At 50.1% G+C, this 144,179-nt stretch overlaps 1 protein-coding gene across 1 annotated transcript; it reads right to left on the reverse strand.

Annotated features, from left to right (window-relative positions):
* Positions 1–6,350: 6,350 nt before the first annotated feature.
* LOC146869702 (uncharacterized) lies at positions 6,351–107,746 on the reverse strand. The gene is made up of 4 exons (XM_085612656.1): positions 107,657–107,746; positions 56,177–66,136; positions 44,284–44,390; positions 6,351–10,033 (listed from the first exon to the last, which is right to left on the reverse strand). The coding sequence occupies exons 1-4, from the start codon at positions 107,742–107,744 to the stop codon at positions 9,950–9,952; spliced, it is 10,239 nt and encodes a 3,412-aa protein (XP_085468782.1). The 5' UTR covers positions 107,745–107,746; the 3' UTR covers positions 6,351–9,949.
* Between the last annotated feature and the right edge of the window lie 36,433 nt (positions 107,747–144,179).

The following is a 144,179-nucleotide window of genomic DNA, read 5'->3' on the forward strand; positions in this document are numbered from 1 at the left end:
AGTCTATGGTCCTCCCACATCTACACATTGGGGTCGAGCCCGTATGGAGGCGGCGGAGCGATACTATCCACACAGCTCATGAGGCGCGGTTCGCCTAAAACAGCCAGACGTTAGCTCACAGGTACAGAGGGGGGCCGACCCCCGTAGCGGTTAAGATGCGGCTTGCGGTGATAGGCGGCCCTCGACTTTCGCATCGCTATCCAGAGCTGGGACGGCGGTTAGGGATCGAATGCGCTTCATGTCAAAGCCATTAGCCCGGATCCTGGTATATATATTTTCTTTCCGATCTGGAATTTTGTTCTCCCAATGCGCTGCATGCCAAAGAACATTTTCAAGACACCATTAGATCTGCCAGTGCGCTTCATGCAAAGAACGTTTTCAAGGCATCATAGTCCAGTTATTTGTTCTTATTTCCCCTGCGATCTGTATTCTTGCTGTCAATGCGTGTGTATAACAACATATGTAGCGGATGTAGTGGTATCACATAGTATTAGAAGTCTTCGCGCATCATGCCATCGGCTTCCTGTATTTGCTGTATTTATATTCCTGGTGAACTGTAAGTTGTGTACCGGTGGTTGAATTTACAGTGACTTTCTTATATCATAATAATTAGCATAACATGTATAACAATATGTATAATGATTGTAGTTGTATCTCAGGGTATCAGAAGTCTTTGCTGGCCATCATGCCGTCGGCTCCCTGTACTTGCTGTACACCCATGCGTCATGAATCGTCCTGCCTGGGTGGAACGGGAGAGGTATTAAATATATGCATTCAGGTTATGGGGTCGAATTGGTAGAAGTGCCTAATGGACTATCATTTTGCGCAGTCCAAGTCCATGAATTAACTGTTTCGCCTGTAATTAGGAAAGCCCTACAGTTATTCTGAGCGGTTATTTGGCCCGCTAAACCCGTCTTAGATGATTGGGTATTCTAAAATGTGCCATTCGTAATAACACTGGTCATTCATGCGCACTCAGTTGGCATGCGCTGCACTTTGAAGTTCATCCCATTTCTGCAACGTGGGCTTCAGCACACTTATACAGCGTTGGGGAATTAACTCCTTCATCGATCATTAGGAAAGCCCTTTAATATTCTGTGCGGTTATTATTGGCCAGCAAAACCCGTCTGGGCTGACGGTGTAGTCCATATGTGTCACTCAGGCACACCCAGTTGACATGCACTGCATGTTGAAGTGCATCTCATTGCTGCAAAAGTGTGCTTAAACACACTTTGTCTGTGTCTGCAGTCAGTTCCCACGGTTAAGGAGTCATGCCGTTCTTATTTACATTTCAGATTGAGACGGGGAGTTACTTGTTCATTTTAGCTGCACCTGAATTCTTGGCCTGCCATGGATGCTGTAAACTTGCATTCTTTAAGGTCCCAGGTGCCATTCCCAGCGGGCACACTTAGCTTTGCATCTTGGGGGAGGTAGACAAATTAAACACCCTTCAATCTGGGATTCAACACCAAGATGCACCCCACTTTCTGGGGGTGGCAGTGCACAGTGCACATACGAGTCGTGCTATATGGCAAATTGGATAGGCTGCTGCAACCTGGTAGTACCCCTTCGCTATTTGGGATGGGGGGTTTTGAACGTGCTGGTAGGCAATGGGCAGGTTATACGGTGCAGAATTTTGTAGGCTACTATGGGGAAATAATGTGGTGATCTACACCCTTCGCGACTGCTTCCCATAGCGCTATTATATGTCATGGGCCTTCAGATTAGTGACAGTCCACACCCTTTTCTACTGCTTTCCAAAGCTCTGTTAAATGTCATTTGTCTTCAGATTGACCGTCTGAGGTTAGTAGGGCTAGCTATGTTAAGCAACTAAAATACTTAGCACTGTGTTGCACTTGCCATCTGTGGGCTTATTTATGTTAGGATTACAGCTACCTATGGTGCGGAGGTAGCCAACGGTTGGTGGCACAGGGGCCTCCCCGTTTTGGTGTGCGTCATTAAGGGAGCTGTTGTACTTGGTTCGCAATTGCACTTACCATCTACATGATTGGGAATTTTGGACGGAAAGCTTAGACAAGACAGTGGCTGTCGCCCTCTCTTGCGGTACATTATCAGTATATTGAGCACTATAGCCACAAGCAGATGGTCGGAACCCCTGCTTTAATACCCTATCACAGAACATCGCAAAACCACATCTATTGCTGCGGTGGCAAGGTTTGTGCTGGACGCTAGCAGCGTCACTTCGGTGGCAGGGGGACAAACCCCAACCCCCCCCCCCCTCCTTCCTAGGGAAAAGGGTAAGGGGTAGCCAAAGACCAGATCATCTCCCCAGGGTACACAGCCTAATACCTATGCATTTCATTATCTCGTGGAGGTAGTAAGGAGGACACAACTTATGTTAAAAGCTCATCCCAACAACGCGTAGAAAGGTATGGGTGACATAATCCCTAGGATTCATTTGTGACATAATCCGCAGGCAATGTGGGGAATTGTGCCAGTAGTACTTAGGAGGATTGAGGATGTGCAACACAATGTACAGGGAGTTAGCCGTGGGAAGGAACTCCAATTTTAAAAACTCATCCCAATATAATGTGGCGATTCATTGGGTCTTGCTTAATTGCCAGATATTTATGTGCAGAGCTTCTCTTTTCCTTTCAACTGCAGCAGTCTATCGTAAGGGACTCGGGGTGTACAGTTCAAGTTACAAAGAGGGGGCATTGGGACACAATACCAGGTGGCAATTGATTTGTGGTGTAATCAACAGGTAATGTGAGGAATTGTATCAGCAGTCCATAGTGAGGACTTATGGTGTACAACACAATTAACGGAGTGGACTTGGGGATGGAAATGCTGAGTGGCCAAATATTTTATGCAGAGCTTTTCATTTCTTTTTAAGCGTCAGCAATCCTGGGGGAGGACTGGTGGTGTGCAACACAATGATCTTGGAGTGGGCCTTGGGAAGGAAATGCAATTTAAAAGGGCATCCCAATATCGGGTGGCGATTTAATTGTGGCATAATCCCCGGGCAAAGGGATTTGCTACCAAAACAACCATCATTAGGGTTGCTTTAATAGATGGCCACAGTTTTCCTTTCCTTTTACGTTTCAACAGTTTTAGTGAGTACTAATGGTGTGTGACACAATTAACATACAGTGGGCTGATTACAGAGGGAGGGAGTGCAGAAGTACAGGTCAGTAAAAGTCCTGCACTGGGGTTGGAGTACAATTTACGAACTTCACCTCGGGTACAGGGTAATTAAGCGGCATGTGTTATATTATCATGGTAAGACCAGCCATTTATACACCTGTGGCGTCCTATAACCACAAGACCTAACCGTAGGGGGCAAAGCAGAACCAGTCTTTTATACCCCTGTGGCGGCGTTAACCACAGGTCTTAACAGTTAGGGGTTAAAACAACACCTCTCGCAGAGGGAGCAGCCTTCGTAAGTGGGCAGAGCAACAGCTCAAAGGGCGGTAGTGCCGGAGCCCAGGCCAGTAGAAGTCCTGCACAAGAGGGACTTTCGAAGGACACAATATATGTAGCATAGCTGAGGGGTTTTCTAAGCACAAGGAGATGCCTGGTTGGTAAGTGGACTATGGCTGATGTCAGCAGGTAAGGGTATTGGGCGGCAGTTCTTTGTGATTGGAGCTGCTGGGAGATAGGTCACAACACAGGCATCCAATCACGCGGTGTGTCATGGGGATTCCCAGAAGTACTGGTGAAGTTGCCTATGGCTGTCATCAGCCTGGACATGGCTTCTGGGGCATCGGGCCGGCGACAGAAGGGACCGACCTGCTGGTGGTTCCACACGTCACCTGGCTGGTGACAGAGAAGTCGGACCGGCTGGTGGTTCTGGACTTCCTGGACGTACCGAAGTGCTCGGGAGAGGATAATTAGTGTGGCGCTAAGGTTTCAGGCACCCTGGTGGGCAGAATTGCTATTGGAGGTCCTAAGGGACTAGTTTCCTTGAGGAGGGAGGTGGATGTTTTAAGTGAAAACGGGAGATAGTGTAATGGGGCCTTCCCAACTCGGTGGGCATTAAGAGAGGCTTCTGGACAAGGTGCCAGTTCCTGAAGGTAGTTGCCAAGACGTATTTACATAAAGCATTCTTGGGCCCGGTAAATTATCACAAGGCTGTAAGAGGGTGCGTTATTACGCCACCGCTCAATGACCAATGGTCTGAAGGGAACTTTCTATAGGTGGTCGGTGGCAATAACGCAGGCAGTGTAAGTCAAGGGGGGATCTGGTTAAGGCCGCGGACAAGTTGGTGAAGAAAGTGATACAGGCGATCAGTAAGGGAAGGGCAGCGGGTCCAACACTTCCTCCCTGCCCCAGTAGCCCAGGGGAGTCTAACCGGGTTGCGCTAGCATGCAGGCGCTCTTACGGGTGGAATTTTAATGGAGGTCCTGGGGGGTTGTTCCCCTTTTTGGGATACAGGTGGTGGGAATACAGCTGGTCACGGGTTCCTGGCAGGGGGACATGGATTAATTCAGGGAAAGCAGGGGGTAGTGTAAACTAGGGCCTTCACAACTCGATGGCCACTGAGAGGGAGCAGGTAAGTTATCACAGGACTGCCCAGATGATAAAATGGAGCAGTGGCATCAGGATAGAGGACATATTTTGGTTTATAGGGCAGTTTCTCATTATACAACAATACTAGGGGCCATTGGGGAGCACAGTTAGCGCCGGGGTGAGGGCGAGCACGCCAGGGAGCTTCTCGCCCGGTGGCGGTTCAGCAACTGGATGGCCCCCAGGAAGGGGTAGGAGCCACGTGTGCAGAGGGTAGGCGGAAGGGGGGACTGGCCTGTTGGTGGTCCTGGACTCTTCTGCCCTAACCCCACAATGTATGGACTGAGGTGAACCTTGGGGAGGCTACCTGAGTGCAGGTACCCCAGTGGGCATGCCAGCGTGCCATGCGGGCCCTGGTTTTCAAGTAGTGCAACTGTTCGCTGTAGCGCGTTGGGGCCTGCTGGCACAATGTGCACAGCAGAGGGGGGGGCTTGGTGGGCCGAATAGGCCAAGTTCAAGCGTATGGCCAAGTTCAAGAGTTCCAATGTAATGTGGTGCATATCTTCTTTACTGCCTTTGACAGGCCAAGGCCACTAAAGTGTACGGTCAAGCTCAAGTTCAAGTGTAATGTCGTGCCCAATTGCCTTGCAGCCTTCAACATGTTAATACCACTAAAGAATGATGCTTTGATAATTTTATATCCAAAGGGATACTGTTACTCTTGTGTTGGTCAATGGTGAATTACCTGTTTCGTGAATAAAGAGGCTACGCCATGACCAACACGCTCTGTTTCTGAGAGTTCTTGGGCAAATGGGAAGAGTGAATGTCACGTTGTGCGCCTACTATGCAAAATGGAAGTTTCGTACATATGGCCCTAAATGTTTTCAGTTGTGTCTCCTGATCCTTCTGAAGTTTATGGCCGATGTGCTAAAAATAAGCCATGGCCGCATGCGAACATGGCTGCCTGTGTGTGAAAATCCCAGCGGGCACCTGTCATCATTGCCCTCTGGCACTTCAGGACTAACATCAGATTGAAGCGTCTCTAAGGCCACCAGGTCTGGGTGTTAGAAAATGTGAGAGGATCTCAGACTTGCTCTGCCCCAGCCCTCCCTGCCCGTGCAGATATCTCCAGCTTCTCCTGTGGGTGGGTCTGCCCCCTCCCTCAGTGTGAAAATCCCAGAGTGCACCTGTCACCATTGCCCTCTGGCACTTCAGGACAAACATCAGTGTGAAACGTCTCTAACGCCATCAGGTCTGGGTGTTAGCCCCAAAGAAGCACAGGAATGTGACAGGATCTCGGACTGGCTCTGCCCCAGCCCTCCCTGCCCGTGCAGATATCTCCAGCTTCTCCTGTGAGTCGGTCTTCCTCCGCCCCTCCCTGGGTGTCCTGTGTATCTTATGCCCCCACACCTCCCTTTCCCACCCTCTGCAGCTGCTCCTCACCTGCCACGTGCACGCGCCCCAGGCAGACACTGATGGGAGATGGATGTGCGCGCGGAATACATTAACATTCCTCAAGAGTGCGTCACCCCATTCCCCCCCCCCACCCCTTCCCGGGGGCACGCGCCCGCAGAGGAGACATTGTAACTTCCAGATGGATTCCTGGGTCGATTTAGAATTTTTTTTGTTCTTGAGAAACAAGTCTTAGTTTGTGAACCGTGTTCCTGCAAAGTATCACTATATATGTATTTATTAGCTGTAAAACATCTGGATGACCCATCTGTCCATTCCTTCCGTCCTTCAAGCCTTCCCTTCCCCACTCCTCCACCCCCCCCCCCTTCCCCCCCACACTCTTGGTCCCCATTTGTAGTCTTCGATGACACGGAATAAAACACCGCACTTGACACAATCATAGAAAAATAGACTTTATTTCGCTGGCACGTGGCTCACTTTGTAGAAAAATATGGCTGTGATTCAGGAATAAATAACAGAGCAATAAATACACATGAAGACGAGAGGACAGGCCCTGAGCCCTGTGACCGACAGTGGAGAGGGATCTCCTCAGAGTAGAGCCCGGCAGGGGGCGCTGACAGGGTCAGACAGGGACCCGAGGGAGGGCAGAGACATGGTCTGACCAGTGCACCAGTGTGCACGTCCCAACAGAGGGCGCTGACAGGGTCTGACTGGGACAGGAGGGCAGGGACCCCAAAAGAGGGCGCTGACAGGGTCAGACTAGGACACCTTCAGGGTCAGACTAGGGTCTTACAGTGGCATGGGCACAGGCCCCAACAGGAAGCGCTTAATGGGTTGTACTGGGACACAAGGGCATAGGTCACAACAGAGGGTGCTGGCTGGGTCTGACTGGGGCACGAGGGCAGAGACCCCAACAGAGGGCACTGACAGTGTCTGACCAGTGCACCGGTGCGGACTTCCCTACAGAGGGGCAGGTCACAAGGGCACAGGTCCCAACAGAGGGTGTACACCCCGCTCGAGGGTGCTGATTGGGTCTGACCAGGACACGAGGGCAGAGACCCCAACAGAGGGCGCTGACATGGTCTGACCAGTGTACCAGTGTGCACGTCCCAACAGAGGGGCGGGACACAAGGGCACAGGTCCCAACAGAGGGTGTACACCCCGCACGAGGGTGCTGGCTGGGTCTGAAAAGGCACCACTAAGGAGGCCTGTAACACGGAGGTTGTAACCCATAGTGCGATGGGACCCTGGGACCCCCACAGTCCAGCTTCCAGTGTGAGCGTCTCTTCCTGGACACACTGGGCCCAAAACCCTCGATGGGGTCATGTGACATCAATGAGTGCAGAGCAGAGACCCCCGTCAGAGAGGACCCCACCAGGAGAAGCCCAGGGAAGCCATTAAGACATTTCTAATCTCAGATGAAAGTGGGCTGCTTTCACTGAGGCTGAGATGAGATGAACAGCTGGAGTGTGGTTTGTACTCAGATAAAGGGGTGGGGGCAGCTTTAGAGACAGGGGTAGGGTTACGACAAGTCGATGAATTATGTTAGGGTTAGACCTAGGGTTAGGGACCCGCTGAGGGGATGGCAGGGACTATTCTAAGACTTATAGAGTAGGAGGGGCAGAGGTAGGGTAAACATTTGAGTGAAGCCGAGGGTAAAACATTTTTGTTACAATGAATTTTTCTGTAGTAAGTTTGTTAGGGCAGCCAAAACAATCTTAATTAAATAATAATCATCGTAAGGATATTGTTCTGGGGTGTTCTCTGTAATGGTTTTCTACAATGTGCTCTTCTTTTTCTCTGGAATGGTTTATGTTTTTATCTTTTATGATTTTCTTTTCCCTATAATGGTGATCTCTGACATAATTTTCTCGTAAATGTTTTTCTCCATAAGTATCATCTCTGTAAAGGTTTTTTCTGCAATGTTGTTCTTCTTAATGACTTTTCCTGCTGTGGTTTTCTCTGGTTTTCTCTTTAATGTTTTTCTCTGTGATTTTTTTTCTCTGTAATGCTTTTTTCTCTGTATTGGTTTTCTCAGTAATGGTTTTCTCTGTAATGGTTTTCTCTGTAATGGTTTCTTAGTACTGGTTTTCTCTATATTGGTTTTCTCTGTAATGGTTTTCCCTGTAAAGGTTTTCTCTGTAATCAATTTCTCTGTAATGTTTTTCCCTGTAATGGTTTTCTCTGTAATGTTTTTCTCTGTAATGGTTTTCCCTGTAATGTTTTTCTCAATATTGGTTTTCTCACTAATGTTTTTCTATGCAATGTTTTTCTCTGTTGTGGTTTTCTCTGTACTGGTTTTCTCTGTTGTGGTTTTCTCTGCAATGGTTTTCTCTGTAATGTTTTTCCCTGTATTGATTTCCTCAGTAATGTTTTTCTATGCAATGTTTTTCTCTGTAATGGTTTTCTCTGTAATGTTTTCTCAGTATTGGTTTTCTCTGTAATGCTTTTCTTTGCAATGGTTTTCTCTGTAATATTTTTCTCTCTATTGATTTCCTCAGCAATGGTTTATTTTCTGTAATGTTTTTCTCTGTAATTTTTTCTCTGTAATGGTTTTCTCTGTAATGGTTTTCTCTGTAATGGTTTTCTCAGTAATGCTTTTCCCTGTAATGATTTTCACTCTATTGATTTCCTCAGCAATGTTTTTCTATGCAATGGTTTTCTCAGTAGAACTGGCCAAAGTGGTCCTTGTTTGGGATCACTAGTGAATGTCCTTTACTGCTCACAATGGTGGTGGTGAAAAGGGTCTTGTTCACTTGAGAAAGATGAGAGCTCCCCTGAGTTTTTGGTCACTGAACACAGACGGAATCTGTGGTCATTGGTCATCCGTGATCAGTGTTGCCTTCATGACTTTGTATTGCACACTCAAATAAAATACAAAAGAGCTGTATCCAAAATACAGGTGTCAGACAGGCCATAGGAGAGCGTGATGCTGATGAGCCCATGAGCTTGGAGCTAAACTCTACAGGCTGCCATCCTCAAGCAGGGACACAGGCCATCTCCAGTGCAGCTTTCCCTGAGCTGCAGGACATACACCTGGTTATATGGAGCCTACCCTAAGCTGTGGGGCACAAGCCTCCTTCTATGGAGTTTCCACTAAGCTGTGGGGCAGAAGCCTCATTCAGTGGAGCTTCCCCTAAGCTGTGGGGCACAAGCCTTGCCTTTCGGAGATGCCCTGAGCTGTGGGATGCAAGCCTGGTTGTAGGGTGCATCCTTAGAGCTGAAGCGAGGAAATCCTGGCTATGTGGAGCTTCCTTGAAGCTGTGGGGCACATGCCTCATTCTATGAAGCATCCCCAGAGCTACGTGGGCACAAGTCTCACTCTATGCAGCTTTTACAGAGCAGTGGGACACATGGCTGGTCCTAGGAGCTTCCTTAGAACTTTGTGCCCACAAGCCTTGTGCTATGGAAATTCCCCTGAGCTGTGGGACACACACCTCGCCTTAAGGAGTGTCCCCTGAGCTGTGGGACACACGCCCCACCTTATGGAGCGTCCCCTGAGCTGTGGGGCACACACCTCGCCTTAGGAGCGTCCCCTGAGCTGTGGGACATATGCCTCGCCTTATGAGGCGTCCCCTGAGCTGTGGGACACAAGCCTCATTCTGTAAAGCTTCCCCTGAGCTGTGGAGCACACGCCTCTTTCTATGAAGCTTCCCAGAGCTGTGGGCCACAGATCTGGCCCTATGGAGCTTCTCCCGAGCTGTGGGACACAAGCCTAATTTTATGGAGCTTCCCTGAGATGTGGGATGCAAGCCTTGGTCTATGGCTCTTTTCTAGAGCTGAGTGAATGAACGCCTGGCCATATGCAGCTGCCTTGAAGCTGGGTGAACACAAGCCTGGTCCACTGGAACTTTCCAGGAGCTGTGTGGGCAGAAGGATGATCCTATGGATGCTTTCCAATGCTATGCGGACACAGCCATGGTACTCTCATGATCTCACAAAAAGGATGAACCTGGCCACCGTGACATCTTGTTGAAGTTGTTTAGACACGTGCTGGATATTCTGAGATCACAATAGAGTTGTGTGGTATCTCTGCAGAATGATGGTGCCTGGACTTAGCTCGTTGTTAGCTCATTTCGTTTAAAGGCAGATGTGAGACATGGATGTTGTATGTGGTTGGTGATTTATCCTTCAACCAATAGGAATAAATCTGTTGGGAAGAAGAAAGAGAAAGGGTCATTAGTGCCACGTCTTGTTAGAAGTATGGATCACGGTCCTGACCGGAACTAGATTCATGGCACGGTTTGATGTGCACTGACTCTAGAGCTTTCTGTGAAGGATGAGGTATGACCTAGTTTGAGAGCACTTTGTTGGGATGTCAGTTAGGACTCGGAGTCAATGGCTTTGAGTCCTGGTGTGAAGGATGAGGTGTGTGTGGCCTAGTGTGAGAGCTCAGAGTGTGAACACAGTTACTGGTCCATGGCTTTGAGTCAAGGTGTGAAGGATGAGGTGTGAACCTAGTGTGAGAGCTCAGAGTATGATCACAGTTACTGGCCCATGGTTTTCAGTCCAGGTGTGAAGGATGAGGTGTGAACCTAGTGTGAGAGCTCAGAGTGTGATCACAGTTACTGTTCCATGGCTTTGATTCCAGGTGTGAAGGATGAGGTGTGGCTCTAGTGTGAGAGCTTAGAGTGTAAACAAAGTTACTGGTCCATGGTTTTGAGTCCAGGTGTGAAGGATGAGGTGTAAACCTAGTGTGAGAGCTCCAAGTGTGATCACAGTTACTGGTCCATGGCTTTGAGTCCAGGTGTGAAGGATGAGGTGTGGCCCTAGTGTGAGAGCTCAGAGTGTGATCACAGTTACTGGTCCATGGCTTTGAGTCCAGGTGTGAAGGACGAGGAGTGGACCTAGTGTGAGAGCTCAGAGTGTGATCACAGTTGCTGGTCCATGGCTTTGAGTCCAGGTGTGAAGGATGAGGTGTGAACCTAGTGTGAGAGCTCAGAGTGTGATCACAGTTACTGGTCCCTAGCTCTGAGTCCAGGTGTGAAGGATGAGGTGTGGCCCTAGTTTTAGAGCTCAGAGTGTGACCACAGTTACTGGTCCATGGCTTTGAGTCCAGGTTTGAAGGATATGGCGTGGCTCTAGTGTGAGAGCTCAGAGTGTGATCACAGTTACAAATCCATGGCTTTGAGTCCAGATGTGAAGGATGAGGAGTGGACCTAGTGTGAGAGCTCAGAGTGTGATCACAGTTACTGGTCCATGATTTTGAGTCCAGGTGTGAATGATGAGGTGTGGACTCAGTGTGAGAGCTCAATGTGTGATCACAGTTACAGGTCCTTGGCTCTAAGTCCAGGCGTGAAGGATGAGGAGTGGACCTAGTGTGAGAGCTCAGAGTGTGATCACAGTTACTGGTCCATGGCTTTGATTCCAGGTGTGAAGGATGAGGTGTGAACCTAGTGTGAGAGCTCAGAGTGTGATCACAGTTACAGGTCCATGGCTTTGAGTACAGGTGTGAAGGATGAGGTGTGGCCCTAATGTGAGAGCTCAGAGTGTGATCACAGTTACTGGTCCATGGCTTTGAGTCCAGGTGTGAAGGATGCGGCGTGGCTCTAGTGTGAGAGCTCAGAGTGTGATCACAGTTACAGGTCCATGGCTTTGAGTCCAGGTGTGAAGGATGAGGTGTGGCCCTAGTGTGAGAGCTCAGTGTGTGATCACAGTTACAGGTCCTTGGATCTGAGTCCAGGTGTGAAGGATGAGGAGTGGACCTAGTGTGAGAGCTCAGAGTGTGATCACAGTTACTGGTCCATGGCTCTGAGCCCAGGTGTGAAGGATGAGGTGTGGCTCTAGTGTGAGAGCTCAGAGTGTGATCACAGTTACTGGTCCATGGCTTTGAGTCCAGGTGGGAAGGATGAGGAGTGGGCCTAGTGTGAGAGCTCAGAGTGTGATCACAGTTACTGGTCCATGGCATTGAGTCCACGTCTGAAGGATGAGGTGTGAACCTAGTGTGAGAACTCAGAGTGTGATCACAGTTACTGGTCATGGCTTTGAGTCCAGGTGTGAAGGATGAGGTGTGGCCATAGTGTGAGAGCTCAGAGTGTGATCACAGTTACTGGTCCATGGCTTTGAGTCCAGGTGTGAAGGATGAGGTGTGGCCTAGTGTGAGAGCACAGAGTGTCATCACAGTTACTGGTCCATGGCTCTGTGTCCAGGAGTGAAGGATGAGGTGTGGCCATAGAGTGAGAGCTCAGAGTGTGATCACAGTTACTGGTCCATGGCTTTGAGACCAGGTGTGTAGGATAAGGTGTGGCCTAGTGCGAGAGCATAGAGTGTGATCACAGTTACTGGTTCATGGCTTTGAGTCCAGGTGTGAAGGATGAGGTGTGGCCCTAGTGTGAGAGCTCAGAGTGTGATCACATTTACTGGTCCATGGCTTTGAGTCCACGTGTGAAGGATGAGGTGTGAACCTAGTGTGAGAACTCAGAGTGTGATCACAGTTACTGGTCATGGCTTTGAGTCCATGTGTGAAGGATGAGGTGTGGCCATGGTGTGAGAGCTCAGAGTGTGATCACAGTTATTGGTCCATGGTTTTGAGTCCAGGAGTGAAGGATGAGGTGTGGGTGGCCTAGTGTGAGAGATCAGAGTGTGATCACAGTTACTGGTCCATGGCTGTGAGTCCAGGTGTGAAGGATGAGGTGTGGTCATAGTGTGAGAGCTCAGAGTGTGATCACAGTTACTGGTCCATGGCTCTAAGTCCAGGTGTGAAGGATAAGGTGTGGCTCTAGTGTGAGAGCTCAGAGTGTGATCACAGTTACTGGTCCATGGCTTTGAGTCCAGGTGTGAAGGATGAGGAGTGGACCTCGTGTGAGAGCTCAGAGTGTGATCACAGTTACTGGTCCATGGCTTTGAGTACACGTGTGAAGGATGGGGTGTGAACCTAGTGTGAGAACTCAGAGTGTGATCACAGTTACTGGTCCATGGCTTTGAGTCTTGGTGTGAAGGATGAGGTGTGGCCTAGTGTGAGAGCTCAGAGTGTGATCACACTTACTGGTCCATGGTTTTTCTTTCAGATGTGTAGGATAAGGTGTGGCCTTGTGCGAGAGCATAGAGTCTGATCACAGTTACTGGTCCATGGCTTTGAGTCCAGGTGTGAAGGATGAGGTGTGGCCATAGTGTGAGAGCTCAGAGTGTAATCACAGTTACTGGTCCATGGCTCTGAGTCCAGGTGTGAAGGATGAGGTGTGGCTTAGTGTGAGAGCACAGAGTGTCATCACAGTCACTGGTCCATGGCTCTGTGTCCAGGTGTGAAGGATGAGTTGTGGTTGGCCTAGTGTGAGAGCTCAGAGTGTGATCACAGTTACTGGTCCATGGCTTTGAGTCAAGGTGTGAAGGACGAGGTGTGAACTTAGTGTGAGAGCTCAGAGTATGATCACAGTTACTGGCCCATGGCTTTGAGTCCAGGTGTGAAGGATGAGGTGTGAACCTAGTGTGAGAGCTCAGAGTGTGATCACAGTTACTGGTCCATGGCTTTGAGTCCAGGTGTGAAGGATGAGGTGTGGCTCTAGTGTGAGAGCTTAGAGTGTAAACAAAGTTACTGCTCCATGGTTTTGAGTCCAGGTGTGAAGGATGAGGTGTAAACCTAGTGTGAGAGCTCCAAGTGTGATCACAGTTACTGGTCCATGGCTTTGAGTCCAGGTGTGAAGGATGAGGTGTGGCCCTAGTGTGAGAGCTCAGAGTGTGATTTCAGTTACTGGTCCATGGCTTTGAGTCCAGGTGTGAAGGACGAGGAGTGGACCTAGTGTGAGAGCTCAGAGTGTGATCACAGTTGCTGGTCCATGGCTTTGAGTCCAGGTGTGAAGGATGAGGTGTGAACCTAGTGTGAGAGCTCAGAGTGTGATCACAGTTACTGGTCCATAGCTCTGAGTCCAGGTGTGAAGGATGAGGAGTGGCCCTAGTTTGAGAGCTCAGAGTGTGATCACAGTTACTGGTCCATGGCTTTGAGTCCAGGTTTGAAGGATATGGCGTGGCTCTAGTGTGAGAGCTCAGAGTGTGATCACAGTTACAAATCCATGGCTTTGAGTCCAGATGTGAAGGATGAGGAGTGGACCTAGTGTGAGAGCTCAGAGTGTGATCACAGTTACTGGTCCATGATTTTGAGTCCAGGTGTGAATGATGAGGTGTGGACTCAGTGTGAGAGCTCAATGTGTGATCACAGTTACAGGTCCTTGGCTCTAAGTCCAGGCGTGAAGGATGAGGAGTGGACCTAGTGTGAGAGCTCAGAGTGTGATCACAGTTACTGGTCCATGGCTTTGATTCCAGGTGTGAAGGATGAGGTGTGAACCTAGTGTGAGAGCTCAGAGTGTGATCACAGTTACAGGTTCATGGCTTTGAGTCCAGGTGTGAAGGATGAGGTGTGGCCCTAGTGTGAGAGCTCAGTGTGTGATCACAGTTACAGGTCCTTGGCTCTGAGTCCAGGTGTGACGGATGAGGTGTGGCCCTAATGTGAGAGCTCAGAGTGTGATCACAGTTACTGGTCCATGGCTTTGAGTCCAGGTGTGAAGGATGCGGCGTGGCTCTAGTGTGAGAGCTCAGAGTGTGATCACAGTTACAGGTCCATGGCTTTGAGTCCAGGTGTGAAGGATGAGGTGTGGCCCTAGTGTGAGAGCTCAGTGTGTGATCACAGTTACAGGTCCTTGGCTCTGAGTCCAGGTGTGATGGATGAGGAGTGGACCTAGTGTGAGAGCTCAGAGTGTGATCACAGTTACTGGTCCATGGCTTTGAGTCCAGGTGTGAAGGATGAGGTGTGGCCCTAGTGTGAGAGCTCAGTGTGTGATCACAGTTACAGGTCCTTGGCTCTGAGTCCAGGTGTGAAGGATGAGGAGTGGACCTAGTGTGAGAGCTCAGAGTGTGATCACAGTTACTGGTCCATGGCTCTGAGTCCAGGTGTGAAGGATGAGGTGTGGCTCTAGTGTGAGAGCTCAGAGTGTGATCACAGTTACTGGTCCATGGCTTTGAGTCCAGGTGGGAAGGATGAGGAGTGGACCTAGTGTGAGAGCTCAGAGTGTGATCACAGTTACTTGTCCATGGCTTTGAGTCCACGTGTGAAGGATGAGGTGTGAACCTAGTGTGAGAACTCAGAGTGTGATCACAGTTACTGGTCATGGCTTTGAGTCCAGGTGTGAAGGATGAGGTGTGGCCATAGTGTTAGAGCTCAGAGTGTGATCACAGTTACTGGTCCATGGCTTTGAGTCCAGGTGTGAAGGATGAGGTGTGGCCTAGTGTGAGAGCACAGAGTGTCATCACAGTTACTGGTCCATGGCTCTGTGTCCAGGAGTGAAGGATGAGGTGTGGCCATAGAGTGAGAGCTCAGAGTGTGATCACAGTTACTGGTCCATGGCTTTGAGACCAGGTGTGTAGGATAAGGTGTGGCCTAGTGCGAGAGCATAGAGTGTGATCACAGTTACTGGTTCATGGCTTTGAGTCCAGGTGTGAAGGATGAGGTGTGGCCCTAGTGTGAGAGCTCAGAGTGTGATCACAGTTACTGGTCCATGGCTTTGAGTCCACGTGTGAAGGATGAGGTGTGAACCTAGTGTGAGAACTCAGAGTGTGATCACAGTCACTGGTCATGGCTTTGAGTCCATGTGTGAAGGATGAGGTGTGGCCATGGTGTGAGAGCTCAGAGTGTGATCACAGTTATTGGTCCATGGTTTTGAGTCCAGGAGTGAAGGATGAGGTGTGGGTGGCCTAGTGTGAGAGATCAGAGTGTGATCACAGTGACTGGTCCATGGCTCTAAGTCCAGGTGTGAAGGATAAGGTGTGGCTCTAGTGTGAGAGCTCAGAGTGTGATCACAGTTACTGGTCCATGGCTTTGAGTCCAGGTGTGAAGGATGAGGAGTGGACCTCGTATGAGAGCTCAGAGTGTGATCACAGTTACTGGTCCATGGCTTTGAGTACACGTGTGAAGGATGGGGTGTAAACCTAGTGTGAGAACTCAGAGTGTGATCACAGTTACTGGTCCATGGCTTTGAGTCTTGGTGTGAAGGATGAGGTGTGGCCTAGTGTGAGAGCTCAGAGTGTGATCACACTTACTGGTCCATGGTTTTTATTTCAGATGTGTAGGATAAGGTGTGGCCTTGTGCGAGAGCATAGAGTCTGATCACAGTTACTGGTCCATGGCTTTGAGTCCAGGTGTGAAGGATGAGGTGTGGCCATAGTGTGAGAGCTCAGAGTGTAATCACAGTTACTGGTCCATGGCTCTGAGTCCAGGTGTGAAGGATGAGGTGTGGCTTAGTGTGAGAGCACAGAGTGTCATCACAGTCACTGGTCCATGGCTCTGTGTCCAGGTGTGAAGGATGAGTTGTGGTTGGCCTAGTGTGAGAGCTCAGAGTGTGATCACAGTTACTGATCCATGGCTCTGAGTCCAGGTGTGAAGGATGAGGTGTGAACCTAGTGTGAGAACTCAGAGTGTGATCACAGTTACTGGTCATGGCTTTGAGTCCAGGTGTGAAGGATGAGGTGTGGCCATAGTGTGAGAGCTCAGAGTGTGATCACAGTTACTGGTCCATGGCTTTGAGTCCAGGTGTGAAGGATGAGCTGTGGCCATAGTGTGAGAGCTCAGAGTGTCATCACAGTTACTGGTCCATGGCTTTGAGTCCAGGTGTGAAGGATGAGGTGTGGCCTAGTGTGAGAGCACAGAGTGTCATCACAGTGACTGGTCCATGGCTCTGTGTCCAGGAGTGAAGGATGAGGTGTGGCCATAGAGTGAGATCTCAGAGTATGATCACAGTTATTGGTCCATGGTTTTGAGTCCAGGAGTGAAGGATGAGGTGTGGGTGGCCTAGTGTGAGATCTCAGAGTGTGATCACAGTTACTGGTCCATGGCTGTGAGTCCAGGTGTGAAGGATGAGGTGTGGTCATAGTGTGAGAGCTCAGAGTGTGATCACAGTTACTGGTCCATGGCTCTGAGTCCAGGTGTGAAGGATACGGTGTGGCTCTAGTGTGAGAGCTCAGAGTGTGATCACAGTTACTGGTCATGGCTTTGAGTCCAGGTGTGAAGGATGAGGTGTGGCCATAGTGTCAGAGCTCAGAGTGTGATCACAATTACTGGTCCATGGCTTTGAGTCCAGGTGTGAAGGATGAGGTGTGGCCTAGTGTGAGAGCACAGAGTGTCATCACAGTTACTGGTCCATGGCTCTGTGTCCAGGAGTGAAGGATGAGGTGTGGCCATAGAGTGAGAGCTCAGAGTGTGATCACAGTTACTGGTCCATGGCTTTGAGACCAGGTGTGTAGGATAAGGTGTGGCCTAGTGCGAGAGCATATAGTGTGATCACAGTTACTGGTTCATGGCTTTGAGTCCAGGTGTGAAGGATGAGGTGTGGCCCTAGTGTGAGAGCTCAGAGTGTGATCACAGTTACTGGTCCATGGCTTTGAGTCCAGGTGTGAAGGATGAGGTGTGAACCTAGTGTGAGAACTCAGAGTGTGATCACAGTTACTGGTCATGGCTTTGAGTCCATGTGTGAAGGATGAGGTGTGGCCATGGTGTGAGAGCTCAGAGTGTGATCACAGTTATTGATCCATGGTTTTGAGTCCAGGAGTGAAGGATGAGGTGTGGGTGGCCTAGTGTGGGAGATCAGAGTGTGATCACAGTTACTGGTCCATGGCTGTGAGTCCAGGTGTGAAGGATGAGGTGTGGTCATAGTGTGAGAGCTCACAGTGTGATCACAGTGACTGGTCCATGGCTCTAAGTCCAGGTGTGAAGGATAAGGTGTGGCTCTAGTGTGAGAGCTCAGAGTGTGATCACAGTTACTGGTCCATGGCTTTGAGTCCAGGTGTGAAGGATGAGGAGTGGACCTCGTATGAGAGCTCAGAGTGTGATCACAGTTACTGGTCCATGGCTTTGAGTACACGTGTGAAGGATGGGGTGTGAACCTAGTGTGAGAACTCAGAGTGTGATCACAGTTACTGGTCCATGGCTTTGAGTCTTGGTGTGAAGGATGAGGTGTGGCCTAGTGTGAGAGCTCAGAGTGTGATCACACTTACTGGTCCATGGTTTTTATTTCAGATGTGTAGGATAAGGTGTGGCCTTGTGCAAGAGCATAGAGTCTGATCACAGTTACTGGTCCATGGCTTTGAGTCCAGGTGTGAAGGATGAGGTGTGGCCATAGTGTGAGAGCACAGAGTGTCATCACAGTCACTGGTCCATGGCTCTGTGTCCAGGTGTGAAGGATGAGGTGTGGCTTAGTGTGAGAGCACAGAGTGTCATCACAGTCACTGGTCCATGGCTCTGTGTCCAGGTGTGAAGGATGAGTTGTGGTTGGCCTATTTGAGAGCTCAGAGTGTGATCACAGTTACTGATCCATGGCTCTGAGTCCAGGTGTGAAGGATGAGGTGTGAACCTAGTGTGAGAACTCAGAGTGTGATCACAGTTACTGGTCATGGCTTTGAGTCCAGGTGTGAAGGATGAGGTGTGGCCATAGTGTGAGAGCTCAGAGTGTGATCACAGTTACTGGTCCATGGCTTTGAGTCCAGGTGTGAAGGATGAAGTGTGGCCATAGTGTGAGAGCTCAGAGTGTCATCACAGTTACTGGTCCATGGCTTTGAGTCCAGGTGTGAAGGATGAGGTGTGGCCTAGTGTGAGAGCACAGAGTGTCATCACAGTGACTGGTCCATGGCTCTGTGTCCAGGAGTGAAGGATGAGGTGTGGCCATAGAGTGAGAGCTCAGAGTGTGATCACAGTTACTGGTCCATGGCTTTGAGACCAGGTGTGTAGGATAAGGTATGGGTGGCCTAGTATGAGATCTCAGAGTGTGATCACAGTTATTGGTTCATGGTTTTGAGTCCAGGAGTGAAGGATGAGGTGTGGGTGGCCTAGTGTGAGATCTCAGAGTGTGATCACAGTTACTGGTCCATGGCTGTGAGTCCAGGTGTGAAGGATGAGGTGTGGTCATAGTGTGAGAGCTCAGAGTGTGATCACAGTTACTGGTCCATGGCTCTGAATCCAGGTGTGAGGGATACGGTGTGGCTCTAGTGTGAGAGCTCAGAGTGTGATCACAGTTACTGGTTCATGGCTTTGAGTCCAGGTGTGAAGGAGGAGGTGTGGCCATAGTGTGAGAGCTCAGAGTGTGATCACATTTACTGGTCCATGGTTTTGAGTCCAGGAGTGAAGGATGAGGTGTGGTTGGCCGAGTGTGAGAGCTCAGAGTGTGATCACAGTTACTGGTCCATGGCTGTGAGTCCAGGTGTGAAGGATGAGGAGTGGCCATAGTGTGAGAGCTTGGAGTGTGATCACAGTTACAGGTCCATGGCTCTGAGTCCATGTGTGAAGGATGAGGTGTGGACCCAGTGTGAGAGCTCAGAGTGTGATCACAGTTACTGGTCCATGGCTCTGAGTCCAGGTGTGAAGGATGAGGAGTGGACCTAGTGTGAGAGCTCAGAGTGTGATCACAGTTACTGGTCCATGGCTTTGAGTCCACGTGTGAAGGATGAGGTGTGAACCTAGTGTGAGAACTCAGAGTGTGATCACAGTTACTGGTCATGGCTTTGAGTCCAGGTGTGAAGGATGAGGTGTGGCCCTAGTGTGAGAGCTCAGTGTGTGATCACAGTTACAGGTCCTTGGCTCTGAGTCCAGGTGTGACGGATGAGGTGTGGCCCTAATGTGAGAGCTCAGAGTGTGATCACAGTTACTGGTCCATGGCTTTGAGTCCAGGTGTGAAGGATGCGGCGTGGCTCTAGTGTGAGAGCTCAGAGTGTGATCACAGTTACAGGTCCATGGCTTTGAGTCCAGGTGTGAAGGATGAGGTGTGGCCCTAGTGTGAGAGCTCAGTGTGTGATCACAGTTACAGGTCCTTGGCTCTGAGTCCAGGTGTGATGGATGAGGAGTGGACCTAGTGTGAGAGCTCAGAGTGTGATCACAGTTACTGGTCCATGGCTTTGAGTCCAGGTGTGAAGGATGAGGTGTGGCCCTAGTGTGAGAGCTCAGTGTGTGATCACAGTTACAGGTCCTTGGCTCTGAGTCCAGGTGTGAAGGATGAGGAGTGGACCTAGTGTGAGAGCTCAGAGTGTGATCACAGTTACTGGTCCATGGCTCTGAGTCCAGGTGTGAAGGATGAGGTGTGGCTCTAGTGTGAGAGCTCAGAGTGTGATCACAGTTACTGGTCCATGGCTTTGAGTCCAGGTGGGAAGGATGAGGAGTGGACCTAGTGTGAGAGCTCAGAGTGTGATCACAGTTACTGGTCCATGGCTTTGAGTCCACGTGTGAAGGATGAGGTGTGAACCTAGTGTGAGAACTCAGAGTGTGATCACAGTTACTGGTCATGGCTTTGAGTCCAGGTGTGAAGGATGAGGTGTGGCCATAGTGTTAGAGCTCAGAGTGTGATCACAGTTACTGGTCCATGGCTTTGAGTCCAGGTGTGAAGGATGAGGTGTGGCCTAGTGTGAGAGCACAGAGTGTCATCACAGTTACTGGTCCATGGCTCTGTGTCCAGGAGTGAAGGATGAGGTGTGGCCATAGAGTGAGAGCTCAGAGTGTGATCACAGTTACTGGTCCATGGCTTTGAGACCAGGTGTGTAGGATAAGGTGTGGCCTAGTGTGAGAGCATAGAGTGTGATCACAGTTACTGGTTCATGGCTTTGAGTCCAGGTGTGAAGGATGAGGTGTGGCCCTAGTGTGAGAGCTCAGAGTGTGATCACAGTTACTGGTCCATGGCTTTGAGTCCACGTGTGAAGGATGAGGTGTGAACCTAGTGTGAGAACTCAGAGTGTGATCACAGTTACTGGTTATGGCTTTGAGTCCATGTGTGAAGGATGAGGTGTGGCCATGGTGTGAGAGCTCAGAGTGTGATCACAGTTATTGGTCCATGGTTTTGAGTCCAGGAGTGAAGGATGAGGTGTGGGTGGCCTAGTGTGAGAGATCAGAGTGTGATCACAGTTACTGGTCCATGGCTGTGAGTCCAGGTGTGAAGGATGAGGTGTGGTCATAGTGTGAGAGCTCAGAGTGTGATCACAGTGACTGGTCCATGGCTCTAAGTCCAGGTGTGAAGGATAAGGTGTGGCTCTAGTGTGAGAGCTCAGAGTGTGATCACAGTTACTGGTCCATGGCTTTGAGTCCAGGTGTGAAGGATGAGGAGTGGACCTCGTATGAGAGCTCAGAGTGTGATCACAGTTACTGGTCCATGGCTTTGAGTACACGTGTGAAGGATGGGGTGTGAACCTAGTGTGAGAACTCAGAGTGTGATCACAGTTACTGGTCCATGGCTTTGAGTCTTGGTGTGAAGGATGAGGTGTGGCCTAGTGTTAGAGCTCAGAGTGTGATCACACTTACTGGTCCATGGTTTTTATTTCAGATGTGTAGGATAAGGTGTGGCCTTGTGCGAGAGCATAGAGTCTGATCACAGTTACTGGTCCATGGCTTTGAGTCCAGGTGTGAAGGATGAGGTGTGGCCATAGTGTGAGAGCTCAGAGTGTAATCACAGTTACTGGTCCATGGCTCTGAGTCCAGGTGTGAAGGATGAGGTGTGGCTTAGTGTGAGAGCACAGAGTGTCATCACAGTCACTGGTCCATGGCTCTGTGTCCAGGTGTGAAGGATGAGTTGTGGTTGGCCTAGTGTGAGAGCTCAGAGTGTGATCACAGTTACTGATCCATGGCTCTGAGTCCAGGTGTGAAGGATGAGGTGTGAACCTAGTGTGAGAACTCAGAGTGTGATCACAGTTACTGGTCATGGCTTTGAGTCCAGGTGTGAAGGATGAGGTGTGGCCATAGTGTGAGAGCTCAGAGTGTGATCACAGTTACTGGTCCATGGCTTTGAGTCCAGGTGTGAAGGATGAGGTGTGGCCATAGTGTGAGAGCTCAGAGTGTCATCACAGTTACTGGTCCATGGCTTTGAGTCCAGGTGTGAAGGATGAGGTGTGGCCTAGTGTGAGAGCACAGAGTGTCATCACAGTTACTGGTCCATGGCTCTGTGTCCAGGAGTGAAGGATGAGGTGTGGCCATAGAGTGAGATCTCAGAGTATGATCACAGTTATTGGTCCATGGTTTTGAGTCCAGGAGTGAAGGATGAGGTGTGGGTGGCCTAGTGTGAGATCTCAGAGTGTGATCACAGTTACTGGTCCATGGCTGTGAGTCCAGGTGTGAAGGATGAGGTGTGGTCATAGTGTGAGAGCTCAGAGTGTGATCACAGTTACTGGTCCATGGCTCTGAGTCCAGGTGTGAAGGATACGGTGTGGCTCTAGTGTGAGAGCTCAGAGTGTGATCACAGTTACTGGTCATGGCTTTGAGTCCAGGTGTGAAGGATGAGGTGTGGCCATAGTGTGAGAGCTCAGAGTGTGATCACAGTTACTGGTCCATGGCTTTGAGTCCAGGTGTGAAGGATGAGGTGTGGCCTAGTGTGAGAGCACAGAGTGTCATCACAGTTACTGGTCCATGGCTCTGTGTCCAGGAGTGAAGGATGAGGTGTGGCCATAGAGTGAGAGCTCAGAGTGTGATCACAGTTACTGGTCCATGGCTTTGAGACCAGGTGTGTAGGATAAGGTGTGGCCTAGTGCGAGAGCATATAGTGTGATCACAGTTACTGGTTCATGGCTTTGAGTCCAGGTGTGAAGGATGAGGTGTGGCCCTAGTGTGAGAGCTCAGAGTGTGATCACAGTTACTGGTCCATGGCTTTGAGTCCACGTGTGAAGGATGAGGGGTGAACCTAGTGTGAGAACTCAGAGTGTGATCACAGTTACTGGTCATGGCTTTGAGTCCAGGTGTGAAGGATGAGGTGTGGCCATAGTGTGAGAGCTCAGAGTGTGATCACAGTTACTGGTCCATGGCTTTGAGTCCAGGTGTGAAGGATGAGGTGTGGCCTAGTGTGAGAGCACAGAGTGTCATCACAGTTACTGGTCCATGGCTCTGTGTCCAGGAGTGAAGGATGAGGTGTGGCCATAGAGTGAGAGCTCAGAGTGTGATCACAGTTACTGGTCCATGGCTTTGAGACCAGGTGTGTAGGATAAGGTGTGGCCTAGTGCGAGAGCATATAGTGTGATCACAGTTACTGGTTCATGGCTTTGAGTCCAGGTGTGAAGGATGAGGTGTGGCCCTAGTGTGAGAGCTCAGAGTGTGATCACAGTTACTGGTCCATGGCTTTGAGTCCACGTGTGAAGGATGAGGGGTGAACCTAGTGTGAGAACTCAGAGTGTGATCACAGTTACTGGTCATGGCTTTGAGTCCATGTGTGAAGGATGAGGTGTGGCCATGGTGTGAGAGCTCAGAGTGTGATCACAGTTATTGATCCATGGTTTTGAGTCCAGGAGTGAAGGATGAGGTGTGGGTGGCCTAGTGTGGGAGATCAGAGTGTGATCACAGTTACTGGTCCATGGCTGTGAGTCCAGGTGTGAAGGATGAGGTGTGGTCATAGTGTGAGAGCTCACAGTGTGATCACAGTGACTGGTCCATGGCTCTAAGTCCAGGTGTGAAGGATAGGTTGTGGCTCTAGTGTGAGAGCTCAGAGTGTGATCACAGTTACTGGTCCATAGCTTTGAGTCCAGGTGTGAAGGATGAGGAGTGGACCTCGTATGAGAGCTCAGAGTGTGATCACAGTTACTGGTCCATGGCTTTGAGTACACGTGTGAAGGATGGGGTGTGAACCTAGTGTGAGAACTCAGAGTGTGATCACAGTTACTGGTCCATGGCTTTGAGTCTTGGTGTGAAGGATGAGGTGTGGCCTAGTGTGAGAGCTCAGAGTGTGATCACACTTACTGGTCCATGGTTTTTATTTCAGATGTGTAGGATAAGGTGTGGCCTTGTGCGAGAGCATAGAGTCTGATCACAGTTACTGGTCCATGGCTTTGAGTCCAGGTGTGAAGGATGAGGTGTGGCCATAGTGTGAGAGCTCAGAGTGTAATCACAGTTACTGGTCCATGGCTCTGAGTCCAGGTGTGAAGGATGAGGTGTGGCTTAGTGTGAGAGCACAGAGTGTCATCACAGTCACTGGTCCATGGCTCTGTGTCCAGGTGTGAAGGATGAGTTGTGGTTGGCCTAGTGTGAGAGCTCAGAGTGTGATCACAGTTACTGATCCATGGCTCTGAGTCCAGGTGTGAAGGATGAGGTGTGAACCTAGTGTGAGAACTCAGAGTGTGATCACAGTTACTGGTCATGGCTTTGAGTCCAGGTGTGAAGGATGAGGTGTGGCCATAGTGTGAGAGCTCAGAGTGTGATCACAGTTACTGGTCCATGGCTTTGAGTCCAGGTGTGAAGGATGAGGTGTGGCCATAGTGTGAGAGCTCAGAGTGTCATCACAGTGACTGGTCCATGGCTCTGCGTCCAGGAGTGAAGGATGAGGTGTGGCCATAGAGTGAGAGCTCAGAGTGTGATCACAGTTACTGGTCCATGGCTTTGAGACCAGGTGTGTAGGATAAGGTGTGGCCTAGTGCGAGAGCATAGAGTGTGATCACAGTTACTGGTTCATGGCTTTGAGTCCAGGTGTGAAGGATGAGGTGTGGCCCTAGTGTGAGAGCTCAGAGTGTGATCACAGTTACTGGTCCATGGCTTTGAGTCCACGTGTGAAGGATGAGGTGTGAACCTAGTGTGAGAACTCAGAGTGTGATCACAGTTACTGGTCATGGCTTTGAGTCCATGTGTGAAGGATGAGGTGTGGCCATGGTGTGAGAGCTCAGAGTGTGATCACAGTTATTGGTCCATGGTTTTGAGTCCAGGAGTGAAGGATGAGGTGTGGGTGGCCTAGTGTGAGAGATCAGAGTGTGATCACAGTTACTGGTCCATGGCTGTGAGTCCAGGTGTACAGGATGAGGTGTGGTCATAGTGTGAGAGCTCAGAGTGTGATCACAGTGACTGGTCCATGGCTCTAAGTCCAGGTGTGAAGGATAAGGTGTGGCTCTAGTGTGAGAGCTCAGAGTGTGATCACAGTTACTGGTCCATGGCTTTGAGTCCAGGTGTGAAGGATGAGGAGTGGACCTCGTATGAGAGCTCAGAGTGTGATCACAGTTACTGGTCCATGGCTTTGAGTACACGTGTGAAGGATGGGGTGTAAACCTAGTGTGAGAACTCAGAGTGTGATCACAGTTACTGGTCCATGGCTTTGAGTCTTGGTGTGAAGGATGAGGTGTGGCCTAGTGTGAGAGCTCAGAGTGTGATCACACTTACTGGTCCATGGTTTTTATTTCAGATGTGTAGGATAAGGTGTGGCCTTGTGCGAGAGCATAGAGTCTGATCACAGTTACTGGTCCATGGCTTTGAGTCCAGGTGTGAAGGATGAGGTGTGGCCATAGTGTGAGAGCTCAGAGTGTAATCACAGTTACTGGTCCAAGGCTCTGAGTCCAGGTGTGAAGGATGAGGTGTGGCTTAGTGTGAGAGCACAGAGTGTCATCACAGTCACTGGTCCATGGCTCTGTGTCCAGGTGTGAAGGATGAGTTGTGGTTGGCCTAGTGTGAGAGCTCAGAGTGTGATCACAGTTACTGATCCATGGCTCTGAGTCCAGGTGTGAAGGATGAGGTGTGAACCTAGTGTGAGAACTCAGAGTGTGATCACAGTTACTGGTCATGGCTTTGAGTCCAGGTGTGAAGGATGAGGTGTGGCCATAGTGTGAGAGCTCAGAGTGTGATCACAGTTACTGGTCCATGGCTTTGAGTCCAGGTGTGAAGGATGAGCTGTGGCCATAGTGTGAGAGCTCAGAGTGTCATCACAGTTACTGGTCCATGGCTTTGAGTCCAGGTGTGAAGGATGAGGTGTGGCCTAGTGTGAGAGCACAGAGTGTCATCACAGTGACTGGTCCATGGCTCTGTGTCCAGGAGTGAAGGATGAGGTGTGGCCATAGAGTGAGATCTCAGAGTATGATCACAGTTATTGGTCCATGGTTTTGAGTCCAGGAGTGAAGGATGAGGTGTGGGTGGCCTAGTGTGAGATCTCAGAGTGTGATCACAGTTACTGGTCCATGGCTGTGAGTCCAGGTGTGAAGGATGAGGTGTGGTCATAGTGTGAGAGCTCAGAGTGTGATCACAGTTACTGGTCCATGGCTCTGAGTCCAGGTGTGAAGGATACGGTGTGGCTCTAGTGTGAGAGCTCAGAGTGTGATCACAGTTACTGGTCATGGCTTTGAGTCCAGGTGTGAAGGATGAGGTGTGGCCATAGTGTCAGAGCTCAGAGTGTGATCACAATTACTGGTCCATGGCTTTGAGTCCAGGTGTGAAGGATGAGGTGTGGCCTAGTGTGAGAGCACAGAGTGTCATCACAGTTACTGGTCCATGGCTCTGTGTCCAGGAGTGAAGGATGAGGTGTGGCCATAGAGTGAGAGCTCAGAGTGTGATCACAGTTACTGGTCCATGGCTTTGAGACCAGGTGTGTAGGATAAGGTGTGGCCTAGTGCGAGAGCATATAGTGTGATCACAGTTACTGGTTCATGGCTTTGAGTCCAGGTGTGAAGGATGAGGTGTGGCCCTAGTGTGAGAGCTCAGAGTGTGATCACAGTTACTGGTCCATGGCTTTGAGTCCAGGTGTGAAGGATGAGGTGTGAACCTAGTGTGAGAACTCAGAGTGTGATCACAGTTACTGGTCATGGCTTTGAGTCCATGTGTGAAGGATGAGGTGTGGCCATGGTGTGAGAGCTCAGAGTGTGATCACAGTTATTGATCCATGGTTTTGAGTCCAGGAGTGAAGGATGAGGTGTGGGTGGCCTAGTGTGGGAGATCAGAGTGTGATCACAGTTACTGGTCCATGGCTGTGAGTCCAGGTGTGAAGGATGAGGTGTGGTCATAGTGTGAGAGCTCACAGTGTGATCACAGTGACTGGTCCATGGCTCTAAGTCCAGGTGTGAAGGATAAGGTGTGGCTCTAGTGTGAGAGCTCAGAGTGTGATCACAGTTACTGGTCCATGGCTTTGAGTCCAGGTGTGAAGGATGAGGAGTGGACCTCGTATGAGAGCTCAGAGTGTGATCACAGTTACTGGTCCATGGCTTTGAGTACACGTGTGAAGGATGGGGTGTGAACCTAGTGTGAGAACTCAGAGTGTGATCACAGTTACTGGTCCATGGCTTTGAGTCTTGGTGTGAAGGATGAGGTGTGGCCTAGTGTGAGAGCTCAGAGTGTGATCACACTTACTGGTCCATGGTTTTTATTTCAGATGTGTAGGATAAGGTGTGGCCTTGTGCAAGAGCATAGAGTCTGATCACAGTTACTGGTCCATGGCTTTGAGTCCAGGTGTGAAGGATGAGGTGTGGCCATAGTGTGAGAGCTCAGAGTGTAATCACAGTTACTGGTCCATGGCTCTGAGTCCAGGTGTGAAGGATGAGGTGTGGCTTAGTGTGAGAGCACAGAGTGTCATCACAGTCACTGGTCCATGGCTCTGTGTCCAGGTGTGAAGGATGAGTTGTGGTTGGCCTAGTGTGAGAGCTCAGAGTGTGATCACAGTTACTGATCCATGGCTCTGAGTCCAGGTGTGAAGGATGAGGTGTGAACCTAGTGTGAGAACTCAGAGTGTGATCACAGTTACTGGTCATGGCTTTGAGTCCAGGTGTGAAGGATGAGGTGTGGCCATAGTGTGAGAGCTCAGAGTGTGATCACAGTTACTGGTCCATGGCTTTGAGTCCAGGTGTGAAGGATGAGGTGTGGCCATAGTGTTAGAGCTCAGAGTGTCATCACAGTTACTGGTCCATGGCTTTGAGTCCAGGTGTGAAGGATGAGGTGTGGCCTAGTGTGAGAGCACAGAGTGTCATCACAGTGACTGGTCCATGGCTCTGTGTCCAGGAGTGAAGGATGAGGTGTGGCCATAGAGTGAGAGCTCAGAGTGTGATCACAGTTACTGGTCCATGGCTTTGAGACCAGGTGTGTAGGATAAGGTATGGGTGGCCTAGTATGAGATCTCAGAGTGTGATCACAGTTATTGGTCCATGGTTTTGAGTCCAGGAGTGAAGGATGAGGTGTGGGTGGCCTAGTGTGAGATCTCAGAGTGTGATCACAGTTACTGGTCCATGGCTGTGAGTCCAGGTGTGAAGGATGAGGTGTGGTCATAGTGTGAGAGCTCAGAGTGTGATCACAGTTACTGGTCCATGGCTCTGAGTCCAGGTGTGAGGGATACGGTGTGGCTCTAGTGTGAGAGCTCAGAGTGTGATCACAGTTACTGGTTCATGGCTTTGAGTCCAGGTGTGAAGGAGGAGGTGTGGCCATAGTGTGAGAGCTCAGAGTGTGATCACATTTACTGGTCCATGGTTTTGAGTCCAGGAGTGAAGGATGAGGTGTGGTTGGCCGAGTGTGAGAGCTCAGAGTGTGATCACAGTTACTGGTCCATGGCTGTGAGTCCAGGTGTGAAGGATGAGGAGTGGCCATAGTGTGAGAGCTTGGAGTGTGATCACAGTTACAGGTCCATGGCTCTGAGTCCATGTGTGAAGGATGAGGTGTGGACCCAGTGTGAGAGCTCAGAGTGTGATCACAGTTACTGGTCCATGGCTCTGAGTCCAGGTGTGAAGGATGAGGAGTGGACCTAGTGTGAGAGCTCAGAGTGTGATCACAGTTACTGGTCCATGGCTTTGAGTCCACGTGTGAAGGATGAGGTGTGAACCTAGTGTGAGAACTCAGAGTGTGATCACAGTTACTGGTCATGGCTTTGAGTCCAGGTGTGAAGGATGAGGTGTGGCCCTAGTGTGAGAGCTCAGTGTGTGATCACAGTTACAGGTCCTTGGCTCTGAGTCCAGGTGTGACGGATGAGGTGTGGCCCTAATGTGAGAGCTCAGAGTGTGATCACAGTTACTGGTCCATGGCTTTGAGTCCAGGTGTGAAGGATGCGGCGTGGCTCTAGTGTGAGAGCTCAGAGTGTGATCACAGTTACAGGTCCATGGCTTTGAGTCCAGGTGTGAAGGATGAGGTGTGGCCCTAGTGTGAGAGCTCAGTGTGTGATCACAGTTACAGGTCCTTGGCTCTGAGTCCAGGTGTGATGGATGAGGAGTGGACCTAGTGTGAGAGCTCAGAGTGTGATCACAGTTACTGGTCCATGGCTTTGAGTCCAGGTGTGAAGGATGAGGTGTGGCCCTAGTGTGAGAGCTCAGTGTGTGATCACAGTTACAGGTCCTTGGCTCTGAGTCCAGGTGTGAAGGATGAGGAGTGGACCTAGTGTGAGAGCTCAGAGTGTGATCACAGTTACTGGTCCATGGCTCTGAGTCCAGGTGTGAAGGATGAGGTGTGGCTCTAGTGTGAGAGCTCAGAGTGTGATCACAGTTACTGGTCCATGGCTTTGAGTCCAGGTGGGAAGGATGAGGAGTGGACCTAGTGTGAGAGCTCAGAGTGTGATCACAGTTACTGGTCCATGGCTTTGAGTCCACGTGTGAAGGATGAGGTGTGAACCTAGTGTGAGAACTCAGAGTGTGATCACAGTTACTGGTCATGGCTTTGAGTCCAGGTGTGAAGGATGAGGTGTGGCCATAGTGTTAGAGCTCAGAGTGTGATCACAGTTACTGGTCCATGGCTTTGAGTCCAGGTGTGAAGGATGAGGTGTGGCCTAGTGTGAGAGCACAGAGTGTCATCACAGTTACTGGTCCATGGCTCTGTGTCCAGGAGTGAAGGATGAGGTGTGGCCATAGAGTGAGAGCTCAGAGTGTGATCACAGTTACTGGTCCATGGCTTTGAGACCAGGTGTGTAGGATAAGGTGTGGCCTAGTGCAAGAGCATAGAGTGTGATCACAGTTACTGGTTCATGGCTTTGAGTCCAGGTGTGAAGGATGAGGTGTGGCCCTAGTGTGAGAGCTCAGAGTGTGATCACAGTTACTGGTCCATGGCTTTGAGTCCACGTGTGAAGGATGAGGTGTGAACCTAGTGTGAGAACTCAGAGTGTGATCACAGTTACTGGTCATGGCTTTGAGTCCATGTGTGAAGGATGAGGTGTGGCCATGGTGTGAGAGCTCAGAGTGTGATCACAGTTATTGGTCCATGGTTTTGAGTCCAGGAGTGAAGGATGAGGTGTGGGTGGCCTAGTGTGAGAGATCAGAGTGTGATCACAGTTACTGGTCCATGGCTGTGAGTCCAGGTGTGAAGGATGAGGTGTGGTCATAGTGTGAGAGCTCAGAGTGTGATCACAGTGACTGGTCCATGGCTCTAAGTCCAGGTGTGAAGGATAAGGTGTGAGAGCTCAGAGTGTGATCACAGTTACTGGTCCATGGCTTTGAGTCCAGGTGTGAAGGATGAGGAGTGGACCTCGTATGAGAGCTCAGAGTGTGATCACAGTTACTGGTCCATGGCTTTGAGTACACGTGTGAAGGATGGGGTGTGAACCTAGTGTGAGAACTCAGAGTGTGATCACAGTTACTGGTCCATGGCTTTGAGTCTTGGTGTGAAGGATGAGGTGTGGCCTAGTGTGAGAGCTGAGAGTGTGATCACACTTACTGGTCCATGGTTTTTATTTCAGATGTGTAGGATAAGGTGTGGCCTTGTGCGAGAGCATAGAGTCTGATCACAGTTACTGGTCCATGGCTTTGAGTCCAGGTGTGAAGGATGAGGTGTGGCCATAGTGTGAGAGCTCAGAGTGTAATCACAGTTACTGGTCCATGGCTCTGAGTCCAGGTGTGAAGGATGAGGTGTGGCTTAGTGTGAGAGCACAGAGTGTCATCACAGTCACTGGTCCATGGCTCTGTGTCCAGGTGTGAAGGATGAGTTGTGGTTGGCCTAGTGTGAGAGCTCAGAGTGTGATCACAGTTACTGATCCATGGCTCTGAGTCCAGGTGTGAAGGATGAGGTGTGAACCTAGTGTGAGAACTCAGAGTGTGATCACAGTTACTGGTCATGGCTTTGAGTCCAGGTGTGAAGGATGAGGTGTGGCCATAGTGTGAGAGCTCAGAGTGTGATCACAGTTACTGGTCCATGGCTTTGAGTCCAGGTGTGAAGGATGAGGTGTGGCCATAGTGTGAGAGCTCAGAGTGTCATCACAGTTACTGGTCCATGGCTTTGAGTCCAGGTGTGAAGGATGAGGTGTGGCCTAGTGTGAGAGCACAGAGTGTCATCACAGTTACTGGTCCATGGCTCTGTGTCCAGGAGTGAAGGATGAGGTGTGGCCATAGAGTGAGATCTCAGAGTATGATCAGTTATTGGTCCATGGTTTTGAGTCCAGGAGTGAAGGATGAGGTGTGGGTGGCCTAGTGTGAGATCTCAGAGTGTGATCACAGTTACTGGTCCATGGCTGTGAGTCCAGGTGTGAAGGATGAGGTGTGGTCATAGTGTGAGAGCTCAGAGTGTGATCACAGTTACTGGTCCATGGCTCTGAGTCCAGGTGTGAAGGATACGGTGTGGCTCTAGTGTGAGAGCTCAGAGTGTGATCACAGTTACTGGTCATGGCTTTGAGTCCAGGTGTGAAGGATGAGGTGTGGCCATAGTGTGAGAGCTCAGAGTGTGATCACAGTTACTGGTCCATGGCTTTGAGTCCAGGTGTGAAGGATGAGGTGTGGCCTAGTGTGAGAGCACAGAGTGTCATCACAGTTACTGGTCCATGGCTCTGTGTCCAGGAGTGAAGGATGAGGTGTGGCCATAGAGTGAGAGCTCAGAGTGTGATCACAGTTACTGGTCCATGGCTTTGAGACCAGGTGTGTAGGATAAGGTGTGGCCTAGTGCGAGAGCATATAGTGTGATCACAGTTACTGGTTCATGGCTTTGAGTCCAGGTGTGAAGGATGAGGTGTGGCCCTAGTGTGAGAGCTCAGAGTGTGATCACAGTTACTGGTCCATGGCTTTGAGTCCACGTGTGAAGGATGAGGTGTGAACCTAGTGTGAGAACTCAGAGTGTGATCACAGTTACTGGTCATGGCTTTGAGTCCATGTGTGAAGGATGAGGTGTGGCCATGGTGTGAGAGCTCAGAGTGTGATCACAGTTATTGATCCATGGTTTTGAGTCCAGGAGTGAAGGATGAGGTGTGGGTGGCCTAGTGTGGGAGATCAGAGTGTGATCACAGTTACTGGTCCATGGCTGTGAGTCCAGGTGTGAAGGATGAGGTGTGGTCATAGTGTGAGAGCTCACAGTGTGATCACAGTGACTGGTCCATGGCTCTAAGTCCAGGTGTGAAGGATAAGGTGTGGCTCTAGTGTGAGAGCTCAGAGTGTGATCACAGTTACTGGTCCATGGCTTTGAGTCCAGGTGTGAAGGATGAGGAGTGGACCTCGTATGAGAGCTCAGAGTGTGATCACAGTTACTGGTCCATGGCTTTGAGTACACGTGTGAAGGATGGGGTGTGAACCTAGTGTGAGAACTCAGAGTGTGATCACAGTTACTGGTCCATGGCTTTGAGTCTTGGTGTGAAGGATGAGGTGTGGCCTAGTGTGAGAGCTCAGAGTGTGATCACACTTACTGGTCCATGGTTTTTATTTCAGATGTGTAGGATAAGGTGTGGCCTTGTGCGAGAGCATAGAGTCTGATCACAGTTACTGGTCCATGGCTTTGAGTCCAGGTGTGAAGGATGAGGTGTGGCCATAGTGTGAGAGCTCAGAGTGTAATCACAGTTACTGGTCCATGGCTCTGAGTCCAGGTGTGAAGGATGAGGTGTGGCTTAGTGTGAGAGCACAGAGTGTCATCACAGTCACTGGTCCATGGCTCTGTGTCCAGGTGTGAAGGATGAGTTGTGGTTGGCCTAGTGTGAGAGCTCAGAGTGTGATCACAGTTACTGATCCATGGCTCTGAGTCCAGGTGTGAAGGATGAGGTGTGAACCTAGTGTGAGAACTCAGAGTGTGATCACAGTTACTGGTCATGGCTTTGAGTCCAGGTGTGAAGGATGAGGTGTGGCCATAGTGTGAGAGCTCAGAGTGTGATCACAGTTACTGGTCCATGGCTTTGAGTCCAGGTGTGAAGGATGAGGTGTGGCCATAGTGTGAGAGCTCAGAGTGTCATCACAGTTACTGGTCCATGGCTTTGAGTCCAGGTGTGAAGGATGAGGTGTGGCCTAGTGTGAGAGCACAGAGTGTCATCACAGTGACTGGTCCATGGCTCTGTGTCCAGGAGTGAAGGATGAGGTGTGGCCATAGAGTGAGAGCTCAGAGTGTGATCACAGTTACTGGTCCATGGCTTTGAGACCAGGTGTGTAGGATAAGGTGTGGGTGGCCTAGTATGAGATCTCAGAGTGTGATCACAGTTATTGGTCCATGGTTTTGAGTCCAGGAGTGAAGGATGAGGTGTGGGTGGCCTAGTGTGAGATCTCAGAGTGTGATCACAGTTACTGGTCCATGGCTGTGAGTCCAGGTGTGAAGGATGAGGTGTGGTCATAGTGTGAGAGCTCAGAGTGTGATCACAGTTACTGGTCCATGGCTCTGAGTCCAGGTGTGAAGGATACGGTGTGGCTCTAGTGTGAGAGCTCAGAGTGTGATCACAGTTACTGGTTCATGGCTTTGAGTCCAGGTGTGAAGGAGGAGGTGTGGCCATAGTGTGAGAGCTCAGAGTGTGATCACATTTACTGGTCCATGGTTATGAGTCCAGGATTGAAGGATGAGGTGTGGTTGGCCGAGTGTGAGAGCTCAGAGTGTGATCACAGTTACTGGTCCATGGCTGTGAGTCCAGGTGTGAAGGATGAGGAGTGGCCATAGTGTGAGAGCTTGGAGTGTGATCACAGTTACAGGTCCATGGCTCTGAGTCCATGTGTGAAGGATGAGGTGTGGACCCAGTGTGAAAGCTCAGAGTGTGATCACAGTTACTGGTCCATGGCTCTGAGTCCAGGTGTGAAGGATGAGGAGTGGACCTAGTGTGAGAGCTCAGAGTGTGATCACAGTTACTGGTCCATGGCTTTGAGTCCACGTGTGAAGGATGAGGTGTGAACCTAGTGTGAGAACTCAGAGTGTGATCACAGTTACTGGTCATGGCTTTGAGTCCAGGTGTGAAGGATGAGGTGTGGCCATAGTGTGAGAGCTCAGAGTGTGATCACAGTTACTGGTCCATGGCTTTGAGTCCAGGTGTGAAGGATGAGGTGTGGCCTAGTGTGAGAGCACAGAGTGTCATCACAGTTACTGGTCCATGGCTCTGTGTCCAGGAGTGAAGGATGAGGTGTGGCCATAGAGTGAGAGCTCAGAGTGTGATCACAGTTACTGGTCCATGGCTTTGAGACCAGGTGTGAAGCATGAGGTGTGGGTGGCCTAGTGTGAGAGATCAGAGTGTGATCACAGTTACTGGTCCATGGCTCTGAGTCCAGGTGTGAAGGATGAGGGGTGTGTGGACCCAGTGTGAGAGCTCAGAGTGTGATCACAGTTACTGGTCCATGGCTCTGAGTCCAGGTGTGATGTATGAGGTGTTTGTGGCCTAGTGTGAGAGCTCAGAGTGTGATCACAGTTACTGGTCCATGGCTCTGAGTCCAGGTGTGAAGGATGAGGTGTGTGTGGCCTAGTGTGAGAGCTCAGAGTTTGTCATCAAAGCCAGGTACTTCTCCCTAGTTCTTGTTTCCAAACCCCATGCAGTGGCCTCATTGAACTGGCACCTCCTAGAGGCATGAAGCACATACACCAGTGTTGCGTCATCAGAAGGAGTCCAGGGAATGATGTCATGAAATACCTGAGAGGAAACCCCACTCTCGTTGGAGGTAGCAACACCTAGCATACACCTCGAATCTCCCAAGAAAAACACCATAAAACCCGCCTTCTTCAGCAACACCACAAAACTTGGGAACTTCTTTCCAACTAGGACATGCCTCCCCTCCCCTCCCCCAGCATTCAAATCCAGAATAAAACCTATTCACTGGCGAGCTCCGTGTCCAGAAACTGCTCCAACTGTGCACTTCCGATCAGGGAAGACTGTTGTCCTGCTGGTGTTTGAACCCTGGAAGTTGCCTGTCCCTTCCTGTCACTTCCTGTCTCTGCCTGCCTCTGCCTGTCACTGCCTGCCACTGCCTGTCTCTGCCTTTGTTTGCCTGTCACTGCCTGTCACTTTCTGTCTCTTCCTGTCTCTGCCTGTCACTGCCTGTCAATGCCTGTCTTTCCCGGCACAGCCTGTCTCTTCCTATCTGCGCCTGCCACTGTCTGTCCCTGCCTTTCTCTGCCTGTCACTGCCTGTCTCTGTCTGCCTCTGTCTGTCTCTGCCTGTCTTTGTCTATCTCTGCCTGTCACTGCTTTTCCCTGGCTGCCTTTGACTGTCACTGTGCGTCCCTTTCCCTCTCTATCTGTCACTGCTTGTCCCTTCTTGTCTCTGCCTGCTACTCCCGGTCCATGCTTGTCACTGCCCGTCTCTGCCTGTCTCTGCTTGTCACTGCCCATCTCTGGCTGTCACTGCCTGTCTCTGTCTGTCACTGCCTGTCTCTGCTTGTCTCTTTCTGTCTCTGCTTGTCACTGCCCATCTCTGGCTGTCACTGCCTGTCCCTGCCTGTCACTGCCTGTCTCTGCTTGTCTCTTCCTGTCTCTGCCTGCTACTACCTGTCCCTGCTTGTCACTGCCCGTCTCTGCCTGTCTCTGCTTGTCACTGCCCATCTCTGGCTGTCACTGCCTGTCTCTGCCTGTCACTGCCTGTCTCTGCTTGTCTATTCCTGTCTCTGCCTGCCACTGCTTGTCCCTGCTTGTCACTGCCTGTCTCCGGATGTCGCTGCCTGTCACTGCTTGGCTCTGCTTGTCACTGCCTGACTCTGCCTGTCATTGCGTGTCTCTGCCCATCTCAGGCTGTCACTGCTTGTCTCTGCTTGTCTCTTTCTCCGCCTGTCATTGCCTGTCCCTGCCTGTATCTGCCTGTCTCTGTCTGTCTCTGCCTGTCTTTGTCTGTTTCTGCCTGTCCCTTCTTTTTCCTGGCTGTCTTTGTTTGTCACTGTGCGTCCCTTTACCTCTCTATCTGTCACTGCTTGTCTTTTCCTGTCTCTGTCTGCCACTACCTGTCCCTGCCCATCTCTGCCTGTCTCTGCTTGTCACTGCTTGTCCCTGCCCATCTCTGGCTGTCACTGCCTGTCTCTGCTTGTCTCTGTCTTCACCTGTCATTACTGTACCTGCCCATCACTGGCTGTCTCTGACTGTTTCTGCCTTTCTCTACCGCTGCCTGTCACTTTCTGTCCCTGCCTGTCACTGCCTGTCCCTTCCTATCTCTGGCTGTCACTGCCTGCCTCTGCCTATCACTGCTGTCTCTCCTTGTCTCTGTCTCTGCCTGTTATGTCCTGTCTCTGGCTGTCTCTGTCTGTCACTACCTGTCTCTGCCTGTCTCTGTCTGTCACTGTCTGTCTCTGTCTGTCTCTGCCTGTCACTGTCTGTTTCTATTTCTGCCTGTTATTGCCTGTCCTTGCCTGTCTCTGGCTGTCACTGCCTGTCTCTGTCTGTCACTGCTTATTCCTGCCTGTCTCTGTCTGTCTCTGGCTTTCTTTGTCTGTCACTGCCTGCCTCTGCCTGGCCCTGCTTGCCCCTGTCAGGCTCTGGCTGTCACTGCCTGTCCCTACTTGTTCATGTCTATCTCTGGCTGGCACTGCCTGTCCCTGCCTGTCTCTGGCTGTCACTACTGCCTGTCATTGCCTCTCTCAGCCTGTCACTGCCTGTCCCTGCCTGTCTGTGGCTGTCACTGTTTGTCCCTGTCTGTCTCTGGCTTTCAATGCCTGTCCCTGCCTGCCTCTGGCTGTCACTGCCTGTCCTTGCCTGTCTCTGCCTGGCACTGCATGTCCCTACCTGTCTTTGGCTGTCACTGCCTGTCTCTGGCTGTCTCTGTGTGTCACTACCTGTCTCTGCCTGGCCCTGCTTGTCCCTGTCTGTCTCTAGCTGTCACTGCCTGTCCCTACTTGTCCCTGTCTGTCTCTGGCTGTCACTGCCTGTCCCTGCCTGTCTCTGGCTCTCAATGCCCGTCGCTGGCTGTCACTTTCTGTCCCTGCCTGTCTCTGCCTGTCACTGTTTGTCCCTGCCTGTATGTGGCTGTTACTGCCTGTAACTGTGTGTTCCTGCCTGTTTCTGCTTGTCTCTGCCTGTCACTGCCTGTTCCTGCCTGTCTGTGGCTGTCACTGTCTGTCTCTGGCTGTCACTGCCTGTCGCTAGCTGTCACTGTGTGTCCCTGCCTGTCTCTGCTTGTCTCTGCCTATTACTGCATGTTCCTGCCTGTCTCTGGCTGTCATGACTGCCCCTGCCTATCTCTGCCTTCCCCTGCCTGTCTCTGCCTGTTAGCCACATGTTATGTTATTAATTTACAGTATGTGTTTGTTCCAACATGTGCACTGTGTGAAGCTCTCTAGCACCCTAGGCCAGAACCACAGCACCCTGTACAGAAGGAGATATATAAAATAATAATAAGTGATTTGACACGGCTCTTGGGAGAAGTTCTTGAGTGTCATGGACACCGACCTGTGTGAATGACCCCTCTACGTCTAGGCCTGGACCAGTCCGCCCTCCCTTGTCACCAAGCCTTACACACAGTAAGAGCACAAGGGTCTTTTGGGGGTGCAGCGATGGCTGCTGGTCATGGGGGAGCTTCAGCCTGTTCACCTCTTCCCTCTGGGGTTGGTCCTCCCCAGGTGGATGTGGGCAAGAGGGACAGGCAGCAAGATGGAGGGAGGGTGTCCCAAACTCTCTAACATGATTGGAAACTTATGTCAACACTTCTGATCTGTTGGAAAACACACGCACTGCAAATCCTCACCATAGAGAGACTGTTACAGTTTTTTTCTACTTGGGAAGAACCTGTTACAGTTTGTTTCTCCCTGTGAAGAACCTGCTACAGTTTGTTTCTACCTGTGAAGAACATGTTACATTTTGTTTCTTCCTGAGAAGAGTCTGTTACAGTTTGTTCCTACCTGTGAAGAACCTGTTATAGTTTGTTTCTACATGTGAAGACCACGTTACAGTTTGTTTCTTTGTGAGCAGAGCCTGTTACAGTTTGTTTCTAACTGTGAAGACCATGATACAGTTTGTTTCTTCCTGAGAATAGCCTGTCACAGTTTGTTTCTACCTGAGAATAGCCTGTTACAGTTTGTTTCTACCTGAGAAAATCCTGTCACAGTTTGTTTCTTCCTGTGAACAGCGTGTTAGACAGTTTGTTTCTCCCTGCGATACAGTTTGTATCTCCATGTGGAGATGCTGCTACAGTTAGTTTGGCCCCGTGAAGAGTCTATTGCAGTTTGTTTCTACCTGTGAAGAACCTGTTACAGTTTGTTACTATGTGTGAATATCCTGTTACAATTTGTTTCTCTCAGTGTTATAGTTTGTTTCTCCCTGTGTAGATGCTGTACAGTTTGCTCCTCATTGTTTCTCCCTCTGCAGAGGCTATTACAGATTGTTTGTTCCTGAAAAGAGTCTGTTACAGTTTGTTTCTTTCTGAGAAGAGCATGTCACAATTTGTTTCTTCCTGAGAAGAACCTGTTACAGTTTGTTTCTTCCTGAGAAGAGCCTGCTACAGTTTGTTTCTTCCTGAGAAGAGCCTGTCACAGTTTGTTTCTTCCTGAGAAGAGCCTGTCACAGTTTGTTTCTTCCTGAGAAGAACCTGTTACAGTTTGTTTCTTCCTGAGAATAACCTATTACAGATTGTTTCTTCCTGAGAAGAGTCTGTTACAGTTTGTTTCTTTCTGAGAAGAGCATGTCACAATTTGTTTCTTCCTGAGAAGAACCTGTTACAGTTTGTTTCTTCCTGAGAAGAGCCTGCTACAGTTTGTTTCCACCTGTGAAGAACCTGTTGTTGTTCGCTCTGCATAAATGCTATGATAGTTGCTCCCTGTGCAGAAATGCCTCTGTTGTTTCTCAGTGTGCATAGATGCTCTGAGTGGTGCTTCCTGTGATGCTGTGGTGTTTCTCTCTGTGAAGAGATGCTATGGTTATTTCTCCTTGTGCAGAGATGCTTTAGTTGTTTAAACGTGTGCCGAGATGCTATGGTTGTTGCTCCCCTCGCAGAGATGCTGTAGCCGCTTTTTCTGTGCAGAGATGCTATGGTTATTGGTCGCTGTGCATAAATGCTATGGTTTTTGCTCCCTGTGCAGAGATACTGTGCTTGTTTCTCCCAGTGCAGGGATACTGTGGTTGTTTCTCTGCGTGCAGAGCTGCCATAGAATCTGCCAGACCTGAGGAATCCTGGGTTAGCCACTTCTCAAAGATTTATGTTGAGCTGGAGCTCATTAATGGCACCTGTATGGTTACCACAAAAGAGAAGCGGGAAAAGGCAGACCTGAAGTTCACACTAGAGGAGGTGGGGAGAGCTATCGCAGCAAGTAAGGGAGGTAAAGCTCCGGGCCACGATGGAGTGCCTGTGGACTTATTTAAATCAAACATCGATCTCTGGGGGCCTATATTAACCCAGGTTTTCAATGCTAGCTGTATGGAAACAATTCCTTAGACCTGGGGGGAATCTATAATAGTCCCAATAATTAAAAAAGGGGATCGTAACAACCCCGGATGCTACCGGCCAATAGCGCTGCTGGACTCATTGGTAAAAGTTGCTGGTAGAGTTCTTCTAGAGCGCCTTCAGTCGTGGGCAGAAGATAGACAGGTCCTTTCAGATATACAGTACGGCTTCCGTGAGGGATTGGGAACAATTGAGCTGAGCTTAAACCTCGCACTATTGGTGGGGAACTACGTTAGAGTAAAGAAGGGCTCCCTGTTTCTGGCATTTGTGGATCTCACAGCGGCCTTTGACTCAGTGAGACATGATAGATTATGGGAGATACTTGAGGCCTTAAGAGTGGATTCCCACATTATCCATTTTTTACAGTATTTGTACAGTGGCGCATCAGCTACTGTGCGTTTTGGCTTAGGAGGCGAGCGCACAGCCCCCTTCCCCATCAAAAGGGGTGTAAGGCAAGGCTGCGTACTGCCCCCTTTTCTTTTTAATTTATATATTAATGGGTTGGAACGAGCACTCCTTGACAATAACCAGGATTTCCCCATAGTGGGTGGCCAATCAGTACCTGCACTTCTCTATGCGGATGACGCAGTACTGATGTCTAGAACTCAAATCAGCCTGCAAAAGGCCCTGGATAGTTTTACAGAATTTATGGAGAACTTAGGTCTCTCAATTAACGAGTCAAAGACCTATATTATGAATTGTGGTGGGAGAAGAAATAGGCCGAGGAACATGTACGTGGGCGGGCAGAAGTAAGCTATAACCAAGAACTTCTCCTATCTTGGTATTATGTTCAATCAAAGCGACTCATGGGCACAAGCAATACAAACGAAAAGGATGGCCTTTGCAAAAACAACAGCTGCTCTTTCCTCCTTTTCCAAGAAACTAGGTAGGAAGCCCCCATCAGAGTTTATCCAAATTTTTAAGGCCAAATGTACCACAACGGTAATATACGGGGCGGGAGTGTGGGCTTTTTCTGCTGCTCAGCCAATCCAAGTAGTGGAAAATACATTTTTAAGATATCTTTAATCTGTCCCAGCTAGTGCCTCTTCTTTTTTCTGCCATGACGAATTGGGTCTTCCATATATCTCGGACCTCATAAAACTGGAACCCATCCTGCTATGGCATAGAATATGGACAGAAGAGCAAACTAAGTTAAATAGAGAGATACTTCAAGATTGTCTTAAACTTGAGGGGGCTTTAAAAATTCCCTGGGTCAGGTACGTGCCAAATTTCATGAGTGACCTAGGGCACGCAGAATATTTTACCGACCCTAATATTTTGCAAGACAGCCCCAGAAAGAAACTCCGAAAGGTGGGGCTCCAGCACCTGGGTATGATAAGAATGTCGGGAGAGTTTTTAAAACTCACTGTAAAACAACACCAGTTAATTTTAACCTCCTTTGACATGCAATCGTATCTAACATTTGTACCAGGCAGCTTTGATAGGCGGCTCTTAACATGGTTCCGGCTGGATATCATTCATAGATTAGTGACTTTTCCAAAAGTGAACGACTGGTCACGGACACTGCAACCCTGCCCATGTGATTTGCAGGCTGCACAGTCCACAATACATTTAGGGCCATATGTAGATAGCTAAATACCGGTCGGTAACGGACGAAAATCGGTAATTTTCCCGTTACCGACCGGTATTTAGCCCTTTCTAATGTAGGAGGCAGGTTTTAAGGATTCGGTAATTTACCGAATCGGTATTTTAAGAAATCGGTAAAATACCGAATCGGTAAATTACCGAATCTTTAAATCCTATGTAGGGAGCACTCAAGTGAGTGCATTTTTGGTCTAAGGATTCGTTATTTACCACCAACTACAAGTTGATGGTAAATACCGAATACCTTTTCAAAAGCAACTTTGTGCTTTTTTAAAAGTGCCATGTGGCAGACATACATGCCCTTAGGGCATGTATGTGCGGCACATGTGCACACATGCACGATTCTGGGGTGCAACAGGGTGTCAATGTGACACCCTGCCACCCTTGAATATGCTCCCCCTATTACCGATTCGGTATTTACCGAATCGGTAATAGTGAATGGCTTCCCATTCATTCCTATGGGCCTCCAGGCCCATAGGAATGAATGGGAAGCCATTCACTATTACCGATTCGGTAAATACCGAATTGGTAATAACGAATATTACCGAATCTGTAAAATGTACCGATTTTATACCTACATTCTATTTACCGATTCTTAAATATCGAATCGGTAAAATTCTGTATTTAGGAATCGGTAAATAGAAATTACCTACATATGGCCCTAAGTCCTATTTTGCAAATATTATATAGTGTTAAGGAAAGTGTGGATATTACCACTTTTAAAGCAACAGGGGCTAAGGTAATGTCGTCCGGCTATGGTTAACTCCAGTTTCTGGAGAATGAACATGTAGCTTGGATAGCATAGAAAGGTTCCTGAAGAAAGCACTGCACTTTAGAAAAAGTATGATATGTGAAGATTTTTAAACTGTGATGAACCTCATGTGATGACTTTTAAACTGTGATGAATTATAACTGACTGGGCATTTGCCGTTCTTTCTTTTTAGAACTATTTTTTATATTAACTATTATACCTAGGTATTTGTATAAGTGTAATAATTGTTATTGTTTGTATTTTTATGAATGTCTCACGCTTTTATGATTGTAAAAAGATGCAGTGGAATAAAGTTTTCCTTTACTATGAATAACCTGTTACAATTTGTTTCTCTCAGTGTTGCAGTTTGTTTCTCCCTGTGTAGATGCTATTACAGTTTGTTCCTCATTTTTTCTCCCTCTGCAGAGGTTATTACAGATTGTTTCTTCCTGAGAAGAGCCTGTTACAGTTTGTTTCTTCCTGAGAAGAGCCTGTCACAGTTTGTTTCTTCCTGAGAAGAACCTGTTACAGTTTGTTTCTTCCTGAGAAGTGCCTGTTACAGTTTGTTTCTACACGAGAAGAGCCTGCTACAGTTTGTTTCTTCCTGGGAAGCACCTGTCACAATTTGTTTTTACATGAGAAGAACCTGTTACAGTTTGTTTCTCCCGGAGAAACAGTTTGTTTCTCCATGTGGAGAGGCTACTACAGTTTGTTTGGCCCTGTGAAGAGTCTGTTACAGTTTGTTTCTACCTGTGAGGAACCTGTTACAGTTTATTTCTACCTGTGAATAACCTGTTACAGTGTGTTTCTTCCTGAGAAGAGCCTGTTACAGTTTGTTTTTTCTTGATTAGAGCCTGTTATAGTTTGTTTCTGCCTGAGAAAATCATGTTACAGTTTGTTTCTTCTTGAGACAAACCTGTTACAGTTTGTTTCTTCCTGAGAATGGCTTGTTACGATTTGTTTCTATGCGTGAATAACCTGTTGCAATTTGTTTCTCTCAGTGTTACAGTTTGTTTTTCCCTGTGTAGAGGCTGTTACAGTTTGTTCCTTATTGTTTCTTCCTCTGCAGAGGCTGTTACAGTTTGTTTCTACCTGTGAAGAACCTGTTACAGTTTGTTTCTTCCTGAGAAGAGCCTGCTACAGTTTGTTTCCACCAGTGAAGAACCTGTTGTTGCTCGCTGTGCATAAATGCTATGATAGTTGCTCCCTGTGCAGAAATGCCTCTGTTGTTTCTCAGTGTGCATAGATGCTCTGAGTGGTGCTTCCTGTGATGCTGTGGTGTTTCTCTCTGTGAAGAGATGCTATGGTTATTTCTCCCTGTGCAGAGATGCTATGGTTGTTGCTCCCCTTGCAGAGATGCTATGGCCACTTTTTCCGTGCAGAGATGCTATGGTTATTGGTCCCTGTGCATAAATGCTATGGTTTTTGCTCCCTGTGCAGAGATACTTTGCTTGTTTCTCCCAGTGCCGGGATACTGTGGTTGTTTCTCTGCATGCAGAGCTGCCATGGTTGTTTCTCCCTGTGCAAGGATGCTGTGCTTCTTGCACCCTTTGCAGAGATGCTGTGCCTGCTTCTCCCAGTCCAGGGATGCAGTGTTTGTTTCTCCCAATGCACAGATGCTATGATTGCTTCTCCCTATGCAGAGATGCTATGGTTATTTCTCCCTATGCAGAGATGCTATGGTTGGTTCTCCATGTGCAGAGATGCTTTAGTTGTTGCTCCCTGTGTACAGATGCTATGGTTGTTGCTCGCTGTGTATAAATGCTATGCTAGTTGTTCCCTGTGCAGAAATGCCTCGGTTGTTTCTCAGTGTGCATAGATGCTCTGGTTGTTTCTACCTGTGATACTATGGAGTTTGTCTCTGTGAAGAAATGCTATGAGTATTTCTCCCAGTGCAGGGGTACTGTGGTTGTTTCTCTGTGTGCAGAGGTGCTATGGTTGTTTCTCCCTATGCAAAGATGCTATTGTTGTTTCTCCCTATGCAGATATGCTGTTCTGCTTGTTTCTCCCAGTGCAGGGGTACTGTGGTTGTTTCTCTGTGTGCAGAGATGCTATGGTTGTTTCTCCATAAGCAAGGATGCTATTGTTGTTTCTCCCTGTGCAGAGATGCTGTGCTTGTTACACCCTTTGCAGAGATGCGGTTCTGCTTGTTTCTCCCAGTGCAGGGATACTGTGGTTGATTCTATCTATGTAGAGATGCTAAGGTTGTTGCCCCTCTGCATAAATGCTAAGTTTATTTCTCTCTTATGAAGGGCTTCTTACAGATTGTTTGCCCAAGTACAGAGGATTGTGGCCTCTGAGGACTGAAGTCTTACTGTGCAGCTAAAGAGCACTGACATTCTTTATGGAACTCATAAACTCAGTTCTCAGTTTTGCATGAGTTGCAGATGATGAAGGCAGTTGGGGGAAAGGTTGAGATGGAAGGCTGTGGAAGGCTAAAAGGCTGTGTGTTGGAGGTGTGGGGCTGAGGCGTTACCATGAGGCTTGCAAGAGGTGGGTTGGGTGGTCCTACCATGAGAGACGGGTTGGGTGGCCCTACCATGAGAGGTGGAGTGGGTGGTCCTACGATGAGAGGTGGGTTGGGTGGTCCTACCATGAGAATTGGCTTGGGTGGTCCTACTATGAGAGGTGGCATGGGTGGTCCTACCATGAGAGGTGGGTTGAGTGGTCCTACCAAGAGAGGCTGGTTGGATGGTCCTTCCATTAGAGGTGGCTTGGGAGTTCCTACTATGAGGGGTGGCTTGGGCGGTCCTACAATTAGAAGTGGGTTGGGTGGTCCTACCATGAGAGGTGGATTGGGTGGTCCTACCATGAGAGGTGGGTTGGGTGGCCTACTCCTACCATAAAAGGTGGGTCGGGTGGTTCTACCATGAAGCTGACAGATTTTAAACTCACCGTGAAGGAGCAGACCAGAAGGAGCATGATGAAAAGTACAGCCACTAGAGAGATGAGGATGACGGCCCACCCTGGGACTCCCTCGCTGCTCCTGGAGTCTGGCTTAGCTGTGGGGACAGGAGGAGATGATAACTTAGCAAGAGATGACACTGACATTTTATGTAAGCACCTTTTCTATTGTGATAAGCAGGCATTGCAATCCAGCAACAGAGAACAAATGTCAGCAACTTCATGTAACGTTAAAGGTCTGTTCAAGTCACTCTTAAAGCACTTTATAAGTTATATAAGTACAGCCCAGTTATGGCCAAATTAGGTACACGTTATTGAAATGAAACCAACACCAAGTGCACTCCTGCTATAGTCTCCTACGTTGCACTTAAAAATGCATAACAATCATTGTTCTCGGCTCTAAATAGTAATTTATTGACTATTCCAAATTCTCTTTGCCTAAAACTTGTGTCAAGACAAGTAAGAATGCATGTTTTGAAGTGAGTTTTCTTTTCAGAAAATACAGTCCAAGATGGGCAGGAATGCCCATGCGTCCATCATGACCTATGCATCCTGATGACTCTGGGCCTGGATCACAAACCTCTCTATGTAGGACATTTTGTAGTGCTACAAAACTTACTACAAATTGCAATTCACAAACTACATGCAGAGTTTTATGCCTCCACGTTACCTATATGTCAGTTTCTAACTTTACTACTTTTCAGTATTCACCAAGGTAAGTTACTACTAGTAACTTTACTACGTTACTAGTAATACATTTACTACTAGTAACTTTACTGCTTGTAAGTTTACTAGCAGTAAACGTACTAGTAGTAACTACCTTTGTGAATACCGAGAAGTAGTAAAGTTAGACTTTTAATCTTAATTTAGACGTTAGGTCTACACTTACACTTCAGGTCTAAAGTTAAACCTTTGGTCTAACTTTACCTTTGTGAATCGGTCCCATAGAATACATACATAGTTGAAATCTGAGCTGCATATACATTCTCTTGCATCATAATCAATTATTCTCTTAACACCAGAACACCTTTCTATCAGGGAACATAGTTTGCACTTTACAAATATTCTTCATCATCATCATGAAGAGGGGTCTATATAATGTTCACAATCCGGGGCAGACTGTGTGTCTTAGAAATCACGTTAGGCGGCATTCCCAATCTAGACCAGCTGAATTTGCTTGCCAAACTGCCTGAGATACTAGCTACTATCCCAAGGACACCGATGATGTTAGGGTTTGGAGATTAGACATGGATTTGGGCAATTTCAACCCACCACTAGCCAACACTCCAGTAGAGGCAGTGCATAAGGGTCTGCAGTAGATTGGGATCTGACTGATATGCACATGGCTAGAGTATGGAGTATTCGTATCTGACCGACACGCATATGGTTAGAGGATGGAGTATTCGTATCTGACCGACATGCACATGGTTAGAGTATGGAGTATTCGTATCTGACTGACATGCACATGGCTAGAGTATGGAGTATTCGTATCTGACCAACATACACATGGCAAGAGTATGGAGTATTCTTATCTGACTGACATGCACATGGCTAGAGTATGGAGTATTCGTATCTGACTTACATGCACATGGTTAGAGTATCGAGTATTCATACTACTCTCTGGCACACAATTTACACGTGAGTTTGGACCAAATCCTGTACTCAGTGGATCTTAGTTTAGTTGTAAAGATCTCTGAGTAATTGGGGTGAACTTTATTTGATCACAGCCCACTCCTCTTGCCCTGAATGTGGGTCAGGCAGAACTCGACTGCCCCCACATGAAAACTACAAGGCTCCATGAGGGAAGATGGTACGTTCATGGGCTCACTGGGAGAGACAATACAAAATGTCTTTATGAAGAATCAAGGCACTGAGTAAATGCAGTAGTTGGATGGGAAGTATTTAAAGTAGTCATTAGGGGCAACGTCATCAGAGAGAATGTGGTTTGAGTCTGATGAACCCCAGCAACTGACCACCTTAGATAGAGTGAGAGAAAGTTGGATGACTCGTAGTATCTGTGAGAAGGTGGCCTGATATACGCTGTCCACTAGTTCTAGTGGGCACTTTGTATCAGTCCAAACAACCCCTTATGGTGATAGGTTAAAGACAACCTTTATTGAAAGCTATCCTAGTGGTAGCTATGGAGAGCAGCCTTCAGGCTAAGTCTTGAAGGAATGTAAAGCAGCTTGTTTTACCAGTCTATAATCTCTTGAATGATCAAATGAAAGGACAACCACACCAGGTATATATTTAAAATATATGTATTTAGGTTAACACACACCCCTCTAGTCTCTTTATGAGACTGGAGTTCGAAGTACTTAAGTTACAAGATAGAAATCATCAGTAATAGCACAAATACACGTTTGGGCCCTAGGGGCGTACCAAACCATATACCAAAAAAGTGGTATAAGAACCACGACTGAACTAGACACAAGGCCTAGAGCCTGTAGAATCGCTGGGACCCTAAGGAAACACCCGAGGTAGTGACACAGGGGACCCACGGGGACTGTATGCATTGTGTAAACACAACCGCGGGTTCCCGTTATCTTCTATGGGCAATGTTGCGGTTGGTAATTTAAAGATTAGGGACACTTCTAATCGAGTCAGGACCAAACCCTTTTGGACTTAGGAAGTGAGCACTGGAATACTCGAGTTACCTCACTGAGGGAAGCCGGGCGCATGGGTGTCTTTTGGTGTCGGTCGCGTCGTCGATTCCAATGGAAGCCTGCAAAGAACTGCTGCTGCCGTGAAGAGGAGAAGTGTCCGGAGAGATCCAAGTCTGGATCTAGGATGTAAGGAACCTGAAAGCAGACGGGACAGAATCTGGGTCACTTGCCAGTGACCGAGGGCAGGATGGACCAATGCCCACAGATGTCGGGTGCTTCAGGTGAGTTGATGGTTGTCTTGACTCTTCAGCCACAAGGTCCAGGAGGCATCGACGAAGTCCACGAGCTGGATTCGAGCTATCCCACAAAGTCTGTCGAGTGCTGCGGTGTCGGCGACCAGAATGTACACAACAAGCCTTGGCAACGGCAAGTCACTGGAATTTAGAGAAAGGACTGCGGTGCAGACCAGCAAGGTCTGAGGGACTCACCCAGTGAGGGTAAGTCAGGGAACATCTAGCGCAACCAGGTAAGCCCAAGCAGCAAAGGAATTGCCTTTATGGGGACCTGCTAGCCAAAGGGCTAGTGATCGCAAAGGACCCTCAAGCGGTCGCATTTGAAGCTGGCCCACGGGTCACTCATGGAGTGGAGGCCAACTATCTTCGGTGCAGGAGGTGCTCAAGGGTGGGGCTACTGGGAGCCTAAAGCACAACTTCAAGGATGTCCAGGAAGATAGTGTTGCTGCAAAAGATCATGGTGTTCAAGGGTCACAGTTCCACGTCACCCACGATAGCCACGGGCCTCAGTTTTGCTGTGGACTTAGAGTAGCTTCGTGGAAGTCTGGAAATCCACCTCTGGTGATGCAAAGACTTCGGTGTCTGGCGGTAGCTTCTGCGATGCAGACCAGTCAGTTGCTTCTTTGGTGCCTGCCAAGCAGGGGAGTCACTCCTTGACCCCAAGGGAGATTTCTTCCGTTTTCTAGTCGTGATAGAAAGTCAAAGGTCCAGGATATATGTTGCAGAGTTTTGTCCAGGGCAATCTAATGTCCTAGGGACTGGAACCCTATACTTATAGTAAGTTTAGGGGATGGACTAACTCTAAGGCCCCGCCTATGGGTGGGCTTGGAAAGAGGGGTGATTACACCCATTTCCTTTGTCTGGTTTCGCGCCAGAGCAGGGGCAGGTAGCCCCTGCAACCAGTTTGAACTGGGCTATGCACAGGAACAGCAAACGTGCCCCCAGTGCAGGACTTCAAAGCACCAGAGAGTGCTCCCGCCCAGCCCCAATACACATCTGCCTGTCTGGGGAGGTGGTGACACCTCCCCTCGACAGGAAACCTATTGTCCAGGTCTCCCCTGCCGGAGTTTCGGTCAGCAGCAGGAGGCCAGACCCGTGTCTGTGGAAGAGGCATCCATTTTGTGATGCCAGGGCTCAGGAAAGTCCTACCGGGTTTAGCCAGTGTGAACATGTCTCTCCCTCTAGAAGGGTGGAATGCTACCCCCACTGCCAGAACTGGCGAGGGGTTAGTATTCAAAAGCGTTTGACACATGACATGTTTTTATGTAGCCATTCCAAAGTTAAAACCAAAGGAAATAATGGAAGGAGTGTTGAACATTGCAAGCACTCACCCCCAGTCAACTGATCTGGGTTTCATCCATCACCGTTCTTTAGCCCACTCTGCCACCCCAGTTCAGACATGGCCATATGCAAATCAGTCTGACCCTGTGCCTCATGGGAACAGTCCAGCCCGGACTGCAAAGCCATGTCTTCCCTGGACCGGAAACAAGCTTCCTAGGACCGGTTTCTGGCATTTCAGCCGTCTTCAGCCATTCCAAAGTTAGCATTTACCGCGAGGTTATAATGCACTTAAGAGTATATGGTATGGCTGTATCACAGAACAGCCATAAGGAAGTATTTCCGAAAGCTGCAGAGGGGCTCAGCTCATCCTTGGGCTCCCTCTCACACAAATCCAAGCACTCTGCCTTCAGGATTGTCAGGGCCTGCCATAGGAGTGACTTATAGGTTTATATGTGTCTGTATATATACATGGATATAGGTAGCCTATACCACAGTAAGGGGTGCAAGCACACCCTTACCCAGGCTGCAGTAGCAGACCTGTGGTGTCATTTTGGAGTGCTTCCCAGGGGTGGCATAATATATGCTGCAGCCACTGGTAGGCCTCTGAGGTACCTATGCCCTAGGTACATAGTATACCATATACTAGGGGCTTATAAGGCACTCCAGAATCCAATTAGATATGTACCTAATGTACATGCAAACCATTTTAGAGAGGAAGCAGCTAGGCTGTGGTCCTGATTAGCAGGGTCTCAGGGAAACAGTGAAACACCAGCAAAAAGTGTGGGTACCCATGTGAAGCAGATCCTACTCTCCTACACACCACCCCCCCCCCCAATAAAAACGCAGGGACATTAAACTAACCTTGACCAGTTGAGTCTTCATGTTCTAAGTGGAAATACCCAGAGAGTCCATCTGCATTGGCATGGTCACTCCCAGGTCTATGTTCCACTGTAAAGTGCATCCCCTGTAGGGAAATGGACCACCTAAGCAGTTTGGGGTTTCCATCCTTCATTTGTTTTAGCCATAAGAGGGGATTATGGTCTGTCTGAACAAGGAAGTGAGTACCAAACAAGTATGGCCTCAACTTCTTCAGAGCCCATACCACAGCAAAAGCCTCCCTCTCAATGGCTGACCAACGTTTCTCTCTAGGGGTCAGCCTTCTGCTTATGAAAGCCACTGGCTGACCCTGACCTTCTTCATTCAATTGTGACAGTACAGCCCCAACCCCCAATTCAGATGCATCTGTTTGAACAATGAACTTCTTGGAGTAGTCAGGACTCTGCAGAATGGGAGCAGTACACATGGCCTGCTTCAGGTCATCAAATGCCTTTTGACAGCTAGCTGTCCACTGAACCTTTTTGGGCATTTTCTTAGAAGTGAAGTCATTAAAGGGTGTCACTATTGATCCATGCCCTTTGACAAATCTCCTATAGTACCCAGTCAGGCCTAAGAAGGCTCTCACCTGAGTCTGGGTAGTTGGAGCAACCCAGTCCATTATGGTCTGGATGTTGCTCTGCAATGGTTGAACCTGGCCTCCACCTACAAGGTGGCCCAGGAACACATCCTGACTCTGCCCTATCTGGCACTTAGTAGCCTTGATAGTTAGGCCTGCTTTTTGCAGGGCCTCCAAAACATTCCTTAGGTGGACCAGGTGATCCTCCCAGGTGGAGCTAAAGACAGCAATATCATCTAGATATGCTGCACTGAAGGCTTCCAGACCTGTGAGAACTGTATTCACCAACCTTTGGAAAGTGGCAGGTGCATTTTTCAAACCAAAGGGCATTGCCACAAATTGATAGCTCCCACTAGGGGTTGAAAATGCTGTCTTTGGCTTGGCATCATCAGCTAGCCTGATCTGCCAGTAGCCATCTGTCAAGTCAAATTTGCTATGGTACTTGGCTGAGGCCAAAGTATCTATAAGCTCATCTGCCCTTGGTATTGGATGGGCATCAGTCCTAGTGACTGCATTGAGACCCCTGTAGTTCACAGAAAACCTCATCATTCTTTTTCCACCACTGGTGTGAGGTTTTGGCACAAGAACCACTGGACTAGCCCAAGTGCTATCTGAATCTAACATTTTCTGGACTCCTGTCGTGATACAGTCCCTGACATGGTCAGGTTGCCTATAAATCTTATTTTTAATAGGCGGACTGTCCCCAGTGTCCACTTCATGAGTGCACCAGGTAGTCTGACTTGGAGTCAGTGAGAACATGTGTCTGAACTGATTGAGCACCTGTCTGCAATCAGCTTGTTGCTGGGCAGTGAGGCTGCCTGCCAAGACTACAACAGTTGCCATGAGCAAGCCCATGTCAGCCCTGTCCACATATGGCTTTAGCCTGTTGACATGAAGTACCCTATGGGGACTCTTAGGGGTTCCCACGTCTACCAAGTAGGTGTCCTCCCCTTTCTGTTCAACAATAGTGTGGGGTCCACTCCACTTGTCCTGGAGAGCTGCTGGGGCCACAGGCTCCAACACCCACACTTCTGTCCTGGCTGGTAAACAGTCAGTACAGCCTTTTGGTCATGACAGGCTTTTTGCAGTTCCTGGCTAGTGTCAAGGGTTTTGTTTGCCTTTTTCATGTACTCAGCCATCCTGGAGCGGAGACCAAGTACATAGTCCACTATGTCTTGCTTTGGGGGCTTGAGAGGTAACTCCCATCCTTCTTTCACCAAACACAATGGACCCCTGACAGGGTGTCCAAACAGAAGTTCAAATGGGCTGTAGCCAACTCCCTTCTGAGGCACCTCCCTGTATGCAAATAAAAGGCAGGGCAAGAGCAGGTCCCATTTTCGCCTAAGCTTCTATGGGAGTCCTTTGATCATGCCCTTTAAGGTTTTGTTGAATCTTTCAGCTAAACCATTGCATTGTGGGTGATAGGTTGTGGTGAACTTGTAGTTCACTCCACACTCCTTCCACATAGCAGTCAAGTAACTAGACATGAAGTTTGCACCCCTGTCAGATACTACCTCCTTTGGAAAACCTACCCTTGAGAACACACTCAAGAGGGCTTTTGCCACTACAGGTGCTGTAGTGGTCCTTATGGGAATTGCTTCTGGGTACCTGGTGGCATGATCCACTACCACCAGTATAAATCTGTACCCAGATGCTGTTTGGGGATCCATGGGACCAACAATGTCAATCCCTACCCTTTCAAAGGGCACCCCCGCCACAGGTAGTGGTATCAGTGGGGCCTTTGTAGTGCCACCTGCCTTGCCGCTGGCCTGGCAGGTTACACAGGAGCGACAAAACTCCTTTGTGTCTTCAGACATGTGAGACCAGTGAAAGTGAGGAACAATTCTGTCCCAACTCTTGTTCTGGCCTAGGTGTCCTGCTAGGGGAATATCATGGGCTAGTGTCAATAGGAAACCCCTAAACTTCAGAGGTATAACCAACCTCCTGGATGCACCAGGCTTGGGGTCTCTACTCTCTGAGTAAAGGAGTCCATCATCCCAATAAACGTTATGGGTGCCACTAGCATTCCCAGCAGCCTCATCAGCAGCTTGCTGTCTGAGGGTTTCAAGAGAGGGGCAGGTTTTCTGCTCCTGGCTCAGAACAGACCTGGAAGGGCTCCCTGTCCCCAAGAACTCAACCTGGTCAGTTTCAAGCTCCTCTGGGACAGTTCCTTCTTCAGGCTCAAGATCATCTTCCTGAGGAGACTGATCAGCATCCTGAGCCAGGTGGGAAGGCTCTGCCTTAACCCTACTGCTCCTCCTCTTGTGAGGCACCTGGTCCATTATTCCAGAATCCAGGGCCTGTCCAGCCTTTGACATTTTTGCCTGTGACCTGGTCTCAGCAAAGACATGTGCAGGGATCCCTAACATTTCTGCATGTGTCCTGAGCTCCACTTCAGCCCAAGCTGAAGTCTCTAGATCATTGCAAGGCAAGCACTGTACTGGTAGGTCTGCACTTACCACAACCTTCTTAAGGCCAGTTACCCCACCCCAGGAGAAGTTAACAACTGCCAGAGAATGGTCTGTTCTGATATTGCTAGCATTGGTCACTTGGTACATTTCACCAAGTATAATCTGCCCAGGATCCACAAGATCTTTTGTCACCATTGTGACACTTGCTCCTGTGTCCCTGAATGCCCAAGCTTCTACTCCATTAATTAAAGGCTGCTATCTGTATTTGCCCAATTTACTGGGATTCACAAAGGGGGACATATCCATGCGCCCATCACTGACAAGCACAGACTGAGTTGGTACTCTGACTAGGCCAGAGTCCATCTCAGAACCCAGGGTCAACCCTACTACACCCTTATTCTGTTTATTCCCACCACCAATTGTAACTGCACTAGGGGGAGCAGGTGCCTTAGGGGCATTGGTGGGGGCTGGAGTATTTTCTTTGGCCTTGGTGCAGTCGCTAGTCCAGTGAGTTTTCTGTTTACATATTTTGCACCAAGGCTTCTTCTGGCCTTTACCCTTTCCTGACTGTGAATCCCCACCTGAAGATTTTTCACCCTTGAAAGAGGAAGCAGCTAGGCTGTGGTCCTGATTAGCAGGGCCACAGCCAGACTAAGGTCGAAAAACAGTGAAACACCAGCAAAAAGTGGGGGTACCCATGTGAAGCAGATCCTACTCTCCTACAGTATCGATGATTGAGATGGAGCAGAGGAGTACTCCAATTCTACAACTAAGGGAAGGCTCTGGTGAAGTGGTGCACAATCAAAAACAAACCAATGACACTTTTCTAGAGTAATATACACCACTATAGAGTGAGAGAGAGGGTCCTTCACAGGTGCCAATAGAAGGGTAGAATTGTACTACAGAGGTTACCTGATGAAGTAGAGAAAGAGTTAAATGTCCCAGTGAATGAGGGACAAGTGATGTCTCAAAGGACAAGACGAAGGGGCAAACACCGGTCACAGACTTTTACCAACTAAGTTTTAGCACACTTTCATACATCTCTTAGCTCCACAGTTAGGCAGATTGTATTCTGTTTCCCTGGAGGATGGTAAACTACCTGCAACACCTGGAGCAGCCCTAATCGCCTCATTTCCAAAGCCCCAAGAGACGAGCTGGACAGAGCATCATATGGACCGCTGTCTATGTTCATCCTAGACCAGGGGTCTCCAGACCACAGCCCTCTACAAAACTTTATCTGACCCTCAGCAACTTTAGTGCTGATGGGCTAAAATGTCATTTCTTTGTTGTTTTCCAAAGCCTCAGACTCCGATGAACAAAGGGAAATATATATCTATTCTTTTGTTGCCTCATAGGGGGCGGCAGAACATCTTGAATCATCTCTATTATTTAAAATGAGGGAAAAATGAATACCCTGCTTTTCTTATCCACAGTTAAGTAATTGATTATTTTGTCAGACTATTTGCTAATGTTTGGCATTTTTACTCATTATTTATAATTTGTCAGTTTACGCATGGAATTGTTTCTTTGTGATTGTCACATTTCTCTTTTGTTCTGAATCATATCATGGTGATTACAAAAAAGATCTAAGTAAACCTTATTAATTCATTTATAAAACTGATTTTTTCCGGCCTCAGAATATTTGTAAAATATACGATGTGGCGCTCGTACTGAAAAGTTTGGAGCCCCCTCAGAGACTATAAAATTCCTTGTAAAGTCCCATGCAAACGGCTCTATCCACACTTACTATCCCTAGTTCATACGGAACAAAATGGAATCCTCCAATTGCGTAAAAATCTCTAAACCCCGGAAGACTGTTCAGGATTATGGAAGACACGCCAGAGGCATCAGGACAGGACGCTTTAGTAACATGGGTCGACCTGGAAAAAGCATTCAGCACCTTGAGTTGGGGGTCCCTGCAGGCGCTGCCTGAGCGCATGTGGGTGGGGATGGGGGAGTGTCAGTCTCTGAGCCAATCAGATGAAATGAGTGACATGCTTTGACACCGATATCACTAAGGATGGATCACAGTGAAAAGGGTCTCGCTATCGAGATATGAGCCTCACTCACTAGGAATTAGCCTCACTCACTGCCAATGAAGGGGTTCCTTTTAGTTGCAGGGGAGTGTCACGCACTTGGAGGGAGTGTCACTCATATTGAGTGCGTCTCACTCATATGGAGTGTGTCTCCTTCACTGGCACAAATCTTACCTCCTAGATTCCATAGGAAGCTTGTCAGGGACAGACTTCCAGGCACACTCATTCCATCTCAGGGAGTGCAGGGGCCTGCCATACTATTGAATGAAAACCATGTGCGGACTGATGGATTCTATCATATTTAACATATTTTTTGCCTATGGACAGACGTCACTAGGGCGAAAGCCTGGGTCTGATCCTCTCGGAGTAGCTGTCCATGGGCTCTGCACTATAGTGAGTTGGCCCATTGGCATCTTGGACCTGGCGAGACTTCTACAGGGGTGCTGTCTCTCCCTATGCCCAGGATCCCCAGTGGCACGTGTTACCGAGCAGTGGAAGGCCCTTTGGAAAGTTGGACTGGTCACCTTTCTGTTGCTTATTGTATATTTGAGTCTTAAACTGGTATTAAAGAAGTACAACTAATGCCCAGCCGGTGTTAACAAGTCTAAAATTCACAAAATAATTTAGTAGTACAATCGCAAAATGTGTTGCATAATTTGCCTTTTATTGCTGGATAATTCCAGTGGCCCTGGGTTTATACAGCACGTGTGATGGGCAGGCATAGCTCTGCAAACCCCTTTCACTTTTACCTTCCTGCTCTTTCTTATGTCTGATGTGAGTTCACCACAAAGTAATGACTCTCTGAAGGTTGAGGCGTAGCGAGGATGATGAAGGATACTGGTCAGTAACGGGGGCACTACTGGAAATGTCATTATTGTGATGTGTTGATGCACCAAGAAAGGTAATCACTGAAAGTCAATCTGGATAAAGTTGTATAATTCATCTATCCATCCACCTAACCATCCATCCATCCATCCATCCATCCATCCATCCATCCATCCATCCATCCATCCAACCATCCATTCATCCATTTACGCACCCAACCATCCATCCATCCATCCACCCACCCACCCACCCACACATCCATCCATCCATCCATCCATCCATCCACCCACCCACCCACCCACACATCCATCCATCCATCCTTCCATCCATCCATCCATCCATCCATCCATCCATCCATCCATCCATCCATCCATCCATCCATCCATCCACCCAACCATCCATCCATCCATCCATCCACCCACCCACCCAACCAACCAACCAACCATCCATCTATCCATCCATCACCCATCCATCCATCCATCCATCCATCCACCATCCATCCATCCATCCATCCATCCATCCATCCATCCATCCATCCATCCATCCACCCACCCATACACCCATCCATCCACCCACTCATCCATCCATCCATCCACCCACCCATCCATCCACCCATCCATTCATCCACCCATCCATTCACCCATCCATCCATCCATCCATCCATACATCCATTCCTTAATCCATCTTTTCATCCAGTAATCCATCCGTCTATCCACTGATCTCTACTCGTCTATCCATCGCTTCATCCATTAACCTGTCTATCCAATGATCTCTAGTCGACCCTTCATCCATCCATCCATCCGCCCATTTCTCTTCATCCAATCATTGAGCCATGATACCACCCATCTATCCAATAAGGCACCCGTCACGTCTCTTTTCCTCGATCTATCTACTCACTCCCTCCAACTCATTTGTCCATCCATCCCTTCAGTCATCCATCCATCCGCCTGTCCGTCCGTCCGTCTGTCCATCAACTTACCATGGCTGAAGGCATGGAAGACCCCTGGGAAGCTGGTGTGACCCTGTGTCACGCCACTGCTGGACTGCTGACTGGTCCCAGTTGAAGATGTCACGCCACTTCTGGACTGCTGACTGGTCCCAGTTGAAGATGTCACGCCTCTGCTGGACTGCTGACTGGTCCCAGTTGAAGATGTCACGTCACTGCTGGACTGCTGACTGGTCCCAGTTGAAGATGTCACGCCACTGCTGGACTGCTGACTGGTCCCAGTTGAAGATGTCACGCCACTGCTGGACTGCCGACTGGTCCCAGTTGAAGATGTCACGCCACTTCTGGACTGCTGACTGGTCCCAGTTGAAGATGTCACGCCACTGCTGGACTGCTGACTGGTCCCAGTTGAAGATGTCACGCCACTGCTGGACTGCTGACTGGTCCCAGCTGAAGATGTCACGTCACTGCTGGACTGCTGACTGGTCCCAGTTGAAGATGTCACCCGCTCACCCGCGGAGCTGGACTTCGATGAACTCACAGCCGTGGTGGAGGAGGCGCTAGGCGATGTCCCACTGCCGCTGGTGGGGATGATATTATCAGTAGATGTCACAGCAACAGGTGAGACTGCCCTGGTCAGAGCTGGAGATGTCACGGCATCCATGGAGTAGCTGAAACCAGAGGATGCCACACTTTTAGCAGTAGAACTGCTATCTGGTGATGTCACACTGTCACTGGTGGAGCTAGCGCCAGGTGATGTCACACTGTCACTGGTGGAGCTAGCGCCGGGTGATGGCACACTGTCACTGGTGGAGCTAGCTCCGGGTGATGTTACACTGTCACTGGTGGAGGAAGCGCCGGATGATGTCACACTAACACTGGTGGAGCGAGCGCCGGGTGATGTCAGACTGTCAGTGATAGAGCTGGCGCTGGGTGATGTCACACTGTCACTGGTGGAGCTAGCGCCGGATGATGTCACACTGTCACTGGTGGAGCAAGCGCCGGATGATGTCACACTGTCACTGGAGGAGCGTGCGCCGGGTGATGTCAGACTCTCAGTGATAGAGCTAGCGCCGGGTGATGTCACACTGTCACTGGTGGAGCTAGCTCCGGGTGATGTCACACTGTCACTGGTGGAGCTAGCACCGGGTGATGTCACACTGTCACTGGTGGAGGTAGCACAGGGTGATGTCAGACTCTCAGTGATAGAGCTGGCACCGGGTGATGTCACACTGTCATTGGTGGAGCTAGCGCCGGGTGATGTCACACTGTCACTGGTGGAGCTAGCTCCAGGTGATGTCACACTGTCACTGGTGGAGCTAGTGCCGGATGATGTCACACTGTCACTGGTAGAGCTAGCGCCGGGTGATGTCAGACTCTCAGTGATAGAGCTGGCGTCGGGTGATGTCACACTGTCACTGGTGGAGCTAGTGCCAGATGATGTCACACTGTCACTGGTGGAGCTAGCACCAGGGGATGTCACACTGTCACTGGTGGAGCTAGTGCTGGGTGATGGCACACTTTCACTGGTGGAGCTAGCGCTGGGTGATGTCACACTGTCACTGGTGGAGCTAGCGCCGGGTGATGTCAGACTTTCAGTGATAGAGCTGGCGCCGGGTGATGTCACAAAGTCAGTGGTGGAGCTAGCGCTGGATGATGTCACACTGTCACTGGTGGAGCTAGCGCCGAGTGATGTCAGACTCTCAGTGATAGAGCTGGCACCGGGTGATGTCAGACTGTCACTGGTGGAGCTAGCGCAGGGTGATGTCACACTGTCACTGGTGGAGCTAGCACTGGGTGATGTCACACTGTCACTGGTTGAGCTAGTGTCGGGTGATATCAGACTTTCAGTGATAGAGCTGGCGCCGGATGATGTCAGACTGTCACTGGTGGAGCTAGCGCCGGGTGATGGCACACTGTCACTGGTGGAGCTAGCGCCGGGTGATGTCACACTGTCACTGGTGGAGCTAGCTCCGGGTGATGTCACACTGTCACTGGTGGAGCTTGCGCCGGGTGATGTCACACTGTCACTGGTGGAGCTAGCGCCAGATGATGTCACACTGTCGCTGGTGGAGCTAGCGCCGGGTGATGTCAGACTCTCAGTGATAGAGCTGGCGCCGGATGATGTCAGACTGTCACTGGTGGAGCTAGCGCTGGGTGATGGCACACTGTCACTGGTGGAGCTAGTGCCGGGTGATGTCAGACTTTCAGTGATAGAGCTGGCGCCGGATGATGTCAGACTGTCACTGGTGGAGCTAGCTCCGGGTGATGTCACACTGTCCCTGGTGGAGCTAGCGCCGGGTGATGTCACACTGTCACTGGTGGAGCTAGCGCCGGTTGATGTCAAACTCTCAGTGGTAGAGCTGGTGCCGGGTGAGGTCACACTGTCACTGGTGGAGCTAGCACCGGGTGATGTCACACTGTCACTGGTGGAGCTAGCGCCGGGTGATGTCAGACTCTCAGTGATAGAGCTGGCGTCGGGTGATGTCAGACTGTCACTGGTGGAGCTAGCGCCGGATGACGTCACACTGTCACTGGTGGAGCTAGCGCCAGGGGATGTCACACTGTCACTGGTGGAGCTAGCGCTGGGTGATGGAACACTGTCACTGGTGGAGCTAGCCCCGGGTGATGTCACACTGTCACTGGTGGAGCTAGCGCCGGGTGATGTCAGACTCTCAGTGATATAGCTGGCGCCGGGTGATGTGACACTGTCAGTGGTGGAGCTAGCGCTGGATGATGTGACATTGTCACTGGTGGAGCTAGCACCGAGTGATGTCAGACTCTCAGTGATAGAGCTGGCACCTGGTGATGTCAGACTGTCACTGGTGGAGCTAGCGCAGGGTGATGTCACACTGTCACTGGTGGAGCTAGCACTGGGTGATGTCACACTGTCACTGGTTGAGCTAGCGCCGGGTGATGTCAGACTTTCAGTGACAGAGCAGTCGCTGGATGATGTCAGACTGTCACTGGTGGAGCTAGCGCCGGGTGATGGCACCCTGTCACTGGTGGAGCTAGCGCCGGGTGATGTCACACTGTCACTGGTGGAGCTAACTCCGGGTGATGTCACACTGTCAGTGGTGGAGCTAGCGCTGGATGTAGTGACACTGTCACTGGTGGAGCTAGTGCCGAGTGATGTCACACTGTCACTGGTGGAGCTAGCTCTGGGTGATGTCAGACTCTCAGTGATAGAGCTGGCACCGGTTGATGTCACACTGTCACTGGTGGAGCTAGCGCCGGGTGATGGCGCTCTGTCACTGGTGGAGCTAGCGCTGGGTGATGTCATACTGTTACTGGTGGAGCTAGTGCTGGGTGATGTCAGATTCTCAGTGATAGAGCTGGTGCTGGGTGATGTCACACTGTCACTGGTGAAGTTAGCGCCGGATGACGTCACACTGTCACTGGTGGAGCTAGCACCGGGTGATGTCACACTGTCACTGGTGGAGCTAGCGCCGGGTGATGTCAGACTCACAGTGATAGAGCTGGCGCCGGGTGATGTCACACTGTCACTGGTGGAGCCAGCGCCAGATGATGTCACACTGTCACTGGTGGAGCTAGCGCCGGGTGATGTCACAGAGTCACTGGTGGAGCTAGGGCCGGGTGATGTCACACTGTCACTGGTGGAGCTAGCGCCGGGTAATATCACACCGTCACTGGTGGAGCTAGCGGCGGGTGATGTCACACTGTTACTGGTGGAGCTAGCGTCGGGTGAGTCACTTATAAAACTGGTGCCTGCTGACGTCACACTGGGAGCGATACTGCTAGCTACAGGTGATGTGAGACTCTCAGTGATAGAGCTGGCGCCTGGTGATGTCACACTGTCACTGGATAAGATGGCGTCTGGTGATGTCACACTGTCACTGGTAGAACTGGTGCCTGGTGATGTCACACCATCACTGAAAGAACTGGTGCCTGGTGATGTCACACTCTCACTGGTAGTACTGTTGCCTGGAGTTGTCACACTGTCACTGGTAGCATTAGTATCTGGTGATGTCCTACTGTCTTTGGTGGAGGTTGTGTTTAGTAAAGGCACGCTGCCGCTTGTCAGCTTGTTGTCAAAGGATGTCACACCACCACTGGTAAAGCTAGTATCCGGTGATTTCCCGAGGTCACTGGTGGAGGTGGTGTTTATTAAGGGCACACTGCTATTGGTGAAACCGCTGTCAAGTGATGTCACACTGCCACTGGTGGTGCTGCTGTCAGGTGATGTCACATTGTCACTGGTGGAGCTGGTGACTGGTGATGACACACTCTCACTGGTAGCACTAGTATCTTGTGCTGTCACACTGTCACTGGTGGTGTTTAGTAAGGGCACCCTGCCACTGGTGGAACAGCTGTCAAGTGATGTCACACTCTCACTGGTGGAGCTGGTGCCTGGTGATGTCACACTCTCACTGGTAGCATTAGTATCTGGTGATGTCACACTGTCACTGGTAGAGCTGCTGCTTGGAGATGTCACACTGTCACTGGTGGAGCTAGTGCTTAGAAAGGGCACACTGTCACTGGTGGAACCACTGTCAAGTGATGTCACACTGCCACTGGTGATGCTGCTGTCAAGTGATGTCACACTGCCACTGGTGGAGCTGGTGACTGGTGATGTCACACTGTCACTGGTAGAGCTGCTGCTTGGAAATGTCACACTGTCACTGGATGAGCTGGTATTTAGAAAGGGCACACTGTCACTGGTGGAACCACTGTCAAGTGATGTCACACTGCCACTGGTGGAACTGCTGTCAAGTGATGTCACACTCTCACTGGTGGAAAACATGCCTGGTGATGCCACACTCTCATTGGTAGAGGCAGTATCTGGTGAAGTCCGACTGTCACTGGTGGAGCTGGTGTTTAGAAAGGGCATGCGGCCACTGGTGGAACCACTGTCAAGTGATGTCACACTCTCACTGGTGGAGCTGGTGCCTGGTAATGTCACAGGCTCACTGGTAGCATTAGTATCGGATGAAGTCACACTGTCACTGGTGGAGCTGCTGCCTGGAGTTGTCACACTATCACTGATGGAGGTGATGTTTACTAAGGGCACCCCGCCTCTGGTGGAACTGCTGTCAATTGATGTCACACTCTTACTGGTAGAACTAGTAGCTAGTGATGTCATACTGTCAAGGGTGGAGCTGATGTTTAGAAAGGGCACGCGGCCCCAGGTGGAACCATTGTCAAGTGAGGTCATACTGCTTCTGGTGGAAATGCTCTCAAGTGATGTCACACTCTCACTGGTGGAGCTGGTGCCTGGTAATGTTACACTCTCACTGCCAAAGCTAGTATATGGCGATGTCACACTGCCACTGGTAGAGCTAGTATCTGGAGATGTCCTACTGTCCCTGGGGGTTAGTAAGGGCACACTGCCACTGGTGGAGCTGGTTCCTGGGGTAGTCACGCTATCACTGGTTGAGGTGGTGTTTGGTGATGTCACATTCTCACTTGTAGAACTGGTGCCTAGTGATGTCACATTTTCACTGGTGGAGCTGGTGTCTGGTGATGTCACACTCTCACTGGTAGAGCTAGTATCGGGTGATGTCACACTGCCACTGGTGAAACTGCTGTCAAGTGATGTCACACTGCCACTGGTGGTGCTACTCTCAAGTAATGTCATACTGTGACTGGTGGAGCTTGTGACTGGTGATGTAACACTCTCACTGGTAGCATTAGTATCTGGTGATGGCACACTGTCACTGGTGGTGTTTAGTAGGGGCACACTGCCACTGGTGGAACTGCTGTCAAGTGATGTCACTCTCTCACTGGTGGAGCTAGTGCCTGGTGATGTCACACTGTCACTGGTAGAACTGGTGCCTGAGGATGTCACACTATCACTGGTCAAACTGGTGACAGAAGATGTCACTCTGTGACGGATGAAAGTAGTGTCTGCTGACGTCACACTGATAGTTCTAGTGTCAGGTGATGTCAGCCCCTCAGTGATAGGGCTGGTATCTGGTATTGTCACACTGTTACTGGATGACATTGCACCTGGTGAGGTAACAGAGTCACTGGTAAAACTGGTGCCTGCTGACGTATCACTGTGAGTGATAGTGCTAGTGCCAGGTGATGTCAGACTGACAGTGATAGAGCTGGCGCCTGGTGATGTCATACTGTCACTGGTGGAGCTAGCGCCTTGTGATGTCACACTGTCACTGGATGAGATGGCGTCTGGTGATGTCACACTGTCACTGGTGGAGCTGGTGCCTGGTGATGTCACACTGTCACTGGTAGAGCTGGCGCCTTGTGATGTCACACTGTCAGTGGTAGATCTGGTGCCTTGTGATGTCACAGAGTCACTGGTAGAGCTGGCACCTTGTGATATACTGTCAGTGGTAGATCGGGTGCCTTGTGATGTCACAAAGTCACGGATTAAACTGGTGCCTGCTGATGTCACGCTGCGAGTGATAGTGCTAGCGCCAGGTGATGTTACACTGTCACTGGTGGAGCTAGCGACGAGTGATGTCACACTGTGACTGGTAGAACTGGTGCCTGGTGATGTCACACTGTCACTGGTAGAACTGGTGCCTGCTGATGTCACACTGTCACTGGTAGAACTGGTGCCTGATGATATCACACTGTCGCTGGTCAAACTGGTGACTGGAGATGTCACACTGTCACTGATGAATGTAGAGTCTGCTGATGTCGCACTGATAGTGCTAGTGTCAGGTGATGTCAGTCCCTCAGTGATAGAGCTAGTATCTGGTATTATCACACTGTTACTGGATGAGATGGCGTCTGGTGATATTACTGAGTCACTGGTAAAACTGGTGCCTGCTGACGTATCACTGCGAGTGATAGTGCTAGTACCGGGTGATGTCACACTGTCACTGGTGGAGTTAGCCACAGGTGATGTCAGACTCTCAGTGATAGAGCTGGCGCCTGGTGATGTCACACTGTCACTGGATGAGATGGCGTCTGGTGATGTCACACTGTCACTGGATGAGATGGCGTTTGGTGATGTCAGACTCTCCGTGATAGAGCTAGCGCCAAGTGATGTCACACTGTCACTGGTGGAGCTAGCACCGGGTGATGGCACACTGTCACTGGTGGAGCTAGCGCCGGTTGATGTCAGACTCTCAGTGATAGAGCTGGTGCCGGGTGATGTCACACTGTCACTGGTGGAGCTAGCGCCGGATGATGTCACACTGTCACTGGTAGAGATAGCGCCGGGTGATGTCAGACTCTCAGTGATAGAGCTGGTGCCGGGTAATATCACACTGTCACTGGTAGAGCTAGCGCCGGATGATGTCACACTGTCACTGGTAGAGATAGCGCCGGGTGATGTCAGACTCTCAGTAATAGCGCTGGCACCTGGTGATGGCACCCTGTCACTGGTGGAGCTAGTGCCGGGTGATGTCACACTGTCACCGGTGGAGCTGGTGCCTTGTGATGTCACACTGGGAGTGATAGTGCTAGCGACAGGTGATGTCAGACTCTCAGTGATAGAGGTGGCAACTGGTGATGGCACACTGTCACTGGCGGAGGTTGCGCAGGGTGATGTCACACTGTCACTGGTGGAGCTAGCCCCGGGTGAAGTCCCACTGTAACTGGTGGAGCTGGTGCCTTGTGATGTCACAGAGTCACTGATAAAACTGGTGCCTGCTGACGTCACACTGGGCGTGATAGTGCTAGCGACAGGTGATGTCAGACTCTCAGTGATAGAGCTGGCACCTGGTGATGTCATACTTTCACTGGTGGAGCTAGCGCCGGGTGATGTCACACTGTCACTGGTAGAGCTGGTGCCTGGTGATGTCACACTGTCACTGGTGGAGCTGGTGCCTGGTGATGTCACACTGCCACTGGTAGAGCTGGCGCCTGGTGATGTCATACTGTCACTGGTGGAGCTAGCGCCGGGTGATGTCACACTGTCACTGGTGGAGCTAGCGCCGGATGATGTCACAGAGTCACTGATAAAACTGGTGCATGCTGATGTATCACTGCGAATGATAGTGCTAGCGACAGGTGATGTCAGACTCTCAGTGATAGAGCTGGCACCTGGTGATGTCATACTGTCACTGGTGGAGCTAGCGCTGGGTGATGTCACACTGTCACTGGTAGAGCTGGTGCCTGATGATGTCACACTGTCACTGGTGGAGCTGCTGCCTGGTGATGTCACACTGTCACTGGTAGAGCTGGCGCCTTGTGATGTCACACTGTCACTGGTGGAGCTGGTGCCTGGTGATGTCACACTGTCACTGGTCGAACTGGTGACTGGAGATGTCACACTGTCACTGATGAAAGTAGTGCCTGCTGATGTCACACTGATAGCGCTAGTGTCAGGTGATGTCAGCCCCTCAGTGATAGAGCTTGTATCTGGTATTGTCACACTGTCACTGGATGAGATTGCGTTTGGTGATGTCACCGAGTCACTGGTAAAACTGGTGCCTGCTGACGTATCACTCCGAGTGATAGTGCTAGCGCCAGATGATGTCAGACTCTCAGTGATAGAACTGGCACCTGGAGATGTCATACTGGTACTGGTGGAGCTAGTGCCTGGTGATGTCATACTGTCACTGGATGAGATGGCATCTGGTGATGTCACACTGTCACTGGTGGAGCTGGTGCCTGGTGATGTCACACTGTCACTGGTAGAGCTGGCGTCTTGTGATGTCACACTGTCACTGGCAGATCTGGTGCCTTGTGATGTCACACTGTCACTGGTGGAGCTGGTGCCTGGTGATGTCACACTGTCAATTGTAGAACTGGTGCCTGGTGATGTCACACTGTCACTGGAAGAACTGCTGTCAGGGGATGTCACCCTGTCAGTGGTAGTACTGGTGCTTGGTGATGTCACACTGTCACTGGTAGAACTGGTGCCTGATGATGTCACACTGTCGCTGGTCAAACTGGTGACTGGAGATGTCACACTGTCACTGATGAATTTAGTGTCTGCTGATGTCACACTGATAGTGCTAGTGTCAGGTGATGTCAGCCCCTCAGTGATAGAGCTACTATCTGGTATTATCACACTGTTACTGGATGAGATGGTGTCTGGTGATGTTACTGAGTCACTGGTAAAACTGGTGCCTGCTGACGTATCACTATGAATGATAGTGCTAGCGCCAGGTAATGTCAGACGCTCAGTGATAGAGCTGGTGCCTGGTGATCTCATACTGTCACTGGTGGAGTTAGCGCCTGGTGATGTCACACTGTCACTGGATGAGATGGCGTCTGGTGATGTCACACTATCACTGGTTGAGCTGGTGCCTGGTGATGTTACACTGTCACTGGTAGAGCTGGAGCCTTGTGATGTCACACTGTCAGTGGTAGATCTAGTACCTTGTAATGTCATACTGTCACTGGTGGAGCTGGTGCCTGGTGATGTCAAACTGTCACTGGTAGAGCTGTCGCTTTGTGATGTCACACTGTCACTGATAGAACTGGTGCCTTGTGATGTCACAGAGTCACTGCTGGAGCTGGTACCTAGAGATATTTCACTGAAACTGGTGAAGCTTGTGTCAGATGGTGTCACGCTGTTCTTGGTGGAACCTGTGTAGAGTGATGTCAAAATGTCTCTATTGGAGCTTGTTTCAGGTGATATCTCATTGGAATTCGTGGGTCTTGCCTCCTGCGATGTCAGACTTTCACCTGTAGAGCTGGTATCTAGAGACGTCACACTGTCACTGGATGAGATGGCATCTGGTGATGTCACACTGTCACTAGTGGTGCTGGCATCAAGAGATGTCACGAACTCGGAGGTGAATTTGGTGTCAGAAGATGTTACACCTTCACTGGTGGAACTTGGTGATGTCATACTACCACTAAAATAGCTGCTATCACGTGATGTCACACTGTCACTGAGGGAGCTGGTGCTTGAAGATGTCACGCCGTTAGAGGGGGTTGTGGTAGCTATTGTCACAGAGACTGCAGGAATCCCTGATGCAGATGTCAAAGTTTCGCTGGAGGAGCCTTTTTCGAGTGATATTGCAGCACTGAGTGAGACTGCCCTCGTATTTGGTGATGTCACACTTTCAGTGGTCAAGAGGTCTGCAGATGTCACGCTGGATGAAGCTGTGGGAACAGAAGCAACACAAACAACACTTTAGCAAAATGTTCTGCTTCATTTTTGTCTACCCTTAAGGCACTCTTATGTCACGATCTTAAGCGAGGGATATCTCTACCAGTAAGATCTTATTCTTTTCAGTTCTCCAACCACCCTAAAATGACATCTCACACAGTGTATTTAAGCTATTACCAGGATGAGGTAACATCTGCCACACCTACAGACTAATATCTGACAGTGCCTTTTAATCTATACTTACTGTGAGGTGATATCTCCCACACCACCAGGGACATGTCGTGTCTGACGGTGTCTGTCAAACTTAAGCAAGAATGATATGCCATCTCACACACCTCCAGACAATATAACATGCCAGGATCTGTGGAAGTGGTTCAAAGAAGTAAATGCTTTCTAAATATTTTAAACACTTGCTGTTCCTTGTAAATTTATTTTCTGTCAGGAGCCAGTAGTTTGTGAGTTGTCACACTCACCAAGAACACCCATCATCACCATCCACAGACAAATGGGCAGACAGAGTGTGCTAATAAGACCAAGGAAATGCCAAAATATCTTTATTTCTCAGTTTTTTGCCCCTCTTTCTATATGAGCTACACTTGCCTCAGGGGATTATTTTTTTGGGGAAGGTTCCTGCTCCTGCACAAAAATAATCTTGCCTGCAATATAGGCACCCTTGCATCTGGGTGCCAGGGTGCCTGCATTGGCACTAGGCAACACATTGTGTGCAAGCGCTAGGAAAAGGCGCAAATGTGCTGTATTATGTTAAATACAACACATTCCTGCCCTTTCCCTGTCACACTGCACCGCCAGGTGACTTGCTGTGCTGTGTGACATGTTGAAAAATATGTCCCTTTGTTTTTAGAGAGTTGAGGCTGGAAAATGTGTAGGAGTGATTAGGGATAGAGCCTCCACAGTCACCAGCATGACTGAGGATTGGGTGGCTCAGTAAAGTCTGGGGGCGACTAAAAGTTAGGAGTTTCTGCACTCTGAAGTTAATTAGAGAGTTGAGAGGCTCAGTACTGTGTGCATGGATTGAGATTTGGAAGGTCAGCACTATCTGGGGTGATTGATTGTTGGGTGGCTCAGAAATGTCTGGGGGATCTTGATGGCTGGCTCAGCAATGTTTGGAGGTAATTATGTGCGGGTGACTGTGCACGGCACTGTGTATGAGTGAGCATGGGTAGTTTAGAGCTGTCTAACTCTGAGTTAGGGTTGAGTATCTGGCAATGTCTGAGGGTGATTGATGGTTGGGTAGTTCTGCTTTGTCTGCTGGTGTTCAGGTGTTCAGCACCATTTGGCATGGTTATATGGGGTAATTCGAGCTGGTTGGTCAGCACCATTGTGGGTGATTGATGCTTGGGTAGCTCCGCAACGTGGAGATCGATCGTTAGGTGGCTCGTCGCTGTCTGGGATTGTTGATGGTTGGGTGGGTCAGCACTGTTTGTGGGGGATTGATGGTTGGGTGGCTCAGGGTGATTTTGGGTTGTCTTTTCAAACAGAAGGAGGGTGGGAGCACACTGCCTCACATGCCAGCACTCAATTTGCCCCAATGCATTATGGTAAATGCAGTCCATGATAACACTTATATAAGTAGTAGTCTTTATTTTTTCACCCTTGTTGGTGCAGCCTGTGTTGTGTAACTCTCAAAATGTCTTTCTGAAGTCATTTCTTCATCAGCAGAAAGCAACAAGTTGTTTGCAGCACCCCCACATTTTGTGTTGATCTATACTGAAGACAACTATCATGAAACACGTGTCTAGAGATCCACACCACTGGTGTTATATCCCCGAGTTAGGCCCCTGTCGAGAAGCAGCTTATTTCTTACATTGTCCTCACAAATACCATTTCCAGCTGTCACCTTTTGCACAAATTTGCGTGCAAGACAATATTGGATTAGTTTCCCTGAAACTAAATTGATTTTTACATCTAGCTTCGGCCAAGCTTATCATAACGCCCTGAACATCCTGTACAAGATCTCATTTCGCACTACGTACAAATGTCATCACTGTCTTCACCCATGGGGCGACAGGGCTATCCACATATTTATAACATCACTAATCTATGTGCACATCGCAAGGCTGCTTTCTATTAGAAAAGTTGAGCATCCCGATAGATTGATAGAGGAGGCACTTCTGCTGACACCGAGGGTCCGTGCAGGCTGATATTTCACCATGTAGCGGTCGGACATCTCGTGAGGAGTGTCCAGTTCATGACCAAGACGGGGTCCTTCACTCTATCCCATCAGGATGGATAGTCCCTTGCGGGGAGTTTTGGCTCTACACCTGCACACACCCTTGGTACACTTAGAGTGGGGTTTGCATAGTAGGAGTACATTTGATTAGTGCTGTGTTTAATATGCCTGCATATATACATTGTTCTAGCATCATGGTAGATCTATGGGCCAGATGTACGACCCTCCAATCAGCGAGTCGCAAATTGCGTTGCATTTGCGACTCCAAATTTTCGACTCGCTAATTGGAATTCACAACAGTGTCCCAGACACTGTTTGCGATTCCTAATGGGGTCGCAAATTGCATGCCTCATTAATATTAATGAGGCAGGCGCAATTTGCGACCCCTTTAGGAATGGCTAGCGTTCACAGGAATGGTGGCCTGTTGCGGTCAGCAGACCACCATGTCTGTGACTGCTTTTTAATAAAGCAGTTTTTTAAATGCATAAATGCAGCCGGTTTTCCTTAAAAGAAAACAGGATGCATTTGAAAAAAATAAAATAAACTTTTCAGTTTCCTTTTTTAAGGGAAGGCAGTGGTCTCTGGGAACACTGCCTGCTCTTAAAAAATATTTTCACGCATATTCACAAAGGGGAAGGGGTCCTCTGGGGACGCCTTCTCCTTTGCGAGTGGTTTACCAGCTACTTGAAGTAGGTGGTAAACTGCGAGTGTTTGCGGCCGCAAAATATTAGTACATGTCGACTCGCTATTAAGAAGGGACACCCCATCCTAATAGCGAGAGTCGCAAATGCTATTTTGCGAGTCACTAACTCACAAAATAGAATTTGGACAAGCTATTGCCCTTTTTAGCGGCCACAAACGGGAGAAACTCCCATTTGCGGCCGCTAAAAAGGGTCGTACACCTGGCCCTATGTCTACTATTTACGCTTTTGGTACTTGTAATCATGTTTATCTGCTTCTGTTTACTAATCATTGCAGCACACGTATTTTATGAAAGAATAATGTTGGTTCAATTGAAAATGTCCCACTGTGTAGGTTCTGTATATTTCTTTGAGAATAAGTGAGCACCAGTGACTGAGCGAAAGGTTCTGTACTGTTTCCACGATCCACGAGGGGTCAGAGTTGTCATGTTCAGTGGTTGCCAGAAACCATTTGCTCCCTGATAAGGTTTGGGGGGATTGTGGTGGCACTGTGAGCTAGCTAGTCTATAGGACAACATATCCTACGGGGGTGTCCGGGATCAGTATTGACACCAAGACTCTAGTTTATGTTGTCTGGATTGGTAGGAACTAGTCGAGGCATTGTGGTAGAAGTCGGGGCGTCAGGGGGTAACAGTTGTGGTCGCAAGGGGTAGCAGTTGAGGTATCAGGGCCTACCAGTTGAGGTATCGGGGGTAGCAGCGGCAGTATCAAGAAGTAGCAATTTAGGTATTGGGGTAGAAGTGGTGGTATCAAGGGGCAGCTGTTGAGGTACTGTGGTAGAAGTGGGGGTATCAGGGGTAGCAGTGGCGGTATCAGGGGGAGCAGATAAGGTATCAGGGGGCAGCAGGGGAGGTATTGTGATAGACGTGGAGGAATCAGGGGTAGCAGTGGTGGTATCAAGGGGTAGCAGGTGAGGTAACATGGAGTAGCAGTTGAGGTATCAAGGTTAGCATATGAGGTATCAGAGGGTAGCAGTGGTGGTATTAGGGGTTGCCGATGAGGTATCGGGGATAGCATTTGCGGTTTCGAGTGGTAACAGATGAGGTATCAGAGGGTGGCAGTTTTGGTATCAGAGGGTAGAAGTGGTGGTATCAGGGGGTAGCAGATGAGGTATCAGAGGGTAGCAGATGAGGTATCAGAGGGTAGCAGTGGTGGTATCAGTGGTTGCAGTTGAGGTATTGGACTGGCAGCAGAGTAGGATTACCCTTGGAAAGCGATGTAGGTTTGGAAGGTCTCTACACTAGAGCCTCACTTACCTGGAGCTGCAGGCCCGGATGGCGGGCACCTGTCAGCTCGTTACAAAAGATGGGTCTGGGCCCCTGCATCCTCTCCGTTTCTGAAGAGGCTGGTCTCTGAACAGGAGCTACAAGTCAGGAAGGGGCTGGTCTCTGAACAAGAACCCCCAGACAGGAAAGGGCAGGTCTCTGAACAGGAACCACTGGACAGGAAGGGGCTGGTCTCTGAACAAGAACACCCGGACAGGAAGGGGCTGGTCTCTGAACAGGAACCACCGGACAGAAGGGGCTGATCCTTGAACAGGAACCATCAGACCGGATGGGGCTGGTCTCTGAATATGAACCACCCGACAGGAAGAGGCTGGTCTCTGAACAGGAACCACCTGTCAGGAAGGGACTGGTCTCTGAACAGGAACCACCGGACAGGAAGGGGCTGGTCTCTTAAAAGGAACCACTTATCAGGAAGGGACTGGTCTTGGAACAGGAACCACTGGACAGGAAGTGACTGGTCTCTGAACAGGAATCACCTGACAGAAAGGAGCCTTGCCCCAGAAAGGAATATACTGGAATGCGATTCATATCTGGTGCACATTTTGGAATGGAGTCTTGACATAGGCGAGTTGGGCGGCACCTTCCCACCAACAGCTGTCCCCTTTGCTGGTCCGTAACCACAATAGCTGCACCATGGCCTCCTGTCCCTGGTCCTATCCTCCTGCCAGACCACACCCAAGGGTTGAAAGCTGAACTGAGATGTTCCTGGCACCAAGGCAGCTGCCCACTCAGGTGCTGAGCTGCACACGAATATGTGGAGTGAAGTCACCAAGTTCAAGTGCATCTTTTTATATGCTGGCCATTGCTATGGCGATACAGCATGCCATTCTACTGGCAGTGCCTGTTGGTGACTCAGAAGCTATGATAGGCATCCCATTATACTCGTCTGTTCTTTCCAGAGAGACCTAGAAGCCCCTCTATTGGAATGGGATACAGGATGATGTAAAGAGCAAATAACCTTGTGTCGAGCATGAGTACATGTGTGCACACTTGTACCTTCAGTTTCAGAACATCATCTTAGTGTAGTTAGCAAGATGACTCAGTGAGCTGAACGCTCACCTTTGATCAAATCTGGTGATTAAGGTGACAAGTTTGAACCAAGACTCATCCTTTTAAAGTCATTTAACTAAAAACTATAAACTGTACAATAGTAACATCTGTTAATTACAGTGCTTAGAAATGACAGACGTGCAGTATGGAGCGATATAGAAAACTAATTATTATTACTGCAGGCCACAGGCTACCCTTTTTTAAATTGTTCTCAGCAGAATTGTTAAACTCAAAGACCTCTTCTCTGCTCTATTGCAGCTTCTTTGGACCCAGCCTGGATACTGAATATGTTTATTTCTCCTCGTTACTTCCTCTTTCTCCCCGTGATGCATTCTCCATCCCATACAGAAAGAGAGAATTGACTTTTAGGATTGTTTTTGTGTAGGAAAGTATACCTCCTGCACAAAAATTATCCCCTTGATAATGCAGGCACCCTTGCACCATGGTTCAAGGGTGTCTGTGTTGGAGCAAGGCTGCTTCAAGTGCACCAGCACAGGGAGAGAGCTGAAGAGTGTCATTTCTTAGTAGATATGATGCTGTGCACCTCCCTCCTGTACACGCAACACATCACACAAACTTTGCGTTGCATGAACTTTTAGTAACTATGCCCCCAAGTGCCAATGAACTGAAATCATCAGCCACTGACCAACAAGCTCTCCATATCCTGTTTGGGGGGACTAAGGTTTCTCCTGCTGAAGCTAGGGCACACTTGGTGAGTACACCTGCTACAGCATATTTTAGTACCCCTCTGGTGAGCAACAGAACAAAGCCAAGTAGAAAATCTTAGGTTTCTCTGGGATGGTAAGATGCCAGACCGGCCATAATGATGGAATTAGGAGCAACATGGCTGCTGAGACATACCCTTTTCATTCTACAGCTACCATGCCTGGCTTGTATCACAATGCAGTACGTGTCCCAAAGCATCTCTCATCGCATGACGTTGGTCGGATGGAAGACTCAAAGGCCAGATTTACAGTTGTTTTGTACCAGCTTGTGTTACTTTGTGACATAACCCGACACAAAATAATTTGTGGCATTTACTAAGCCACACAAAGCCACTTTGCATTGTTTAGTGAATACAAAGTAGTGCAAGGCGGTGCAGAAAGCTGCCTTGAGTTACTTTGCGTCAGGTAGGCATTACAGGGGTGCAGCACGGGTGTGCCCTGCAGCTACCCGTGTATTCTTATGCAAACCCAGATTCACAAAGACTTGTCAGCCTCAGTTTGCACCAAAATGGTGCACCTGCCAGACAGAGGCATAACAAAGGGACATTTCTCTATTTCATCTCAATACTTTCTCTTTTCATGCGTATGTATGTGTGTTCAATGTATGCTCCCTGCACAGACATGCAATAGAAATCTGGGACCTGCTCGACACCCGGTCATCAGATGTCCCCTTCCTCACAGAAACTTGGATCAACGCCACCTCCACCCCCAACATCGCTACGGTCATTCCCGACGGATACAAGATCAAGAGAAAGGATCGCCTCAACCACTCAGGAGGAGGACCGCCATTGCACACAAGAACTCCCTCCAGCTCACCACATCCAGCACAAACGACTCCTCGGCCCCCACAGATCTTCTCCATTTTTAGATCCAGACCAACCCCAGAATGACCCTATGCCGCACCCTCACCTACAGACCTCCCGGACCACAAACTGCTTTCACCGTAACAATCACTAACTTCATCGTGCCGCACGCCATCGCCTCCATGCACTACATGATGCTCGGAGACCTGAATATCCACCTCAACAACCTCAGCGATCCCAATTCCATCACCCTCCTGGACAACCTCACCAATATCGGACTGAAACAGCTCATCACCACAGCAACCCACAATGCAGGACACACCCTAGACCCCATCTTTGCATGAGGGACCAGCATCCACTTCAGCCACACTACGCAACCCCTCCTGATGGACCACCACTGCGTACACTTCTCCTTCTCTAAACCCACCACACACAAACCTACACCACGCCCCTCACACAGGAATTTGAGCAAGGTCACCGAAGAAATCCTCAACTCCATCCTCCACTACGCGCCCACTCCCGCCACAATCAAAGTCAACTTTGCAGCCCACGAACTCCACAAATGGATCACCAACTGTGCAAACAAGCTCGCTTCCTCCGGAACTCCAACAAACAGTGCCCCACAAAAGCCACCTAGTTGACCACCGACCTTTGAAAATCTAGACGTACCTGCAGACGTCTGGCGAAAGTATGGAGAAACAGCAAAACCCCAGAAGCAGAGGCCAGCCACAAGAACACCATGACAGAATACCAACAACGTATCAGATCCACCAAAAGGAGCCTCATCCAGGACAAGATCCTTGCCAACGCCATCAACTTGAAAGAGCTGTTCAGCATCATACAGGAATTCACCAAACCCCCTAGCGAAGACTCAGACATCATGACCCCCAGGACCTGTGCAACAAACTCAGCTCCGACTTCCACCTCAAAATCGAGCCCCTCTATGACAACTTCAACAAACACACACCAGACACTGAAACCACACCTACCTCCAGCAACGCCAGCCAGCCCACCATCTCCTCCTGCACCCCAATCACCACCGAAGACACCACCACAACCATGAAGAGCATTTACTCAGGAGCCCCCATGGACCCCTTCCCGCCACACTTCTTCCACAGAGCCACCTCCTCCATAGCACCTGACCTACGATGCACCATCGATGCCACCTTCGAATCCGGCACATTCCACGACGACTGGAAACACACAGAAGTCAAGCCCCTCCTCAAGAAACCCTCCGCTGACCCAACGGACCTCAAAAATTACAGACCCATCTCTCTCCTCCCCTTCGCAGCTAAAGTAACTGAGAAGATCTTCAACATCCAGCTCACAAACTTCATTGAAGCTAACTCCATCCTCAACTCCTCCCAATCCGGATTCCATAGCAACCACAGCCCCAAGACCACCCCCATAGCTGCCACAGATGACATCCGCACTCTCCTTGACCAGGGCCACATGGCGCCCTCATTCTACTCGACCTCTCCGCGGCCTTTGACACCATCTCCAACAGCACACTCACCGCCAGACTCCACGACGCCAGCATACAAGGAACCACCTTCGGCTGGATCTGCTCTTTCCTCACTGGCCGGACCAAACGATTCAGACTCCTGTCCTTCCTCTCCGAACCCACAGAGATCAGCTGTGGAGTAAAATAAGGATCATCGCTCAACCCCACGCTCTTCAACATCTACATGGCCCCCCTCGCTGCCATCGTCAGACAGCACAGACTCCGCATAGTCTCCTACGCCGATGACACCCAGCTCATCCTCTTCCTCACAAAGGATCCCAACACCACCAGACTCAGCTTCAGGAAGGAATGAAAGACGTCGCGTCCTGGATGAGCAACAGCTGCCTGAAGCTCAACTCAGAGAAGACAGAAGTCCTCATCCTTGGACCCACCTCCTCGCTTGAGACAACACCTGGTGGCCCACAGCCCTCGGCAGCCCCCCCACACTCCTACAGACCACGTCCGGAACCTCGGCATCATACTCGACTCATCCCTTACCATAACCCGACAGGTCAATGCCATTGCCTCCACGTGCTTCAACACCATCCACATCCTCCCTAAGACCCTCAAATGGATCCCCCCTGAATCCAGGAATTCCATCACCCACGCACTCATAACCAGAAGACTGGACAAAACCCTTCTCCAAAAACTCCAGACCTTCCAGAACACCACTGCCAGACTCGTCCTCGGCATCACACGACAAGACCACATCACCCAGCACATACGAAACCTCCACAGGCTCCCCGTCCACATGAAAGCGACCTTCGTGCTACTCACTCAAGCCTACAAATCCCTTCACAACAGCAGACCCCAGTACCTCAACGAAAAAGTCTCCTTCTGCACACCCAAGAGAAACATCTGCTCCGCAGACCTCACCTTTGCCGAAACCCCTCGCATCCGCAGAGCCAGAACCGGTGGAACAGCCTGCTCCTACATTGCGGTAAAGACCTAGAACGAACTCCCTATCAGCATCAGACGTTACCCCACTCTGCATGCCTTCAGGAAGAGCGTCAAAACCTGGCTCTTTGGGTAAGATGTAGCTACACATCTCCCCCCCAGCGCCTTGAGAACCTCGTGGGTGAGTAGCGTTCTTCAAAAATCCCTGATTGATTGATTGATTGAGGATACAGCACAACTGTCCAGGCTACTGCACTAGGATACAGCTCAACTGGCCAGGGTTCTGCTCAGTGTGGTAGGATACAGCTCAACTGGCCAGGCTGCCACTCAGTGCACTAGGATACAGCTCAACTGACCAGGGTACTGCTCAGTGCACTAGGATACAGCTCAACTGGACAGGGTACTGCTCAGTGCACTAGAATACAGCTCAACTGGCCAGTGTACTGCTCAGTGCACTAGGATACAGCTCAACTGGCCAGGGTACTGCTCAGTGTTCTAGGATACAACTGGCTGGGGTTCGGCTCAGTGCGCTAGGATACAGCTCAACTGTTCAGGGTGCTGCTCAGTATGCTAGGATACAGTACAACTGTCCAGCCTACAGCTCAGAAAGCGAGGATACAGCTCAACTAGCAGGGGTACTACTCAGTGCTTGGATACAGCTCAACTGTTCAGGGTGCTGTGCAGTGCGCTAGGATACAGCTCAACTGTCCAAGGCATTGCTCAGTGTGCTAGGATACAGCTCAACTGGCCATGCCGCTGCTCAGCGCGCTAGGATAGGAGCTCAACTGGCCGGGGTACTGCTAAGTGCGTTAGGATACAGCTCAACTGGCCATGCTGCTGCTCAGTGCGCTACGATACAGCACAACTGTCCAGGCTGCTGCTCAATGCACTAGGATACAGCTTACCTGTCCAGGGCACTGCTCGGTGCATGAGGATCCAGATCAATTGTCCAGGGTACTGCTCAATGCACTAGGATACAGTGCAACTGGGTAGGGTACTGATCAGTGTGCTGGGATACATTTCGACTGCCTGGGGTACTGCTCAGTGCGCTAGCATACAGCTCAACTGGCTAGCTACTGCTCAGTGCACTAGGATACAGCACAACTAGCCAGGGTACTACTCAGTGAACCAGGATGCAGCACAACTGTCTAGGGCACTGCTCAGTGTGGTAGTATACAGCACAACTGTCCAGGATACTGCTCAGTGGGCTAGTATACAGCACCACGGTCCAGAGTACTGCTCAGTGGGCTAGAATACAGCTCAACTGGCCAGACTACTGCTCAGTATATGAGAGCATTTCCATCAAGAATGAGGGCAACATGACGAGGTGCTACTTGTAAGCCTAGATACAGCTCAGTGTGGCATGATACTGCTTCAAATGCCATGGGTTGCACAGTGTGGCACGATGATGCTTCAGATGCCAGGATACATATCAGTGGGTCATGATGCATCTGCCTATACCAGGTGCTGCTCAGCATGACAGGAATCTCTGAATAGGCATCAGAATGCCCAGGGCGCTTCTCAGTATGGCAAAGAGCTGCACACTAACCCATGTGACACTCAGTATGGCCAGGGCATTGCTTTTATGGATGAGAGCTGTACAGTATGCCAGGGAGTTTTTACCAGGTAGCTGCACAAGATGACAGGTTGCCACCTAGTAAGGCTAGGGCACTGCTCAGTATGCTATGGTGCTGCTCAATATACCAGGGTGCTGCTCAGTATGCCAGAGTGCTGCTCAATATGCCAGGATGCTGCTTAGTATGCAAGGGCACTGCTCGGTATGCCAGGGTGCTGCTCCGAATGCCAGTGCACTGCTCAGTATGCCAGGGTGTTGCTCAGTATGCCAGGGCACTGCTCAGTATGCCAGGGCACTGCTCAGTATGGCAGGGTGCTGCTCAGTATGCCAGGGTGCTGCTCATTATGCAGGGGCACTGCTCAGTATACCAGGCTGCTCGTCAGAATGCTATGGCACTGCTCAGTATGTCAGGGTACTGCTCAGTATGCTAGTGTGCTGCTCAATATGCCAGGGTGCTGCTTAATATGCCAGGGTACTGCTCAGTATGCCAGAGGGCTGCCCAGTATGCCATAGTACTGCTCAGTATGCCAGGGCTCTGTTCAGTATGCCAAGGCACTGCTCAGTATTCCAGGGTGCTGCTCAGTATGCCAGGGTGTTGCTCAGTATACGGGGCACTGTTCAGTATATCAGGGTGCTGTTTGGTGTGCTAGGGTGCTACTCAGTATGCCAGGGCACTGCTCGGTATGCCAGGACACTGCTCAGTATGATAGGGTGCTGCTCAGTATGCCAGGATGCTGCTCAGTATGCCAGGGTGCTGCTCAGTATGACAGAGCGCTGCTCAGTATGCCAGGATGCTGCTCAGTATGCTGCTCAGTATGTCAAGGCACTGCTCAGTATGGCAGTGTGCTGCTCTGTATTCCAGGGTGCTGCTCGGTATGCCAGGGTGCTGCTCAGTATGCCAGGGCACTCCTCACTAGGCCAGGACACTTCTCATTGTAACAGGGCGCTATCAGTATGCCAGGGTGCTGCTCAGTATGCCAGGGCACTGCTTAGTATGGCAGTGCACTGCTCAGTATGCCAGGGTGCTGCTCAGTATGCCAGGGTGCTGGTCAGTATAACAGGGCCCTGCTCAGTATGCCAGGGCACTGCTCAGTATGCCAGGGCGCTGCTCAGTATGCCAAGACACTGCTGAGTATGTCAGTGTGCTGCTCAGTATGCCAGAGTGCTGCTCAGCATGCTACAGTGCAGCTCAGAATGTCAAACTGCTGCTCAGTATGCTAAAGTGCTGCTCAGTATGTAAGGGTGCTGCTCAGTATGCCAGTGTGCTGCTCAATATGCCATGGCACTGCTCAGTATGCCAGTGTGCTGCTCAGTATGCTTAGGCACTGCTCATTATGCCAGGGCACTGCTCAGTATGCCAGGACACTGCTCAGTATGCCAGAGTGCTGCTCAGTATGCTACAGCACTGCTCAGTATGCCAGTGTGCTGCTCGGTATGCCAGGGTGCTACTCAGTATGCCAGGATGCTGGTCAGTATGCCAGGGCACTGCTCAGTATGCCAGGGCACTGATCAGTATGCCAAGGCACTGCTGAGTATGCCAGTGTGCTGCTCAGTATGCCAGAGTGCTCCTCATCATGCTACAACGCAGCTCAGTATGCCAGAGTGCTGCTCAGTATGCTACAGTGCTGCTCAGTATGCAAGTGTGCTTCTCAGTATGCCAGTGTGCTGCTCAGTATGCCATGGCACTGCTCAGTATGCCAGCGTGCTGCTCAGTATGCCTTTGCACAGCTCATTATGCCAGGGCACTGCTCAGTATGCCAGGGCACTGTTCAGTATGCCAGAGTGCTTCTCAGTATGCTACAGCACTGCTCAGTATGCCAGTGTGCTGCTCAGTATGCCAGGGTGCTACTCAGAATGCCAGGATTCTGCCCAGTATGCCAGGGTGCTAATCAGTAAATCGGGGTACTGCTCAGTATACCAGGGTACTGCTCGGTATGCCAGAGTGCTGCTCAGTGTGCCAGGGCACTGTTCAGTATGCCAGGGTGCTGCTCAGTATATCAGGACACTGCTCCGTATGCCAGGGTGCTGGTCAGTGTCAGGCCCTGCTCAGTATGCCACAGCACTGCTCAGTATGCCAGGGCACTGCTCAGTATGCCAGGGCACTGATGAGTATGCCAGGGTGCTGTTCAGTATGCCAGTATGCTGCTCAGAATTCTACAGCGCTGCTCTGTATTCTAGAATGCTGCTCAGCGTGCTGCAGCACTGCTCAGTATGGCAGAGCGCTGCTCAGTATTCTACAGTGCTGCTCAGTATACCAGGGTATTGCTCAGTATACCAGGGTGCTGTTTGGTATGCCAGGGTGCTGCTCAGTATGCCAGGGTGCTGCTCAGTATGCCAGGCCACTGCTCAGTATGCCAGTGTGCTGCTCAGTATGCCAGGGTGCTACTCAGTATGCCAGGATGCTGGTCAGTATGCCAGGGCACTGCTCAGTATGCCAGGGCACTGATCAGTATGCCAAGGCACTGCTGAGTATGCCAGTGTGCTGCTCAGTATGCCAGAGTGCTCCTCATCATGCTACAACGCAGCTCAGTATGCCAGAGTGCTGCTCAGTATGCTACAGTGCTGCTCAGTATGCAAGTGTGCTTCTCAGTATGCCAGGGTGCTGCTCAGTATGCCAGTATGCTGCTCAGTATGCTACAGCACTGCTCAGTATGCCAGTGTGCTGCTCGGTATGCCAGGGTGCTACTCAGTATCCCAGGATGCTGGTCAGTATGCCAGGGCACTGCTCAGTATGCCAGGGCACTGATCAGTATGCCAAGACACTGCTTAGTATGCCAGTGTGCTGCTCAGTATGCCAGAGTGCTCCTCATCATGCTACAACGCAGCTCAGTATGCCAGAGTGCTGCTCAGTATGCTACAGTGCTGCTCAGTATGCAAGTGTGCTTCTCAGTATGCCAGTGTGCTGCTCAGTATGCCATGGCACTGCTCAGTATGCCAGCGTGCTGCTCAGTATGCCTTTGCACAGCTCATTATGCCAGGGCACTGCTCAGTATGCCAGGACACTGCTCAGTATGCCAGAGTGCTTCTCAGTATGCTACAGCACTTCTCAGTATGCCAGTGTGCTGCTCAGTATGCCAGGGTGCTACTCAGAATGCCAGGATGCTGCCCAGTATGCCAGGGTGCTAATCAGTAAATCGGGGTACTGCTCAGTATACCAGGGTACTGCTCCGTATGCCAGAGTGCTGCTCAGTGTGCCAGGGCACTGTTCAGTATGCCAGGGTGCTGCTCAGTATATCAGGACACTGCTCCGTATGCCAGGGTGCTGGTCAGTGTCAGGCCCTGCTCAGTATGCCACAGCACTGCTCAGTATGCCAGGGCACTGCTCAGTATGCCAGGGCACTGATGAGTATGCCAGGGTGCTGTTCAGTATGCCAGTATGCTGCTCAGAATTCTACAGCGCTGCTCTGTATTCTAGAATGCTGCTCAGCGTGCTGCAGCACTGCTCAGTATGGCAGAGCGCTGCTCAGTATTCTACAGTGCTGCTCAGTATACCAGGGTATTGCTCAGTATACCAGGGTGCTGTTTGGTATGCCAGGGTGCTGCTCAGTATGCCAGGGTGCTGCTCAGTATGCCAGGCCACTGCTCAGTATGCCAGTGTGCTGCTCAGTATGCCAGGGTGCTACTCAGTATGCCAGGATGCTGGTCAGTATGCCAGGGCACTGCTCAGTATGCCAGGGCACTGATCAGTATGCCAAGGCACTGCTGAGTATGCCAGTGTGCTGCTCAGTATGCCAGAGTGCTCCTCATCATGCTACAACGCAGCTCAGTATGCCAGAGTGCTGCTCAGTATGCTACAGTGCTGCTCAGTATGCAAGTGTGCTTCTCAGTATGCCAGGGTGCTGCTCAGTATGCCAGTATGCTGCTCAGTATGCTACAGCACTGCTCAGTATGCCAGTGTGCTGCTCGGTATGCCAGGGTGCTACTCAGTATCCCAGGATGCTGGTCAGTATGCCAGGGCACTGCTCAGTATGCCAGGGCACTGATCAGTATGCCAAGACACTGCTTAGTATGCCAGTGTGCTGCTCAGTATGCCAGAGTGCTCCTCATCATGCTACAACGCAGCTCAGTATGCCAGAGTGCTGCTCAGTATGCTACAGTGCTGCTCAGTATGCAAGTGTGCTTCTCAGTATGCCAGTGTGCTGCTCAGTATGCCATGGCACTGCTCAGTATGCCAGCGTGCTGCTCAGTATGCCTTTGCACAGCTCATTATGCCAGGGCACTGCTCAGTATGCCAGGACACTGCTCAGTATGCCAGAGTGCTTCTCAGTATGCTACAGCACTTCTCAGTATGCCAGTGTGCTGCTCAGTATGCCAGGGTGCTACTCAGAATGCCAGGATGCTGCCCAGTATGCCAGGGTGCTAATCAGTAAATCGGGGTACTGCTCAGTATACCAGGGTACTGCTCCGTATGCCAGAGTGCTGCTCAGTGTGCCAGGGCACTGCTCAGTATGCCAGGGTGCTGCTCAGTATATCAGGACACTGCTCAGTATGCCAGGGTGCTGGTCAGTGTCAGGCCCTGCTCAGTATGCCACAGCACTGCTCAGTATGCCAGGGCACTGCTCAGTATGCCAGGGCACTGATGAGTATGCCAGGGTGCTGTTCAGTATGCCAGTATGCTGCTCAGCATTCTACAGCGCTGCTCTGTATGCTAGAATGCTGCTCAGCGTGCTGCAGCACTGCTCAGTATGGCAGAGCGCTGCTCAGTATTCTACAGTGCTGCTCAGTATACCAGGGTATTGCTCAGTATACCAGGGTGCTGTTTGGTATGCCAGGGTGCTGCTCAGTATGCCAGGGTGCTGCTCAGTATGCCAGGCCACTGCTCCGTATGCCAGTGTGCTGCTCAGTATGCCAGGGCGCTGCTCAGTATTCCAGGGTACTGGTCAGTATGCCAGGGCCCTGCTCAGTATGCCAGGGCACTGCTCAGTATGCCAGGGCGCTGCTCAGTATGCCACGACACAGCTGAGTATGCCAGTGTGCTGCTCAGTATGCCAGTGTGCTGCTCGGTATGCAAGGGTGCTACTCAGTATGCCAGGATGCTGGTCAGTATGCCAGGGCACTGCTCAGCATCCCAAGGCACTGCTGAGTATGCCAGTGTGCTGCTCAGTATGGCAGAGTGCTTCTCATCATGCTACAGTGCAGCTCAGTATACCAGAGTGCTGCTCAGTATGCTATAGTGCTGCTCAGTATGCAAGTGTGCTGCTCATTATGCCATGGCACTGCTCAGTATGCCAGTGTGCTGCTCAGTATGCCTTTGTACAGCTCATTATGCCAGGGCACTGCTCAGTATGCCAGGACACTGCTCAGTATGCCAGAGTGCTGCTTAGTAAGCTACAGCACTGCTCAGTATGCCAGTGTGCTGCTCGGTATGCCAGGGTGCTACTCAGTATGCCAGGATGCTGCCCAGTATGCCAGGGCACTGCTCAGTATGCCAGGGTGCTAATCAGTATACCAGGGTACTGCTCAGTATACCAGGGTGCTGCTCGGTATGCCATAGTGCTGCTCAGTGTACCAGGGCACTGCTCAGTATGCCAGGGTGCTGCTCAGTATATCAGGACACTGCTCAGCATGCCAGGGTACTGGTCAGTGCCAGGGCCCTGCTCAGTATGCCAGGGCACTGCTCAGTATGCCAGTGCACTGCTCAGTATGCCAGGGTGCTGCTCATTATGCAGGGGCACTGCTCAGTATACCAGGCTGCTCGTCAGAATGCTATGGCACTGCTCAGTATGTCAGGGTACTGCTCAGTATGCTAGTGTGCTGCTCAATATGCCAGGGTGCTGCTTAATATGCCAGGGTACTGCTCAGTATGCCAGAGGGCTGCCCAGTATGCCATAGTACTGCTCAGTATGCCAGGGCTCTGTTCAGTATGCCAAGGCACTGCTCAGTATTCCAGGGTGCTGCTCAGTATGCCAGGGTGTTGCTCAGTATACGGGGCACTGTTCAGTATATCAGGGTGCTGTTTGGTGTGCTAGGGTGCTACTCAGTATGCCAGGGCACTGCTCGGTATGCCAGGACACTGCTCAGTATGATAGGGTGCTGCTCAGTATGCCAGGATGCTGCTCAGTATGCCAGGGTGCTGCTCAGTATGACAGAGCGCTGCTCAGTATGCCAGGATGCTGCTCAGTATGCTGCTCAGTATGTCAAGGCACTGCTCAGTATGGCAGTGTGCTGCTCTGTATTCCAGGGTGCTGCTCGGTATGCCAGGGTGCTGCTCAGTATGCCAGGGCACTCCTCACTAGGCCAGGACACTTCTCATTGTAACAGGGCGCTATCAGTATGCCAGGGTGCTGCTCAGTATGCCAGGGCACTGCTTAGTATGGCAGTGCACTGCTCAGTATGCCAGGGTGCTGCTCAGTATGCCAGGGTGCTGGTCAGTATAACAGGGCCCTGCTCAGTATGCCAGGGCACTGCTCAGTATGCCAGGGCGCTGCTCAGTATGCCAAGACACTGCTGAGTATGTCAGTGTGCTGCTCAGTATGCCAGAGTGCTGCTCAGCATGCTACAGTGCAGCTCAGAATGTCAAACTGCTGCTCAGTATGCTAAAGTGCTGCTCAGTATGTAAGGGTGCTGCTCAGTACGCCAGTGTGCTGCTCAATATGCCATGGCACTGCTCAGTATGCCAGTGTGCTGCTCAGTATGCTTAGGCACTGCTCATTATGCCAGGGCACTGCTCAGTATGCCAGGACACTGCTCAGTATGCCAGAGTGCTGCTCAGTATGCTACAGCACTGCTCAGTATGCCAGTGTGCTGCTCGGTATGCCAGGGTGCTACTCAGTATGCCAGGATGCTGGTCAGTATGCCAGGGCACTGCTCAGTATGCCAGGGCACTGATCAGTATGCCAAGGCACTGCTGAGTATGCCAGTGTGCTGCTCAGTATGCCAGAGTGCTCCTCATCATGCTACAACGCAGCTCAGTATGCCAGAGTGCTGCTCAGTATGCTACAGTGCTGCTCAGTATGCAAGTGTGCTTCTCAGTATGCCAGTGTGCTGCTCAGTATGCCATGGCACTGCTCAGTATGCCAGCGTGCTGCTCAGTATGCCTTTGCACAGCTCATTATGCCAGGGCACTGCTCAGTATGCCAGGGCACTGTTCAGTATGCCAGAGTGCTTCTCAGTATGCTACAGCACTGCTCAGTATGCCAGTGTGCTGCTCAGTATGCCAGGGTGCTAATCAGTAAATCGGGGTACTGCTCAGTATACCAGGGTACTGCTCGGTATGCCAGAGTGCTGCTCAGTGTGCCAGGATTCTGCCCAGTATGCCAGGGTGCTAATCAGTAAATCGGGGTACTGCTCAGTATACCAGGGTACTGCTCGGTATGCCAGAGTGCTGCTCAGTGTGCCAGGGCACTGTTCAGTATGCCAGGGTGCTGCTCAGTATATCAGGACACTGCTCCGTATGCCAGGGTGCTGGTCAGTGTCAGGCCCTGCTCAGTATGCCACAGCACTGCTCAGTATGCCAGGGCACTGCTCAGTATGCCAGGGCACTGATGAGTATGCCAGGGTGCTGTTCAGTATGCCAGTATGCTGCTCAGAATTCTACAGCGCTGCTCTGTATTCTAGAATGCTGCTCAGCGTGCTGCAGCACTGCTCAGTATGGCAGAGCGCTGCTCAGTATTCTACAGTGCTGCTCAGTATACCAGGGTATTGCTCAGTATACCAGGGTGCTGTTTGGTATGCCAGGGTGCTGCTCAGTATGCCAGGGTGCTGCTCAGTATGCCAGGCCACTGCTCAGTATGCCAGTGTGCTGCTCAGTATGCCAGGGTGCTACTCAGTATGCCAGGATGCTGGCCAGTATGCCAGGGCACTGCTCAGTATGCCAGGGCACTGATCAGTATGCCAAGGCACTGCTGAGTATGCCAGTGTGCTGCTCAGTATGCCAGAGTGCTCCTCATCATGCTACAACGCAGCTCAGTATGCCAGAGTGCTGCTCAGTATGCTACAGTGCTGCTCAGTATGCAAGTATGCTTCTCAGTATGCCAGGGTGCTGCTCAGTATGCCAGTATGCTGCTCAGTATGCTACAGCACTGCTCAGTATGCCAGTGTGCTGCTCGGTATGCCAGGGTGCTACTCAGTATGCCAGGATGCTGCTCAGTATGCCAGGGCACTGCTCAGTATGCCAGGGCACTGATCAGTATGCCAAGACACTGCTTAGTATGCCAGTGTGCTGCTCAGTATGCCAGAGTGCTCCTCATCATGCTACAACGCAGCTCAGTATGCCAGAGTGCTGCTCAGTATGCTACAGTGCTGCTCAGTATGCAAGTGTGCTTCTCAGTATGCCAGTGTGCTGCTCAGTATGCCATGGCACTGCTCAGTATGCCAGCGTGCTGCTCAGTATGCCTTTGCACAGCTCATTATGCCAGGGCACTGCTCAGTATGCCAGGACACTGCTCAGTATGCCAGAGTGCTTCTCAGTATGCTACAGCACTTCTCAGTATGCCAGTGTGCTGCTCAGTATGCCAGGGTGCTACTCAGAATGCCAGGATGCTGCCCAGTATGCCAGGGTGCTAATCAGTAAATCGGGGTACTGCTCAGTATACCAGGGTACTGCTCGGTATGCCAGAGTGCTGCTCAGTGTGCCAGGGCACTGCTCAGTATGCCAGGGTGCTGCTCAGTATATCAGGACACTGCTCAGTATGCCAGGGTGCTGGTCAGTGTCAGGCCCTGCTCAGTATGCCACAGCACTGCTCAGTATGCCAGGGCACTGCTCAGTATGCCAGGGCACTGATGAGTATGCCAGGGTGCTGTTCAGTATGCCAGTATGCTGCTCAGCATTCTACAGCGCTGCTCTGTATGCTAGAATGCTGCTCAGCGTGCTGCAGCACTGCTCAGTATGGCAGAGCGCTGCTCAGTATTCTACAGTGCTGCTCAGTATACCAGGGTATTGCTCAGTATACCAGGGTGCTGTTTGGTATGCCAGGGTGCTGCTCAGTATGCCAGGGTGCTGCTCAGTATGCCAGGCCACTGCTCCGTATGCCAGTGTGCTGCTCAGTATGCCAGGGCGCTGCTCAGTATTCCAGGGTACTGGTCAGTATGCCAGGGCCCTGCTCAGTATGCCAGGGCACTGCTCAGTATGCCAGGGCGCTGCTCAGTATGCCACGACACAGCTGAGTATGCCAGTGTGCTGCTCAGTATGCCAGTGTGCTGCTCGGTATGCAAGGGTGCTACTCAGTATGCCAGGATGCTGGTCAGTATGCCAGGGCACTGCTCAGTATGCCAGGGCACTGATCAGTATGCCAAGACACTGCTTAGTATGCCAGTGTGCTGCTCAGTATGCCAGAGTGCTCCTCATCATGCTACAACGCAGCTCAGTATGCCAGAGTGCTGCTCAGTATGCTACAGTGCTGCTCAGTATGCAAGTGTGCTTCTCAGTATGCCAGTGTGCTGCTCAGTATGCCATGGCACTGCTCAGTATGCCAGCGTGCTGCTCAGTATGCCTTTGCACAGCTCATTATGCCAGGGCACTGCTCAGTATGCCAGGACACTGCTCAGTATGCCAGAGTGCTTCTCAGTATGCTACAGCACTTCTCAGTATGCCAGTGTGCTGCTCAGTATGCCAGGGTGCTACTCAGAATGCCAGGATGCTGCCCAGTATGCCAGGGTGCTAATCAGTAAATCGGGGTACTGCTCAGTATACCAGGGTACTGCTCCGTATGCCAGAGTGCTGCTCAGTGTGCCAGGGCACTGCTCAGTATGCCAGGGTGCTGCTCAGTATATCAGGACACTGCTCAGTATGCCAGGGTGCTGGTCAGTGTCAGGCCCTGCTCAGTATGCCACAGCACTGCTCAGTATGCCAGGGCACTGCTCAGTATGCCAGGGCACTGATGAGTATGCCAGGGTGCTGTTCAGTATGCCAGTATGCTGCTCAGCATTCTACAGCGCTGCTCTGTATGCTAGAATGCTGCTCAGCGTGCTGCAGCACTGCTCAGTATGGCAGAGCGCTGCTCAGTATTCTACAGTGCTGCTCAGTATACCAGGGTATTGCTCAGTATACCAGGGTGCTGTTTGGTATGCCAGGGTGCTGCTCAGTATGCCAGGGTGCTGCTCAGTATGCCAGGCCACTGCTCCGTATGCCAGTGTGCTGCTCAGTATGCCAGGGCGCGGCTCAGTATTCCAGGGTACTGGTCAGTATGCCAGGGCCCTGCTCAGTATGCCAGGGCACTGCTCAGTATGCCAGGGCGCTGCTCAGTATGCCACGACACAGCTGAGTATGCCAGTGTGCTGCTCAGTATGCCAGTGTGCTGCTCGGTATGCAAGGGTGCTACTCAGTATGCCAGGATGCTGGTCAGTATGCCAGGGCACTGCTCAGCATCCCAAGGCACTGCTGAGTATGCCAGTGTGCTGCTCAGTATGGCAGAGTGCTTCTCATCATGCTACAGTGCAGCTCAGTATACCAGAGTGCTGCTCAGTATGCTATAGTGCTGCTCAGTATGCAAGTGTGCTGCTCATTATGCCATGGCACTGCTCAGTATGCCAGTGTGCTGCTCAGTATGCCTTTGTACAGCTCATTATGCCAGGGCACTGCTCAGTATGCCAGGACACTGCTCAGTATGCCAGAGTGCTGCTTAGTAAGCTACAGCACTGCTCAGTATGCCAGTGTGCTGCTCGGTATGCCAGGGTGCTACTCAGTATGCCAGGATGCTGCCCAGTATGCCAGGGCACTGCTCAGTATGCCAGGGTGCTAATCAGTATACCAGGGTACTGCTCAGTATACCAGGGTGCTGCTCGGTATGCCATAGTGCTGCTCAGTGTACCAGGGCACTGCTCAGTATGCCAGGGTGCTGCTCAGTATATCAGGACACTGCTCAGCATGCCAGGGTACTGGTCAGTGCCAGGGCCCTGCTCAGTATGCCAGGGCACTGCTCAGTATGCCAGTGCACTGCTCAGTATGCCAGGGTGCTGTTCAGTATGCCAGAATGCTGCTCAGCATTCTACACCGCTGCTTAGTATGCTAGAATGCTGCTCAGTGTGCTACAACACTGCTCAGTATGGCAGAGCGCTGCTCAGTATTCTACAGTGCTGTTCAGTATACCAGGGCACTGCTCAGTATGCCAGGACACTGCTCATTATGACAGGGCACTGCTCAGTATGCCAGGGTGCTGCTCCGTATGCCAGTATGCTGCTCGGTATGCCAGGGTGCTGCTCCGTATGCCAGTGTGCTGCTCGGTATGCCAGGGTGCTACTCAGTATTCCAGGATGGTGGTCAGTATGCCAGGGCACTGCTCAGTATGCCAGGGCACTGCTCAGTATGCCAAGGCACTGCTCAGTATGCCAGTGTGCTGCTCAGTATGCCAGAGTGCTCCTCATCATGCTACAGCGCAGCTCAGTATGCCAGAGTGCTGCTCGGTATGCAAGGGTGCTACTCAGTATGCCAGGACACTGCTCAGTATGACAGGGCACTGCTCACTATGCCAGGGTGCTGCTCACTATGCCAGGGTGCTGCTCAGTATGACAGTGCACTGCTCAGTATGCCAGGGTGCTGCTCAGTATGCCAGTGTGCTGCTCGGTATGCCAGGGTGCTACTCAGTATTCCAGGATGCTGGTCAGTATGCCAGGGCACTGCTCAGTATGCCAGGGCACTGCTCAGTATGCCAAGGCACTGCTGAGTATGCCAGTGTGCTGCTCAGTATGCCAGAGTGCTGCTCATCATGCTACAGCGCAGCTCAGTATACCAGAGTGCTGCTCAGTATGCTATAGTGCTGCTCAGTATGCAAGTGTGCTGCTCAGTATGCCAGTGTGCTGCTCATTATGCCATGGCACTGCTCAGTATGCCAGCGTGCTGCTCAGTATGCCTTTGCACAGCTCATTATGCCAGGGCACTGCTCAGTATGCCAGGACACTGCTCAGTATGCCAGAGTGATGCTCAGCAAGCTACAGCACTGCTCGGTATGCCAGGGTGCTACTCAGTATGCCAGGATGCTGCCCAGTATGCCAGGGCGCTGCTCAGTATGCTAGGGTGCTAATCAGTATACCAGGGTACTGCTCAGCATACCAGGGTGCTGCTCGGTATGCCAGAGTGCTGCTCAGTGTACCAGGGCACTGCTCAGTATGCCAGGGTTCTGCTCAGTATATCAGGACACTGCTCAGTATGCCAGGGTGCTGGTCAGTGCCAGGGCCCTGCTCAGTATGCCAGGGCACTGCTCAGTATACCAGGGCGCTGCTCAGTATACCAGGGCACTGCTCAGTATGCCAGGGTGCTGTTCAGTATGTCAGAATGCTGCTCAGCATTCAACACCGCTGCTCAGTATGCTACAGTACTGCTCAGCATGGCAGAGCGCTGCTCAGTATTCTACAGTGCTGTTCAGTATACCAGGGTACTGCTTAGTATCCAGGGTTCTGTTTGGTATGCCAGGGTGCTACCCAGTATGCCAGGGCACTGCTCAGTATGCCAGGACACTGCTCAGTATGACAGGGCACTGCTCACTATGCCGGGGTGCTGCTCACTGTTAGAAGGCGACCTCAGAGGAGCCCGGAGGGGGCCCTGACTATCCTGAGACCAACCCTCGAGGTATCGTAGCCGGGCAATGGCGGGAGACTCCTCAGGGGAGGAATCCCGTATCTAGGATCGTACACTCGGCACCACACGACAAAGAGACACCACACCGGGAGTTCTTAAGAACAAATCTTTATCAGATTGGAGTTGTAGGATCTTTATGATCAGCAAGGCAAATATATACAAGTGGAGCGCGGGCTCACAGAGTCTTGGAGGCGGGGGTAGGAGGTAGCGGGACAGTCTTTGGGGATATGGATCAAATGCAGGAGCGTACCCGGCGCACAGCTCACAATCCTCGAGCTGGGGGATACGCTTGTCGTCGTCGGGGTCCGGCGGGACCAAGAGAGTCTGTGGGAGCCGCGAGTCACTCAGCAGGGCTCAAGCACAAGTCGGAGGTCTTACGATCATTCGGGGAGCCGCGAGTCACTCAGCAGGGCTCAAGCACAAGTTCGGAGGTCTTACGATCTTCAGGGAGCCGCGAGTCACTCAGCAGGGCTCAAGCACAAGTTCGGAGGTCTTACGATCTTCAGGGAGCCGCGAGTCACTCAGCAGGGCTCAGGTGTTTCCAAAGGCGAATCTGCCAGACAGTCCCAGAGCACCCCTTGTTATAGGACGATTCCTCTTTGATGTCCAGAGTCTGTGCAGGCAGGGGTCTTGTCACCTGGGGGTCGCTTGTCGGGGTTTCCTGCCATTGTCTTTTGATCCTTTCAGGGCCGGGTCGGGAGGAGTCCCAGACACCCAGCAGGCGTGGAGCCAGCCCTCGGGGAGGCCGGCGGGCCGATCGAAACCCACCTTCCCAGGGAAGCTCAGAGGTGCGATGGAAACTGCTCCTCCCTTTCTCATCCCAATGGGAGCGCGATGTCCCCCAGCCGGAGTGGCGCCTCTAGGCCAGGGTCGCGCTGGGGCCGGGCGGCCATCATGGTGCATGAAGTGGGCACGCGGGCCCGGTGTGGCCGAAAGGAGGAAGGCCACGGACGGGGAAGTCCGGGTCGGGTGTGTGTGTGTTCTGGTGGGAAGGATCGGCTAGGCCGTGGGCTCGGGGGCTGCGTGAGGTGCATGGGTCAGGTTATGTGGTGCGGGGACAGGGATGGCTTATGCTACGAGGCCGGGTCTAACACGCGTCCCCTCCAGCTGAAAGCCGGAGAGAACTACCCATCCTCTTGGGGGTTCTCTTCGCTGAGGCGGAAGAACCGGGAGAGGCCATCGGCGTTGGCGTGGTCAGTACCAGGGCGATGTTCCACGATGAAATCCATCCCCTGGAGGGAGATTGACCACCGCAGTAGCTTGGGGTTTTCTCCTCGCATCTGCATGAGCCATCGCAAGGGGCGATGGTTGGTTTGGACCTTGAAATGGGTGCCGAACAGGTAAGGGCGTAACTTCATGAGGGCCCAGACTACGGCGAACGCCTCGCGCTCGATGGTGCTCCATCTCTGTTCTCTGGGCAACAGCCTTCGGCTGAGGAAGGCTATGGGCTGGTCTAGGCCTTGGTCATTCACCTGGGACAGGACGGCCCCAATTCCATGCTCGGAGGCGTCCGTTTGTACCACAAACTCCTTGGAGTAGTCAGGAGCCTGAAGGACGGGGGCTGTGCACATGGCCGTTTTTAGGGCATCGAACGCCTCTTGGCAGGCAGGGGTCCACTGCACTTTCTTGGGCTGTTTCTTGGACGTGAGTCCCGTGAGGGGACCGACTAGGCTGACGTACCCCCGGATGAATCTCCGGTAGTAGCCCGTGAGGCCCAGAAAGGCTCAGTCCTCCGTTTGGGTAGTGGGGGGTTCCCAGGCTAGGATGGCGTCGATTTTGGGCTGTAGAGGGGCGACCTGGCCTCTTCCGACCTGGTGCCCCAGGTAGGTTACCGAACCTTGCCCAATCTGGCACTTGCTGGCTTTCACGGTGAGGCCTGCCTGGCGCAGGGTGGTTAGCACCCTCCGGAGGTGCTGGAGGTGCTCACTCCATTCGGAACTAAAAACTGCGATATCGTCTAGATAGCCAGCGCTGAACTTTTCCAGCCCGGCCAGGACTCTATTTACCAGTCGCTGGAAGGTGGCCGGGGCATTTTTGATCCCGAAGGGCATCACGCGAAAGCGATAGTGCCCATCCGGGGTGGAGAAGGCGGACCGCTCCTTGGCTCCTTCTGTGAGCGCAATTTGCAGTAGCCGCAGGTGAGATCGAAGGTGCTGAGGAACCGAGCAGCCCCGAGTCGGTCAATGAGCTCGTCGGCTCGAGGAAGGTGGTAGGCATCGGCTCGGGTGACTTCATTGAGTCCCCGGTAGTCCACGCAGAAGCGGAGTTCTGGGGCGACACCGGGGGCAGCTGCTTTCGGGACCAGGACCACAGGGCTAGCCCAGGGACTGTCTGAGGGTTCGATCACTCCTAAGGTCAACATCTTCGAGACTTCGGCTTGAATGCAGGACCGGACCCGATCAGGGACTCGGTAGGCTCGGTGTTTCACCGGCGGGCTGTCTCCGGTATCCACGTCATGGACACACCAGTCGGTGACTTGGGGGACCAGGGAGAAGAGGTCGGAAAACTGCCCTAGGAGCTGGCGGCAATCCTCTAGGGGCGGGCGGAATTTGCGAAATTGCGTTACGCAAATCTCCGCGAAACGGTAAAAAATCTCCGCGAACACGCAGAAATTCCGCGAACACGCGGAATTGCTTGTTCGCGATGCTTTTTTCCTGTTCACAATTGCTGTTTGCGTGCTCGGGGAGAAATATCTCGCGAACACGCATTTTGAGAACGCGAACAAGCAAAAATTTCGCAAAATCGCGGAAAGCAGACTTTTGAGCAATTTTGCGTTCTCCGCGGAACGCGAAATTCCGCGAATTCCGCAAATTCCGCGAGCGGAACGGAATTTACCGCCTAGGCCTACAATCCTCACGTTGCTGGGAAGTGAGGGATGGGGAGAGGTTCACTCCCTCGACGGAGCCGTCCTTCTCTTTGGTGCACAGGAGATCAGGGAGGGGATCTGACTCCTCCTCGGACCCGTCATCAGTGGCCAACAGGAGGCTCAGCTCCGTCCGCACAAAGTGGGGTTTGAGGCGGTTCACGTGGAGGACCCGGAGGGGGTCCCATGGTGACTGGACGTCCACCAAGTACGTGACCTGGCTCTTCCGCTCAACCACTTTGAAGGGCCCGGTCCATTTATCCTGGAGGGCGCAGGGTTTCACGGGGGCCATGACCCATACCTGCTGGCCCGGCTGGAACTCGACCAGAGTGGCATTCTGGTCGTACCAGCGCTTCATCTTTTCCTGGCTCGCCTCCAGGTTGGCCTCGGCCATCTCTCGGAACTTCCTAGTCTGGTTTCGAAGGGTCAGGACGTATCGGAACACATCTCGGGGGTGGCCTCGGTGCGCCGCCTCCCACCCTTCCTTGACCAGGCTGAGGGGCCCCCGGACGGGGTGCCCGTAGAGTAACTCAAAGGGGCTGAACCCCAAGGATTTCTGGGGAACATCTCGGTAGGCAAACAGGAGGCAGGGGAGCAGGACGTCCCTTCCAGGCTCTTCCAGGCCCGCGATCATCCCTTTCAGAGTCCGGTTAAACCGCTCTACCAGGCCGTTTGCTTGGGGGTGATACAGGGTGGTGAATTTATAGGGCACTCCGCATTGTTGCCACAAGGACGTCATGTATCTGGAGATAAAGTTTATACCGCGATCGCTCACGACCTCGCGGGGAAAACCCATACGGGAGAAGATTCCCATCAACGCCCGGCCCACCACGGGGGCTGTGACGGTGCGCAGGGGTATGGCTTCAGGGTATCGGGTGGCATGATCCACCAGGACGAGGATAAAGCGGTGCCCTTGTGAGGTTGGGGGTCCAGAGGCCCCACGATGTCGATCCCGACCCGCTCAAAAGGGGTTCTGACGACAGGGAAGGGTTGGAGGGGAGCCTTGCGCTTTCCTCCGCTCTTCCCACTGGCCTGGCACGTGGGACAGGACTTGCAGTGGGCTTCTACATCTGCTTTCATTCTGGGCCAGTAGAAGTGAGTCACGAGGCGACTGTAGGTTTTGTCCTGGCCCAAGTGGCCTGCGAGGGGAACGTCGTGGGCCAAGCCCAGGAGTAGGTCTCGGAAGCGTAGGGGTACCACCAGCACCCGGGCGGATCCTAGCTCCACCGACTTCTGCTCGCTGTACAAAAGGTCATTCTCCCAACACACCCGGTGCGTTCCAGTTTGGTCGCCCGCGGCCTGGGCCTCTGCCTGTTGCCGGGGCCCGACCAGGGAAGGACAGGTAGCCTGCTCTCGGCAGAACTCCTCTCGGGAGGGGCCCCCCTCGTGGCGCCACTGGGCCAATTCGGGCAGATCGCCTAACTCAGTGACCTGTGCGGAGTCGGAAGGTGGGGGTTCGTCACTGGCGACCGACCCTCCTTGTGGGGGGATGTGGGGACCCTCCGCGGGGACCATCCTATCTTCAGTGGTCAGGGCGTCGTCGACTTCCCCCATGGGGGTCAGCCGGGCCGCCATGGATCGGGTGGTGGTGCACACCCACTCAGGGAGACCCATCATCCCTAGGTGGGTCTTGCGCTCGACTTGTTTCCAGGGGGAACTTTCCAGGTCGTTCCCCAGGAGACAGTCGACTGGCTGGGAGGTTCTCACTGCGACTTTCAGTTTACCGACCACCCCTCCCCATTCAAAAGGCACCAGGGCTACCTTACACAGACTTTCTGTATTGTCAGCGGAAATGACCGGGCAAAAGACGTTGGGGAGGACCTGGTCTTCGTTGACCAAATGACTGAGGACACCGGTGATGCTGGCCCCGGTGTCACGAAGGGCTTCTACTTGGTGGCCATTGATCGTTACGAGCTGCCCATATTTCTTCGTGTTGGAGGGCAGGAGGCTTCCAGGGACCATTTCTCTATCTCCTAAGGATACTAGGGCCATGGCTGCGGGTTCCCACTCTACGGTCTCCTCAACCTCCTCCCCCAGTGCTACATTGGCTATCTGTCTAGCGGGGGGTGCTGCCTGGGTGATGTGTGGGGCCATGGGGCATTCAGGGTCGTTGGCGTAATGCCCGGGCTTCTGACAACGGAAACAAGTGATGGTCACCCGGTGCCCCCATCTCAGTGGGGGGCCGGATACAGCTGGTGGGGGCGCCGGGAAAGGCGGAGGTTGGATTTTCGGGGGACTGGACTGGGACTCTCTCTGCCCTCCCTGGTTCCCCCCCCTCTCTGGCGGGGTGGTCCCTGACTGGCTCGGGGGTACTCTCCTACAGGGCCCCGGGAGACCCGGGTGTTGGTCCAGCGATCCGCCTCGACAGCCAGCTTTCTCGGATCCGTGAGCTTGCTGTCGAGCAGATGCTGGCGCAGTTCCACAAAGCAGTTCGCAGCCAGGTGTTCCCACAACATAAGGTCGGTTAGTTCTTTTAGGGTGGTTACCTTGCTGCCCTTGATCCACCCATCGAATGCGCGGCTGAAGAAGTTTACATACTCCACCCAGGTGGTGCTCGGGATCTTCCTGCAGTCCCGGAACCGCTGGCGGTACATCTCCGGGGTGAGGCCGTACCTTGTGAGGAGGGCCTCTTTCATGTGGTCGTAGGAGGTCTGCATGGAGGTTGGTAGGTCGAGCAGGGTATCTCTCTTCGCTCAGGAATCGTCCCCACAACCCGGCCCCCCAATCCTTCTGCGGGACCCGATGGGAGGTCATGGCGACCTCGTAGGCCCTGAACCACTGTTGAATGTCATCGTTTTTGTAATATTCTTTGACCACATCCTTGGGGATGTGGACCTTCTGCTCCGCCGGAGAGGCCGCCCCTCGGTTCCCCGGGGGCCGCGCTTCTTCGCTTTTTACTTTTAGCTCCATTTCCTTCAAGCTGCGTTCGTGCTCCAGTTGAAGTCTCCTTCCTTCGTGTTCCCTTTGGAGTTTCTTCTCTTCTAGTTCTCCTTGCACCCGCATCTGTTCCACTGCTAGCTTTTTCTCGGCTAATTTCAACTCGCCCTCGATTTTGAGTTTGGCTAATTCGAGTTCGTGATGGCGACTTCTTTCTCTGTCTGCGAGTTCCTCCGGGGATAGGCCCCCGTCTGGTACGAAGCTTCGCACCTGGTTGCTGCTGCGTTCTCCTTGGGAGGGTCCAGCTTCGTCGTGGGGCTCCACCGCTCCTTCTGGGCGGGGTGCTCCAGAATCCACCCAAGCTTTTAGTGCCTTCTGCATATCTTCTTTGGTGTTGAGACCAGTGGTAGCGATTTTGAGTTCTTTGCAGAATTGCTTCAATTCTCTGTGTGTGTACTCCTCCAGTTGTTCCGCCTGGAACACGGTACTGGTGTCGTTTTCTGTGAGAACCACGGCGTTTCCTTCTGCCATCTTTGTCGGTAGTGCGTCAGCCGTTCACGGTACGATCTCTAGATTATGGGCCCGAATCCCGTCGCTTGCCACCAATGTTAGAAGGCGACCTCAGAGGAGCCCGGAGGGGGCCCTGACTATCCTGAGACCAACCCTCGAGGTATCGTAGCCGGGCACTGGCGGGAGACTCCTCAGGGGAGGAATCCCGTATCTAGGATCGTACACTCGGCACCACACGACACCACACCGGGAGTTCTTAAGAACAAATCTTTATCAGATTGGAGTTGTAGGATCTTTATGATCAGCAAGGCAAATATATACAAGTGGAGCGCGGGCTCACAGAGTCTTGGAGGCGGGGGTAGGAGGTAGCGGGACAGTCTTTGGGGATATGGATCAAATGCAGGAGCGTACCCGGCGCACAGCTCACAATCCTCGAGCTGGGGGATACGCTTGTCGTCGTCGGGGTCCGGCGGGACCAAGAGAGTCTGTGGGAGCCGCGAGTCACTCAGCAGGGCTCAAGCACAAGTCGGAGGTCTTACGATCATTCGGGGAGCCGCGAGTCACTCAGCAGGGCTCAAGCACAAGTTCGGAGGTCTTACGATCTTCAGGGAGCCGCGAGTCATTCAGCAGGGCTCAAGCACAAGTTCGGAGGTCTTACGATCTTCAGGGAGCCGCGAGTCACTCAGCAGGGCTCAGGTGTTTCCAAAGGCGAATCTGCCGGACAGTCCCAGTGCACCCCTTGTTATAGGACGACTCCTCTTTGATGTCTGGAGTCTGTGCAGGCAGGGGTCTTGTCACCTGGGGGTCGCTTGTCGGGGTTTCCTGCCATTGTCTTTTGATCCTTTCAGGGCCGGGTCGGGAGGAGTCCCAGACACCCAGCAGGCGTGGAGCCAGCCCTCGGGGAGGCCGGCGGGCCGATCGAAACCCACCTTCCCAGGGAAGCTCAGAGGTGCGATGGAAACTGCTCCTCCCTTTCTCATCCCAATGGGAGCGCGATGTCCCCCAGCCGGAGTGGCGCCTCTAGGCCAGGGTCGCGCTGGGGCCGGGCGGCCATCATGGTGCATGAAGTGGGCACGCGGGCCCGGTGTGGCCGAAAGGAGGAAGGCCACGGACGGGGAAGTCCGGGTCGGGTGTGTGTGTGTTCTGGTGGGAAGGATCGGCTAGGCCGTGGGCTCGGGGGCTGCGTGAGGTGCATGGGTCAGGTTATGTGGTGCGGGGACAGGGATGGCTTATGCTACGAGGCCGGGTCTAACACTCACTTTGCCTGGGTGCTGCTCAGTATGACAGTGCACTGCTCAGTATGCCAGGGTGCTGCTCAGTATGCCAGTGTGCTGCTCGGTATGCAAGGGTGCTATTCAGTATTCCAGGATGCTGGTCAGTATGCCAGGGCACTGCTCAGTATGGCAGGGCACTGCTCAGTATGCCAAGGCACTGAAGAGTATGCCAGTGTGCTGCTCAGTATGCCAGAGTGCTCCTCATCATGCTACAGCGCAGCTCAGTATGCCAGAGTGCTGCTCAGTATGCTACAGTGCTGCTCAGTATGCAAGTGTGCTGCTCAGTATGCCAGTGTGCTGCTCAGTATGCCATGGCACTGCTCAGTATGCCAGTGTGCTGCTCAGTATGCCTTTGCACAGCTCATTATGCCAGGGCACTGCTCAGTATGCCAGGACACTGCTCAGTATGCCAGAGTGCTGCTCAGTATGCTACAGCACTGCTCAGTATGCCAGTGTGCTGCTCGGTATGGCAGAGTGCTACTCAGTATGCCAGGATGCTGCCCAGTATGCCAGGGCACTGCTCAGTATGCCAGGGTGCTAATCAGTATACCAGGGTACTGCTCAGTATACCAGGGTGCTGCTCGGTATGCCAGAGTGCTGCTCAGTGTGCCAGGGCACTGCTCAGTATGCCAGGGTGCTTATCAGGACACTGCTCAGTATGCCAGGGTGCTGGTCAGTGCCAGGGCCCTGCTCAGTATGCCAGGGCACTGCTTGGTATGCCAGGGTGCTGCTCAGTATGCCAGGGCACTGCTCAGTATGCCAGGGTGCTGTTCTGTATGCCAGAATGCTGCTCAGCATTCTACAGCACTGCTCAGTATGCTAGAATGCTGCTCAGTGTGCTACAGCACTGCTCAGTATGGCAGAGCACTGCTCAGTATTCTACAGTGCTGCTTAGTATTCCAGGGTACTGCTCAGTATACCAGGGTGCTGTTTGGTACGCCAGGGTGCTACTCAGTATGCCAGGGCACTGCTCAGTATGCCAGGACACTGCTCAGTATGACAGGGCACTGCTCACTATGCCAGGGTGCTGCTCAGAATGCCAGGGTGCTGCTCAGTATGGCAGTGCACTGCTCAGTATGCCAGGGTGCTGCTCAGTATGCCAGGGCACTGCTCAGTGTGGCAGTGTGCTGCTCTGTAGGCCAGGGTGCTGCTTGGTGTGCAAGTGTGCTGCTCAGTATGCCAGGACACTGCTCAGTATGCCAGGACACTACTCAGTATGACAGTACGCTGCTCAGTATACCAGGGTGCTGCTCAGTATGTCATTGCGCTGCTCAGTATGACAGTGCACTGCACGGTATGCCAGGGTGCTGCTCAGTATGCCAGGGTGCTGCTGAGTATGCCAGGGCACTGCTTGGTATGCCATTGGGCTGTTCTGTATGCCAGGGTGCTGCTCGGCATGCCAGGGTGTTGTTCAGTATGCCAGGGAACTGCTCGGTATGCCAGGGTCCAGCTCAGTAAGCCAGGGCACTTCTCAGTATGCAAGGGTGCTGCTCAGTATGCCAGGGCACTGCTGAGTATGCCAGTGTGCTGCTCAGTATGCCAGATTGCTGCTCAGCATGCTACAGTGCTGCTCAGTATGCCAGAGTGCTGCCCAGTATGCTACAGTGCTGCTCAGTATGCCATGGTACTGCTCAGTATGCCAGGGTACTGCTCAGTATGCCAGTGTGCTGCTCATTATGCCAGGGCAATGATCAGTATGCCAGGACACTGCTCAGCATGCCAGGGCACTGCTCAGTATACCAGAGGGCTGCTCAGTATGCTACAGCACTGCTCAGTGTGCCAGTGTGGTGCTCGGTATGCCAGGGTGCTACTCAGTACGCCAGGATGCTGCCCAGTATGCCAGGGCGCAACTCAGTATACCAGGGTACTGCTCAGTATACTCGGGTGCTGCTCGGTATGCCCGGGTGCTGCTCAGTATGCCAGGGCGCTGCTCAGTATAGCAGTGTGCTGCTCTGTATGCTAGGGTGCTGCTTGGTATGCCAGGGTGCTGCTCTGCATGCCAGGGCACTGCTCAGTATGCCAGGACACTACTCAGTATTACAGGGCACTGCTCAGTATGCCAGGGTGCTGCCCAGTATGCCAAGGCGCTTGTCAGTATGCCAGGGTGCTGCTCATTGTGCCAGGGCACTGCTCGGTATGCCAGTGTGCTGCTCTGTATGTCAGAGTGTTGCTCAGTATGCCATGGCACTGGTCAGTATGCCAGGGAGCTGGCCAGTATGCCAGGGCCCTGCTCAGAATGCCAGGGCACTGCGCAGTATGCCAGGGTGCTGCTCAATATGGCAGAGCACTGCTTAGTATACCAGGGTACTGTTCAGTATACCAGGGTGCTGCTTGGGATGCCAGGGTGCTGCTCAGTATGCCAGGGCACTGCTCAGTATGCCAGGGTGCTGCTCAGTATGCCAGGGCACTGCTCAGTATACCAGGATGCTGCTCCTCATGCTAGTGAATTGGAATTTCACAGGTAAACTTGGTGACCCCAAGATGTAACACCAGATTGCAGTGCCTTGATTACTACATAAGGTTGAAGGGGGGCTCAGATCATGAACGACATCCCAACTGAGCTCTTCAGAGCGGGGGGAGGGCACAGTACATCAACAATGCCCCATCAGGGCTCTTCAGAGCAGGGGGCTCATCTGAGAGGTTAGAGCCCAAGGGGGGGCGGCTACAAAACAGTATGAGGCTCTATTGCCGATCCCTGATTGGCACACCTACTTCAGCTTATGCACCATCAATCCTCACTCAAGGTCATAGGAACAAACAACAAGTGTGAGATGATGTGTCAAACATCACATATCACTCAGAGACCATATGAACATGAAACTAGTGTGAGATGATGTCACACATCAGACGTCACTCACTGACCATAGGAACTTATAAGCAGTGTGAGGTGACATGTTGTACCTCATACATCACTCACAGACCATGTGAATATATAACAAGTGTGAGATGGCATCTCGCACAGACCATATGATCATATTAGCAGTGTGAGATGACATGCCACAGCATCAGTCGTCACTCACAGATCATATGAACATGTGGCCAGTGTCAGATGGCAAGCCACAGCATCAGTTGTCACTCATAGACTATGTAAGCATGTAACCAGTCTGAGATGGCGTTCCACAGACCATGTGACCATACAAGCAGTGTACATGTCACAGCATCAGTCGTCACTCCTAGACTATATAACTATATAAGCAGTGTGAGATGTCATACCGCACATATGTCATCACTCACAGACCAGTTGTACATCTAACCAGTGTGAGCTGCCATAAGCGCACTGTCAGACGTCACTCACAGACCAAGTTAACATATAACGATAACATATAACCAGTGTGAGATGTCATAAGGCACGCCGTCAGATGTCACTCGCAGACCAAGGTAACGTATAACGATAAAATATAACATACAACCAGTGTGAGATGCCATAAGCGCACTGTTAGACGTCACTCACAGACCAAGTTAACATATAACGATAACATATAACCAGTGTGAGATGTCATAAGGCACACCGTCAGATGTCAGTCACAGACCAAGCTAAAATAGAACGATAACATATAGCATATAATCAGTGTGAGATGTCATAAGGCACACCGTCAGATGTCACTCACAGACCAGGCTAACATACAACGATAACATATGAGCAGTGTGAGATGTCATAAGGCACACCATCAGATCTCACTCACAGAACAAACTAACATATAACGATAACATATAGCATATAACCAGTGTGAGATGTCATAAGGCACACCGTCAGATGTCACTCACAGACCAAGCTAACATATAACGATAACATATAACCAGTGTGAGATGTCATAAGACACACCGTCAGATGTCCCTAACAGACCAAGTTAACATATAATGGTTGTGAGATGCCGTGTGTTCCGCAAGCAGACACCACTCACAGACCCTATTAACATAAACCCAGCTTGAGATGACATGTCACTCCCTGGACACCACTTGAAAGTCAATTAACTTCCAGTCAATGTGAGAAGGCTTCTGGGAGAATCACCATCAGCCTCGATCAACATGCTGCCAGGCGTGATATAACTTATCTCAGACTAGACCAGCACGTTACCTATCACCCAGTGCATGTGCAGTCACAGGGCGATGACAGATTTCACACCAGAAGCGCCCGTTGTATATTACCAGTGTGAGATAATGTTTAATACTGCAAGAGCAGTCACTGACAGCACGAGAGATGTCATTCACAGCAAGAGAGATGTCACTCATAGCTCAAGATGTCACTCACAGCGCGAGATGTCACTCACAGCGCGAGAGGTGTCACGCACAGCACCACAGATGTTACTCACAGCATTAACCCAACCCAAGCAGTCTGAAGCTACTTCCCCGCAGCCGAGCAGCCATGTCCCTCACTGTGCCCGGCGACCACTAAACTCTTAACCTTGATGGTAAGTATTAATATTGGTGTCTGTGGCAGTCTATGAATGAGTGAAGTATGAATGGAATCATATTAACGTGCTATTGTGTAGCGCTGCGAAAAACAGTTTTTGTAATTATCCATCTTAAGGGACTTTCAGGTCTCGACCTTGCAAGGATGAAAGTCAAAGTCAGACTCGAAGGTTTGAAATCTGTGACCTTGAGGCTAGAGGAAGGTGAAAGTGGTGGCACTGACGTCAGGGGTTGCGTCACCGGATATTACACAAAAGAAAATACTGTCTCCCTGTTCGGACTGATGTCATCATTATTAATAACGTGAGGTAGAATGACGTTATTAGGAGGGCATGTGAGGTATAATGACGTTATTAGGAGGGATTGTGAGGTATAAATATGTTATTACCAGGGCTTGTGAGGTAGAAGGATGGCATTAGGAGGTCTTGTGAGGTATAAAGATGGTATTAGGAGAGTGTGTGTGGTATAATGCTCTTCTCACCAGGGCTTGTGAGGTATAATGCTCTTATTACCAGGGCTTGTGAGGTATAATGCTCTTATTACCAGGGCTTGTGAGGTATAATGCTGTTATCACCAGGGATTGTGAGGTATTATGCTGTTACTACGAGGGCTTGTGAGGTATAATGCTGTGATCACCAGGGCTTGTGAGGTATAATGCAGTTATCACAAGGGCTTGTGGTGTATAATGCTCTTATTACCAGGGCGTGTAAGGTATAATGCTGTTATTACGAGGGCTTGTGAGGTATAATGCTGTTTTCACCATGGCTTGTGAGGTATAATGCTATTATTACGAGGGCGTGTGAGGTATAATGTTTACCACGGAGTGTGAGGTATAATGCTGTTACTACGAGGGCTTATGAGGTATAATGATGTTACTACGAGGTCTTGGGAGGTATAATGCTGTTACTATGAGGGCTTATGAGGTATAATGATGTTACTACGAGGGCTTGTGAGGTATAATGCCGTTCTCACCAGGGCTTGTGAGGTATAATGCTGTTATTACGAGGGCGTGTGAGGTATAATGTTTACCACGGTGTGTGAGTTATAATGCTGTTATCACCAGGGCTTGTGATGTATAAGGCCGTAATTACGAGGGTTTGTGAGGTATAATGCTGCAATCACCAGGGCTTGTGAGGTATAATGCTGTTATCACCGGGGCTTGTGAGGTATAAAGCTGTTATCACCTGGGCTTGTTTGGTATAATGCTGTTATTACGAGGGCTTGTGAGGTATAATGCTGTTACTACGTGAGCTTGTGAGGTATAATGCTGTTATCATCATGGCTTGTGAGGTATAATGCTGTTATTACGAGGGCGTGTGAGGTATAATGTTTACCATGGCGTGTGAGGTATAATGCTGTTACTACGAGGGCTTATGAGGTATAATGATGTTACTATGAGGGCTTGTGAGGTATAATGCTGTTCTCACCAGGGCTTGTGAGGTATAATGCTGTTGTTACGAGGGCGTGTGAGGTATAATGTTTACCACAACGTGTGAGGTATAATGCTGTTATCACCAGGGTTTGTGATGTATAATGCTGTTATTACGAGGGCTTGTGAGGTATAATGCTGCAATCACCAGGGCTTGTGAGGTATAATGCTGTTATCACCAGGGCTTGCGAGGTATAATGGTGTTATTACGAGGGCTTGTGAGGTGTAATGCTGCAATCACCAGGGCTTGTGAGGTATAATGCTGTTATCACCGGGGCTTGTGAGGTATAATGCTGTTATCACCAGGGCTTGTGAGGTATAATGCTGTTATTATGAGTGCTTGTGAGGTATAATGCTGTTATCACCAGGGCTTGTGAGGGATAATGCTGTTATCACCAGGGCTTGTGAGGTATAATGCTGTTATTACGAGTGCTTGTGAGGTATAAGGCTTCAATCACCGGGGCTTGTGAGGTATAATGCTGCTATCACAAGGGCTTGTGAGGTATAATGTTCTTATGACCAGGGCGTGTGAGGCATAATGCTGTTATTACGAGGGCTTGTGAGGTATAATGCTGTTACTACGGGAGCTTGTGAGGTATAATGCTCTTATTACCAGGGCTTGTGAGGTATAATGCTGTTATTACCAGGGCGTGTGAGGTATAATGCTGCTATCACCAGGGTGTGTGAGGTATAATGCTGCTATCACCAGGGCTTGTGAGGTATAATGCTTTCATCACCAGGGCTTGTGAGGTATAATGCTGTTACTATGAGGGCTTGTGAGGGCTTCTGAGGAACCTAGCACACTCCTGAGGCGGAAGCCGGGAGATCTACGATCCTGTTTTTAAAATTGAATTGTCACAAATAATCTTTGTATTTTAACATTGCACTGTCTCCTGGCACAATTTGGACTTCAGTGTTTAAACCCCTCACTCACCTCACAGCGGATTTAACGCTGTTTGTAGGATCGAGCGAGGACACAAACAAGATCGCCATTGCCGGCGAGGCGCGAGGCCACGCCCACTCCGAGGCCACGCCCCCCGCCCTCACAGCGTATATAAACACTGACTGAGAGTGTTTTTACCTGGAACCTAGCACACTCCTGAGGCAGAAGCCGGGAGATCTACGATCCTGTTTTTAAAATTGAATTGTCACAAATAATCTTTGTATTTTAACATTGCACTGTCTCCTGGCACAATTTGGATTTCAGTGTTTAAACCCTTCACTCACCTCACAGCGGATTTAACGCTGTTTGTAGGATCGAGCGAGGACACAAACAAGATCGCCATTGCCGGCGAGGCGCGAGGCCACGCCCACTCCGAGGCCACGCCCCCCGCCCTCACAACGTATATAAACACTGACTGAGAGTGTTTTTACCTGGAACCTAGCACACTCCTGAGGCGGAAGCCGGGAGATCTACGATCCTGTTTTTAAAATTGAATTGTCACAAATAATCTTTGTATTTTAACATTGCACTGTCTCCTGGCACAATTTGAACTTCAGTGTTTAAACCCCTCACTCACCTCACAGCGGATTTAACGCTGTTTGTAGGATCGAGCGAGGACACAAACAAGATTGCCATTGCCGGCGAGGCGCGAGGCCACGCCCACTCCGAGGCCACGCCCCCTGCCATCTTTCTCCCCCTCAAATAATGTGCAACCACCGTACACGCAGCGGACTGGTAGACGAAAACCCAGACATTATGTTCTTAAGTGAAACCTGGCTCAAGGACGAACTGACTAGCATTCCTAACCTAACGTTACCGGAGGGGTTCTCTATGACCTCCATTAACAGAGACTCTAGAGGAGGCGGCATTGCCGCCATTTATAGAACATCTTACTCTTGCTCTTTCTTAAAGGAAAACATTACGGGATGTGAATGTGCCCGTTTTAAAATCACCATTAGCCCTCACTTTTCCCTATCTGGCCTTTTTATCTATAGACCCCCTGGACCTTCCTCCAAATTCATTGAGGAGCTCCTAGAGTCAGCTCATGCGTTGGTCTCTAGCTCCGCTAATTTTACGATCTTAGGGGATTTAAACCTTCATTTTGATACCATTTCGGATCCAATCATCAGCAACCTCCTGGCTGACCTAACAGCCTTGCAACTCACCCCCCTTATACAATCTTCTACCCACTCTGCCGGGCACCTACTTGACCCGGTCTTTACCAATATCCCGGGAGCTAATGCGGATCCACCTAAACCCATGGGTTGGACGGACCACTTCCTCGTCACAGTCGCGACCTCGGTCGCTACCCAACCCAACAGGGCGACGCCTACTTCTTGCCTCAAACAACCCTGGCACAAACTCCAGAATTTGGACCTTCCGGCCAGATTAGGAGAACTTAACTTTGAAATCACAAACGACGTTAATGCGTCATATGCCGCTTTCCAAGCATGGATTACCAAAGGACTTGATACTCTCATACCGGCCAAATGGACTAGAGGACGTACTACCCCATCTAATCCATGGTATGACGAGAACTTAAAAACATTGAGAAAAAATGCAAAAGAGCGGAACGCCAATGGAGGAAAGAATACAAGGACGAGGACAAAAACTCTTATCTGACCTCACTCAAAATATATCACAAAGCTATACGCACTGCCCGCGCTTCCTTCTATGCCAAGGAAATTGACTCCAGTTCCAACCCCACAAAAACAATCTTTAAATTAGTTCAAAAGCTACAAACCGGGGGCAACCTTGCCTCGATTATTTCCTCCACCCAACAGTGCGAAGACCTCGCCACGTTCTTTACTGATAAGGTGAGGAAAATATACAATTCCTTCTCACCAAACCCCTCCATCTACACCAGCCCTCCTAACTGCTCCTTCAAGGGACCCAGGCTCACCCATCTGCCAGCTATCTCTCACGAGGATCTAGCTAAATTTTGCAGAAGGGTGAAATCTGGCGCCCCCTCAGATCCCATGAGACCAGCTTATTTTTTAGGAGCCCTAGACATTTTTCTCCCCTCGCTGGCCACACTTCTCAATCTTTCCTTTTCATCGGCTACAGTACCCACCTGTTGGAAACAAGCATGGGTAAATCCTATTATCAAGAAACCCACCCTAGACCCACTAAACCGGAGAACTATAGGCCCGTATCACTGCTCCCCTGGGTATCTAAACTGGCAGAGACCCACGCTAATACAGTACTCATGAACCACCTAGCAGAAAATAACATCTTAGACCCCTCCCAACACAGGTTTAGGCCTGGGCACAGTACGGAGTCTGCCCTTCTTTCCACCACCGAACACCTCCGGAAGATTATGGACTCCGGTCAGAGTGCTGCGCTGATACTACTCGATCTCAGCGCAGCCTTTGACACGGTTTCCCATAATATCCTTCTAAGCCGTTTGGAAAGTATTGGAATCCAGGAACTGGCACTTGAGTGGTTCCGATCGTTCCTTACGGGCAGGTCCTTCCGTGTGTCAGCCCCCCCATTTATTTCCCAACCTCAGACTATAGGCCAGGGAGTCCCGCAGGGCTCTTCCCTCAGTCCATCCCTTTTTAATCTGTACATGTAGCCCCTTGCGGCAGTGGCCAGGGAATGGGGTCTCACGCTGGTGTCGTACGCCAACGACACACAGCTGGTAATCACCCTGACGGAGGTGCACTCCACTTCCGCTACAAGATTTAGGGATGGACTGGCCGCAGTCACCAACTGGATGACTGCAAACTGATTACAACTGAATGCAGGGAAAACCGAGGTGCTACTCCTAGGCAAGAACCCCAGCTGCTGGAACGACTACTGGTGGCCCCCCCTGTTGGGCCCTACCCCCCCTCCCAAATCTTTGGTCAAAAACTTGGGTGTATGGCTCGACTCCGCACTGAACTATCAGACTCATACAAAAAAAGTAGCGGCTACCTGCATAGGGTTGCTGAGAAGCCTCAATCCTATTCTAGGCTTCTTTGACCACAAAACACGGCAGCTCATTGTCCAATCCACCATCCTGGCTAGATTAGACTACGCAAGCGTCCTACTCCTGGGCGCCAATAAAGCCGAGACAATCAGGTTCCAGTGAATACAGAACGCTGCGGCCAGAGCAATAGTAGGCCTCCCTAGAAGGTGTTCTGCTAGAGCCACCATACACAGACTCCACTGGCTTCCTGTGGAAGCCCGCATCCAATTTAAAGCCCTGACCACGGCTTTTAAAATCCTGAAAATGGATGGCCCCGAACTCCTCCACCCGCTTTTAACACCGTACACCCCCCAACGCCATCTGCGTTCTACGGGGCAGCACTTAGTAGTGGTTCCCCGCACGAAATTCTGCCGCATAGGGGGCCGCTCCTTCAGACTGCTGGGAGCAAAACTGTGGAACTCCCTTCCCCTCCACATCCGTTGCCTCGACAACCTGTCCGCTTTTCGCAAAGCAATCAAAACTCACCTCTTCCCACCCCTATAAACCTTTCTCCCCTCCCCACAGGTTATGCGATGGTTCCTAGCGCCGGGACGCCCCGTTGCTGGGGCAGCTGTCGCGCTCAACAAACCTATAACATAACATAACATAATGCTGTTATTACGAGGTCGTGTGAGGTATAATGCTGCTATCACCAGGGCTTGTGAGGTATCACCAGGGTTTAGTAGTGTTAATGACGTTGACACCCCTGACCCTACTGCAGAGCGGGGGCTTTAAAGAGGAGAGGGCGTTAATGAGGTGCTCGACGCTGACTGACACTGTGTTAATTATATTGATGGGAATTAAAACAGGCAATTAAACAAGTGTACAAATATAAGGATACTAAAAAGAATGGTAATTAAAATAATACTTATTATTTTATTATTGTTACTATTCTTGTTTTTAGTACTCTCCTTCTTATTTTTAGTATTATCATCACCAGTAGTATAGTTATGATTACATTATTATTACTATGATTATTTCTGTCATACAATAACTGTCGTCTCTCCTACCTGTGACGTGCAGCCCCAGGAGGATGAAGGCCCAGAGACCGCCGCGCCTCTCTCGCCCACCCATAGTGCCTGCGCCCCGTGTTCGCATCCCTCCACTGCCAGAAGTTACTGTCCTGGGCGGGGCTCCGCAGCGCCCTAAATACCCCTCGTCGATGGCCCAGTGATGACGCCCACCGTCCTGAGTGTCCAATCCGACGTGGCCCTCTGCGAGGAGCCCCTCGAGCCTTCTCCAGACGGGCGCACCTCACTTCTCTGGAGTTCTCCCACCCCACCTGTGATGGCAATAACGGGCTGAGAGGGAGCGCCCCTGACAGCTCACTCCTCTCTGACCCAAGCCATGACTGAGACATGCGTCAGGCAAGACTTCTAGCGCCTACTGAGGCTGCTGGGGGTCTCTGGGAGTGAGCGCTGGGGGGCGGGGATCCTACCTAGACAGGAGAGGAATGTCTGGGCGCGGCAGCCCCCAGGTACCTGCAAGGGCAGGGCCGGACAGGTCTGCTGTCAATGAGGAAGAAGGGTTCTAGGGTCCTCGTTGAGCTACAGGTAGAATACCTGAGAGGGTCAATGTGCCAGCTGCAGTGATCTGCGTTTAACCCGCGGCAGCCCATGTTTCATCCTTCCAATGTCTACAAAATGACACCAATTAACTCTAATAAGAATAGATCTTTCTCTGTCTCTGTCTCGGTCTCTACCTCTATCTCTATCTCTATTTCATTCCATATCTCTGTCTCTCTCTCTATCTCCATCTCTGTCCCTGTATCTCTGTCTCTCTCTCTGTCTCTATCTCTATCCAGGCCCGGTTCTAGCGGGTGGGCCGGGTGGTCCAGGCCCTCCCAAACATGAGCCTTGGCCCTCGCAGTGAGGGCTTGAAGGCAGGCGCCAAACGCCATGGCGCTCAAAGTGCTTCAAGCCCCCTCCCCACCCTCGTCGTGTGTGTGCGCCCGGGCTGAGACAGCTTCCCGGGCGCACACAGACAATTTTTGAGATTATCGCAGCCGCACCTGAGTACTTCACAGGTCTTTAAAAGACCATTTACATATTAACGAGGCTTTGTTTATTTTTTTACCCCTTCATCTTCACATGGCAAAGGCGACAAATCCTTTCTTTGGCCCCTGTAACCTTTGCCTACTGTTCTGCTGCGTGGATATTTCTTTTTCTATGCAGCACAGGAGAAAAGAAGTTTGTTTATTCCTGTTCACCGTTCCTGACCCCTGCAGCTGCTTATCACATCAGGCTGCAACACTTAGTTTGATTAATGGAGTAGGTAAGAGAATGTGTCAGTATTTTTTTTTTCTTTTGAAAATCTGCGCTAGCCCAGGAGGACACATACTTCATGTGTGCTTCATTTAAACAGTTTTTATCATTATCATGGCCGATGCAGGGCAACAATAAGACAATAAAGAATGCCCTGGTGATTAATGATCCTGCTGGGGAGCAATCATTTGTCTGTCAGTAGTTTTTAAATGCAGATGAGCTGTATTTTATGTGGATAGCTCAGTGGGTTGCTGCCTTTGTCACAGAGATCCTTGTGTTAACTGCAGTTCAGAAGTTACAACCCTAACATAGGACAGTGACCAATGAACTGTCACCAAAGAGCTGCAGACAAACATGAATGGTATAGTTAGAACTTTGCTTTTTTTGTTTTGTGACATAGTTAGAACTTCCCCAGTCTTTCATTATTCTAATGTTGCTAAAATGAGTATCTTTGGGCAGATATACATTTTTATCAGTAAAGCCAACCCCCAACCACTGGAGTACTCTTTAAATCCTGAGTTTGTGCTTCTCCAGACCAAACCCTCTTAAAATATACTGCCCACCAGTATGGATGACATGTGATACCTACACCTTGTAATCCTCATTGGTTTATGTAACATTCCCTGTAGACTGATTTACATACTTGTATGATTCGTTGTCTCTGTATAATGTGTGCGTGGTGTAAAGTACTGACACACACTACACTGATATGAGTAGCGCTACACAACAAATGAAATGCATATGAGAGAGGGGCTACGTAAAGCTGAGGGGCACTGTTGGAGGGTGGCAGTGAGGGAATCCGAGGAGGAGGTAGTGGGAGTGGCTTTGGAGCGATGAGGGGCACTGTTGGAGGGTGGCAGTGAGGGAATCCGAGGAAGAGGTCATGGGGTGGAGGGGGGAGGGGGGGAGGGGGGAGCTAGGGAGAGATGAGGGGCACTGCTGGAGGATGGTAGTGAGGGATTCTGAGGAGAAGGTCATGAGGGGGAGGGGTTACAGAGAAATGAGGGGCACTGGTGGAGGGTGGCAGTGAGGGAATCCGAGGAGGAGGTCATGAGGGGAAGGGGCTATGGGGGGATGAGGAGCACTTGTGGCGTATGGCAGTGATTATTGGTGCGGCGCCAAAAAAGACTTTCGCATCAGCGCTAAAGCCGGCCCTGTCATGGCCTTTCTGTTTTTGTTTATTTAATTAGCAGTCGGGTCATAAGGGCTACTGTGGAACATACTTTAAAGTGTGTGCTAATTATATTTACTGCTATATTCAATGTTTTAAGTTTGAAGGGGATTTTACTAATGTTTTTACCGGGAAAAATGAAGGTGGAGCCCGATGGTGCCTGATATGGGGCTGGGGCTCAAGGTCAGCTGTGAGATAAGGTGCACTCGAAAGGAGTAGTGGATAATCAAGCCAATAAGGGGGTGCGTTGCAGAGTCCGGGGTCAGGTGGAGGTAGGTATGAAGAGGGATTCTCCCTGAAGGCTCACACAGAGGGAGCCCGAGAAGTGTCACTTGCCTGATACTCCCACCTCAGAAACCTCCTCTTCCCATCAAAGGAACATTACATAGAAAAAACAGTTTTTGAGAGTGATAATATTTAGAAAGAGATTTGGAAAAGAGTGCGTTTTACTGGGCCTTGTAAGACTAAGAAAAGATAATAGAGGGCCCTGAAGCAGGCCTGCCTACACATATATGCAACAAATTGAGCCCGCAGTGGCCCACCCAAATGCACCCTTGGCCCACCCAAATAAAAATTCCTGGAGCCGGGCCTGTCTCTATCTCTGTCTCTTTGTCTGTCTCTGACTCTGTCTCTGTATATCTGTCTCTCTCTCTCTATCTCTGTCTCTGTCTCTATCTCTGTCTCTGTCTCTGTCTCTATCTGTATCTCTGTCTCTATTACCCAGTGGCGGTCAGGGCGGGTGGCAGTGGGGCGGGTGCAGGGCAGGATGGGGATAGGGGAACTCAACAGATGACTGGATAAGTAACATTAAATAAAAATTAAAAAAACACTTACCTTGCACTTGCGAGCCCACCCCCCTCCACCCCAAACCCCAGAGCATAATTTATTTTTTGGGGTGTGCTTCCCTGAAATGAAATGAAATGAAAATGTGATTTGTAGAGCGCTACAGTTGCCCTGAGGCGTCCAGGCGCTAGAGACAGAGAAAACCCTCGTGAGGTTATTTTGTTAAACGTTAAACAGATGAGTTTTTAGCTGTTTACGGAAGCTGGTCAGGTAAGGGTTGTTTCTCAGCTGCAGAGGGAGGGTGTTCCAGAGTTTGGAGACATTGTACGAAAAGGAGCGTCCTCCTGCTCTGGCTCTAAAGATTCTGGGAATTTTGGCTAGAAATGCCGTTGAGGAGCGAAGGGTCTTGTTAGGCCTGTATGGAGAAATCAGGGAACAGTTGATGTCTGGGTCCGTTTCCCAGAATGTCTGGTGGGCAATACAGAGTGCTTTGAACTTTATTCGGTCCCTGACAGGTAACCAGTGTAAGGTCTTTAGGCCGATTTTTATTGAGGTCCTCCGAGGAATTCCCAGCAGCGCCCTGGCGGCGCAGTTCTGGGCGCGTTGAAGTTTTTGTAAGGTGTAGTCTGGTGCTCCCAAATAGAGGGCGTTGTTAAAATCCAGACGAGATTGGATGAGGCCCTGTATGATTATTTGTTTGGCCTCGAAAGGGAGGAGGGGAAGGACTTTTTTAATCACTCTAAGGAGGCCAAAACAGGTGGCTGATATCTTGGTGGCCTGAGTATTAAGGCTCAGAGATTTATCGAGCCACACGCCTAGGCTTTTGATGTTGTCTCTGGGGGGTGGGGCCATTCCCATGCTTGGTGGCCAGATCGACTCTATAGTGGCAGGGGAGGCCGGGCCCAGGAGCATGAGCTCAGTTTTATCGTCATTGAGCTTTAGGCATGAGCTCACCATCCAGCTCTTTACGTCTTCCAGGCAGGCCGCTAGGTCTGGTGGTGACTGGAGGTCGCTCTTCTGTGTAAGGGAGACCACCAGCTGGGTGTCGTCCGCGTAGGAGACGATATTAACACCATGCGGACGAACAATCCCAGCCAGTGGCCTCATATATGCATTAAAGAGCGTAGGGCTTAGAGAGGAGCCCTGCGGGACTCCACATCCCAGAGGGCGAGTGGAAGAGCGGGATGTGCCGTTGAAGACCTGAAAGGTTCTGTCTGATAGAAAAGATTCGAACCATGCCAGGGCGTCTCCGGTCACTCCTAAGTCGGCAAGGCGGGTTAACAGGATTTTGTGATGTACCGTGTCAAATGCGGCGCTTAGATCGAGGAGGATCACTGCCGCTGACCCTCCTCGATCCAGGATCCGTCTTGCCTCCTCAGTTACTGCCAGTAGGGCGGTCTCCGTCCCATGTTTGGCTCGAAAACCCGTTTGGGAGGAGTCAAGGAGATGGTTTTCCTCCAGAAATGATGTCAAGATGGTATTGACATGTTTCTCCAGGATTTTTGACGCCCATGGGAGTAGTGAGATCGGGCGATAGTTACTAGGGTTGGCCGGGTCAAGGGAAGGTTTTTTCAGAAGAGCTCGTACCATAGCGTGTTTCCAAGTCGTGGGAACTGTCCTACTTATTATGGAGGAGTTCAGTAGATCCACGAGAGTGGGGAAGATAGTTTTGCTTGCCAGGCACAATGAGCCTGGAGGACCAGGGTCGCATGGAGATCCGGTTTTTATTTGTTGTGCCAGTTTCTCTAAGGATTCCAATGCTATCAGGGGAAAGGACTCCAGCCGCTTGGTCGGGTTTGATGCTGAGTGCAAGCCTTGGACAGGCGGATCAATGGGCGGGTTGGGAAAGGAAAGATAAATTTTATTAACTTTTTGAAAGAAGAATTCCACCAAATCGTTGCACTTGGACGGTGAGTTGTTATTATCTGTAACAGGTGGCGGAGACTTGATCAAGGTATTAACTATACGGTAGATTTCTTTGGATTTAGATTTCGCCGTGGTTATTTTAAGGTTGTAATAGGCAGCTTGCGAGGCTTTTATGGCCAGCTTATAATTCCTGATCATTTCCCTATAGGTCGCTTTTTCTTCGGGATTGTATAACATGCGCCACTTTCTCTCCTGTCTTTTGCAGAGACGTTTGTGGTTTCTAAGATCCTCTGTGTACCAAGGAGCAGTTTTACTATGTCTCCTGGAGTTTGGTGAGTATTCTGGAAGGACCGAGTCAAGAGAGGTGGTTATCCATTCGTTGTATTTTATATTGTTAGAGGTAGGGTCGTGAGAAAGAGAGGGTCTAGTAGTGCAAAGAACTTGCGTCCAACTGTCAATGGAGAGTTTAGACCAATTACGGGTTTTCCTTGCCTTAAATAAGGAAGAGGGTGATTTGCTCGTGGTCCAGTTAAAAGCTATAAGGAAGTGGTCTGTCCAAGGAAGTCTGGTGATATTGCCCACTTTGAGTTGGTCGGAGTTACTGAAGATCGGATCTAACAGATGCCCCTTTTCGTGAGTAGCAGAGGAGACCAATTGTTCAAGTTGAATTGCGGCCAGGCTTGACTGTATCTCTTGTGCTGAGGAGTCCAGCAGATTGTCAAAATGGATGTTAAAATCTCCAAGTAGGGTAAAGTTGGAGGGAGAGACAACCGACTGGGAGGTCACCGAAAGTAGGGAGGTGTTGAATTGTCCTATAGGGCCGGGAGTGCGGTATATAAGAATACCGGAGAAGCAGGCATTGGGAGTGAACTCGATGGAGAAGGTGAGGTTTTCACAATCCTCAAGGTCTTCCGCTAAATGGCGGCAGGTATAGCTTTCTTTGTAGATAATCGCAAGGCCGCCACCTCTGCCCAGTGGTCGGTCAGCCCGCACTATCTGATATCCCGGGATGATGGCTTGTGCCAGGTCTGGCTGAGAGTCTGGGTTCAGCCATGTCTCGGTCAGAAAAAGTGCATCTGGGGAATATTCCTCCAGTAGTAAGGAGATTTCTAGGCGATGTCTTACAAGAGACCTACAGTTAAGAAGGAGCATGGAGTAGTTCTTTACCTCGGCTCTGGATTTAGGGAATGTAGTGAGTAGGTCTGATTTGCAGTGCCTGCAACGTCGAGGGATCTCCAGGGGATGTAACGGGGTACCACACTTGGGAGAGACAGGTGGCCGTAGCTGATGTAGGGAGCTCGGGCTATATACCTGTCTGTCGTCTCTGGGGGCAGGGGACATGGCCCTTGGGCACGGCCGGGCGCGGACGAGCGCAGACGAGCTTGCCTTAAGCGCCCCTTCGGCGCGCAATCGGCGCGCCCGCTGCGCTCGTCCGCTGCGCGTCCTACAGGTGGGCATGTTTATAAGAATGTGAGGGGGAGGGAGCAAAAAACAAAAAGGGGGCGAGGCCTGTCGAGTGGGCGTGTCTCAGCGACAGCTTGCAATCAGCTGTGCGGGGTGCTGGCTAATCGCGTGGCGAGTAGCGAGTGGTGAGTGAGTTTTTAAAAAAGTCAAACACACAAGTGAGCACAGTTTACCCTATTTGCAATTTTCAATTTTAAAAACAAGGACAGGGCGGCTCCCGGCTTTTCGCCTCAGGAGAGGTTTGTCTGAATAAGCGCCGCTTCGGTCAGCGCGCGCTTATGTAGCAGAGGGGGGCGGGGCCTGTCGAGGGGGCACGTCTCAGCGACAGCTTGCAATCAGCTGTGCGGGGTGCTGGCTAATCGCGTGGCGAGTAGCGAGTGGTGAGTGAGTTTTTAAAAAAGTCAAACACACAAGTGAGCACAGTTTACCCTATTTGCAATTTTCAATTTTAAAAACAAGGACAGGGCGGCTCCCGGCTTTTCGCCTCAGGAGAGGTTTGTCTGAATAAGCGCCGCTTCGGTCAGCGCGCGCTTATGTAGCAGAGGGGGGCGGGGCCTGTCGAGGGGGCACGTCTCAGCGACAGCTTGCAATCAGCTGTGCGGGGTGCTGGCTAATCGCGTGGTGAGTAGCGAGTGGTGAGTGAGTTTTTAAAAAAGTCAAACACACAAGTGAGCACAGTTAACCCTATTTGCAATTTTCAATTTTAAAAACAAGGACAGGGCGGCTCCCGGCTTTTCGCCTCAGGAGAGGTTTGTCTGAATAAGCGCCGCTTCAGTCAGCGCGCGCTTATGTAGCAGAGGGGGGCGGGGCCTGTCGAGTGGGCGTGTCTCAGCGACAGCTTGCAGTCAGCTGTGCGGGGTGCTGGCTAATCGCGTGGCGAGTAGCGAGTGGTGAGTGAGTTTTTAAAAAAGTCAAACACACAAGTGAGCACAGTTTACCCTATTTGCAATTTTCAATTTTAAAAACAAGGACAGGGCGGCTCCCGGCTTTTCGCCTCATTAATACCACAGTAAATCCCCCAGGGGATGGGGTCCCCAGGCCAATACTGGCTTGGGGAGTGGGGATGCATGACCCCTCCCTTCTAAACATATGTTTTATCACCGGGAGATGGGGTCTCCAGGGCAGTAAAGGCCTGGGAAGGGGAACTGTGTTCTCTCTCCCCTTATTAAAAAAGGCCCTGAGGATGGGATATCCAGGGCCACAAGAGGAAGGGGGGGGGGGGGGGAACATGCTATGAGGGATGGATTCCACAGGCCCATGAAGGCTTGGGAGGGGTGGCTGCACACCCCACTCCTCTTAAAAAAAGGGACCTGGGGATGGGGTCCGCAGGTTCATAAAGGCTGGGGGGGCTGCCTGCCCCCTAATTAGAAAAATAAATTGCCCAGGAATTGGGCACTGGGGCTTGTAATGTCCGCATCCCCCCTCCCCCTAATTATAAAAAAGGTGAATATGTCACTGACAAGATTAACATTTTGAACTAAAAAACACAGATATTCACCAGTTATAGTTAGAAGAGCTAACTACAACTTGCGCCCCTGCCATACACTGCTTATGACCTCACACATTAGATCACTCATGACATGTTCTATGACATCGTTTATGACATCACTAATAACACCTCAGGCAGGGTTGCTAAGAGTAATTCCTCTGTTTTTTTCAGTGAATTTCTAAGCTTTTTAAAAATGAAATCAGATCTTTTTATCATACCTGACTGCAGCGTCACTTTAACCTTTGGTTTTTTCGGTGAATATATATTTGTATATTACCTACTGGCGGTCGCCAGAAGGTAGTTATAGTTAGGACCTAGTTTCCATAGGAAAAGCGTTTTTTCTTATGCCGATATCTTTGGCGCCGTTTGACAAATCTACGCAAAATTTTCAAGACAGGTGGGGAGCTCCAGCCAACTCCTATCTTGAAAGTTTCGGGGTGATTTGCCCAGCGGGGGGGGGGGGGGGCAGAAAAAAGGGGGGTCCCAAAACGCAATTTCTCCATGTTCATTTCCATAGGAAACTTTTGTTGCAACTACAGCCCGAACTGCTGAACAGAATTACACCAAATTTGGCAGAGGGATAGCTCTTTGTCCAAAGTGGACTTTTTGCTTAAAATTGTGTAAATCTGTTCAGTGGTTCCTGAGATATTAAAAAAATGAAAATATATATATCTGGTGACCGAGGTGGATCCGCAAACCCCCCGATCACAAGCTTGATTTTGATTGGCTACCAACACATCAAATCGAGAAGTGTTGGCAGCCATATTGTGACTCGGTTGAACTGATTCACAAGAAACAAGGACAAAAAACAGGAAAAGGGGGCAGGGTATAAATACCCAGACCCCCTCGGCCTGCTCAAGGGGGCCCACAGGGACCCCACGGGCCCAAAAAAGCTTTTATAAAAAAAAGATTTAGGTGGGATTCGAGTAGGAAAGCGCGGGCTCCTTCGCTTCATTTTAATAAGCCCCGGGTGGGCCAGGTCCCGGGGGCAATGAGGAAAATATATGCGGGGGCCTGCGGGGGCCCCCACAGCCACGGGGACTGCCACCTCCTTGGTGCTTTTTAAAACAAGGCGATCCCATATCGTTCGTTGGTGGACTCTGACTGGGAAGAGGACTCCCGCTGGTCTTGGAGTAAGTGTGACGAATAGATCACGGTCCCACAACGGTACCGGGTTCAGCAACTTGCTGTGAAACTCTCTAATTGGTTTCCCCTATGCAAATGCGTAGAAGGTGAAATGGAGAGTATCCTGCGATTATGATTTCGAGACCCAATTAAGGGCTAAGACCAGGACTCTTTTAGCGATCAATACCCTGATGAAGGCCGCCTTGACCCGTGGGGGCATTTGAAAAAGGCCAAAACATGTTGGTTCTTGCAAATAGCATATAGGGATACTGATCTCCCCTGTGTTTCCTACAAATTGATTTTTAACCCTGTCGAGGGTGACCAAGAATAAAGGTAACCTCCGGTTTCCCCTCAGATAGTTTTTTCTTGTTTTGCACTTTATGATCCCTTCTTGAGGGAACAATGTTCCCCTATCTCTTTTTTGTTATTCTATACACGTTTTCTTCCTCACCACTGTATATTCAAAAAATTCCTTTTTGCGCTCCGTCCAGTGTGTTGGTCTGCACCTGTATGTCAGATGTGGCCCAAAGATAAAGCATGACACAGAAAAGTGTGTGAGTGCAGTATTAAGAAAATAAATTCTCCCCCCCCCTTTCTTTGCCCTGCCCCTGACTGTATGAACTATCACAGTGAGAACATGGAGTAGTATTATATTGGATAAACTTACTCTGAAGTCCATGAGCTCTTTTAATTTTTAGTCCATCTCTTTGTAGTGAGTTAAAAGCTTTGGAGGGGGAGTTAGAGAAGGCTTATTCCCTTGTCTCTCCTCATTGTGATTTCCTATCCCGTATCAGCACCACAATGTCAGAAAAAGTGACGTTCCTGTGGCAGTAGGGGCTTGTAAATATGCGCCATAAGGTTTAGGATAAACTCATATCACCCTTTCCCCAAGTGTTGAAATGTGTCCTAAGCCTTGCAGACCACTCTCCATCACCAAAGCAGTTGGCACTTTCACCAGAGGCCAGTGGAACAGAAGAAAGACTAAATAAAATGGACGGTTGTTCAGCACTGGATGGCCTGAGACGGACGGACGGAGACACACAACCTTCTCTCTCTCTTGTTCTCTCTCTCTCTCCCACCACCCCCAGTGGACAGACAAGTATAATCTGCCCACGTCCTTAACTCTTGGAACCAATTATGGTAGCTACGGAAACTGGTTCTGCAACACCTGAAGTTGCCACGGTATTCAAAAGCACAAGTTGCCCACCTCCAAAAACCAGCTGTTCATTGGTCATACATTAAAAACATTTAACACTGAAACGAGAGGCAACAAAACAAATTTTACACAAAAAGAATTTGCACAAGAAACAATGAAGATAAGGCCAGTGGGTCCTTTTTGTTTGTATCTGTCTTTTATTTGTGTTCTTCTTCAGAAAGCACAAGCACAGCCAACGCATTTTGCCACAAGGCAGCTTTACATAGAAAGCTCATTATCAGCCAAACTGCGTAAACAATGTCGCAAGGAACCACCATTTTTCATTGTGTACTTTTTTAGGAACGAGTTTGTGTACATGAAAGCTTCAAAAAACAGAAATCCTATGATATGATTTGAAGTAACACTTTCAAAATTTTGCAGTCAAATCATCCGAGCTGTGTTCTGCAGGTCCATACAGCAGGTCACATTCTCAGCTTCCAACATGTGTTGCACACATTGAAAAGATGTTGAAGGTAGTGAGGGATAAAAGAAGTAAGGAAGAGACATAAAAGAAAAGAAGATAATAAGAGAGAGAAAGTAAGGAAGACTAAGTGAAACAAACAAACATGAAGAGAGGACATAAAGAAAGAGAGCATGGGAACAGAATGGAGACAGGGGTGAAGGAAGAGATTAACTGAGAAATTGACAAGGATAGAGAAAGAGAATGAAAAAAGACAGCATTTAGGGAAGAAATACAGAAGCAGAGCAAAAGAGGCAAGGGAGAGAGAGAATACAAAACTAGAAATTGACATACAAAACACAATGAGAGGAAAATATGAAATCATGAGAGAGAGAAATAGATGAAAATGTGAAAGAGAAAGCATAAGGAAGCAGGCGTGAAAGTAACAAAGAGTGCGAGAGAGAGAAAAGAGAAGGAGATTGAAAGAGTCAGTAAGAGAAAGTGAGAGAGATGAGGTCAGTGAGGTTAAAACATAGACTGTTATTTGCATTAATGTGTAGCGCACAGAGAGTTCAGTCGGATTGGCTAACATACATATTTATTCTCTCAGAATCTGACATGTTGAAGTCAGTCATACAGCAGTGTGACTCCGCTGGCATGGAGGAAGGACTCCGAATCTAGGCCCCATCAATGGAGATCTGGTGCTCCTCCCGATGGGTAAGCCGCTGGAAGCTGTTGCAACATTCAGTTGATGGCTTCACCAAGCACTGTCTCCATATCTGTTTCTTGTTCTCTGGTGCCATCTCATCGGAGATCTCGCCCAATGGCATGGAAGAGGAGCTGAATTTGTATAATCGAATTTGGCACAACTTTCATCTCTTTCCTTTTCGACCGTAGAAATAAAGCTGAAGTACAAGAAGAAAAAAAAGTGAGTCTAAAGCTGACCAATACTGTTGAAGCAAAGTATCATCTTATCTCTTTTCATGTTGGCATTGACCTTCTTTTGACCTCTGGACACAAACCAACAAAGTCCTCCTGACATAGACCTTCCAAAGATCACCAGCCATATACCATCCTAGACCTCCTGAGATATACCTTCTCAAGATCACCAGCCATATACCATTGAAGAACTCCTGAGATATTTCTTCTCAAGATCACCAGCCATATACCGTCCAAGAACACCTGAGATATACCTTCTGAAGTTCACCAGCCATATACCATCCAAGAACTCCTGAGATATGCCTTCTCAAGATCACCAGCCATATACCACTGAAGAACTCCTGAGATATACCTTCTCAGGATCTCCAGCCATGTACCGTTGAAGAACTGCTGAGATATACCTTCTCAAGATCACCAGCCGTATACCATCCAAGACCTCCTGAGATATACCTTCACAAGATCACCAGCCATATACTACCCAAGACCTCCTGAGATATACCTTCACAAGATCACTTGCCATATACCATCCAAGGCCTCCTGAGATATACCTTCTCAAGATCTCCAGCCATGTCCCATTGAAGAACTCCTGAGATATAACTTCTCAAGATCTCCAGCTATGTAAGACCTCTTGATGTAGTCATTTTTATGATCTCCAGCCATGACCTCTGGACTAACACCTTATCAGGATCTTCAGCCATGTACCTCCTGATGGAGACCTTCCCATGACCTTCAGGCATGTACCATCCAAAAACTCTATTGCCAAGATCACCAGCAAATCTACTAACCGAAGACCTCCTGGCCTAGACCTTCTCAAGACTTCCAGCCATGACTCACGCAAGAACACCTGCCATAGACTTTCTCAAGACCTGCAGCCATGTACCACCCAAGACCTCCTAACATAGACCTTGTCAAGGTCTCCATCACTATATCAATATACCACCTATGAACTCCTGACAGAATCCTTCTCAAGCCATGCACCACCCAAGACCTCCTGGCATTGAACATGTCAAGACTTCTAGCCTTATACCACCCAAGATCGCCTAACGAAGACCTTTTCAAGATCTCCAGTCCTGTACCACCCAAGTCCATCTTGTATTGAACATATCTAGACTTCCATCCATATACCTCCGCAAGACCTCAAGCAATAAAAACTCAAACCCTACTGAAGTGGACCTCAACAATAGCCCCTGACACATACCCTGATGGGATCTTCCCTAGGAGGAGCGCGACAATACATCTTGACTCAGATCCCTCCCAACGCTACCATAAACACCTTTCTTAAGTTGTTCTCAAATTAGGTTTCCCAAGACCTCCAGACATAGCTATCCCGAGAACTCTTAGGGAGAGCTTCAAAAGATCTCATGACATAGACACCCCAAGAACCTAGTGATGAACTAAAAAAAGACTTCACGGCTTCCTGATACAAACTTCCCATAACTTTGAATGTGGAATTCAGCAAGACCTCCTCCTGGGAGTAATTTTAGGTATGCTGGAGTAATCGGAATAATTATGGCAATTCCAGAACCCGACGATGAATTTAAAATGACTTCATTACTTTTTGACCTGACACTTCCTATAACTTCAGATTTGGAAATGAGCAAGACCTCCTGATATTAACTTACCAAGGCCTCATGACTTACATGATGACTCCTTGTTGTTGCTGTTTCTACCTTATTGTGGACTTAGTGAAGTGGCAAGCAGGCCCTTCATAAAGACAATCTGTACCGCTGCATTTCCCTCCCTAGAACCAAATCACTCTTTTCAGACTCTAAGAAAATGGAAGATAAATGAGTGGCCAAAGCTGCCCTCTCTGAAGTGCCCTCAGTAGTCAAAAACCATGCATTAATTAATGCTTTAATTATTTCTATTTTGTTTTCACCAAAACATAGATCACAAATGATTGTAACTCAATCTTAGAGGTTTTGGTCCCAGAGAACTAAAAGATATTGTATTGTGACTACAAAGATGAATGTGGTCGACCTTATTTTCCATGATTCCACAAAAATACTAAAAAATCTGCTCCCACTTTAAAGGCATGGAAACCATTCTCCTGGGTACAGAAACAGAGAGGAGCTACGTCCTAAGCTGTATGTAACTTCCCGGTCCCCACAAACCTCATCAGAATGCTTTGCTTGACTCGAAGGGCTCGATTCACAAAAGTAATCTGAGACAAAATCCTAACTTTACAATTTTCGGTATTCACAAAGGGCATTTAGGAGTAGTAAAGTTAGGATTTTGTCTTAAGTTTGTCTTAAGTTTTGGTTTTAAGACAAAATTGTAACTTAAGTTTAACTAAAGTCGAACTTAAGACCAAAACGTAAGACAAACTTAAGACAAAATCCTAACTTTACTACTCCTAAATACCCTTTGTGAATACCGAAAGTCGTAAAGTTAGGATTTTGTCTCAGATTACTTTTGTGAATTGGGCCCAAAGAGCTCATTATGCGGTCTCAGATGTCAGTCGTGTAACCATAGTACTCTACATTATGAGCTCTCTTTATTGCCTACACTTATTTTGTGGACACGCACTTGGGGCATATTCCTCAACAAGTCATGCAACACAACACAACAAGAGTACTTACTACACTGCCTTGCGCGACAGGGAGAGAGCAGAAATCACCATACCTACTGAGGTATGACACATTCCAGTCCTTTCAGCCAGCGCTGGTGTGCTGAGTGCTTCCCAGTGCCAATGCAGTCAATCTTGGTGCAAGGGTGCCTGTGGAACAGGCAGAATTACCTTTGTGCAGGAAGGGACACCTTGCTGCACAAGAACAGTTCTTTGAGGCATTCTCCTCTTTCTATTTGTGGTGCAGAAAGGAAATAACAAGAAGAAATTAATTCATTACTCCTTGTTCCGCATGTATTTGAAAAGAGTACCATTTTGACACAATCCCATGTTTACTAGCCTTAATAGCTCTGGGATTACATCAAATCCATGGGTGGATGCATGGGAACGCCACACTCCACTCATGGAGCGCCCACACTCCACCCATGGAACGCCCACACTCCACCCATGGAGCACCCACACTCCATTAATGGAACACCTTCCCAATGTGGAGTAACGCAAGAATTACCTTGTGTTACTCTGGATCTACTAAGCCACACAGAGCCACTCAAGGTGACTTTTTAACCATAGCTTAGTAAATACGGATCTACTAAGCCACACAGAGCCACTCAAGGTGACCTTTTAACCATAGCTCAGTAAATAACTCTGCAGGGCTTCCGTTGCCTTGCCTTACCTTGCGTGATGCAAGGGTGTTGCTCGAATGTTAATTTACCTTGGAAAAATAAAAGACAAGAGGCGTTTGGGAAAACAGGAACAGCTAGTTTAATTAAATGCAGTGGCTGGGAGAGAGCAAGCAATAGAGGGGTATATTTACAATAGAAGTGACAGAGCGCAGTGTTGGTCTTCTTGGCTTAATGCCGCGCGCCGCCACTTCTGTAGCGCAGGGTTGCACCATATTTAAAACAATATGGTGCAGCCCTGCTTTTCCCCCTGGGCCAGCGCTAAATTTAGCTGCCTAGTGCCAAACGCAGGCACCCTTGCACCATAGTACAAGGGTGTCTGCGTTGCAGGGGAAGATTGTTTATGTGTAGGAAGGTGTACCTTCTTGCACATAAACAAACTTTAAATGGCGTTTTGTAACGAAGTTGCAAAACATCATTTTTTGTAATGATTGTTTATGTGTAGGAAGGGACACTTTCCTGCACATAAACAAACAATAGTGTTTGGCTGTTTCCATGTGTGCTGCACAATGTAGCACACATGAAAACACCAAAAACATGGCAAAATTGAACATTTCTCCTCGTGTCGCCAGGATAGGACCACTTTTTCACTGGTCCTAATTTAGGTGCTGCCCATATACACGCCACCCTTGTAAATATGGGGCAGCCTCAAAATCAATGGGTGTTGTGGTGGAACGCCCACTGCAACACCCATTGCCCTCCCCTTTCACTTTAAGTATAGCATGAAAGGATGCCTTATTTACAAGGCTGCGTTAAGCCACATTAAGGGGCTTACCACTGCCTTGTAAATAGGGTGAAGCCCCCATCGCCACCACAAAGTCCAAAAAAGTGACGTTGTAGTGGCGATAGAGGCTTGTAAATATGCCCCTGAGTGTGGGTCTGAAGACTGTCTCAGAGCATTGGTTTTGGACGTCATTTTATACATTACATGAATAAAGTAATGATGAATAGCGCATGATCACTGCGTGTAGTGTGCATGCTGTGTTCTGATTGGCTGAGAGTTCCTAATTTGGTGTGGCATATGACTTTATGGTGTTTTGGAGACACAGGCTTCTCTGGCCAGACGTGTTTTATTGGGGTCACTCTCCTAAGACCAATGTGGTGTCGCTGCCTCTCTGTGGGATTGATCTGGGTTTTTCTGTTTGCACGTTTTTCTACGGATTATGCATCACCACACGTGTGATCTGCCCATCAGTTGCTTCAGGCCTAGGGCGCAGGGCCTGCCCGACCACGTACTTCTGACTCGGGGTTGAGGGGGAGGTCATATCAGGTGTATTTAACACCGGTGATGCGAGTTCGTTATTATACGTACATATATTAAGACTGCATTTTCCAATATTAACAAGGGCAACTCAAGCCCTTTGTATACCTGGGCCACAAAGTTGGTCACACACTAGGCCTAATCTTCAGCTGTACCATAGAAACGTCTCTTTCAGTTTTGAGTCCGCTATCCAGTGAGGCATATAGGAAACTCATGTCCTCTAGTAAACGGGTAGCTCTTTTCTTGATGTCTGTCCTGCGGTGAAAATAAAATTTCGTACTATTGTCCATGCTATCATAGGCATCATGAATGCTTCGCAAATAAATGGAGGGCTCCCCCAAGGTTTTAAACCAAACGTGGTTCATCCTATACTAAAGAAACAACTCCCTAAATTCCAAGGACATTGTCAATTGCACATCACACTAGTGCTTGGCAAAACCACTGGAAAAGTCAGTTACCACTCAGCTACAATCTTCTGCAGAAGAAAATAACCAATGAGACATTGCACAAGCAGATTTTAAAAAGTCCTGAGAGTAATAAAAACTATGCTGGAGTACTCTGAATAATTTTGGCAATTCCACATTAGTCTTTGAGGTAGAATTACCAATAATAAATTGAATATTCCTGTTTGCATAATTTAGAGTAATATGGGGGAAACAATCCTACTGCGAGAGCACATTCAGAGAGTGTGTAAGAAATTGTGGTCTCTAGTTGGCAAGGGTTAGCACCGTGTCCAAGTAGGGTCCCTTCTTCCAAGGTAGGATAAAGGGATTAAACATCTAAAATAACCCCCTTCTCACCCCCCCTGGTAGCTTGGCACGGGCAGGCAGGCTTATCTCAGAGGCAATGAGTAAAGCACCAGCACAGAACAAACAGTAATACAGTGTAAGCACTACAAAAGGACACCACACCAGTTTTAGAAAAATAGCCAATATTTTTCTGTGCAAAACAAGACCAACATTATAAAAAACAACAACATACAGTTATCCAAAATATCAATAATGCAAAAGTAGACTTTAAATGCAGTTCCTTGAAGTTGATAGCTCTGTCCGATGCTATTGCGGTTTTGTGAACACACAAATCCAACGGTTCCAGCTGACCGCGGCAATATGGGCCAGCTGCAGTGTCGGAAGATCCTCAAAACAGTACCTTTTTATTCCAGCGACAGAGGTGGTGTAGGCGTGGAGGATGAGGTGTGGAGCGGAGCGGTGCGATGTGCTGTGCCCCAAGGTCGCGATGCAGGCAGTGGCTCGGTGACCGTTGTCCAGCATCATCTGTGAGACCAGGGTTTCGGTGCGAATTGGGGCGATGCTCGTCTCGGTGCTGACTGGTCACGGTGTAAGCCATTGAGCTTGTTGAGGATCTGGAACAATTAGGGCTGGCAATGGTGTGCCAAGACCGTGGTGTGGGACGGGGCGGTGCGTCGTGTAACTCACGAGCAGTGCTCTCAAACTACGGTGCAGATAGTGGCAGCAATGTCAGCTAGCAGCGTTGTCGTTGGTGAGACCAGAGCCGTGGAGTGAAGCGAGGCGGTGCGGAGTGTGGTGCCTACAGGTCGTGGTGCAAGTAGCGGCTCAGTGGCCCTGGGCACTCACAGTGCACTGTACTGGGGACTTATAAGTAACTCAAATATGCCAATCGTGGAAAAACTGTCATAACACCATTTAGGTGGAGAGCATATGCACTTTAGCACTGAATAGCACTGGTAAAGTGCCCAGAGTCCTAAAACCAATGAAAAATAGGTAAAAAACAAGAGGTCAAAAAAGCAGAAAGTCTTGGGGTAAACCCGCTGAAAAAAACAAATCTAACACAACCCTCTCGCAGCCTAAAGCCAGGGTAGACTAATCAATCCCTTGATGGACCTCCCAACTTGGGGCGATGGAACTTAGACCTGGCCCACAAGAGCGAGGGCACCTTCTGGTTCTACACCTTCCTGAACCCAGTTGGATCCCTCTGTCCATACTCTAAGGACCCTCTAAGCTAACCAATGGGGAACCATTCTCCTAACCTGTGGACCCGTCTGTGCAGCACATAACCTTACTTTGCTCACAGCTGTATTCACGTAGACAGACAGTACCACCATGGCCAAAACAGTGGTATGGCCAAGTACAACCACAGGGTGTGACTCCTGCCCCCCCATCCCCAGTGCACCTCTGTCCACCATGGCCAGCAAGCCACAATGGCCACTGACAGCTGTCATTGAAGAGAGTCAGGCCTGGGCCTTCCAGGGCTCTCTAACCTCTGTGGCATCTGGAAGTGGGGGGCGGTAGACCCAGGTGCTTGGCACCCTTTGTCCACGCTCCCTCCTGCCAGTTCAGGGATGGGATCCCGACACTCGCCCACCAGCCCAGGGTCTGTACCCTGCGGCTGGCCAGGAGATGCGGGCGGGCTCTCCCACACCCTGTCCTCCCCGCTAGGGTCCTGTGCCCTCGACTGGGGAGAGGTATCCCCAGACCCCAGGACTGTCAGGGCACCTGTGGTAAATGTCCTTCACAGTTCCCCCACCAGTTCAGGGGTAAGATCCTGCAAATTGTTACTCAGCCCCGGGTCTGTACCCTGAAGCTGACCAGGAGACTGGGATGTGCTCTCCCATACCCGGTCCTCCTTCCTGGGGTCCTGTGGAGAGGTACCCCCAAGCCCTCGAATTGTCAGGGAGACTGGGCCAGCAGTCTTGCACACTTCTCCCACCAGTTCAGGGGTGCTATCCTGCAACTGGTTTGCCAGTGTAGGATCTGTACCCTTAGGCTGGACAGGAGTCAGAGGCAAGGCTTCCCTCACCCTACCCCCACTCCTAGGGCTCAGCACCCTCCCACATAGAGCGGTACCCCCAGAAGGCAAAATCGTACGGACACTGCTGGCAGTCCCCCCTTCCTTCAGGTCAGGGGGGACACCCTGAACCTGGCCCTCCAACCCAGGGTCTGTACCCTGCGACTGGACCTGTGCCTGGCAAGCCAGGAATTCCGGGAAGCATAACCCACCCCCCAAGGCAAACACCTTCCTCAGGTCTTGTGTGAGAGTCTGCCTGGTGCAGGTCACCAGCCTCCTGTCCGGCTGAACGTGCATAGAGACCCCCCAGGCCAGAAGTGAGTTCACCAGGGTCAGTCCTGGGGTGCTCTGACCTCAGAGCTGGCAACCTTGACCCACTGGTCCTTCCACTGGGGATGGTTTCCCCTCCTCACCCCTTCTTCTGGACTCATGCACCCTCCCAACTGGAGAGGTGCTGCCAGCCACTGGAACCGGTGGGATGCTTGTTACAGCATAGCCCCGCCCCCAGCTCCATTGACACCTCCAGACCCCCCTCGGGGGATGGCCTCCTGGTACAGACTATGCCCCCTCCTGGTGTTCACTCATGGAACCAACCAGGCCCCAGCACTGGATTTTGGGAACCTTGGGCCTTAGCCCACCCCCACTCCCTCTATCAGAGACAGGATATGGGACCCCTCACCTATCCCACTACACCTGGACCTATCTGGGTCACTACCAACCTCCCCTATCTCACCTGCTAGGGGAAAACCTGAGCCACCTCCTTCAGGATCACTCCCAAATGCTTCTTCAGACCCTCTGGAATCCACCAAAAAGTCGGCCTCCAGTGCAAGTTCCTTGGGGTCAGAGAACTCACACTCCACCGGGTTTTGGCATAGCTCTGAGAAACAGGGACATAAAATATACTCCCCAGCATCCAAGTTACCCAGCCCCTCACATGTGCTAAACAAACTACCCTTAACCCAACCATCCAGTGCCTCAGAAAAGCACCTCAAATCATCTATGCCTCACAAGACTGGTGAGACAGTGTCTGACTGTTGCTATCAATCAACCTATACTCTTCTGGGTGGTCTCCATACTCATTTTGCAGGGCTTCTACTATGGGAGAACCCCTCTCCCTGCACCTCTCATCTAGAGTCAGTAGAGAGTCCCTCCCACCATTAGGAATATGATTCTCTGTGCCAGTTCCCCAATCCACCTCAGGGACACTGCACACCACTGGAGTTATCACACAATCCTGAACCCCGTGGTGTATGTCGACCCCCTCCTTGAAGCAGGGCACCAAGTCCCTGTGTATGTATACCTCATCCTTAGTACTGGGCCTAACACTTTTGCTGCCACCATCTGGGCTGAGCCTAGCCCCCCTGGCTTCCTGGTCCAGCTCTCTCACTTTGAGCTCATAAACTCCAAATGCCTTTTTACATCTTCCAACTCAAGTTTCCTGGCTGTCTGCCTATTCTCCAGCTCCTCTGGAGACAGTCCTGGAGAAGGACTACTGCTGACTGACCCAGAGGGTACGTCCCCTTGTAACAGCTCCTGAGCCCCCAGCACATCTTCTCTTTGAATTGGCTCCTTGGTCCCCACACTAGGATCCTAAGGATACCCACTGGCATTCATGGCTGCCACCCTGGCCCTCAGGGCCTTTTGTTGCTCTTCCTTTTTGGTGAGACCTCTAACTTGGACTTTGAGTTTTTGCATACTGCCTTCAGTTCCTTTACGGTGTAGGTTTCCAACCTATCCTCCTCAAAAAACAATTCTAGGAATGACAAAACAGGGAAAGACAAAAATAGACCAAAACAGAAAAACCTAGGATGTTGTACGTAATGGTCTGCAATATGGTAGTAGTGTACACCAATCACCGTAGGTCAAGTGCAAATGCAAGTCCTATCCTCCTCTCTGACTAGCAATTGGAAATGATGGCCTCTAGTTGGCAAGGGTTTGCACCTTGTCCAAGTAAGGACCCTTCATCCGAGTCAGGATAAGAGGATTACACATCTAAAATAAGCCCTGCTCACCCACTTGGTAGCTTGGTATGAGCAGCCAGGCTTAACTCAGAGGCAGTGTGTAACGTAAACAGTAATACAGTGAAAACACTATAAATGGACACGAGTATTAGGAAAATAGGCAATATTTATCTGGCAATAACAAGTACAAAACGATTTATCGAAAATATCAATAAGGCAAAAATAGACTTTAAATGTAGATCCTTGAAGTTGGTAACTGTCTGGTGCTATTGTGGTGTCGTAAGCACAGACCAGGGTTGTGGTGCGAAGTGAGGCAGTGTGCTCTGCAGTGCCTTCAAGTCACGGAGCCACCATTGGTCTTAATATCGGCGTAGGATTGCTGTTTTTCTCTGTGGCAATAAATGTACTACATAAACATACATATAGACACTGACCCTCCTAAGAACTCCTAACACAGAACTTTCCAAGAAGAACACCAGCCAAATATCTTTTAAAGACTTCTTGCTAAGAAAGGCTTCTAAGAGGAAATCCACACATGAATCCCACAAGATTTCCCTCTGAACACCTCATGACATGGTACCCCCAAAGACCTTGACATAGAGCCACCAATGACTGCTTGACATGGGTTTGCCAATGTTCAGTCATAGGAGCCCTACAAGGACCTCTGTACATGGGCCTTCAAAGACTCCTTGACAGGGGCCTTTCAAAGACCTCTTGACGTGCATCTTCCATAGATCTCTTGATAAGGAACCAAAAAAGGGCTCTTGATATGGGTCCTCCAAATACCTTTTAATATGATCTCTAAGACCTATTCATATGGACCATCCAAAAACCTCTTGACATGGGCCCTACAAAGACCTCATGCCAAGGGTTCTCCAAATCAATCAATCAGTATTTGTAGAGCACACTACTCACCCGTGAGGGTCTCAAGGCGCCAAGGGGTGGGGAGGAAGGCAGCTACTGTTCGAACAGCCAGGTCTTGAGATGTCTTCTGAGGGTCGACAGGTCCTGGGCCTGACGCAGGTGGGCTGGGAGGGTGTTTCATGTCTTTGCGGCGAGGTGGGAGAATGATCTGCCACCGGAGGTCATTCGGCGGATGCGTGGGACGGTGGCGAGGTCGGTGGAGCGAAGCTGTTTGTTCGGGGTGTAGAAGGACAGTCGTTCGTAAGAGGTATGCTGGTCCAGCTTTGTGGAGTGCTTTGTGAGCATGGGTGAGGAGTTTGAAGGTGATCCTCTTGTTGACTGGGAGCCAGTGCAGATCTCTTAGGTGGGTGGTGATGTGGCTGTGGCGAGGGAGTCCGAGGATGAGGCGTGCGGAGGCGTTCTGTATGGTTGGAGTCTCTTCTGGAGTGTGGTCGTGGTTCCTACGTGGAGGGTGTTGCCGTAGTCCAGCCTTCTGCTGATGAGTGCTTGGGTCACCATTCTCCTGGTTTCGGTGGGGATCCATCTGTAGATCTTGCGGAGCATTCGCAGGGTGTTGAAGCAGGAGGAGGAATCAGTGTTGACTTGCTGAGTCATAGAGAGCGTTGAGTCTAGAATGAACCCCAGATTGCATGCGTGGTTTGTGGGTGTTGGGGCAGCTCCCAGCGAGGTCGGCCACCAGGAGTTGTCCCATGCGGAGGGGGTGGAGCCGAGGATGAGGACCTCTGTTTTGTCTGAGTTCTGTTTCAGTCGGCTGGTCTACATCCAATCTGCGACAGCCTTCATTCCCTCGTGGAGGTTGGATTTGGCGACAGCCGGGTCTTTGGTGAGGTAGAGGATCAGCTGTGTGTCGTCGGCGCACGAGACAATGTTGAGGTGGTGTGCTCAGACGATGTTGGTGAGTGGTGCCATGTAGATGTTGAAAAGGGTCGGGCTGAGGGAAGATCCTTGGGGTACGCCGTAGGTGATCGTGGTGGCTTCGGAACAAAACGGCAGGAGGTGGACTCTCTGGGTTCTGCCGGTGAGGAAGGAGGTGATCCATTCCAGGATTTTGCCACGTATCCCTGCAAATGGAGGCGTGAGCGCAGGGTGTGGTGGCAGACAGTGTCGAAGGCGGCCGAGAGGTCCAGGAGGATGAGGCCGTGGTTTCGCCCTTGTCCAGTATGGTCCTGATGTCGTCGGTGGCGGCGATGAGGATGGTCTTGGTGCTGTGGTTGCTGCGAACCCGGATTGGGAGGAGTCCAGGACGTTGTTCTCCTCCAGGAAGTGGTCAGTTGTCTGTTGGCGGTCTTCTCAATGACGTTTGCCGGGAACGGGAGCAGGGAGATGGATCGGATGATCTTGAGGTCCTTAGGGTCTGCCTTGGGTTTCTTGAGGAGACCCCTTGACCTTGAACCACCAAAAGCCTCTTGACATGGATGCTCTAAAGACCTCCTAATATTGGCCCTCTTAAGACCTCAAAACATGCATCCACCAAAGATTGCCGCATGTAGCCCACCAAAGTCCTCTTAACATGAGCCCTCCAAAGACCTCATCACATGGGCCCTCCAAAGACCTCCTCACATCTGCCCTCCAAAGACCTCCTCACATGGGCCCTCCCAAGACCTCATCACATGGCCCCTCCAAAGACCTCATCACATGGGCACTTAAAGGCCTCTTGACATGAACCCTGCAAAGACTTCTTGATACTGTCCATCCAAATGCTCCATGGCATGGACTCTACAAAGACCTCATGACATTAGCCTTGCAAAGACCTCTTTCCATAGACCCTCAAGGACCGCTTGACATGGGTCTGTCAAAGACCTCATCACATGGGCCCTCCAAAGACCTCGTCACATGGTTCATCCAAAGACCTCATGACCAGAACATAATTGTAAAAAAAATAAATGCCAGGGCCCTTGTCAGGAAGCTACTTCAGTTCGCATCACCCACTATCTCTGGCAGCGTTGCCAATGACAATATAAACACAACTACTAACCTTCATATTCCTACAAGCATAACAATTCAGACTATTCAAGGCCCCCAAAGGTAGAAGAATGGCTTGAGCTACAGATATTACTCACTTTTAGTACTTAGTGGATTACTAAACAACTGATGTGTTCATCTTTAAATGAGACAAACAGTGCCTCCATGTGGCTGACTGTGATAGGTACTGGTATTGAAAACTAAGTGTCAGTGTCAAGCACCAGAAACCATTGGCTCAAATTAAGCCCTGCTCATGAGATGGGCCCTCCAAGGACCTCTTAGCATGAGTTCTTCCTCCCAAGACCAGTCGACATAAGCCCTGTAAAGGATTCTAGACATGGGTGATTTAAAGTCCTTTGACATGAGCCCTTCAAAGACCTCTTGATATTGGACCAACAAAGACCTCATGGCATGGGCATTCCAAACACCTCTTGACAAGGGACATTAAAGACCTCTTGACAGGGGACCTTAAGATCCTCTTGACATGGGCCCTACAAAGCCGTCATTACATGGGCACTCCAAAGACCTGATGAGTTAGGCCCCTCAAAGACCTCACGGCATGGGCATTCCAAACACCTCTTGACATGGGACCTTAAAGACTTCTTGATGTGGGACCTTAAGGACCTCTTGATGTGGGGCCTCAAAGACCTCTCGACGTGGGACCTCGAAGACCTCATGAGTTGAGCCATCCAAAGACCTCACAGCATGGGCATTATAAACATCTCTTGACATGGGACCTTTAAGATCTCTTGACATGGGGCATATAAAGACCGAATAACAAAGGCCCACCAAAGACACGACAACTATTCCCACTATCTCTTAACTAATGCATTCCAAGTACCTCTAGATGTGGATCTCCTGAGACCTCCCAATGTAGTTCTTCCCAAAGACCTCTTGATGTGGGGCCTCAAAGACCTCATGAGTTGAGCCCTCCAAAGACCTCATGGCATGGGCATTCCAAACACCTCTTGACAAGGGACCTTAAAGACCACTTGACATGGGACCTTAAGGACCTCTTGACATGGGCCCTACAAAGCTGTCATTACATGAGCCCTCCAAAGACCTGATGAGTTGGGCCCCCCAAAGACCTCATGGCATGGGCATTCCAAACACCTCTTGACAAGGGACCTTAAAGACCTCTTGACATGGGACCTTAAGGACCTCTTGACATGGGTCCTACAAAGCCGTCATTACACGGGCCCTCCAAAGACCTGATGCGTTGGGCCCTCCAAAGACCAAACGGCATGGGCATTCCAAATACCTCTTGACATGGGCATTATAAAGACCTCTTGACGTGGGACCTCTAGGACCTCTTGATGTGGGCCCTCAAAGACCTCATGAGTAGAGCCCTCCAAAGACCTCACGGCATGGGCATTCCAAACACCTCTTGACAAGAGACCTTAAAGACCTCTTGATATGGGACCTTAAGGACCTCTTGACATGGGCCCTACAAAGCCGTCATTACATGGGCGCTCCAAACACCTGATGAGTTGGGCCCTCCAAAGACCTCAAGGCATGGGCCTCCCAAACACCTCTTGACATGGGACATTAAAGACCTCTTGACGTGGGTCCTCTAAAACCTCTTGATTTGGGGCCTCAAAGACCTCATGAGTTGAGCCCTCCAAAGTCCTTATGGCATGGGCATTCCAAACACCTCTTCACAAGGGACCTTAAAGACCTCTTGACATGGGACCTTAAGGACCTCTTGACATGGGCTCTACAAAGCCATCATTACATTGGCCCTCTAAAGAGCTGATGAGTTGGGCCCTCCAAAGACCTCACGGCATGGGCATTCTAAACACCTCTTGACATGGGACCTTAAAGACCTCTTGACGTGGGACCTCTAAGACCTCTTGATGTGGGGCCTCAAAGACCTCTTGACGTGGGACCTCAAAGACCTCATGAGTTGATCCCTCCAAAGACCTCACAGCATGGGCATTCCAAACACCTCTTGACATGGGACCTTAAAGACCTTTTGACATGGGTCTGATAAAGACCGAATAATATAGGCCCACCAAAGACACAACAACTATTCCCACTATCTCTTAACTAATGCCTTCCAAGTACCTCTAGATGTGGATCTCCTGAGACCTCCTGATGTAGTTCTTCCCAAAGACCTCTTGACGTGGGACCTCTAAGACCTCTTGATGTGGGGACTCAAAGACCTCATGCGTTAAGCCCTCCAAAGATTCATGGCATGGGCATTCAAAACACCTCTTGACAAGGGGCCTTAAAGACCTCTTGACATGGGACCTTAAGGACCTCTTGACATGAGCCCTACAAAGCCGCTATTACATGGGCCCTCCAAAGACCTGATGAGTTGGGCCCTCCAAAGACCAAACGGCATGGGCATTCCAAACACCTCTTGACATGGGACCTTAAAGACCTCTTGACGTGAGACCTCCAAGACCTCTTGATGTGGGGCCTCAAAGACCTCATGAGTTGAGCCCTCCAAAGACCTCATGGCATGGGCATTCCAAACACCTCTTGACATGGGACCTTAAAGACCTCTTGACATGGGACCTTAAGGACCTCTTGACATGGGCCCTACAAAGCCGTCATTAAATGGGCCCTCCAAAGACCTGATGAGTCGGGCCCTCCAAAGACCTCACGGCATAGGCATTCCAAACACCTCTTGACATGGGACCTTAAAGACCTCTTGACGTGGGACCTCTAAGACCTCTTGAAGTGGGACATCAAAGACCTCATGAGTTGAGCCCTCCAAAGACCTCACAGCATGGGCATTCCAAACACCTCTTGACATGGGCCTTATAAAGACCGAATAACATAGGCCCACCAAAGACACAACAACTATTCCCACTATCTCTTAACTAATGCCTTCCAAGTAAATCTAGATATGGATCTCCTGAGACCTCCTGATGTAGTTCTCCCAAAGACCTCTTGACGTGGGACCTCTAAGACCTCTTGATGTGGGGCCTCAAAGACTTCATGCGTTGACCCTCCAAAGACCAAACGGCATGGGCATTCCAAAAACCTCTTGACATGGGACCTTAAAGACCTCTTGACGTGGGACCTCTAAGACCTCTTGATGTGGGGCCTCAATGACCTCATGAGTTGAGCCCTCCAAAGACCTCATGGCATGGGCATTCCAAACACCTCTTGACATGGGACCTTAAAGACCTCTTGAAATGGGACCTTAAGGACCTCTTGACATGGGCCCTACAAAGCCGTCATTACATGGGCCCTCCAAAGACCTGATGAGTCGGGCCCTCCAAAGACCTCACGGCATAGGCATTCCAAACACCTCTTGACATGGGACCTTAAAGACCTCTTGACGTGGGACCACTAAGACCTCTTGATGTGGGGCCTCAAAGACCTCTTGAAGTGGGACATCAAAGACCTCCTGAGTTGAGCCCTCCAAAGACCTCACTGCATGGGCATTCCAAACACCTCTTGCCATGGGCCTTATAAAGACCGAATAACATAGGCCCACCAAAGACACGACAACTATTCCCACTATCTCTTAACTAATGCCTTCCAAGTACCTCTAGATGTGGATCTTCTGAGACCTCCTGATGTAGTTCTTCCCAAAGACCTCTTGACGTGGGACCTCTAAGACCTCTTGATGTGGGGCCTCAAAGACCTCTTGATGTGGGGCCTCAAAGACCTCATGGGTTAAGCCCTCCAAAGACCTCATGGCATGGGCATTCAAAACACCTCTTGACAAGGGGCCTTAAAGACCTCTTGACATGGGACCTTAAGGACCTCTTGACATGGGCCCTACAAATCCGCCATTACATGGGCCCTCCAAAGACCTGATGAGTTGGGCCCTCCAAAGACCAAACGGCATGGGCATTCCAAAAACCTCTTGACATGGGACCTTAAAGACATCTTGACGTGGGACCTCTAAGACCTCTTTATGTGGGGCCTCAAAGACCTCATGAGTTGAGCCCTCCAAAGACCTCATGGCATGGGCATTCCAAACACCTCTTGACATGGGACCTTAAAGACCTCTTGACATGGGACCGTAAGGACCTCTTGACATGGGCCCTACAAAGCCATCATTACATGGGCCCTCCAAAGACCTGATGAGTCGGGCCCTCCAAAGACCTCACGACATAGGCATTCCAAACACCTCTTGACATGGGCCTTATAAAGACCGAATAACATAGGCCCACCAAAGACACGACAACTATTCCCACTATCTCTTAACTAATGCCTTCCAAGTACCTCTAGATGTGGATCTCCTGAGACCTCCCGTTGTAGGTCTTCCCAAAGACCTCTTGACATGGGCCCTCCATAGATCTCTTGACATGAGCTTTCCAAAAATCTTCCAAAGACTTCTTTGGCCCTCAAAAGACCTTATGACTCGTAAGGTTCGAAAAATAATTCCCAGTTTAACTCAACTCAAGAATCCCATGGTATGTCAGTTGTGCACAGATAAATAAAACAAGCACTGGCATATCCAATAGTTCTTGCCTTTGGGACCTTATAAGTGTTTAGCTATGCAGGATATTATCCTGGGTGGTGTGCCACCAGGAATTGAATTTTTGAGCTGATCAACAAATAATCACAATTATGGACACATGCATACAAGTGTGCTCAACTTCACTCCTCACAATGACATATTTTATCTCCATATTAATAATCCTCACCCTCAGTTAATGTTTCCATCTTCTGCCAGGGTGTTTATAACACAATCACAGTTGACAAATTCAAATATCGAAAGCTTTCACCACCAACAAATGGACATACAACCAGCAGAAATCTTTTGGCGTGACCAGGTAAAAGCACAGCCTTAAAAATGAAGGCCTCGAGTACAGAGTGTGTATGTATGCAGTGCATTCTGGAATCCTCAGAGGGCCCCAAGAGCAAAAGAAGGTGTGACCCAACAAGAGGCTGAGGGAAATAGTCTGTCTGCTCGGAAACAAGATGGTGACCAAATATCCTTGGGACAACCACACTTTTGGTACAACTAGGATTCAGACACAAAGAGGGAAGACATAACAGGATGACACCCTTAGGTTCTCTGCCCTTCACCCGAACATATTTGATGGACTCTCTGGTGATTTAGTAGGGGAATTAGTGGTCTAGAAACCAGTTTGGGTTCAAGTCAAAATAGCACCACTAGTGGTTTATCTGGCAATTGCAATTGTGGTAGCAAAGGAAGGCTCTCAGGACATCCAAGAACACCAGTGCAGGCCACTTTTTATACCGTGTGACCTGCAAGAATGCAAAATAGCAGGTTCTGCTTTGCGACATTTGCTATTCCCACACGTTGCTTCCCATATATACCCGCACAAGACTGAACTTTATGCATTTCACTTGCTATCGTGTCTTTGGAAGCTGGGACCGTCTCACACTGCAGGGAGCCTTCCTTAAATTCTGTTGCAGTCCTGCTAAGTCGGAAACCATGGTTTGTAAAGGTCTCTTTTTACGGGGAACCAAATTACCTTTGACTATGGAGATTGCATACATACTACCTGTGCTTTCAGGGGAGAGTCATCCGCTCTGTTTGCAGGGTTCCCAGTCCTCAGGGACATTAATATTTTAACGCCTCTATTAAGCACGGCAGTCGGCCTTGGCGCATGGTAAGTTTGCCCACAGTTGGGGAGCGGCTGCATTCAAAGTTCAAACCTGTGAGTGTCTGCTTGTGTCGATTAGTTTTCTTGAGTGCTGGAGCATGAGAGCTAGGGCTCTGCATGTTGTAACTGTAGAGATGACACTTCTTGCTACCTGTGCTTCTCTAGGACAGGGCAGCTAGGGGTGGGCGGAATTTGCGAAATTCACTTTCGCAAACTATCGCGAAAATGTTAAAAATCTCCGCAAACACGCGGAAATATCGCAAAGACGCAGAAGTTTTTTTCCCGCCCGTTCGCGGTATTTTCTGTGTGATCGCGACTCGCCAACGTACCCATGCGGTTGCTCACGGGCGCTGCCATCTTGTTTTCACTCGTCTTGCGGTGCATGAACGCGAGAAGAAAGACGTGATCGCACGACGAATGACGTGATTGCGGGACAAATGACATTAATGTGGGCGTGAACTGTCGCGAGACAGCGCAAATGGCTACCAACAATCCAACATCTCGTGGAGAACGCGACCGGATCGGGAAAACTTGTCGGCGAACGCGGGGATTCAGGTAAGGAGATCGTGCGTACGCGAGAATGTATTTTTTTACAGCGCGAGCAAGAAAAACCTTTCCGGTAAGATGCGGATTGCGGAAATTTTTACATTTTCGAGCTCTCCGCGGAAGGCGAAGATGTCAAATTATCGCAATTTCCACGAGCAGAACGGAATTTTTGCCCAGGCCTAATGGCAGCCTTACAACTGGTAGATCTTCGTGGACAGAACACCTGCGTCCGAACAAAAATATATATTTTACACAAGAACTCGTGGCTCCATCGTGCACACAGGATGGAACACAACTCCAACCTATGTAGTTGACTAAGCGTTTGCCATCTGTGGTACATTGAAATGCAGACATGCACATCACCTATGCATAGAATGACATGAAAGCCACATATTAGACACAGATGTCTCGAAACCTAACATCCTGATGCTGAGCAAGGGCAGCTGGAAGGCCAAGTAGAATGAAACTGACAGCAGTGCACGTAGGCTCACAGGTCCATTACAGGATCCAGCCAGCTGTTATTACTATCCATTTTCATCAATGAGCTATACACTCGTTTTCCCCCACTTTGCCAATAACTTCCAATAGCCCTCACATCTTAGCAACAATAAATGCCAACAGAGAACATTGACACCAGCCAGTGAGAATCCCAGAACTGCGAAAGCGCCTAAGACCATGTATGTGGTGGGAATATGCTACAAATGCACTGAACATAACATGCACCCCGATAGAGACGGAGCACGCCATCGTTTTTAAAATTTTGCAGAATTCACTTTGGATACCACTGTGCATGAGAGCCACTCTTATCGACCACTGCAGCCCAGCCATGACTTCACACATACATGTTCTAGAGGGGTGACTTGTCATTAGAGCTGCAGCAGTGTGAACTTCAAGCTACTCTGAAAGTAGAGGGTAGGAGGGGGTGCGGCAATGACATGAGGCAGGTTGCACGAGGCAGGCTGCAGACACTGCCCTCTGGGGGCGCTGTCTGCCCCTGGGGTAGGTTAGGAACATGAGCCGCCCGCGTGGGAGCCCCAGGTGAAGGTAACGCTTATGCCTGAACTTGATATACTCTTTTGCAATATATCTAACATGGAAGCCAAGCAAGCGACAGTATTGGGTTACGGGCTTTCAGTAATGGAAGGAGTCTGTTGTGAGGAGGATTTCAAGGTACAGTATTGCTCTCGGGAGACGCCGAGAAAGAGCTGACAGAAATACACAGGCCCGCACCCCTGTAGACACCAGTCAATGACAGCCTGGGAGCGGCACTGTGGCGCCGGTGGTACAGAGCAGTCTGGCATTGGTTCGCACTGCTGGCCAGATGTTTTCATTGACTCCGTTTTTAGGTCTCGGCTAGCGAAGGCTGCGCTTGCGCAGTCTCGCTCGCGAGATATAATGACTTGGAGAAGAGGGGCTTGAACCCGCCCCTCTTCTCCCCTCTTCTCCATTGGCTGGCCTCTTGAATGCTGGCCAGCCATTGGAGAAGAGGTCCATCACTCCGAACAGGCCCCGTCCTTTTCGGATTCGGGGGCATGTTTTTTGCAACTTTTCTAATTATCGCAGCCCGGCCCTTTTTTCGCTGGTGGGCGTGTTTGTTTGGTTTTTTTTGCTTTCGAAGGTTCGGCCATTTCGTGCGCCGCGGGACTGGGAACGGAGCATTCGGTGTTCATGGCTCTCTGAAATGGCTTTCACATTAAGGCTGACGCAACGACCGGCGTTGTATCTCAACAGCAGGCGGCGCACATCCAACGGCACGTACATCCAAAACGTCTCTCGCATTACAAGAGACCCGCCAGACCGGTGTTGCCAGGCAGGACCAAGCTTTTACAGCTCCGTCTCAAATTTTCAGTCGCGGGATACCCCCATGACATAGGTCTCGCGAAAGGTCGCCAGTATGGTTCTGCTCACTACTCGTTCCACCATCAACGCTCGTGGCAGATGAACACGCTTAGGGGGAGGAGGAATCGCATGCCGCTCAAGCTCGCGTTCACCAGCCTTCCTCCGTGGTTTGCTTTCCATGCCTCGACCGTCTCCCAGCACGGGTTCTCCCTTCTATCGCTAGCCTTTCCCCGATCACTTCAGCACTACCTCCCAGCACCCTTTCCCTCCGCTGTGACTGGTTCCCGCTGTAATAGAGAATTCCATTCTTTCATGTGAGAATTTACATCTAAAATGTATGTGCAAGCAGTAACAACTACAGCAAATGAGTTTAAGTTTTATCTTTTCTTTTTCTACTCTGGTAAAAATATTTTGCCATGCGGAGAAACTGCTCACCACACATTCCCGCTATTTTGTTGGGGGGCAGGGGGGCGTGTTTTTATACCTTTCACACCGTGGAGAGGGATTCGGTCTGATCTTGGCAATGAGTGAGTCCGTGTGGAAAGCAACTGGTGATCATATGTAAAGCGCTCTGATTCCTTCAGGTCGTGTTTGCGCTATATAACCCCCCCCCCTCAAAAAAAAAGCTGTGTGAAATTGTGATTTGAGGGGACAATTCTTCTTCACTTAAGCTATAGTTCGTGTCACCCTTGTGACTGGAAACCTGGGCGCACAAACGGGGTTCTGGAGGGGTGGTCACGTGAGAGTGGGTAGGAGGGTGGGCAGAGGGCTTTCCACAATCCGCAGGGCTAGTGACAACAAACATGTGGGCATGGGAGGGGCAGGTAGGCACAACTGGCAGCGAGGAGAGCAGCAACTCACAAACAGATAAGGCTCTTGCGGGCACAATCAGGTGAGGTAAAAGAGGAAGAGCAGGAGTAGGAGAGGCGTATGGCGTGGCTCTGTGAGTGGCTCTGTGTGTGTGGGTGGCTTTGTGTGTGTCGCTCTGTGTGTGGGTGCAAATGCAATATGTCTCGCATTTGAGAGTGATTAAGCTATTGACATTGTAAATAACAATGCAGTTTCTTGAAATATTTAAAAAACAAAAAACAATGTCATGAGCAATGCCAATAGCTCTAACTTTAACAATGCCGAGACCATTGCATTGCAAATGCTTGTTATTATTCGTAAAAACGATATCCCGCTCAGGGAATCGTCACTCTGGCAATGTTGCAGTAATTAGCGAATGCCACAGGCTGTTTTTAAATGTGTGGGTGCTTCGCGAGTTTTCCTCCATGAGCGTTCCGCCTGTGTTTGCTTTTCACCAGACGAATGTTGGAGATGTTGAAAAGCTGAGGAGCAGAGACAGGGAGCGATGAAATGAGCCAACCCTGAGCTGGGGGAAGGCGCGACAGCTCACTCGAAAGGATGTACACCACCCTCGGGCTGCACCTGCCAGGACCCATGCCTTCTTTTAGGACTTTGAGTTGCTCACTCGAAAGGATGTACACCACCCTCGGACTGCACCTGCCAGAACCCGCGCCTTCTTTTAGGACTTTGAGTTGCTCACTCGAAAGGATGTACACCACCCTCGGGCTGCACTTGCCAGGACCCATGCCTTCTTTTAGGACTTTGAGTTGCTCAGGCGAAAGGATGCACACCACCCTCGGACTGCACCTGCCAGGACCCGCGCCTTCTTTTAGGACTTTGAGTTGAATGTGGCCGAGGCTGTCTGCTGTGGAGGAAATGTTCATCGAGAGAGAAGGAGGCTGTGCAGTCTAGTTGGAGGAGAGGAGCACATGTGTTGTCTACCTGGCCAAGTAGCTAGAGAAGCTAATATTTAGATTGAGAAAGCGAAGTTTGTTTTGTCAGGGACATTTGCACGAAAAATAAAGTTCCCCACCACTAAAGGCTTTTGCAAGGGAGCAGAAGCCCGGCAAGGTGACCAGGAAACATTTGACTAAAAGGTGTTTGCAAGGTGTGGGGGCTTCGTTGAGCAAGCCCCCCTCCTTACAATGTTTTAAGCATGATTAGCAACAGCTCATCCTGTCAAGCCACTTGGAAAAACATCTGCAACACCCAAAAATGGATCTCCGGAAAAAACCTCTCTTCCTAAGCCATGCAACAAGATAACGTGCCTCAGGGTGCATGCTCTGCCAGTCAAATCCACACCAGAACACGATGCAGCTGAAAAGAAAGTGAGGTCCCACTCAAACACTTTCTGAGGACACCTGCCTGCCCAAGGCACATCATGATACCTACTACTGCCAACTGCATGTGTGTGGCACCTTCTAGCCCAGGATTACAAGGCACTCATCAACCAACATCCTAAACTCATGGAGCAGAATCAGAACTCATACAAGAGTGCACTCTTACACAATAAGGAATCCAGCTGCTAGAAAAAGGTGGCAAAAGAAGGCCTACTTCATTTACCATGGAAGCAACTTCCACCCCTTAGACCCCGTGTCCTTTGCTTACAGCTTCTTGTGATTGGAGGGAACCACAACGGAGTCTGATTAGAGCTTCAAAGTGCACGCGTCTCTATTACCCAACGTAGCAATTTTTTGGACTAGGACATGCGTTTAGGCCTTTTTTAATGTAGAGGCAAACCAATGTCATCGATGTATTTTAGGGCAGGCAACACAACACATTGTAGTAATCCAGGTGAGCGTTAATTACATCACCTAGAACCACTTTCTGCATCCATTACTTAGGCTCCTAGGGAAAATCCTGGAACCATGACACCGTCACAGACATTATATGTGACATTCGATGAGGCCTGGTGTTGGTCGGTAGTGGCAGACACTGTAGATTGAATCAGTAAAAGGATTTGGGGGCATATTATCAAGCCCTTTATCGCCGCGTTAGCGGCACTTTCATGCCGCTAATGTGGCGATATTTTTATCACACTATTAACAAGCTGCAGCTAACGGGCCTTAGCATGAGTTTATTGGCAATAGCGGCCGTTTTGGATCTCTAAGCATGTCAGCGATATATATCGCTAATGACATGCAAAGTAGGCGTTCCTGACTTAACCTCCATTGAAACAGTCGCAAACACAACTTCCCTCTATTATCAATGCCCGTGAAGCGATAAGAAAAGTCAAGCTAACCGCGCTTATCGCTGGAATTTAACGCCTGAAAAAAACTTGCCTTAACCTTCTTGTCAATGGGGGGTGGATTGGTAGGTTAAGTTCACACTTGCCTTTTAGCAAGCTTTTCATTAGTGCAGTTAATTTAGCGCTGGAATTCTCACGCTATTGCTGGTTTTACTCGCTATCGCTGGATTTCCTATCACCTTTGCGATACGCGTTGAAATACAGCGCTATCACGGCGAGGAAATCCAGCGATAGCAGGCGATAAAAAAAACAGCGCTAAGCACGCTTTGCGATAATTATCGCAAATCGTTCATAATATGCCCCTTGGTCACTTTTACCCATCCATTTCAGGGTCAGACTTTAACTTCTCTTCTTCTGACTTTCAGACCAACTCCTCTTAGTTCAGGTCAAATAGTAATCGCAGTGCAGTTGAAGTTATTGAGTCCCGCGAGCCTTCCCATTCGCTTACACCAGTGTGACCCAAAAATTTGGTTACCTTTTTCCACAGTATTTGCCGTTTGAGTTCCAAATATTCCCTTGCTATACGTTTATTCATTACTATCGTGGTCATTTTCACTCCTCTAGTATTAAATTCTGATTCATATTATTCAGTTATTTATTTACCACCTTGAACCCAGCCCCAGCGAGCAGTGGAGCACCTCATTCCTGAGCTGGTGAATGTAAAACAGCCTGCGTGCAAGGGAACGCTTTAAACCAGATAAGAGTAAACAAAACGAACGTGATGGAGAAGAAGGTGGAAACGTACCTAGGTCGGTAATTGCGCACGGTGCAGTTTTATTTGTACATCGTACATATTAACCATTTGAGGCGCAAGTGAGAGAAAAATAAGATTGCTACATCACTAGCCTAACTCTGAACTAGAAGCAGCGGTAGAACAAACCCCGCAGCCCTCACAGAATGGAAGGCGGCATGGGTTTTAGCGGGTTTCAATATAATAACTTGGCAGCTGCCGGCTGCTATGTGAAGTGTTGCGCGCGGTTATAAAAAGCTTCTTTCAGGAAGTGGCATGGAGCCGCGTTTGCCCCGAATCGTATGCTTTTTACAGGTTCCATACACCCAGCTGCTGCCTCTGAGCTGGGCGTGCTGCACAGAGGTAACTAACAACTTTACTTCAGAAAGTGGGTCGGAGTGCACTTGGAAGTCGGTGGGGGAGGGGTTTGCGGATATTTGGACATTGTGGGACGTCTGGAGCATGGTGGCATACGCACGAGTGATAACAAAGCTAACACCATTGCAGTTGGTTTCGTTATTACAATACCTGATGATGCCGAGGTTCTCAATGGGGGATTTTCACTCCAGTTCGCAGCGCGCCATTTGAGTCGCTCTGTGCTGATTCCACAGACTCGGGGACCTGCCCCGATCAGCCCCCCTGCTTCTGCCGATCTACAGTCCCCTCTGTCCTAGTGCTGCGCATGTCCAAGCAGCGGATAAAAGGTGAGTTTGAGAGTAGGCCGAAAACCGGATTCGGTTCCTGCCTCGTGCAGCGCTTTTGATCTCGTACGGCTCGCAAGTACCATTTACAGACCCGAGAACAACTTTAAAACAAGGGCGGGCGAAGGGAAGACAGGCAGGGGAGCGAGAAAAGAGCAAGCACGCTCGGCCACGCTAATTGGAAACAGATGGCCCCTGCACGCCGCTGCTCGCTCCCACAAGGTGGATGCCACCACAAGCACGAGTGCTTGAAAA

Source organism: Triturus cristatus, chromosome 1_1 (genome assembly GCF_964204655.1).
Source record: "Triturus cristatus chromosome 1_1, aTriCri1.1, whole genome shotgun sequence".
NCBI lineage: Eukaryota > Metazoa > Chordata > Amphibia > Caudata > Salamandridae > Triturus > Triturus cristatus.

Bases quoted from the DNA above. Each gene is read 5' to 3' on its own strand.
- LOC146869702 (XM_085612656.1), bottom strand. From the start codon at position 107,744: ATGCGAACACGGGGCGCAGGCACTATGGGTGGGCGAGAGAGGCGCGGC. The intron at 66,137-107,656 runs GTAGGAGAGACG...CTGTTCCCACAG, and splicing joins CCTGGGGCTGCACGTCACAG to CTTCATCCAGCGTGACATCT. The intron at 44,391-56,176 runs GTAAGTTGATGG...CTGTCCCCACAG, and splicing joins CTTCCATGCCTTCAGCCATG to CTAAGCCAGACTCCAGGAGC.